The sequence below is a fragment of the Meles meles genome, chromosome 13 (assembly GCF_922984935.1).
Source record: "Meles meles chromosome 13, mMelMel3.1 paternal haplotype, whole genome shotgun sequence".
NCBI classification, from domain to species: domain Eukaryota; kingdom Metazoa; phylum Chordata; class Mammalia; order Carnivora; family Mustelidae; genus Meles; species Meles meles.
The window spans coordinates 31,142,504-31,284,793 of NC_060078.1; the positions used below are offsets into that span (position 1 = coordinate 31,142,504).

The following is a 142,290-nucleotide window of genomic DNA, read 5'->3' on the forward strand; positions in this document are numbered from 1 at the left end:
CACTTCACAGACGCTTTCCTAGAGCTTTGTCCTGATAGGCCAAGGAATGCTCCCTGTCCAGATAGAATCCACAGTCTTTGGCAGCTTTGCATCTTCTCTCAAAAAGTGCACTGGTGGGCGCCTGGGTGGCTCACTGGGTTAAAGCCTCTGCCTTCGGCTCAGGTCATGATCTCAAGGTCGTGGGATCAAGCCCCACATTGGGCTCTCTGCTCAGCGGGGAGCCTGCTTTCCTCTCTCTCTCTCTGCCTGCCTCTCTGCCTACTTGTGATCTCTGTCTGTCAAATAAATAAATAAAATCTTAAAAAAAAAAAGCGCACTGGTTATTCACACAGTTTCAAGGGAACGGCAGGCATTTGCGGTTGTGGTTCACCTGGCACCCATTACCCCTTCTGGCCTTAGGGAGCAAGCCCTCTCTGTGGGCCCTTTAGAGAGATTGTCAGTCAGGAGTCTGCACTGGCTCCTGGCCAAGAATAGCTGATCAGACCTCTTCTGCTTCAGATGTGACTCTGAGTCTCGATAACACAGCTTTTCCTTCTGTTGGATGATCCACCCCTACTCTTCCAATAAATTTGCATTATTGGTTAAATTAGCCAGAAACAGTTTCTGTTGCTTGCAGCCTATCGTCTTGACTAATACAAGGAGATCAAAGCTGGTCATCCCTGGGCCTCCTCGGAATCTGGGGAGTCCAGGCTCAAAACCCCAGGGACAGCTGGAAGGGGTGTGGCTGGGTAGGGAGAAAGCCCCAGGCTTCCTGCTCCCCAGATCAGATTCCAGCCCTCTCTATGCTTGTCTCACAGGTCACGCAATCTTCCACGGAGCCTTTGCTGGCACAGACAGGAAAGAACACTGACCTTGCAGTCAGAAAACATGGCCTTGAGAGCTGGCCCAGTGGTGGTCACTCCGTATAAGAGGGGCTAGTGGGGGATAACTTGGTTGGAAGGAAAAGCTTAGCTTAGGAAGTTGTCCTAAAGTTGCTTTTGCATGGTTTTGACAAGGAGGTGTATTTAGTTTGGGATTGTTTGGGGACTGCTGATGGGGAAGCTCCATCCTGCATGCCACCCCTTGGTATTTTTCTGTGAACTTGGGAGATCCCCTTCACCTCCCTGTGTTCTTCTTGGCTTTCAAAAGTGGACGGCCTGGATTTCTTGCATCCCTCCACCTCATGGGGTTGTTAGATAAGGCTCAGTAAGATATCAGAGTAAAATTATAAAGGGCCTCACAGACCTAAGGGCTGTGTCTTGGCTATATTAGCTCTCCACCAGGCAGATGCAGGGGACCAAGGGAGTGACAGTAGGTTCCAGCTCATTTGGGTTTGTCCCCAAAGAAACCAGCCTGGGCAGGACAGGTGAGTGAAAGGTGGGTGTGTAGGGAGATCACTGCTGAGGAGGGAGGCTTTCTGAGACCTGCGACCTCACTTCCCTGCCTCCCTCCCTCCTGGCAGCTGAGCTAAAACCCACCACGTCCCAGGCAGCCACCACAGCAACAGGGATCTCGCAAGCCGGCCCCTGGTTGGTGAGGAGGAGTGGATGGGCCTCCTAAGAATCCTCTGGGTTGGCAAAGGCCAAGGCCAGTGGTTAAAGAGCTGCCGCAGCTCTTCCGGGGACGGCGTCCGTAGGCATTCAGAATGGTCCAGCGTTTGACCTACCGTCGTAGGCTGTCCTACAATACAGCCTCTAATAAAACTAGGCTGTCCCGAACCCCGGGTAGTAGAATCGTTTACCTTTATACCAAGAAGGTAGGGAAAGCACCAAAATCTGCATGTGGCGTGTGCCCAGGCCGACTTCGAGGAGTTCGTGCTGTGAGACCTAAAGTGCTTATGAGGTTGTCTAAAACGAAAAAACATGTCCCCAGGGCCTACGGTGGTTCCCTATGTGCCAAGTGTGTTTGTGACAGGATCAAGCGTGCTTTCCTTATCGAGGAGCAGAAAACCGTTGTGAAAGTGTTGAAGTCACCAGCCCAGAGTCAGAAAGCTAAATAAAAAAAAATGAAGCTGTTTTGAGTAATAAAAAGAATCAAAAGGCTTAAAAAAAATAAATAAGGGCGCCTGGGTGGCTCAGTCGGTTGGGCGACTGCCTTCGGCTCGGGTCATGGTCCTGAAGTTCTGGGATCGAGTCCCACATCGGACTCCCGACTCCACGGGGAGTCTGCTTCTCCTTCTCACTTTCTCCTCGCTCATGCTCTCTCTCACTGTCTGTCTCTCGAATAAATAAATAAAAAATCTTAAAAAAAAAATAAAGAAAGAAAGAAAGAGATGCCGTGGCAGCCAATGGGAGCCAAACTCACCTCTTTCTGCACTTTCCCTTCTACTCTAAACCCCTTTCATTTCTCCTTGCTTCCTTCTGGAGCTCTCCAGTTTTCTCTGTTTTACTCATCAAAATTGGGATTCGGGAAAGAAGGTTCTGATGCAAATTGTTTACCTCTCAGTAAAAACTGAAGCTACTGAGCTGCTCTTTACTCACATCTTAAGCTTACACTCTCAGCACACTTAGAGGAATTCCAGACCTTAGAAAAATAAGGGTAGAAGAGAGTGCCTGGATGGCTCAGTCGGTTAAACATCTGCCTTCGGCTCCTAGGGTCCTGGGATGGAGTTGAGTGGGAAGCCTACTGCTTCTTCTCCCTCTGTCCCTTCCCTTGCTTGAACTCGCTTGCTCTCTCTCTCTCTCTGTCAAATAAATAAATAAATAAATACATAAAATCTTTTAAAAATAATAAAAAATTTAAAAAAAAAAAAGGGTAGGGGTAGGGGGCGCCTGGGTGGCTCAGTCATTAAGCGCCTGCCTTAGGCTCAAGTCATGATCCCAGGGTCCTGAGATCAAGCCCCGCATCAGGCTCCCTGCTCAGCGGGAAGCCTGTTTCTCTCTCTCCCACTCCCCTGCTTGTGTTCCATCTCTCACTGTGTCTCCCTCTGTCAAATAAATAAATAAAATCTTAAAAAAAAAAAAAAAGAAAGAAAGAAGGGTAGAAAAGATTTAAGGGAAGAGCAGAAAGGGAAAGACTTTCCTCTCTCCTGCTCTAGATAAGGCCAAGCATATGCCCAGGAGCATCCTTTCTGGGTTCTATGATTGCTTCCTCTCTGTCTGCCTGTAGAACTGCTCATGTTCAGTTTCCTATTTCAGCTATGTACAGAAATGTTTTTTCTTCCACTAAGGTGGAAATGTCTTAGTGGCAGAAACTCTGACTTTTTCATTTCAGAGTAATCCCCACTAACTGGCACAGGGCATAGACCATGCAGACAATTAATAAATGGTTGCAACTAATACAGATCCTAGGGCTATGAATTTTCCTCTAAGGACAGCTTTAACTGTATTCCCTAGGCTCTGGCATATACTGTTTTCATTTTTGTTGAAATAATTTCTATACAGGGACACCTGGGTGACTCAGTTGTTTAAGCGTCTGCCTTTGGCTCAGGTCATGATCTCAAGGTCCTGGGATTGAGTCCTGCATCAGGCTCCCTGTTCAGTGGGAAGTCTGATTGTCCCTCTCCCCCTGCTTAAGCTCTCTCTCTCTCATTCTTTCTCTAAAATAAATAAATAAAATCTTTAAAAAAAGAAAAGAAATACTTTTTATACAGCATCAAGTTATCTCTGACAAGGAAAGGAGAATTTTACATTTCACAGATAGGGAATCAAAGCTCAGAGCAGAGACATGCTCTTAGAACACAGGAGGCCCTTGGCTCCAGGATTCAGGGTCCATCAAGTAGGCTGGGTGACCTAGTCTGAGTTTCAGCCCCTGCTCTTTTTCTGCCACCTCCAATCATTTTCTTATCCTCTCTTGGTATTATCAGACCATCTATTACAACCTACAGTGTCCCTTTGCAGCAACTGGAGATCTTTGATTTGAGGGGTCCCTGCCTCCCTGAGGCTCCAGCTGCAAATCTGACACCATGAATACCGCATGGGTGATCTGAAACCTTTCCTGAAGAAGCAGGAACACAGTAGCCAGAGGCAGAGCCAGGCTACCTTGGGCTCAACTGAGAAGTAATGAAAGTGAGCGCCTAACTCCTTTGGGATCCATTCTTCCCCCACCCAACACTTCCCAACCAGGCATCACTGCCTGGAGCCTCAGCATCCCTGTCCCAAGCTACTTATGCACTCTATCTCCCCATTCCTAGCATGATCTTCTTTCAGGAAAGAGTCTGATGAATTTGTTCACACAGATGAGGAAATGACTCATAATGGCTTAAAGTGCAGTGTCTCTTTTTGGTGTCTGCATTTCAAAGGGAGTCAAACCTTAATCAGAAAGAAAAACAAAGCTCTGGTGCTGTAATTTCAGTTAATAAAAAGAGAGTAGCAAAAGGGTTTTGAGAAGGAGAGACTGAATTGAATTCTTTTCTATTTGTATCTTCAATAGATCTGGTAGAAATTTGCTGCATTGTCAGTTCCACTCTCTGTGCCTCAGTTTCATTTCTAAAACCGGGGTTTACCACCTGCTCATCCAGTCCTCTCTTGCCTCTAATAACCTGGGGTATTTGCAATGGAATGGCCACCCAGTGACTGGAGCAGAAATACTTACTGCAATTATTGTCTCAACTCACTGCCAGAAGAAGGACAAACAGCCTTCGGACAGAGAGATGGCTCCAGTGAGAACCAGACATCCACCTACCTGACCTCTGCTTCCCCAGCAGCAGCTGAGACCCCTCCCATTCCGAGTCCTCATAAGACAGGAAGGGGCAGATGGTCCTCGGGACATAGCCGGAGAGCTGGACTCCATGTGGGTGGCCGACCTAAGTATCCCTAGAATCTGGGCAGAATCTGGGTCTTTGGTGCAGAAGCCAGCAGACCTGCTTTAGTTCAACCCCGGGCAAGCTGAACCTCCTAAGCCCAATTTTATCTCCTGTTAAATGGAGGTGATGCTATCTCCCTGCCCACTTCCCTGTCTGGATGAGCTGCTCCAAGATGGTGAAGTGCTTTGCAAAAAATAACAGGGCACAATGCCTCTGGCAGCATCTCCAGGGGCATGGAAAAGCAGGACCCACTTGAACCTCCAAGATACTTCTGTGTCTGGAGGGAAACCAGCTGGCTTGCTCCCCTCCTTTTCCTTTCTCCTGTGACCCTCTCCCCCTGCCTGGGCCGCTGCCCCACAGCACACCTACCTTCAGCCAGTATGAGCCTACATCCTCCCAGCCTCCAGGACTCCCTCAGCCACAGAGCTCCCCCAGGTCCAAGCAGTAACTAGGGAGGCTGCCAGGGGCTCCAAGGGGGGCACTAGTTGGGATGGAACTGGGAGTGGGGGTGATTTGCTGTGCTTTGCTGACTTATAGCCCTGCATACCAGCGCCAAGTCCAGTGGGAAGTCTGATGGGGGTTGTTGCTTGGCGGTCCCCAACAACTCTGCAGGAGGCTCAGCAGACCCCAGCGTCCACCTGCAGGTCCTGGGAGAAGGTTTCTGGCCCCCAAAGATTCCTCCAGGCCCTATTTTTGGTCCAGCCACCCAAAAATTCCCCCTTCAGATCCCCACCAGACCCCCTTGTCCAACCTGGATCATGAGATCTGGTGAGGAAATAGCTTCTAGGCCAACTCTGAGTGCTAGAAAGTTCTTCCTGACAACTGAGTTGCATCGTCTGGTATAACTTGCCCCTACCTGTCCTAGTTCTGCTCCCTGGAGCTTCAGAGAGAAAAAGTGTTCTGGATAGATCATCTACCCAGGATCATCTGGCCCCCGGGATCATCTCCTTCTCCCCACCTTTGTGCCACCCGAACCACCAGGGGCTCTTCAGGGAAAGGGGTTCTAGGCTCACCACACCGTCAGTCTGCTCTCATCTGCCCAGGAATTTACCTCCTCAAATTGCCCAGGAATACAAACCAGAGCTCCCTCTTCATAAATGTACACAATTGACTGTTTGGACCGGAATTAAGGGCTTTGTCTTCCATTTCCATCTCCATTTCATTTTCTTGGTTTTGCTCTGAATGTTGAGATAGCCTCAAATCTTGAATCTGTTGCCATGTGGGTGTTGTGGCTCTTATCCAGAGATCTGATAATCATGCCTTTTATTTTCCCTCTACATTACTTAATGTCAGGTCAAGACCAGAGCCCGAGGGACCTCTAAGTTGCACTGAAGCCTTTAAGGAAAGCCCTGCTAACAGTCCTCCAGCCCCTTCCCACATCTTTCGATCACTTTCCAGGGCTCTCACCAAAGATCTCTGGCTGTGCCCTGCTGAAATCCTACAATCCGTCTCTGTTCCTCTCAGAAACCCAGTCTGAAAGAGGAAATTTGGTGAGTTTGGTCTGATTTGCTTTAGTGAACACTGCTACTGGGTCTTCTTGTTATATTCTTTCTTTTTGCAAAAAAAAAAAATTTGTTTTTGTAAAAAATGATGTGTTTCTTATGAAACAGTTCTGAGTGCTATGAAAGAAGAGAATGAACGTCACTGAAATTTCACATGTGGGGCCACTTCCACGGCCAGTGCGTTTGTGACGCTTCTTGCCACATCTCCTCGGCCTGAAGATCCCAGCCGTGGTGGCCTGTTCCTTGTACTTCCTCCCGGCCTAGCCTGCACCCAGGCGTCTCTCTGCTCTGCTTCTTTGAACCCAAGAACAGGAACCTTCTAGGAGCGCAGAAGGGGTAACCCTCAACCAGCACAGAGGAGCAAACAGCAGGCCCTCCCCTTCTGGTGTGAGGCAAATCTTGGGTGTTTTTTGCTTGCTGCCCAGAGGGTCCCGAGAGGGATAGAGCCCTCAGATGCCCACAGCGAAGCCCCAGTTCATTCCTGCACCCATTTTTCTTCCTCTCCCACCTCACTCTCTTGACCTCGGCTTTCAGGCATCAAACTCCCTGGACCCGAGCCCTTGTCTTAGCATACACTTTCAGAAGCAGGGCAATCCACACGAAGATGTCTCTCTGCATATTTTTACCTATATATCCAATATTAAGCCTACGTAATTTTGCAAAAAGGGGATCGTACTACACATGTGTCATAAAACCTGCTTTTGAAAAATTACTCACAGTAGGCACAGAACATCTTTTCATGCCCATAAATAAAATCCTAAACGCAGTTCCTACTGTCTACATACTATCCGATTGCAGATGTTTCATCCTTTAATTTACTTATTACGGACAACTCGATGATTTCCAGTTTTGCACAGAGCTGAAAATGCTCAGTCTCATCTCTTTGCAAGCGTACAGGATGGCATCCTTTGAAAAAATTTCAAGACGTTCCATGGCTTTATTGTTTCCTAAATGTTCACTGCATGTTTGATGATTTATTCTGGAATTTTAATAGAGGCCAATATTAACCTTGGCAGCTTAGAGAGTTCTTTTTCTTCTCTAAATCTATCTTTACTTCCTTTTTTGAAAATCAGGACATCTGCCCATCTTTAGTTTTCTGGTTTCCCTGTATTCATTGTCATTTCCTTTAAGGCAGTGATTACATCTGCAAGGCCTCCCCATCCCCGGGATGTCATTTGTCTGGGTTTTGATGCCTTCTTGCCATCACCTATCTTGGCTTTCAATTTCTTTCTAATGCTCTTTATTCCATCATTTGGTGTAAAATTGCCTGTGTCCTGCTCTGCTTGCCCTCACTTGTGGGTTAAGATTATATCAGAGATCCCCAGCCCTAAGCAGATTCCTTCGTGATATCCTTACTTGGACTTTGAAATTGCTTTGCTCTGTCCTTGTTAATTCCCCCGGCTTCTGTTCACTCGGGCGCTGCTGTTTTGCTACGACTGTTCTTACAGATCCTGCCAGTCTTCCAGATTCATCTTGGGTTATGCATTCCTTGTTGCATCTTTGTGTGCGTGCACTTTTCAAATCCAATAAGCACAGCATGCAAGAGGTTCTGTGAAACTCTCTTTTCCTTCTCACCAGCAGTGTTTGCAATTACTTTCTTGGAATTTCAGGGTTTTATTATCTCTGGAAGGAGCCTCTCTTACCGGTATGGATTTATGCAACACATCTTATCTTATTTTACTCTCACAGCCACCTATGAAGCCAGTTAAATGTAAATTTCTGCATTCAACAAGTGGATGAACCAGTGGCACAGAGAGGTTTTGACACCACCCCCAAAGACGCCCAGCAAGCCAGTAGACCAGCCCTCAGTCTTCCAGTTTCTTAGCCTAAATATGGTTTCCCTTGCCCACCTTGGATGAGATGGGAGTCTGGACCTCCACTTGGTAAGGTTGGAGCAAGCAGTCTTATGCCTAGGAGTTAAACCTTAGAGTCCTGGTGGTCAGGTCCATAAATCTACCTTTTCCCCAGAGAGAAAAATTCTCTCTGCATGGAAGAAATCTTGTCTGGAATTCCATTTCCCCCAGTACTCCCACTCCTAGCAGGTAAAGTCAATGGGTCACAGTTCCACTGAAGCCAACCGCCAAGCTCAGGCACATGGAGGCATCTGTCTCTCCCTCTCTCTGTCTCTCCGTCTCTGTCTCTGGCACACACACATACACCACACACAGTACAGAGCACTCTAAGTCTTTCTGCCTCTCAGTGTCTCTCTGTCTCTGTCATACACACACACACACACACACACACACACACACACACACACACACCACACGCATGCACACACACACATTGTCACAGTGTCTGGCTCTGGACAGCCCTCAGTGATCAGGTACCCCGGCACCTTCGCTCTCCCTTGGCTCACTGCTCCTGAGTCAGTACCCGACCCACTCCCACTTGCAGCCCACCCTCAGCCCCAGCTCCGGGCTCACTCACCCTCCATGCTGCCCACTCCCGCCGGCTCTGGAGAGGGCAAAGCGGGCCCCTCCGCCCTGGCAGGGGGTGGGTGTCTCCAGGTGCTGGTTGGCCTGCCCGCGCGCCTCTACCTCTGCGCTGCAGGGATCGAGTCTGGGGCCCGGCGGAAACGGGCGGAGACGGGATGGGGGGCGGTGCATGCGCCCTCAGGAAGAAGCCCTTCGCGGGGTCTCACTCCCCCTCGGGGCCCAGAGTTAGCCCCGCGGTGGCCGGGCTGCCGCGCAGCGCAGCCGCCTGCCCCACTCTGAGGCCTGCCACCCGCTGCCCCGCGCTTCCCCTGGCGGGAGCAGGAGAGGGGGCTCCCGCGGCGCCGTCGCCACAGCAACCGGCACGCCTGTGCCAGCCACAGCGTCCCCTGCCCGCTGCTCCCCGGCCGGCTTCCCCATGCACCTCTCTCCGCAGGGGCCCAGCGCCCCTCCAAAGTAGGGGACACACCCCACTGGAGCCCTGGCAGCAATGCCCACTAACTCCCAGCGCCCCACGTCCCAGTCCCTGTTCCCTTTCCTCCTCCTCCTCCTTGCCCCATCCCAGCTTGACCCCCAGACACCCATCCCAGTGTCCGGGACCCTGGGGTCCTCCTGAGAAAGAAATAAGAGGCAGCTGTGAATACACAGGAGCGCCGAAGGAGGGAAGGGGTGGCTGCTGCTTCAGCTCTGAGCTCTGGGAGGAGAGTGGGGACACTGTCTCCTCCATGACCGTTGACTGTGGCACCAGCGGCCCAGGCATTCAGCACGTTTCCCCTCAGGCAAGTCTCAGTTTCTGGTCTGTAAAAATGGTCTCCAGGAGAGGAAATGAGATGCCAAAGCCTCCGCCCAGCACATAGTAGAGGCCCAACAAACGGTTGCTCGAGCTGGATGGGAGGCCACCTCCCCCTCATTACTCTATCCCGTCAAGCCCCCGACAACCACCACCATAGACTTGTGTCACATGAATGAAGATCCTAGGTTCCAAGCAGATGGAAGAGAGTGACTGGCCCATTCCTTCCTTTACTGGGGGTGGGGTCTCTGTCCAGAATTCTGAGGAAAAGTTTGGAATTCAGCTTCTTCCCAGTCTCTGTCCAGCTCCATCTCTGCCCTGAGTGGTGGGCAGAATCTCAGAGCTGAAGACCTTAGAGGCCAGGGAGTCTAACCCTGTCCTGGGCCAGGGATCTGGGTCCTAATGCCCAGTGGTGGGTAATTCTGCCTCGCATCACCCTCTCTTTGCCCAGAACTGCCTAGTGGGAGCAGCAGGGAGGGAGAGCTCTGATTTTCTTTGGGCTTTTTTTTCTTCTTGTGGCTTGCCTGAGGATTATCTGTAAAATGGGACTAATAACAGTACCTGTCTCCCAGAGTCACAGCGAAGACGAAAGGAGTTACTCTATGTATCGCATTTGGAACGGTGCTTCGCCCATACTAAGTGCTCCATAAACCTTGGTTATTCGTATCATTACTATCTTGAGTCACCTCCCTATGGAAGTGCTCACAGTTCTTAGAGTCCCTCTGACTGCCAGGACCCAAACCTGTGACAGGTGGATATCAAGCCCCCTTGACCAATGCAGAGTTGGGGACACTGCTGTAAAATCCGTATAGCCCAGTTTTGCCATTTATTGTCAGTGTGACTTTCGGAAAGTTATATAATCTCTTTGTGCCTCAGTTTCCCTGTCCGTATAGCCCAGCATTGCCATTTATTGTCGGTGTGACTTTGGAAAAGTCATATAATCTCTTTGTGCCTCAGTTTCCCCGATCTACAAAATAGGGATAATAGTACCCACCGTAAAGTCACGCACTGACAACAGTGCCTGGCACATAGTAGGTACTCAATAAATACGAGCTATATGTTGGGCACTAGGCTTTGAATAATTCAATCTCACTTTTTCACTCCCCGCCACCTTCTTACCCTTTCCTCTGTCTTTCACCTTTCCTTAGCAGCCACATCACTCTAGGACATTAATTCAGGCTTGTGGCCAAGTTCCCCTTCTCCCCATCTTTTTTTTTTTTGAGTGGTTCTGGATCACGAAGCCTTTTTTTCCTCCTTCTGCCTCCCGTTCCACAGACTTCTTTCCTCCACTTTTATACGGTGCCCAAATATATGAACACGCCCAAGCACCACACAGAGCACACTCCGTGGGTTCAGCCTCTGCAGGGCAGGGAGAGCAGTGCCGTGGATAGAAAGACCTGCGTGTGAATTCTTCCTCCACCATTTATCACTGTGTGACCCAGGTGATAAGCCTTCTGACTTCATTTTCCCCATCTATATAATGGGATTCACAATCCTCCTCTCAAGGCTGCTGTGAAGACTGAGTCAAGTGCCTGTCATACAGTGCCCTTCCTTATCCCCAAAGCTACGGGAAGAGGCCGGATAGACTCGGTAATATCTTTCCATGCAGATTAAAAAAAAAAAAAAAGATGCCTCCTTTCACTCCCCTCCTTGTCCCAAAGGGGCTCCCAGGAAACCAGAGGCACCTCAATGTTGTTTTAGATCATGCCTTCCTTCCAGGCTCACATGATGGCAGGGCTGGGGTCCCTCCCAGTCCTGAACTGTGGATCCAGAGCCCCTCAGACCAGCAAGGAACCCTTGTTCCTGTTTTGCAAGTGAACCCGGTGCCTGACCCATTCCTGGGCAGTGGCAAAAAGAGGAAGACACTCTTCTAGACTTCTTGGGCATTAGCCCTGCTGCTCCTACCCCAGCCTGCCTTCAAGGTTCTTGGCCCTCTGGGAGCATCTGAGAAACTATGGGTATAGTCGTCCAGAGGATGGAAGCAATCCCTGACCCTCTTGAGGAGGCCCACCCCCGCCTTGACCTTCAGGGGTTCTGACTTGGCCCATTCTGGCCAAGCTCTTGGCCTGGCCCTTCCTCCTGGGGGCAGGGGGAGGGGGGAGCTGTGCTCCATGCTGACCTGCTTTCATCAGCTCTGGCCTAGGGAGTCTTTTCACAGAAAGCCCTACCGTCCTGGAAACTGATTTCCATCTGAAAAGCTGGGAACCAAGAGGTGGCTTCAAGCCTTGGTGCTCAAGCATTGATGTGAACCCCTGCTTGGAGAAGAGTCTAGAGGGAGCAGGGGAGGACTTAGAGGGGGGATCTTCTCAGAATCAAACTTTCTGGAGGGCAGTGAGGGAGGTCAAAGGGGACCCTAGCATGACTGAAGGAGCGCCTTTCTCCTTGGAGGTTTAAGACCCTGGTCATGGGCTTTCTGTGGGTATGGCTGGAAGGCACATGAACTCTGTCTCTTCTCAGCTGGGTCAGAGGTGCATTTTGAGATGCTTGAGAGTTGGCAGGAGCCTGAGGGAGGGTTGGCATGAAGCCATGGAGCGCCCTGTGGGGAAGCTCCCCTGGCGGTGGGAAAGACAAGCATCTCCCACAGGAGACCCAGTCTCTCTCTTCCGGGCTGGAAATCGAAATGCACTTGGGTCTGTGTCCCGAGGAAGGCCACTGGCATAGCCCTCATTTTGGAAAGGCTCAGATCCATGGGGAAGGGGAAGGCGACTCCGCCTGGTGGCAATATGGGGGTCCCTGGGAAGCAGACCCCAGCACACAGCTGGCGTTTTTAGCATCTACTTGGTGGTAGTGGGGGGAGTTCAAGGAGGGGGGACCTGTTTCCTGGAGGGTGAGGCGGGAGGTGCAGAGAGGCTGGGTTGGACTGAAGGGGGGCCCCTCCCTCTCTCCTGCCGGCCTCTGAGGAGCCCTTCCTTTAGAATGTTTTCAAATGCTTATTAGTGAGCTCTTCCCAAGGAAGGAGGCCTGAGTCGTTATCTGCATTTATAAATGACAAGTGAGGACTCAAAGGACTGACTCACTTCCAGGTCCGGCACAGCTAGGGCAACACAGCCCTGGAGGAGAGGCCAAAAGGAGGGCTCAGAAGAAGAGCTCCCAAACGCCAGGGCCCTGCAGGGGCCCTAGAAAGATCCCAGAGCAGGAGCCAGGAAACCTGCCCCTTTGTCTGGGCTCTGCCACCTGCTCGCTGCCCATTCTTGGGCGGGTCACTCCACATGCCCTTTGGAACACTCTGTCTGGAACTCAGTGTTTCCACGTGTAAGACAGGAGAGCTTTGGGTCAGAAAAACTTTCTTATGGAAAAATGTTCCAGGCCCACGGATTGGAAGAATAAATATTGTGAAAATGTCTATGCTACCTAAAGCAATCTACACATTTACTGCAATCCCTATCAAAATACCATCCATTTTTTTCAAAGAAATGGAACAAATAATCCTAAAATTTATATGGAACCAGAAAAGACCTCGAATAGCCAAAGGAATATTGAAAAAGAAAGCCAAAGTTGGTGGCATCACAATTCCGGACTTCAAGCTCTATTACAAAGCTGTCATCATCAAGACAACATGGTACTGGCACAAAAACAGACACATAGATTAATGGAACAGAATAGAGAGCCCAGAAATAGACCCTCAACTCTGCGGTCAACTAATCTTCAACAAAACAGGAAAGAATGTCCAATGGAAAAAAGACAGCCTCTTCAATAAATGGTGCAGGGAAAATTGGACAGCCACATGCAGAAAAATGAAATTGGACCATTTCCTTACACCACACATGAAAATAGACTCAAAATGAATGAAGGACCTCAATGTGAGAAAGGAATCCATTAAAATCCTTGAGGAGAACACAGGCAGCAACCTCTTCGACCTCAGCCACAGCAACATCTTCTTAGGAACATCTCCAAAGGCTAGGGAAGCAAGGGCAAAAATGAACTATTGGGATTTCATCAAGGTCAAAAGTTTTTGCACAGCAAAGGAAGCAGTTAACAAAACCAAAAGACAACTGACAGAATGGGAGAAGATATTTGCAAACGACATATCAGATAGAGGGCTAGTGTCCAAAATCTATAAGGAACTTAGCAAACTCAAGACCCAAAGAACAAACAATCCAATCAAGAAATGGGCAGAAGACATGAACAGACATTTCTCCAAAGAAGACATCCAGATGGCCAATAGATACATGAAAAAGTGCTCCACATCACTCGGCATCAGGGAAATACAAATCAAAACCACAATGAGATATCACCTCACACCAGTCAGAATGGCTAAAATTAACAAGTCAGGAAATGACAGATGCTGGCGAGGATGTGGAGAAAGGGGAACCCTCCTACACTGTTGGTGGGAGTGCAAGCTGGTGCAACCACTCTGGAAAACAGCATGGAGGTTCCTCAAAATGTTGAAAATAGAACTACCCTATGACCCAGCAATTGCACTACTGGGTATTTATCCTAAAGATACAAACGTAGTGATCCGAAGGGGCATGTGCACCCAAATGTTTATAGCAGCAATGTCTACAATAGCCAAACTATGGAAAGAACCTAGATGTCCATCAACAGATGAATGGATAAAGAAGATGTGGTATATATACACAATGGAATACTATGCAGCCATCAAAAGAAATGAAATCTTGCCATTTGCGATGATGTGGATGGAACTAGAGGGTATCATGCTTAGTGAACTAAGTCAATCGGAGAAAGACAACTATCGTATGATCTCCCTGATATGAGGACGTGGAGATGCAACATGGGGGATTGGGGGATAGGAGAAGAATAAATGAAACAAGATGGGATTGGGAGGGAGACAAACCATAAGTGACTCTTAATCTCACAAAACAAACTGAGGGTTGCTGGGGGGAGGGGGGTATGGAGAGGGTGGTGGGGTTATGGACAGTGAGTGCTGTGAAGTGTGTAAACCTGGCGATTCACAGACCTGTACCCCTGGGGATAAAAATACATTATATGTTTATAAAAAATAAAAAATAAATAAAAAATTAAAAAAAAAAAGAACTTTCTTACTCAGACAGTTGACCTCGTCCTCTGGAGAGCCCAGGGTAAGCAGTCTCTTCTTGAGGAGGGGGTGGGCAGCCCCCCCCCAGGGAACCCCAGCTCTCTGGCTGGGGTCCTGCCCCCTGGGCAGTGCTGCTGTAGGCTTCCGGATCAAAGTGGGGTTCGGGTCAGGCTCCCCAGTGTCAGGAAGAACACGTGCTTGGGAAAGGTGGTGAAGCCTCTTGGGAAAGGTGGGAAGATTTCTGGAGGCAGCCCAGGGGCCTCCTCCACGGTAGGGGGGGCTTTTGTAAACCATTTCCTGGGGCCCTGGATGACAATTCTAAGAAACAGGGACTCTGCTCAAAAGGCCTGGGTTTGGATGCCAGTTGCACTGTCTGACCTTGGCCAGGTTCCTGGTCTACTCCAGTCCTCAGTGTCTTCTTCTAGAAAATGTAAACACAAATGGTAGCAGGCTCAGACGCTGCTGTGGGGATTAAGTGGGAGAAGAAATGGGAAGTACTTGGCATAGTCACGGATACGTGGTAAGCTGCTAGCATATATTTTAATTTTACGTTCACCTCCTTTGTTCCTTTTTTTTACATTCCCCTTCTGTTCCTTTTGGCAGCCCTCGTTCTTTCCTTCCCCTCAAGTTTTGGATCCTTTAATAGGAACACAGAACTGGTCATCTGCTTGGTCCTGGGAAGATTCACGCCCCTTCATTGGGATCTGTTATTAGGAAATCCTACCCAAGCCTAGAGATGAGGCACTGGTTAACAGGCCGGCCCCTGAGAATGTTCCACTGTGGTTTTGTTAGTTACCATTCATCGAGGGCATAGGCTCTGAGAAGGTACAAGTGAACTTGTGCATTTGTGCTACATAAACTCCAGTTCCTCAAAGCTCTGGGAACCAGCTTTACTGTCCCACTGATTCCTTCATCGATCAATAAAATCGAATTAAATTTTGATTCATGCTCATGCTGTAGGAAGACTCGTGTTTTTAGCTTCTGAAAATTACACTTTGGCACCGTCTACCACTGGGACTTGGAGTAGGTTCGAGATGGGATCTCAGTCGTCAAAGTCCGGCTCTCAAACTTCAATGTGCCCACAGAAGACATGAGGGTCTAGTTAAAAGGCGATTCTGACCCAGTGGTTCTGGGGAGGGACCGAGCCTCCGCAGTTCCAACACATGCCCAGGTGCTGTCGATGCTGCCTGCCCGAAGACCACACGTGGGAGTGACAAGGGCCTGGGCAAACACTCGACTTTTTCTCAAAGGAACCCTCTTCAGCATCCTGACAGGATTTGGCATATGATCACAGGGAGAGCCTAACCAAGAGCAGTAGTTTCATACTGGTGGGACTTCAGGCACAGTGACAGACTGGTGGGGGTCCTGGGGGAGTGCCCCTGGTTTCTCGGCTTGTGCCTACTAGCTATGGACCACTCCATTTAGGAAAAGCCCTAGCCACAGTACCAAGACTTGTGAAGGATGGGAAGAAGACCACAGTAGGGAAGACGTCCCACTGCTTGTCAGTCCTTGGGAAGCAGACTTCCTTGGTGAGATGCAAAGGCCCTGAGGCACAGATGATGTGGAATATTAGAGGAATCACAGAAGCCAGGGTGCCTGGAGTGCAGTGAAGGAGCCGGAGGCAGGAAACGAGCAGTGATGGAGGGAAGAAAACATCAGGCTCAAAGACCATTTTAAGGATGTGGCTGTTATGTTGAAGAACCAAGGAGAACTGCTGTAGAACTTGGGCAGATGAGTGGTTTAGGATTCGAAGAACCTTCCAGGGGCGCCGGGGTGGCACCATCAGTTAAGCGTCTGGCTCTTGGTTTCTGCTCAGGTTGTGACCTCAGGGTTTTGAGATCAAGCCCCGCATGGGGCTCCACACTCAGCACGGAGTCAGCTTGAGATTCTCTCTCCCTCTTCCTCTGCCCCTCCCTCTCATCCTCTCTCTCTAAGATAAATAAATAAATCTTTAAAAAATTAAAAATTAAAAAAGTAAAAGGCCCCCGTGGGTGCAGTGCAGGAGAGAAACAGGGACTCTTCGAGGAGCAGAGGTGTGGGCTCTGCTTTGAGACTGGTGTACTGGGAACCTTGATCTCTGTGGGAGCCAGAGACTCCGTGCCACACCCTGCACAACTCCACCGGCCCCTTCACATTGTTCTCTAGGTGCCTGGTGCCGATTAGCTGGAGTCTGTGGCAGGCGACATCCGCGGGGCGGGGCCATGCAGCTGCCTGCCACATCCAGCCTTGAAGACACCCACCTTGCCGGGCTTCTGGTCTACAGGACCGAGGGTGCCCAGGCCCTTGGCTATAAGAATTCGGATGTACACACAGTCTGCCACCAGCCCCAGCTGGCCCCGAGCAAGGCCTACGACAGAGCTTCAGGGGTCCCCGAACTGTGAAGGTGGGGTGAGTCAGGGTGGGGGGGGATCTGTCTGTCCTCTCATGCCCTGTGGGAGTCAGCCTCCCACCAGCACCCGGTGTGCCCCGGGGCTGCATGACAAGTAGCGTGACCCTGCCCGGACCCCTGGGAGGTTCTCAGCGGTGAGGGCTGGGCTCGCACGAGGCGGCGGTGCTCCGCTGGGAGAGGAATGCTCAAGTGTGCGAGACGGGTGTGCTGTGGCCCCCCGAGGGCTGCTTACCTGCACCGTCTGTTGTGAAGCACTCTGACGTTAGGAAAGGAAGGCAGGGGTAGCACCCATTTCCCAGATGAGGAGAGTAAGGCGCAGAGAGGCCTCTTCACGGAACCACGATGGGAGAGGAAGCATGCGAGCTGGAGAACGGCATTGCTTGTCCTGTTCGAGCTGGTCTCCCTATTCAAACCCCAGCTCTGCTCCTTCCCAGGCCCATGCTAAGCCCCGAGCTGAGCTGGCTTTCTCAGTACAGCAGGCACCAGGAGGGGGACTGCTAAGAGTAATGGAGAAACATCCTTGTGCCTGCCGGTGCTCATAAGGAGCAGGAGCTCCATGGGTACTCTCGCCCAGACCTCAGGCAGCCAGCTTGTGGCCCTTTCCTGAGGGAGGGGTCCAGCCCACCTGGCACTGAGACACAGGTCCCTAGGAAGGTCCGGCTGCTCCTGGGCTCCACACATCCTGGCCTTGGCATCTCTCCTGGGGCTATGCTCAGGGATTCTGGGGCAGACCCTCCCAGGAGCCATTCTCCGCACCAGCGCTGGCTTTCTGAGAAGCAATAGGCACGTTTGGTGTAAAAGGCAGCTCCAAAGCAGGGCTCTAGGGTCCTACACGGTATTTTGGTGAGACTGAGAACCAGTACCCTCTATGTGTGGTGATGGATGTTACCAGACTTCTGGTGCTGTTCTTTTCACAATAGCTACAGAGATTCAGTATCTTGGACACTTGAAGACTTCCAGCTAACATAATGTCGTATGTCAATTACATCTCAGTAATACTTAAAAAAATAACCCCTCGGGTCCCACACACCTGTCTACATTCATAGACTTGGTTACACCCCTGCCTTCTTCAACATAATGGTATCGTTCCAGGAAACTCCTGCCTGAGAAGGGGAAGTTGTAAATAACTTTATTGTTCATTCTGGGACATCCTGAATCATTTAAAGGAACAAACCGCTCAATTCTTCAATAAATAGCATCGCAAGAGTTTACATCTTACAGACTCTGATTTCCTTGCCTCAAAATGCCCCTCTGCTGTGTCCACCCATCTCAAACCAGACCATAATCCTCACCCAGTCTCAGTCAAAGTGTCCATCCTCCACTGCGTTGAGAACCCACCTGAAATCACACTCCGAAATCTAACTGCTGTGATCTCTGTCTTCCCACGGGACACACTAGTCAGACGCTCTCGAGGCGGAGCTTTGTCTCACCAAGGGGCCGAGCCCGTGCGATTTTCGGCGACCCTGAGTTCGACCAGAAGAAAGAGAGTCCTCTGAGCTTTGGGGCGAGGGGTAGGCAGTTTGTGTCCAGGTTCATCCATAAGGGACAGATACAGCAAGGCCCCAGAATCGAGAAATAGGGATCAATGTTCCAGAAAGGCCTTCGGGGATCTTCTGGTGCAGCCTCCTTATCGACAGGAAACAGGTCCGGAGAGGGAACGGGATCTGTCCAACTCCCAGCTTGCTAGGGTTGTTATAGGGTCAAATGAGTTCAGATCTGCTGTGTGCTTAGACGCTACCTGGTACCCACTAAGCTCGGTGTTGTTACATAAAACTAATGGAGTACATGGCCCACAACTCAGAATAAACTCAGGAGGCCTTTCAGGTTTAGGAAACAAAACCCAACTTGAACTCCGAACTCTAACTTGAGCAGGCAGCGGATCCCCCGGAAGGCTTGATGAAACAGGGTGCCGGCCCGCCCCGTGTCTGATTCTGGAGATCGGGGCAGGGGCTGAGAATGTGCGCGCTGGCCGGCTCCCTAGGTGTGCTGGTCCAGAGGCCTCTCTCTGAGAGCCACAGACACTGAGGAACGAATTGCTAAGGGTGTCATTTCTTGCATCGGTAAGGGAGAACCTGGGGGACGGCAGGTGCCTTCATCCTTTCCCAGATCTGTGGTCCCAGCCGGGGCTGGGCTCTGGCGGTCTTGTAACAGCACAGTTCCAAGCCATGTATCACATCGACCTCGTCGCCTCTGTGGCTGCCTGTAATTATTCTGAGTATCACGCTAGGGTGACTCCTTTTGAAGCTCAAGCTTTCAACAAGAGGAGCCCCTCAGGTGTGACACGCAGGCTACAGGGCGGGGCGGGGGGGGGATGTTTTCTGTGTGGAAAGAATGAACCCAGCACCAAGCAAGCAGATGAAACCAAAGCATTCTTTATTGCAGACTGAAGCTAAGGGCTCATTTACACTGTGGGCTCTGATCTGGGGGTTTCTTCTGCACCTCAAGCTTTTCCACATAGGCAAGGGCAGACTTTCCCAGCAGAGTAGAAAACAACTTCCAGAAGCAACCCCTTCAGAGGGGTTGATGTGAGGACGTGGGGAAGCAGGAGCTGGCTATGCGGAGGGTAACCAGAAAGGCAGTGGCCAGAGGGCCAGGCAAACCCACCCTTATCTCCTGAGGACTTCAGGTCATTCCCTTCGCTGCAAGAGTCACGTAGACTCTGAAAAGATCTGAGAGGCCTGGGGTGTCCTGGGGCTGGTTTAGGGATGGGAGTGGGCACAGCCTCAGAGATCTGGAGTAGCAGGGGGAGGGCTGAGAACCTCTGTCCTCCACTCCCAAGACGAGCCCAGGGTTACCCCAAGCCCTGGCTTCTCAAACGATAAAGTACTTCTAGGAATCACCTAGGAATCTTGTTGAAATGCAGGTGCTGCTGCTGGAGGTCTGGCGTGGGGCCTGGGATTCTGCATTTCTAACAAGTTCCCATGGATGCCAGCGCTGCTGGTCCCCAGACCACACTCTGAGTTGCGAGGCTCTGGCCACATAGTGCCTTTGTGCCTCTCAGAAAAGTGCACTTCTTCTTTGATGCCGTGACACAGGGTCGGGGGGCCAGGCCAGCCCGGATGGGGCCACAGTTCCCACTTGTCCACAGCCGAGCCCTGCAGGCCTGAAGATCCATCTGGACTTCCCTGCCCTGCAAACCCCTTTTCCAAGCACAGTCAACACAGCATCTCTTGGGACGCTGAGCACTCTGGACCAACAATGGTCCGACTTGTCAGTCCTTGCTCGAAGGCAGGGGGCCTGGGCAGAGGCGGGCCCCAGGGCTGGGGAGGGGACAAGGAGCACGGCATTCTGAGGAGGGTCTGGGGCTGGGAGAAGCTTGACCCTGGGCATGGAAGTGTGGCTTCCAATGTGTGGATGTAGGGTTGGGTGGCGTGGCCTGGCCTGCCGCATGTCCCGGGATCTCAGGTATCTCCCACAGACCAAGACAAAGGTCCAGGCCAGGTGGGCCGTGAGTCTGCTGGCTCCACAGATGAGAAGGTGGGAGGCGGATGCCTGATGGATCAAGAGGTCGGGGTTCTCCACACCACAGATATGATCAGCAAGAGCTCCAAGCCCCTTCCTCGTAGGAAACCAGCTGTCCCTGTTTGCCAGGTACTGTCTCAGCGGGAGCACTGCAGTCCCATGTCCCGGGAAACCCTTCAGTCCCAGTCCTATGGCCTGGCCACATCCTAGACCCCAGGTGGAAGGCCCAGAAATGACTGGGTGCAGGGTTTTGGGTGGAGGCTTGGGAGCTGGCTAGCCACAAATCCAGTGGTCTATAGTGCCTTCTGCCCCCAGGGGGACCAATGAGGAGGCGGCCAGGCTGCTGCCAGAAGGAGACCATGGTGGTAGCCAACTACCTTGTACCCAAGCCACAGACACGACTAGCTTGGCTTCTCCTGGGCCACCTCCTGTGTGGCTCAAGGGCTAATGCCAGGCACACCTGGTCTGTCCTGCGGAGCCTTCAGAACTGCCTGCCCCGCTCATGTCTTCATCATGAGGAAGGACCGAGCCGGCCTGGTCTGCTCCTCTTCCTGGCCTGATGGGCCTTGGGCTCCTCTATAAATGTTCGCAGCCCAGCTCGAGCACAGAGCCGCACTCTCCCCACAGCGTTCCCATGACTCCTGGCGCCGGCTCTCACCAATCCAGAGACCCATGGGGCTGCGGATGGCGCCCCATAGAGAGCCCCATGCAGGTCAATCCTCAGGAAGCAATAAATAGAGGGAGGTTGTCTTCTATTCCTCTCAGGGCGGCGGCCGGCTGGCTCTCAGCGCCGGAAGCAAGGCCTCAAACCCACAGTGGCCCAGAAAGTGACCTGCAGGCTCTGAAGGAACCTGATAATCTGAAGGCAATCTGAAGGCACATGTTGCCCCAAAACCCTTCAAGGAGCTCAAAGGAATGGCAAAGCCCCCCACCCCCACCGCTGCCCCTTTGCCCAAACAAGGCTTGAAGCGGGTGGGGGTCTGTCCAGATGCACACAGAAGCTACGGGTGCCCAGCATCCAGGCTCCAGCCCCTGGGGACCCCAGGGTCCACTACTGCTCTAAGCTAGCTATCCTGGGCCGGCTGCGCCCCCTCCCAGCACATGCTCTCTGGCCCACCCGCCCCCAGCTCCCCCCACCCCAGGCTTGGCCTCCCAGGGGCCTGTGGGATGCCCTCCCCTCAGGGTGCCAGCCCAGGTGGCCTCTGTCCCTCGCCGGGTGGCCATGAGGAGGGAGGCCTAAGGTGGAGGGGGCTGGGCACCCTCGGGGGACACGAGCATGTCGAACTTGATGAGTGGTGGAGCAATGACACGCACCTCAGCGCTCAGGGGGTTGAAGCGGAGGTTGACGCTGCGCAAGGCGGGCATGGTGGCCAGCTTCTCCACAGGCACATCTGTTGAGGAGAGAGGACAGGTTGGGGGGCCGGGGTTAGCAGGCAGAGAAGGACAGGCAGCAGGAAGACGTGGATACAGCTCTCCATCACTCACCGCACGTGGGGCTCAGCGGCTGGCACCCAGCCCCGGGAGGGGGGCCCTCAGAGCCCATCACACCATTACACCCACATGGAGGGAAGCACCCCCCCACCCCCAACACGAACACAGTCAAACGCTAGCATTGCCTCGTCTCTCAGCACAGTTGCTCCTGAGTAGAACTGGAACAAGTGAAAACAGGTGCTCATGCAAGGACATGGGCACAGACGTCCCCAGCAGCCGAGTGTCCCGCCACAGGCAAGCAACAGACTCGGTATAATTCTGTCCCAACAGCAGAACTCTTCAGCTAGGGGAAGGAATGAGGCATGGGTCTGTGCCCCGAATCTCAAACACAGATACTGAATGAAAAAAGTCAGCCACCAAAGTTAACACAGCGTATGATTCCAGCGTATGTGTCCAGGAGGGGCACCTGGGTGGCTCAGTGGGTTAAAGCCTCTGCCTTCGGCTCGGGTCATGATCCCAGGGTCCTGGGATCGAGTCCTGCATCGGACTCTCTGCTCAGCGGGGAGCCTGCTTCCCCCTCTCTCTCTGCCTGCCTCTCTGCCTACTTCTGATCTCTGTCTGCCAAATAAATAAATAAAATCTTAAAAAAAAAAAAATAGTCAAGTCCGGGAAAGGCACCTCCACAAAGACCAAGAGTGGATGACTGATTGATCGCCAGGGACTGGGGGAATGGGCACAGGGTCTCCTTTGCGGGGAGGAAAGTACTTTGGAACTAGGTAAAGTGATGGTTGCTAACTCTGTAAATGTACTATATACCATTGAACTGTAGGTAAGTTTTAAGATGGTTAGCTTTGTTACTAGTTGTACCTCCATTAAAAAAAAAAAAAAAAAAGGAGGGGTACCTGGGTAGCTCAGTCCTTGGGTGTCTGCCTTCGGCTAGGGTCGTGGTCCCAGAGTCCTGGGATCAAGCCCCACATTGGGTTCCCTGCTGGGCGGAAAGCCTGCTTCTCCCTCTCCCACTCCCCTTGCTTGTGTTCCCTCTCTTGCTGTGACTATGTCAAATAAATAAATTTTTTAAAAAATCTTAAACAAAAAAATAGCACAGGGGTGCCTTGGTGGCTCAGTGGGTTAGAACCTCTACCTTCGGCTCAGGTCGTGATCCCAGGGTCCTGGGATTGAGCCCGGCATCGGGCTCTCTGCTCAGCAGGGAGCCTGCCTCTCTGCCTCCTTGTGATCTCTGTCACATAAATAAAATCTTAAAAAAAAAAAAAAGCAGAACAAGGCAGCAGCTGTATTAACTGCTAACACTCTACAGCGCCTCACCCCTAACTTTTAGGATCACCCCATCTTCGGTCAAGTCCCTGGAGGCCCCGTGAACAGCTGTGAGCCTCAAGGACATCACTAACCTTCATCATTATCACAGGACAGAACTCACAGGGCTGCTTGGGGATGAACGGGAGAGCACAAGCATTCTGCACAAGACTCCCTGAACATCAGGTAGGACTATGGAAGGGAACAGAGGCCCAGAGAAGTGAAGTAACTTGCTTAAGGTCCCAAACATATCATTAGCTGAGCCCAGATTAGAATCCAAGTTCTCAAAAAAGACTGCAGGAGTCCATGGAGAAAGGGGCCACGCTGGACAGAGGTGAAGGCTCAGGTAGGACCTGAAGGGTAGACGGGATCTGAATGAGGGGAAGGGGTATTTGTGGCCAGAGGGAAATAAGGCAGAAGAGTGGGGCTAGGATGCCAGATCGAGAGCTGGGGGCAGCGGGGGGACTGGAAGGTTCTGTCAATGGCATCTAGAATGACATTGTCCCAGTCTGGATCCTGAGGGCAGAGCCCTGCAGGCAGCTGCGGACACCAACGCCTGTAGGACCTCTCAGCCCAGGGAGCCAAGCCCTCCCATCTGGCCCCAGGGACATCTGTGGAACAAGCAACTGTGCTTCTGTTCCCCGCCTTGGACCACCCACGCTGGGATCTCTACTCAGGTGGCTGGATGTGGCGTAGAGTGTTCCAGGCCACTTGGGTTCAGGCTCTGGTTCTCCTATTTTCTAACTGTGTATCTTTGGGCAAATTGATTCAACTTTCTGTGGCTCGGTTTTGTCATCTGTGAAATGGGGGAAATAACACCACCTTTCCAACAGGGTTCTTATGAGTCTTAGAGAGATAATACAAGGCACTCAGAACAGTGGCTGGACGGGGTAGGCAGCCAACAACCAGGAGTCAAGGCTCTCACACACACAGGCCTGGGAACCAGTACCCCAGAGGCAGACAACCCACCTTGCTCCAACTCTGCAAGCCGCCCACACACCACGTGACCTCCCACCCCAGCCCAAGACAGGGCCAGGGCCTTGCCCCTGAGTCTTGCACAACCTCGGGCCATCAGTAATGGCAAGAACCAACTCCTACCTCTTTGGGCACCTTGCATTGGGCAGAGGGAGGGTTTTCTGGTTTTTGTTTTTCATTTTAGACGACTTCGGCATGTTATATGTATATTTTTAACTTAGGTAAATGGTACTGTTACAGATCTCATTTGTTTCTGTGTTTTTTTACTAAGCACCATTTTTTTTTTTTTTTTTTGAGATATACACACAGCAAAATGCCTCAAGTGCAGGTAGATGTACAAATAGGCACACACTCCTATAACCTCCATCCAGAACATGCTAGAACACATTTCAAGTACTTCCACAGGGCTCTTGTGCCTCTTTCCAGCTTATCTCCAACTGCTTTTTCTCACCACTAATTCACTTGCTTGATCCTGAACTTGATCCAAATGGAAACTACCAGTATGTCTCGCTTTAAACCGTCAGTGAAACAATTTTTTTTTACTTGGGGACATTTTAAATATGATTTTCTCAAATTACTTGTTTCATCTTTTTACTCGGAAATAATTCCTTACTTATAAAAAGCTGCAAAGGGAGGGCGCCTGAGTGGCTCAGTGGGTTAAAGCCTCTGCCTTTGGCTCAGGTCATGGTCTCAGGGTCCTGGGATTGAGCCCCACATCAGGCTCTCTGCTCAGCAGGGAGCCTGCTTCTACGTCTCTCTCTCTCTCTGCCTGCCTCTCTGCCTACTTGTGATCTCTGTCTGTCAAATAAATAAACAAAATCTTAAAAAAAAAAAAGCTGCAAAGGGAGAAACAGTACAGGGAACACCACATAACCTTTCACCGAGATTCACCAGTGGTTAACATTTTATCCTATTTGCTTTATCATTTGTGCCTGGGCCTTCTCTGCACACACACATGCACACACACACACACACACTTTTGTTCTGAATTATCTGAGGATAACATACATATACCATGACCCTTCATCCCTACTTCACTGTGTATTTCCTATGAATGAAAACATTCTCTGGGGTGCCTGGGTGGCTCAGTTGGTTAATCGTCTGCCTTTGGCTGGGGTCATGATCCCAGGGTCCTGAGACTGAGTCCCGCATTGGGCTCCCTGCTCAGTGGGAAGTCTGCTTCTCCCTCTCCCCGGCTCGTGCTCTTTCTCTCAAATAAATAAAATCTTTGAAAAAAAAAAAAGACATTTTCTGCCATAACCACAGCTGTTGGTTTTGTAACTTTACAGGGATAGAACCCTTCCCTAAACTATGGCCCATATTTCGGTTCTTTTGTATGGCCTAATCATGTCCCTTTGAGCATCATCCCACCCCCCCACCCCCCAGGATCCAGTGTAGGGACAGGTGTCACCTCTCTGTGCTCCTTTCATTTGTCTTTTGTGACACTGACATTTTGGAAGAATATGAGGACCATCATCTCTGTCTTTAATAAAGGGTCCCATGTTTTGGGGTACCTGGCTGGCTCAGTTGGTACAGCAGGTGACCTGTTGTGAGTTCAAACCCCAAGCCGGGTGCTAGAGCCTACTTAAAAAAAAAAAAAAGTTGGGGGCGCCTAGGTGGCTCAGTGGGTTAAAGCCTCTGCCTTCGGCTCAGGTCGTGATCCCAGGGTCCTGGGATCGAGCCCCGCATCAGGCTCTCTGCTCAGCAGGGAGCCTGCTTCCTCCTCTCTCTCTACCTGCCTCTGTGCCTAGCTGTGATTTCTCTCTGTCAAATAAATAAAATAAAATAAAATAAATTAAAAAAAATTGTACTCCTCCCTCTCTCTGCCTGCCTCTCTGCCTGCTTGTTATCTCTGTCTGTCAAGTCAATAAAATCTTAAAAATAATAAAATAAACATAAATGTTAAAAAATTGTAAAAATACGAAGAATCCCATGTTTTGTGGTTGTCTGGCACTGCTCACAGCGAGACTGGGACTATGGGTCCTCAGCTGAAAGAGGTGGTAGGGTTTTGGGCTGTCACGCCGGAGGAGGCACACAGTGTCCATCCGTCTGTCCCTCAGATGTGATGTTAATTAACCATCATCACCCAGTCCAGGCGTTACTTGATTTTTCCACCGTGTAATTACTGGTTTTGTTTTGTGTTTTCCTCCCTTGCAACTTGTAAGAAGTCTGCGGGGACACACTTTAGGAGCGTGCGAATATTCCACTCCCCGTCAGAATTAACATCCATCATCCCCAGACATAACACTTGCTGACTCTTGCCTGATCTGATCTTTATGCAGGCTGCAAACTGACTTTCCAGTGCCAGCAGCCCCTCAGCATTTTGCTGTAGGCAAGAGCCTTCCCTTCTCTCCCAGGATTTATTTATCACCAATGTGGATGCCTATGTTTCTAGCAGTTTAGGGTTCCTGCTGAATTTCATCATTTCAGTGCTCAAACCGCCCTAGATTTGGCCAGAGGGAGGCCCTCTGATCTGGCTCCCGAGTCCTGTGACCAGCCGCTCCCACCCCCTCTCTGGACGCCCTTCCTGACTTTGCAGTAAGGTTCGTCTGGAGGCCTTGCTGCCCCAGCCCTGGCATCAGCCATCAGAAGTCCTCTTCCTCTCAGTGGGAAGGGCACCCGTGCCCAATACTCACGGTGCTGTGATCAAACCATGTTTTACAAACTACCCGTGAGGACCTGTGCACATCTGATCTCTCTGCTTCGGACGGTGGCCTGGAACACCAATCCCACATCCTCACCACACTCTAGCTCTCCACTCTGCCAGTGAGGGACAGCCAGGTGCCTCTGGCCTTCAGGGTCGGTGTGCTGACATCTTTGGATGGATGCCACCAGCAGGGCCGATTGCTCTGTCCAAGGATATGTGTGTGTACTTCATCTCATTGCTCTCTAGAAACCGTGCTGAGTCTCTGACGGGCTCCAGCCACCCTGGTGTCCCAAGGCTTTCAAACGAGGCTGCCTGGGCCTGTCGGCCCCAACCTCCAGGCCGAGGGGCCCCTGACCTCCGTCACGGGTTCTGTGTGCTCTTCCCTTCCCCTGCACGGTGAGGGGTGGGCAGTGCCTGGGGCTCCACGGTCCAGGAAGAGGGTGAGCGGGGCCCACCCTGGGCTCTGCTGTCCACCCTTCGGAATGTGCCCCACAACAGAATCCCCTGAAGACATCTATTCTCCCTTCTGAACTTGGTGACAGGGACTCAGCTACCCCCTAGCTCTTCCAGAAGGGAAGGGGAGGCCACAGGCTCAGGAAAGTTCCTCACAGGTGCCTGTGCCTCAAGTGTATACAATGCTTCCATACTTGATTCTTCCCAGAGCCAAGGGGTAGAGCATCCCAGGTGCTCCTCGACCCAATTTACAGATGAAAAAACTGACCCTCATGGGTGGCTCATTCACAGCACTCCCTAGAGACCAAGCCCAGCCTTGGTGGCCCTGGGTGGGGAAAAAGCAATCCAAAGGCCTTAAATCTGTCTCAGTAGGCGACTTGGTGACCATGGGGGCCTCCCCACCTCTCCACAGGCCGTCAAGCCCAAGATGCTCCCAGCAAAGTGGGAGTTTGAGGCCATTTGGGATCTCTGCTGGTGGTTTTTTAACTCATGAGTGTTGAGTGCTTGGTGACTTAAGCGCTTTAGGCTAAGTTTCTCCATCCTCATAACAGTCCTACAGCCGAGTACAAGCTTCTCTCCGTCTTATAGATGAGGAAGCTTGTGGAGAGGTTTGGTAACTTGGCCACGTCACACCGGTGGCAAGTGCTGGAGCCAGGGTATGAAGCGAGAGCAGCTGGCTTGAGTCTGTGCTCTTCACGCCACCTCCCACTGGGCCCTCCAGCCGGGCATCCCATGCCCCCACCCCGCCACCAGAGAACCCTCCACAGGTCCCCTTAGTCAACAGGAGACAGAAACCAGTCTTCCTGGGACCCAGCAGGAGTGTGTGGCTTTCGGACACCAGCACTAACAGGTCTCTGGACCACCCAGCCAGGAATGGCTCCCTGCCATAGTCCGGGGACTCCCCCTCCAAGGGGAAGCCAGGGGCACATAAACTCAGAGCTCTCTAATGTCGCCACAGCAGGCATGGTATCTTTGCTGACCTGCCCTGAGAAAGGTTTTCCTGGAGATTTCTCAGATTCATCCTAGAATCTTCCATGCCTCCTTGTTCTGCTCTGCATCACAATGCAGAAGAAACCTGTCCCTTTTTCTACGATAAAAATTTCTGAAACGGGTAGCCCCAAACATACTTTGGGTGCACGCCTCCCTCCCAGATTGTTTACTTCATGTGATATGTTGGGGGGAGGGGGGAGGTGGTGGATAAGATGCTGAGCAGAGCTTTGGAATCAGAAAGATAAGACTAGCTTTGCCAGTGCCTGACAGTTGCCCCAGGCAGGACCCCTGAACCTCTGCTTTCTCATCCGGGAACTGCAAGGGGACAGTGAAAGCGAGGGGATGACTTTACAGTGGCCGCACACCCGCTGCATGGGCTGCTGGCCAGGGGGTGGCTCCCTCTGCAGCCGAGCACCCCCATCAGAACATGCCTCCCCCTCCTCCTCCATCCCCCCACGCCTGCCCCCGAACATGCCTTCCCCCACCCCCCCTGCCCCCATGCTTGGCCGGCTTGCAGGCCAGCAGTGGGTTTGAGCTCCCCAGGAGATGACCTGGAGGGAAGATCCATGCAGGGCAGAGGTGCTGAGCCCCAGACTTCCCCACAGTTAGTTCCCCAGCCCCCCACTGATTGGAGAACAAAGCAGAAGGCTGCCCATTATACACGTCCAGAAAACTTGCAGCCCACTGACAAATACAGAGTATAACCCTCCTCCCAGGAAGCTCCTGGCTTAACGTTAATGCCTTGCTGGAGGGATAAACAGCCTTGGTTTGACAAAACCTCAGGCTTTCCAGTGAGTCTTCTGTAGTATACGAAAATCCTCTTGAAAATTCCCTTATCTTTACTGCCCCCCACCCCTATCCCAAAGTGTCTCATGAGTCCCTCCCTCCTCGCAATCCCAGGGCAGCAGCTCCTTCTGCCCAAGGGTCCTGTCCCTGGGCTTTAATAAAACCATCTTTTAGCACCGAAGACATCTCAAGAATTCTTTCCTGGACGTTGGTTCTGGACCTTACCAACCTCACCAACATTCCAAAACGACCTCACTCACCACCACTCAGGAGAGGTCAGGAGCCTGGGATATGGCCTCCACTGAGAGCACCAACCTGAATGTCCCTCGAGCTCCTGTTCATGGGTTGCTGGGCAGAGGCTGTACATTTTATGGCAGAGGGACTCTGAGAGCTGGGAGGAAGTTGGAAACTGAGGCACAGTGGGGGAAGGAATTTCTACCCAGATCGCCAGCCCCGAGGTGGCCAAGCTGACGAAGACACGGAGGCCTGCTCAGAACGCAGAGGAGGCATGCACAGGAGTCCCCGGGCTGGACCGGGCCCAATCCCCTCCCAGGAGCTCGCCCTCCCTTGGCACTTCGAGGGACCAGGCTAAGAGCTCCTTGAGCTCCCAGCTCTCTTGGTGAGCAAGGGGCCTAGTGCCTGGCCTGGTGCACCGCCCCCCATCCCCCGCCCCAGTGGCACAGGAAACTCAGGAGCCCTGAAGACAGGGGCTCCTCTTTGTCCTTGAATCCCCAGGGCAGGGGGTGAGGCTGGTCATTACCTGTCTGAGGCAGATGCCTACATGTGAAGGAGGCAGTGGGAAGGACCCAGAGCCCAAGGCGCACCTGCAAGTTCAGGGAGAGAAGGGAGCAAAGCAAAGGCTTTCCCAGAAGCAGGGTTTGAAGCACACTACCCTCCTGGGAGCAGAAGAAAAGCAAGTTGAACCCACCCAGCATTCACCTGCACTCATTTGTCTGCTGATGTCCTGTCCCACCTGGCCAGCAGCCTGCTCAACTCCCTACAGCTCAGTGGGCGGGGCAGGGCAGGAGTGGGGGCTCCCCACAGCCCTTCAGGCCTTCCCCGAGAGCTGCGCCCCCATTCCCCTAGCCCATGGCTGGGACGAAAAGGGCTACCTACTTGCAAACCTTACCTTCTTCACTGATCGGTGGCAGCTTTTTAACAGTCATAGCAATGGGGTTGGGGGTTGAGGGGGCCGACACCATGCTCCCTGCCCCTGATCGCCCAGGTAAGAAAACCCCTTTGCATGGGCTTTTAAGAGTTGAAGTCATTTCACGAGGCATTGTAACCTGCATGTGACACAGAAGGACATCAAGGCCCGGAAAGGCTGAGCACCTTATGTAAATGGGCCCAGCAAAGGAGGCTGCTGGGGTCTCACAATAACCCATTTTGCAGATGAGGAAACTGAGGCTCCAATTCCTGGTGCTGACAGATTCTCTAACTCTACTCCAGCTCCCCTGAATTTTTCCAATTAAAATGAAAAGCCTGACTTTTGTGCTTCTGTGTTTGATGCTCCCAGTCTAGTTTAGAATCCTGCTACAATGCCTTAGCCAGAACCCTCCCCCCTTGGTATCTGATCAGATTCTTCATCCTCCTCCACCCCTTCCCCCAACCAGGTGATGTCTGCTCACCCTGGCCTCCAGCCACAGGAAGCCTGTGAGATCGGTTCAGTCTCATTCACCTGATACCTCCTCTTTGTCATTTCCGCCCACTGCCCCCACCCTGCTCCTGGGCTCTAAGTTCCCATGAGCCCATGCTGCATTTGGGATTGAGCCTGGCTCTACAGTGAGTCCCCTTCTCCCAGACTGCAAGGGTCTCGGATAAAATCTGCTTTTACCGCTTCCACTACTGCCCAGCTCTGGTTTTTCTTCGACAGGGCCCAGGGTTACCAAGACAGTAAGTGGTGAGGGCCAGATAGTTCCTGATCCCAAAGTCCATGGGCTTCGTCCCCCAACACTGAGGGCAAGGCCAAGGCCAGAGCTGGTCTCCATCCGCCTGTCTCTCAGCCCCCGACAGGAAATCACAACAGGCACATTTCACCGGCGACTCACTAAGGGCTAGACCCCGGGCTGAGGGCAGTGTAGCCTCAACTGTCACAGTGGCTTCAATTCAACTGAGGCTCGAAGCTGCTAAGTCACCCATCTCCTCAGCTGCCACTGTGGACCACTGGTCCTGCCTCAGTTTCTCCAGAAGGGGTTGGATTGGGACATTTCTGTGTCTGGACTCCTGACTCCCCTGCATCCCTGAGCCCGGGGGCACAGCAGCCTGCAGCGTGGCTGATGCTCATGAGAGTGGGAGGGGGGGTGGTCCTCCTGTGATGCCCTGCCCTAGGTCTGCTGGATGTGACATGAAGCCCAAGTGTGGCCCCGCCTTGGATCAGGTCCCCAGGACTCCAGGACTCGAGACAGCAGTGCTGCCCGAGTTCCTCCCTGTCATTTCCAAATCGACCACCCGGCCAGCCTCTCCAGGTCCTGCAGAGCTCTCCGAACCACTCTGCCTCAGACAGCAATGGCTTCTCAAGTACAGAGCTGGGTGTAGGGGGAGCTCCTCACCCTGATGGAACCACTCAAGTTGCAGAAGCAGCTCCGAGGCAGGAGCAATGGGGCCACCAAACTGTCAAAACCGGCAGAGTCAACGGACTAGAGCAGCCAGGCTAGCAAGCAACAAGTCCAAGAGGCCAACTAGAAGTTTCTGGATAAGGCTTAAAGAAGAAAATTTATGTTCACAGCATCCTGACGAGAGAGACAGAGATGGTGGGAGGGTGGAGGAGGATATGAAATGATCTGCATTTTGTGGAATGGGAAACTGAGGCTGGAGAGGTTAAATAAGCTTCCCAAGGCCGCAAGATGCGTCGGCATCATGGAGGTAACAGAAGCCAGTCTCAGGACTTCGGCGCACGTGGAGAGGAAGAGGGCCTCAATTCTCCCATCTCCTGTGGGTCCCACCTCAGTGACCATTGGGCAGTGTCCTGTTCACCCTCCTATTCCAGCTCCAAGGCCACCTCCTCTGTCGTTCCCTGTCATCCCCAACCAAAGTCCCCTAACACTTTACCCCAGATAGGCACTGCACATCGTGTTCTGTGACCAGTGAATGCGCTTCCTCGCCCTGTAAATGCAACGCCAGGCACAGTGCCCACGGGGTGCTCAGTAACTATGTCGGATGAATGAATGGATAAATGGATGAATGGATAGATGCATGAATGGATGGATGGATGGATGGATGGATGGATGGATGGATGTATGGATGAAAAGATGGATGGATGGATGGATGGATGGATGGATGGATGGATGGATGGATGAAAAAATGGATGGATGGATGTATGGATGAAAAAATGGATGGATGGATGGATGGATGGATGGATGGATGGACAGATGAATGGATGGATGGATGTATGGATGAAAAAATGGATGGATGGATGGATGGATGGATGGATGGGTGAATGAAAGGAAAATGAATGGATGGATGGATGGATGAATGAAAGGATGGATGAATGAAAGGATGGATGAATGCATGAATGTTTTGTCTCCTAAACTAGAGTATAAACTCCTTCAGGCTTGGGACCATGCTGGCTTCCCGCCATCACCACCATTTGCTTAAGCGATTCTGACCACAGCACACTGGAGAGCTGGGGCCCTTTCCCCCGTCTGACCCACCCTGTGCATACCCGCTGGTCAGGACCGAGCATCTGTGGACCAAGGCTATGACAGGTCGCAGGCCTGTTAGCAGCAGTTATCCAGTTCAGAAAATAAGAGAACGCTGATCATCTAGAAGCAATCACTGGTAATGTGTTGGTAGTGGCCTTCCCGGTTTACTAACATGCATGTGCGTGTAGGTGCGTCTAGATTTCAAAAAAGGCTCCTAGGTACTATGCCATAACATGATTTTCTTGATGACGTAAATACCTTGTCAGATTGCAAGTCAGGGACGTTTCATGACCGCTCGGGAGCCCATGGCATACAGAGGGACACTCGGGTGGTTCCCAGGGTTCAGTATTACAGATAACGAGAGGCGGAGTCCACGGGCATTCTGGGCTTCCTTCATCTCTTAGCCCATGACTGCAGAATGTAGGATGGTGGGTTCTAGAATTCTTTGATGAAGCCAGAGTCCTGCTCCTCTGACTTTCCCAGGGCCCCCAGTACCTTGTGGTGATGGTAAGAAACCACCGCCATGAGGCCTAAAGCCACAAAGAGAGCCCTGGTGGAGAAGGCGGCCCTCAGCCTGGACTGAACACCATGACCGCCATCTGGGTGAGGCACAGGGCACTGCCTCTTCCTGTCACCTCACAAGGCTGCAGCCGGCGACCCCAAGCCCTGCCAGACTTTCCTCCCATGGCAGACAGCCATCTAGACGCTTGCCTGTGTCTGTGGAAGCATAAGGTAATCAATAATAGCAGAATCCGAGCGGGAAATGTTCAGAGGAAATTACCTCCTTGAGGTCAGCTTGACCTTACCTCCCCAATCATTAGCACTACTGCCTGGCAAACTTGTTTTGTGCCGAGGAGACCTGCTAGAGACAGGATGATAAAAACGATCACTCCAGAGTGCTAGTCTTCATACCTGTGGTGCTCAGGTTGTAACAAGACCCTGAGAGGAGGAGGGGTCTGGGCACAGGGAGGCGGCAAAGGGTACTAAGGGAGCTGCCCAGCAGAGACCAGCCCTTGGATTCCTGCTTTGGGTGTGGCTGAGCCCCATGACTTCTGAGGTCCCTTCTGGAATTAGGGTCCGAGGCTCCCCAGCCTGGTAGCCCAGGGCACAAGCTCTCTGGATTCTCAGGCAGCTTAGAAACCAACCCTAGGGGTGCCTGGGTGGCTCAGAGGCTTAAGCCTCTGCCTTTGTCTCAGGTCATGGTCTTAGGGTCCTGGGATGGAGCCCCGCATCGGGCTCTCTGCTCAGCAGGGAGTATGCTTCTCCCTCTTTCTGCTTGCCTCTCTGCCTACTTCTGATCTCTCTGTGTCAAATAAATTCTTAAAAAAAAAAAAAAGAAAATTGTTAAAAAAAAAAAAGGCAAGAAAGAAACCAATCGTGGCACCCCACGCCCTGCCACAGGCTGGAGTGCCCTAGAGAGTTCACAGGAGGCATCTGGCTCACCTCTGACCTGGACAAAGGCCTCTGGCTAGAATTTCTGCTTTTGCAGGACTCTGGGGAGTGTGGAGTCTGCACCTTTAGGATACGTCCTCACAATGGCACCCGAGGCTCTGGGTAAAGATGCGGGGGGCGGCACCCCAGCCTAGTGCCTAGGCCGGTGCCTGGGAAGCCATCTCAGCCTCTCCAGGAGACTGTGGGCACATTCATGCTCAAGAATCCAGACTGTCTCGCAGCTGGTGTCTGTCCCCATTCCTCAGCCTGTCTGCGACACTCGGCAGCTGGAAACCTAACCAAGATTAAGGATGCAGTGCTGAGCTGAGCCGAGCTTCAGGTCCCCACTTGAAATGCCGCAAGAGACAAGCAGGCAAACTATGGTAACGTAGCAGAACAGTCAGTCCTGTAACCAGAAAGCTCCCAAGGCACACTCTCATTCACGTCCCTCACTCATGTCATGCCTGGGTCTGTCCCTCTCAAAGGCGGGGGCAGGGACGGAACCTACCCCAGAGCCCTGGCCCGAGCATTCTAGTGGGGGTGGGAGGGGTCGGGTGGTGCAGGAAGAAGGCGGAGCGCACAGCCCTGCTCCTCCTGCAAGCTGAGACCCACCGCCCTCAGGGAAGATGGTGTGGACTGGGAGTTGGAAACCCCCGCTGACCTGCTGGGGGGAGCGGACGGGGCAGAGATCCTATCCTTAACCTCGGATCTGCCATTTGGAGTAGCTCGATCTCAGGCATGTCCCTAACCTCCTTGGAGCCCCACCTCCTGTCTTTCAAATGGTCCTCCGTCTCCTGGGGTCACAGGGGCCACCATGGAGGGGACCATCGTATACACCCCAAGGAGGACGCGGTTACCAAGCCATGGAGGGTGTGGCAGACACCCCAGTGGGCGGACGGGGCGCACAGAGTGTGGAAGAACTCGTGACCGTAGCAGCACAGTGTGCGAGCTAGACAGCGGTTCCCCTGGTGTGAGCACAGCGTAAGGGGTAGACTCGCGGGGTCACTCTGTCGTACAGCTGAAACCCCTGTAGCATCGTGTGTCAACTGTACTCGGGGAAAAAAAAGAATCCACTGATGAACCTAGAGACGCTTTTTTTCCCCCTTCACTACAAGCTTCGGGGAAAGAAAGGAGGAGGAGAAAAGTCCATGCTGTGAGCCCCCCAACCCGCATCCATCCCCAGCTTGGCCGGCAAAGGTGGGCTGAGGAGGCGTCAGCCCCTGCACACTCCCCGCCCCTGCCAGGCTGAGAAGCGGTCAAAGACGCATCGTAACGATTTTCTTCGTAAGTGACACAGTCTTACTGGCTGCTCTGGAGACAGCTGGAGAAGGGAGTCACATTGGCTGCCCCTTATCTTCCCGGTCGGATTTCCAGTCTTTGCTCCGCTGTCCTCTCCCTCCCCCCTGCTGACGTCCCTGCTCCCCGCCTATATCCCCTTCACTTGGGCCACTGAAAGCCACCTCCAGGGCCACCACCCCCACCCCGCCCCCAACCCCAGGCTCTTCCAGGCCTCTTTTTGGGCTTCCAAATGCCCAGAGAATGACGGTTTCGTTGTCAGCTGTAAGTGTCTGCCATTTGCTCCCTCCACTGGCAGGGTGCGTACGGAGAACCCGAACTGTCTAGTCTACGGTGTGTATGGCAAGTGTCTAGGGGCAGGGGAGACAGGATATGCAGATGGAAGACTAATCACCCCTCCTAAAAGTTTTTCTCCCTGGGCGGGGGTGGGGGGTGGGCAGAAGTGAAAATGGCTCCTTTGAAAAATCCTTCTCCATGCTTGCAAAATAAGGTGGCTAACACTAACTTTACAAAACTGCTCAGGTTTAAGGCCATTGTCAGAGAACTAAGACCTCCCTGATTATTGGAAAAAATAAGAAGAAAAGCTCCTAAGATAACCTAAGATATCCTAAGATAACCACCAGGTAGGAAGGAGCTACCTAACCCACCCCCAGGGAAACCAGCTCCTGGGAAACAAAACTTAGGTGGAAGGTAGGAGATGGGGAGCTCAGAGCCAGTGGTGTGCTGGCTAATAGTTCACCATCCACTCCCCGAGGAGGATGTAGATGTATATACAGATGTACAGCTGATGTACAGCACCTGCCGATGTGCCCTGGTGCAACACACTCCCACTGTGGCCAATTTCAAGCTACTTCACCCGATTGAGCACCCCCAGAACACCACGGGGGGGCCACGTTGAGAAGCCCACCCCAGGACTGCTGCATGAAAGATGCCGGCGTTCAGGCCAACTCCACACTTAAAACTAGAAATCTCTGACATAAGCTTGTACCCTGGGAACTGGCCCACTGTTTTATTACCCATATGTTGGTGGTTGCCTTTGGCTTCTAGATCAAGTTCCTTCAGAAAATGCTAGGTAAGCATGCTGTGCCACAGGCAGGAGAGAGGAACTTGTGGGCGCTGGGGCAGCAGAGCACCATGCTCAGGGTGGGGGACATGTAGGGGACAGTAGGGTCGGTGTAAGAGAGGAACCCCAAGGGAAAGATACAAATCCACAGAGCTCACCCCTGCCCCCCTTCAGGCCGAGTGTCCGCTGTCAAGGCCAGGCTGTGGCTTTCCTCATCCTGATGCAGCTACAGACACACACAGCGGACAGACACTGGGAGGAGGAGGAAGGTTACAGCTTCTTCAGGAGGGAATGCGGCTGATGATGGAAGGTCTGGTCCAGCTCCATGGTTCTATCATGCCTGCACTTTGGAGCCAGCTGGAGAGTTTGAAAAAAATCTTCAAGCCCCAAACCCACCAGCAGAGAACCTGACTTAATGGGCACGGAGTGTGCTTCGGACATGAGGGTTTCTACAAGCTCCCCAGATGATCTGAACATATGACTTAGCTTGAGCACCACTGGTCTTACCTGTGAGGCTTCATGGGAGAATCTGGTGAAAATCCAAAATAGCACTTCTGTCTTTACATCTTTCTCTCTACCCCAAGGGAGCTTCCTTCGGACCAAAGTTGTGTGTCTCAGCGGTGCCATCGCTGCGGCTTTCTATCTCCCTACATGCGAAATCTGCTCTCCCTGCACAAAGCGTGGTCCTGGATAACCAGAGTTGTGCGGCAAGGCCGTCCGGGCTGGACCCTGGCTCTGCCTAAGCATCACGGCCGAGTTACTCAACTTCCCTGTGCCTGGTTTCCTCGCCTGGGGAGAGAGACCGTACCTGCCTTACAAGGTTGTCATGACAATTCAACAAGAGCACACTTGAAAAATGCTTAGAGAAGGTCGGACGCGAAGTAAACAGTCCCTGCGTCACCAACGGTGACCAGCGGGCGTCACCAACGGTGCCACAAGCCCTGGGAGACCGCGGCACGTGCTCTGCCCATCTCTGACTCTGGCGCGGCGCCTGGCACACGGCGAGCTCTTCGATCGGAAAACGACCATTGGCGAACTAACGGACATTTCCAATGCCTCGGTTTGTGCCTGTGCCCTCGCATACCGCGTTCCCTGAGTCGGGCACGTGCGGCGGGGCTGAGCTCTGTGGCTCGGAGCGAAGGGGCTGCTCTCCAGCACACTCTGGACAGGGCCAGGAGGCTGGCCGGAGACTGGCTGGCTGGCTCATGGAGCATGCAAGTGTTTTATTGTTTTAAACAAACGTCGAACAACCCATTTCTTTCTTGCTGTTTCCCTATATGCTGCCGACAAAATGCCAAGAGCATCCTGGATAATTGGAGGTTCCCAGTAATCAAGGCTTTACCACATGGTGGTTGGCATAGAGAGAGCCATTCCATTTGGGCAGGGACCCAGGGTGTGAGGGTTTTTGCCCAGAGACCCACTTGCCCAGTCCCTGTGGGCAGATACACGTGAGCAGGGGCCGTGAACAGGAGCTCACTTCCCCCGTTGTCCGGGGGTTGGGGGCCATGCCTAACTTGCACTAATTGCTGTTAAAACCAATTTGTTTACTCTGCTCATCCTGGCTCTGTGGGCGGCCAGTGCTCCCTGCACTGTGTGTCTGATGATTACCTCCCCAAGCTGCCTGCCAGCTCGAGGGATCCCTGCACCCACGGTTCACTGCCTGTGGGCACAGTGTGGTACTGTGCGATGCTGGACAAGGGCATGCCGGGACACGGCGGGAGTCTGCCGTGGCACTCAGTCATTGTCCCCTGGGCCCTGTGACAGTGCTTGAGGGAGGGGGCAGGGCAAGGCTCAGACAGCTATCAGCTGGCTGTGCTCAAGGGACAGCCGAGCCCAGTGCCCAGGGTGGGGACTGGCTCCATGTTCTCCCAGTCCGGGTTGGAGCCCCAGGTCCAGACTTAGGAGAGAAGTGCCAGGGGTGTGACTTCATCCTCCCAGACTTGCCAGCCTTGTTGAACCCCGGCCTGGCTTGAAGGCTGCACCCAGTGATCACGCCCTCTTCTCAGCTACTAAGGGCCTGTCTCAAATCCCTTCCCACCGGAAGCAAGAGTGGTACCGGGAATGACACGGCAGCCTGCTACATGGTGTGTGTGTATCTGGTGGGGGTAGGTGAAGTGGGTTTCAGGGGACCTGGGTGGGTGCCACGATCCTGCCAGGGGCTGGCCACGCAGAATCCTCTGGAAGGACAACTCTGGCAAATGTTTCTTGGCCAGCTGAGCCCTGCCCTGGATGCCGTGGCCACTCGTCAGCCTCTATCCAACCCTTCAGCTGCGGCCCCTGCAGCCTGTCCGGGCCCCTGGGTAATTGCATTAAGAGGTCCAGCAGTCTGGAGGGCAAGGAGTGAGGGAAGAGGCTGAGATGGCCGCATGAGGTCAAGACTCCAGGCCGGAGTGGCAGAAGGACCAGCAGCTGGTGGCAAGTGACTGCAGTGAACCCGGACACCAGCTCCAAAGGGGGGAACTGCCCTCCCCACTCTGCAGCAGGGACAAAACAGAGGTGTGCAGAGGGGAGGTGATGTGTTCGCGCTAATGATGTAAGTGGGGCTCCGGCCTTATGCCTTTTTAGCTACAAAACTCTGCTTTTGTGATCACCATGTGGGGGGGGGGGCTTCCCTTCTGTCTGGAGTGACAACAGGGAGGGGTAGGGAGGATGAGGAGGGAGGTAAACTAAGAAGCTGGAATTCCCTGCCTTTTGTTCAAGCTTCCTCCTGGGCCCAGGGTGGGTTCGGAGAGCGGCAGGTGCTAACAGATCAAGGCACGTGCCCTGGAAAGCTGGGGAGATGGAAGCGCCCCCATTATGTCACTGCCTGGTTGGCCAGGAGGCAGGGCCTTGGGTCCAGAAGCATTTGTTTCCCTACTCGCTGCTCCTTTTTCCCATGGAGTGTTGGTGGGCGGGAAGGGCTGGTGCAGGGTGGGCGGCAAGCCCGACCCCTCAAAGCCCTTGCGGCCTGGACACAGCCCCTCTCTGGCCTGGGAGTTCGGACGGACCAGGACCAGGGCCTGGCTAAACCCGGAGTGGGACAAGGGGGAAACTGCAGGAGCTCAGAAGAGATAACCAGCTGATTCCACAAGTTACTTCTATAGCTCTGGGCACAAGCTGCTGGCCGAGCAGTGTGCTGGCACAGGAGGGCACAGAACACGCCACTGACTCATCTGTGGGCACACCAGACCAGCCCCCTCCCCCAGCAGAGCCCGGCAGCCCGGGAGGGAAGGGAAAGGAGGGCCAGAGGCCAGCTTCTCGGCTTAGGGGCTGACAGGCCTCTCACAGCAGGCAGGGAGCTACAGGAAGTCTGTCCTCTTGGAAACCACCCGATAATGAGGGCTTGCAGTGTATCCTCTCCTGGGAGAGCTTTCTCTGCAGCCATGGGCTCATTTCAGGGCTGAGGGAGGCCAGTGTGTCAAAGCTGTCCCTTTGTAACCTGCCAACTTGTTTGTGGGTGCCTACCCGACACGTGGTGTTGTTCACTTGTCCCTTCACGCAGCTACCCACATCCTCCTCTCCCATCGAATGAAGCCACGTGGGCTTCGATGGCCAAAGACCTGGGTGAGAATCCCGCCACCACCAAGTCCTCGTGCAGGCTACCTGACCTCTGCGAGCCTCTCTTCTCAGCTAAGGGGTGGTCCAGAGTCCTAGCCAGAAGAGAGGCTAGAGCGGGTTGAACGAAATCGTTGCAGGAGATCTGAGCTAGGCACCCAGAGCGATTAGGTTTTGCAAAGTCCATGTACTTCGTCTTTTTAGCTCAAATAGAATATTATTTCCGCTTCTGCTCATCCAGGGTTTTCTCTGTTTAAAAAAATATTTTCTAGGCTCTAGTGAAAGAACTAGGGAGACTGCCCTACCATCCCACCAGAGGAACAAAGGGTATGCTGTGGAGAGGGACCTGTCCTGCTCACTCCACCTCCTCCAGGAAGTCCTCCCTGCCCCGCCTCTAAGGGCACCACTCCCTCTGCGTGGAACTCAACACGTCTGCCCCATTGCCACACAGGTGAGTTCCGAGAGCAACCACAGTGAAACAAAGCCGCCTTCCCTCTGCCCGTGACACTGATCACTCTTCTCTGTGGCACAGACAAGGCTGGGACAGCTGTGCGAACTTCGGAGAGGGCAACCCTGAGGTCCTGGCTGGCATCCGTGCCCCCAGGCTAGAAGGACAGCGGAGGAGGCTGCCTTCCTGGGGATCTCTCCTCCTGCTGGAGGCCAGGGCAGAGCTGCGGCTACCCCGAAGGATCTGCCCTCCCCTGCCTGCCGGAGAAGGGAGAGGATGCTGGGACCCAGGGCCCAGGCCCCCTGGGATACACTGGGCCAGGGCAGCGGTACAGGTGACCCCTCGGCCAGCCATGCTCCCTCCAAGTCCCCACGGTGTCCGCACTCCCATCCTTGTATTGCAGGGACAACGGGGGTCCTGTCCTTGAGGGAAACCTGCCCTGTGAGGGCTGGTACCATGGGCCAAAACTACAACAATGGACTAAAGCCTGTGATGTGGGGGTGGGGCCCAGATTCTCAGTCAGCACACGGATGCCCCCTGCCCCCAGCCCTTGTTAGAAATGTGGGTTCCTGGGCCCATCTGCAGAGATTCTGACAGAGGACCTGGGAGTCCTCCTCTCTAGCCAGCACTCTGGGGGGGCCGGGATATGGAATCTGTGAAGCTTACAGAGCAGTTGTGCTTAGGGGTGGGGTGCGGGGACAAAAGCACAGCTGGTGGCACCTGGTGGTTTGTGGGGGGGTCCCTCCCCCCAGGACTTCCCAGCCTGAAGGATGCACAGAAATCACCTGGGGATCAGTGCTCAGATACAGGTTCTGACCCTCAGGCACAGGTGTAGAGCCTGGGGCTCTGTATTTCTTTTGTTTTGTTCTTGAAAGATTTTATTTACTTGTTTGGCAGAGAGAGCACACAAGCAGGGGAAGCGGCAGGCAGAGGGAGAGGGAGCAGCAGGCTCCCCGCCGAGCAGGGAGCCAGATGCTGGACTCGATCCCAGGACCCTGGGATTACAACCTGAGCCAAACGCAGATGCTTAAGTGACTGAGCCACCCAGGCGCCTTATGAGAACGTGCCTTTTTAACGAGTTTTCAGGCGCTGCTGCTGAGACCCCACTTGAAGAAACATGAGTAAGAAGTGAAACCGCACGGCCCAAAGCATCCCTACAGGACAGACACTGTGCGCGTTCCGAGTTCTATTGCTCTATGAAATTCTTAGCAAGAGCTTGTTTTCCTGTGATCTCTGGAACACTGGGAAACCACCCCTCCCCCGTGAGTTGAGGGTCATGGAAAATTAATTCTACATTAACTGAAAGAGTCCCCTGCTTAGCGACACGAAGTCTCTTAAGTACTTGATTTTCTCCTCTCCCCGACATGTTCCGGAGCCTGGTGGGAAGCCACGCAGGATCAAATTCTAACGTGAACTTCATGTGGCTCCTGCTTCTACCTTCCAGTCACGTGCGGCCGCTGCCAGGGCCAGAGAGCTGGCTTCTGGGTGTTTTCATGAGGCAGGTGATCTAGCATGTCCTGGCATGACTGAATGTCACCTCCCCCGGCTCGCCTGGGAGCCCCAGGTCACAAGGACACGTGACCCACCACGACTGTCCTGGTGGCTCTCCCACCCAGACGTGGGCACTGGCTGTTGCGTGTGGCAGGGGGCCAGCTGATGGGGGGGCGAGGCCCCTAGATCTGCACCATTTCACGTTCCCCTACATTCCCCTACACCTCGCCCAGACCTGCAGACTCGGGGCGGCTGGGTGGAGGTGGGGAGGAGGGCGGCTTCCGAGATGGGGATAGGGAGATGCCACGCACACAGACCGGAAGACGGTCTGTACCAGGTGCAGCCCCGGGGCCACCAGGACCACCAGGGCCACCCAGATACACGGCCTGAGTGAGGGTAGTCAGCTCCCGGGGAACACCAGGGACTGGCACCAGCACTGCCTGGCGGTTGGCATCAGAAAGCAGACGAAATCATCCCTGTCTCTCCCAGCCTATGGACTTAGTGAGGCCCCCTCCCTACTCCCCTCCATGAACTGGAGCCCCCATTCTGGGCCAGAGAGTAGGAGGATCAGGTAACAGCCCTACTGAGAAAGCAGAAGAGGATGGAGTTGCCCTCGGCCTCTCTCGGAGTGCTGCGAGTCTCCCGGGCTCCCGGGGGCCAGGCTGGAGGCATCCTCGGGGCAGTCCCTTCAGATAGTCTACTGATACGCGTGGGGGCTCGCTTCCGAGCTGCCTGTTCTCTTCTCACCGAACTAAAGCTTTAAAGCAACACATGCATCTCAGATTCATTTCTCAGAAAAAAAAAAAACAAAAAACCAAAATGTTTTCAACATCTTCTGTGGGCTCTGCTTGGGGGCAGGGGGGAGGGAAGAAGCCACGTTTAAGGCATCCTAAGCTCCTACTACAATTTTCCCAATGCGATCCTGCAGGAGACGAGCTAAATAAAGATGCAGCAAGGGCAAAGCTATTTCAGTAATGAAGGCTGGCGCAGCCGTCACCTTCCGCACTGCGATCACGGCCCCCTCCGTGTAGCCAGGCTAGGAAGGCAGGTCTGCCACGGCTTTGCGAGTTAGAAGCAAGCCGAGAAACTGGGATGGATCAGGGAGAGGCAGAGAATGGAAGCGAGGAGACTCCAGCAAGGTTACAGGAGCCGCCTCCACGGGCCCCTTCTCTCCGTGGGGGGCATGTGGGAGAACAGCCAAGGCCTCCTGCAGCATAGGGGGTCCTAGGATCAGTACAGCACCTTGGGGAGCCTCTGCTGCCCAGGGCAGTCCCCAGCACCCCCATATCCCCTGCACCTGGCCAGGCTGGCCTGCACCTCTGCTGCAGGTGGACCTGGCCGGAAACAGCCCGGGGCCTGATGCCTCTTTCACCTGGCCCGCCGTACATACGGCAGACACCTGGCCACAAAGGCAAGGGGAAATCTCTTTGGGCCGAGGCTTCTACTTCTATCAGATGGGCCTTGGCCCTGTGCCTGAGCATTCTTGGTAAACTGTAAGAGGCTCCCACATGTAGTCATTCCTGTCACTGTGCAGAAAGGAAGAGATATTTACACAAGAGAATGAGTCAAAACAGCCCATCTTTGTTGTGGGAACTGTTGCTGCTAAGGGATGTCGTGGGCCTTGTGGGAGGGGAAGGATGTGGGGACCTGGACCATGCCGTGCGCCGGCTGCCGTCGGGAAGTGGGGAAGGAAATGGCCAACACTCGCCCTCACCCGCTGCCTGAAGCTACAGGCCCAACTCTGGGCTCAGCATCAGCTGCCTGATGCCCCTGCTTGGAACTACCCCATTTGGAGAAGCCCCAGAAGGAAGTGGAGCCATCAGCAATGGCCTCAAAGAACAGGCGGCAGAGGAGGAAAGGCTCAGCAAGGCGGGCCTGGCTGAGGATGAAGGGCTCGGGGCTGGACCCCAGACAGTGATGGCATGATGGGAGGGAGGGTAAATTCATGGTGGAAAGGCCCTTCTGCACATGCTCCTTCCAGCTAATGACGGCACAAGGGCTCAAGGGACGGGGGACCAACTCTGGGGCAAGGTGCTCAGGCATCCTGATCTTGGGAGGGAAAAGACCAAACCAGAGCCCATCCACGGGGCCTTCTGAGAGGCCAGACAAGGACCCTCATCCCAGGCACAGGGCTGAACCTGAGAGTTACATATCCTGGCATCTCGTCCCGGCACCTCTACCGTTTCCCTGTCTGACCCGATGCCCTCTCGTGACTCCTCTGAGCCTTGGTCTACGCATCTGTAAAAGACTGGATCCCAAACCTCAGAGGTTAACTGGTCCCACGCCCCCTCAGCCAGGGCCAGCGTCCTGCTGGCAGCATCGATGACAGATGGGACGCTCAGCACCCCATGCTGGCGACAGGCACTCTCCATCCAGCTCCAAGCCACTGGAGAGCTCTTGCTTTTAGTCAAATGGCATAATGGCTGTGAAAGCAATTACAAAAATAAAACCAGCTCTGAAGGGGGCTATTATGGACACTGCCAACATTAGAGGCGACATGAGCGGGCACCAAAAGGGGCTGAAGACAGGCTTCTGAGGGAGCCAAGGCAGCTGGAGGAGGGAGCCGAGGAGGTGGGGATCCTCTGTCCGGGGAGATCAGGCAGCAGGGGGAGAGGATGCTCAAATGGAAATGCCTCAGGAGGAGGAAAGGACCACTCGCTGGGCCTGCCCTCTGCAGAAGGCAGAAGGCGCTCTGAGCCCGGTGAGGGAGACCCTCGGGTTCCCTGGGGCGAGTGTGTGTGTGTACTGGGAAGCTCCGAGAGGCTCTTCTGAGCATGGCTGCCTAGTGGCTCCTGGGTACTAACAATTTAGAGCTCACTGTGGAGGCCAGGGCGGGGGGAGACGGGGGCCCTCAGAGGGGAGTACATGGATACAGGATCCCAGCTGGAGAGTCTGGGAGGCAGCCTGGGCCGGCAGACAGAGAAGTGAGACAGAGCTCGTAGGCCAAGGCAGCGCGCTGGCTCAGGGCAGGCCGGGAGGAAGCCAAGGCCTTCCACCTGCCAGGTGAAAGCAGCGGTCCATCCCAGCCCCAGCAGGCAGCAGGGCCTCCTAATGCTTCCCTTCCCAGGCTCAGTGCCTGTGCTCACCCTTACCCTCTTGTCTGTGACGGTCTGACCCAAAAGCCCCATGTCCCCCTCAGAGGGAGAAAGTGCAGGCAGTGGAAGCCGCAGAGGGCACATGGCCAGGGCCACTCACCCACGATGTCATTCTCCTCCAGGTTGATGGTCTCTAGTGCTGGCAAGGTGGTGAGCTGCTCGGGGAAGTCACGGAACTGGTTCCGGGAGAGGTCGATGGCCTTGAGGTGCTGCAGGGTGCTGACCTCGTTGGGGAGGCGGTGCAGGAAGTTCCCTTCCAGGCGGAGCTCTGCCGTTGTGGGGGAAGAGAGAGAGCAGTGAAAGGGGGCAACCAGCCACAGGCAGTCTCCCTGAGGGGCCTCAGTCCGTGTGTGTGCAGGAGGACCTGCCCTACCATGTCAGCTGGGCTCCTGGGGCGCCTGGCTCTCTGGAACGGAAGACTCTCCCGACAGAAGCGCGGCCTAGACAAAGGGTCAGGATGGGCTGGCTCCTCCCTCAGACGAGGTCTCAACTCTGGGCCTCACAGGACAGGTCAGGGTGGCAGTCCCTCGGCTCCCCACACCCATAGCCCAGCCGAGGGACATCACTTTCTAGCCCTTCCCTGCTCGAGGAGCCACCAGGGCCGGCCAAGGTCCTTTTGTGTCACGTGACACGGCTCCCCGCTCTGCCACAGCTGGTCAGATGAGGGTGGGCTCCGCCCCACGGCCGGCAGCTGCCAGGAAAGCCTACGAGCCCAGGTGAGGTGAGCTGGGCCCGCGGGTGTCCCTCTGCTGGGCGTGGGGGAAGCCGGAATGCTGTGTTCTGCAGAGAGAGGCCAGGGTTCGGGGGGTGGGGAAGCCTGGGCAGGGAGAGGGATGAGGGGCAGAAACCAAGAGTCAATGGGGAGGGAGCGTAAGGCAGGGCCCTGTGGTCCCCACTGCCTGGCTCACGTCCCAGCTGTGCCACCTGACAGCTGTTCCCTCTGTCATGAAACCACGTTCCATCTTACTTTCCTCATCTGCAGAGGGGGACTAATATCACTATCACCGGCCTCGTACTGTTTGTCGTCGGGGGGGGGGCTCCCCATTGGCATGGGTGAAGCATGTGGCGTGGTACCCGGCACACGGTGAGTGTTCATACACGCTGCCGTTCCTATCGCCGCACGGGGCTCTGCGAAGATGGGGGAGTGACAAGGGCTTAGCATATGGCCGGCACACGGTAGGTGCTCAATAAACACTGGGGAACAGCCTAAGGAAGCAGAGAAAGCCAGCTGGCAGCAGGAGAACAGGGGAGACAGAGAAGCAGAACCTCCACGAGCCCAAGATAAAGAGGCTGGGCTGGCGGAGGCCTTGGTTCCCACTGCTCTCCCAATCCCGTCCTCATGGGACCTTCCCGTTCCCTCCTCCTTTGCTACCTGACTCAGGCACATCCTGTCACCTTGTCTGACTTAAAGGAAACGGAGGCCCAGAAATGGTAAGGGACCTGAACAATGACCTCACTCTTCTCCACAAGGCTGGCTTTGCGGGCCTGGGACTGGTGCAGTCACGTGCGGTCCTAGGCTCAGAAGGGTCGCACACCCGGGATTGCATGTTCTATGCTGCCGTTCTGGGAGTCTTAATTTTATCCTGGAATCTGTGTTTGATAAATAGAGCTGGGGTCATGGAGAGTCAGGACTCCCCTTGCCTCCCCAGGACACGTTCTTAGCAGCCGGCTCTCCCTGCCTTTGGGCTGGCCTCACCAAAGTATGTCTGGTAGGGGGCAGCTGGGGACCGGGTCCAGGCAGGAGGGAGCCTCTCGTCCACCCCCACCCAGGTTTGAGCACGTCCTGAGGTAGAGGTTTAAAGATCCTTAAGGGGCGCCTGGGTGGTTTAGTCAGTTAAGCATCCAACTCTTGATTTCAGCTCAGGTCATGACCTTGGGGTTATGGGATCGAGCCCTGTGTCAGGCTCTGTGCTCAGCGGGGAGTCTAAGGGTCTCTCCCTCTCCCTCTGCCCATTCACACATGTTCTCTCTCTCAAATAAACAAATCTTAAAAAAAAAAAAGAGAGAGAGAGAGAGAGATCCTGGAGATGCAGGCTGAGCCTCCCTTGATGCCATCCCTAGCTGGGGGAGAGTGTGGGGGTCCTGCACACCGTGGGAGCCATCAGGCCTGAAGGTTCATGCACGAGTGTCCTGCATCCCAGGGACGGGAAGGGCTTATACACCTATGGGAGGCTGCCCTCCCTGCCTCCCTCCATCCAAACTTCATGAGCCTAGCTTGAATCTGTCCTGGCCCACTCAAGGCACCCTCTAGAAAAGGGTCACAAAATACGAGTTGTGAAATTTCTTAGTATGTACAAGTTAGATGCTCTGATACCCGCATCTCAAACCAGCAGTGTATAGTCTAAAGATGAAAGGTAAAATTCACACGAATCATTTAAAGTGTTAGTTTCTCCTTACACAGAAGGACCTTGTGGCAAATGAAAAGCATCATGACGCTCTGTGAGCGACCTCAGGAAGAAAAGATACGCTTACGTACCTTTAATGGCAATTCTCTCCTGCTTTTTTTTTTTTTTTAATTTTTATTTATTTGACAGAGAGATCACAAGCAGGCAGAGAGGCAGGCAGAGAGAGAGGGGGAAGCAGGCTCCCACTGAGCAGAAAGCCCGATGTGGGGCTCAATCCCAGGACCCCGAGATCATGACCTGAGCTGAAGGCAGAGGCTTTAACCCACTGAGCCACCCAGGCGCCCCTCTCTCCTGCTTTTTGAAAGAGGATCCTGCGTTTTCATTTTGCACTGAGCCCCAGTGATTATGTGTCTGGCTGTGCTCCTGCCTCCCTCCTCCTTCGGGCCCTTCAGGATGCAGCCCTGAGCTGGGGGAGATGAGCTGCTCTCAGGTGCCAATGGCACCTCCCAGGGCTCGGCAGTGAGGGCAGAGCTCCCTGCCCTGCCCCCTGTGCACTCTCTGTACCCACACACCTGAGTACCAGCCACACCCAGGCCCCCGCTCCGCCATGCTGGGGCTCAGGCAGACATCTTTGTCCCCTTCACCCAGCCCTCTGAGGGGCACATTGTGATCACTCAGCAAATATCAGATGACTAACGGCTCTTCCCACCCCCAGCCCCGGGGGGGCGAACAGATAAAGCTGGGGGCCTAACTGGTCTGCCTCTCATTTTCCCACCTTTGGGGACATCCTGAACCCAAAGTTCCATCAGCAGAACCACAGCTCGCCCCCTACAAACCCAGGGCCCCCCCAGCAGCGAACTTCTTAGATGGCCACACCTTAAACCAGAAAACATCCCTATCCAGATCACATTTACAAGGTCGCTGTGTTGGAAGGGATGCCAGAGAGCATCCGGGCCAGTGCTTCCCAGGCCTGCCTTTGCCAGACACTCTGAGCATGCTGCTGCCTCAGGGTCTTTGCACCTGTAGTCCTCTCTTTCTAGAATGCTCCTGACTGATGTATTTGCAGTGTGTGTCCTTGTCCAATGTCACTGTATCTACACTAGGGTCCCCTTTCATGGGTTTCTGTCCCCTCACCTGTAGTCTGACCTGTTGGCACACTGTCTCCCCCGTTACAACCGGAGCCACACAATGCTGGGGCTTTGCTCTGCTGTGGAAAGGTGCCCACCGCACAGCGCCCGGTCCGTGTGGAGGACTCCGTGTTGGAAGAGTGTGCAAATGAATAAATAAATGAATCAGAGTATCAGCCTCACAATTTTGCCAAACTTCTGTTCCACGTATACACTTTCTCTTAAAATTGAGTCGGGATTTTTTATTATGTAAAAATGGGAAAAGTTGTTATTACTTTCCATAAGAGTAATGTTACTCAACGTTCACTGGCCGCTGAGGCCGGATGAGGACTCTGGGCCCTCAGCGCATTTACACCAGCGGAGCGTGGGGGAGTGGAGGGCAGGGGGTTGGTTGCCTCCCAGAGGCTCTCCAAAGCCGCATGCCTAGAAGGTACATTTGTTCTCAGATGAGAATTGGCCCAATTTTCCTGGCTGTTCGGTTCCTGCTGGGTGTGTTTCCCTGAGCCGTCATTTTCTGAGAATCTGCCTGCCATGCTTTGTGTGGTCTGGCGCCCGCTGCACCCTCAAGTCCCCAATTCGCAGGCCATCTGCCAGTGCGGGCTGTCACAGGCCCCTCTGGGGCCTGTCCGGCCCCCACAAGATAGCTGCTGGTGACAAAGAGGGCAGTCTCTAGGGCACGGCGCCATGCACTGAGCTCGGTAGCCCGTGCCAGTCAGTGTTCTAGCAGGGAGGTGGCAGATGTCAACTGTCCCTGGGTTTGTTTTCATTCCCATGGTCAGGAATGCCAGCTCTGGGAAGGCCTCCCCATGCCTGGGCGCTGGACCCTCCCCTCCCGGAACGTGCCACATCCCCCCAGCAGCCCTTGCCTGCTAGGTGACACAGATGCGGCTGGGGTACGGCCCTTGCATAGACAGGGGAGGCCATACGGTACGTGTGTGTCCATGACAGGCTCCGGGGTCTGGAACCTGTAGGTTCAGTCAGGCTCTGCCACTTCCTGACTACGTGACCTTGGGCAAATTGTGTATCTTGGCCTCAATCTCTTCATCTGTAAGATGAGGACAGTACTAGACTCTTCTACAGGACTGCTGTGAATTTAAGTGAATTAATACATGGAAAAGGCTCTGAACGATGCCAGGCGCACAGTCAGCACTGTGCATGTATGTGAGATAAACAGACGGACAGCCAGACAGATGTGCAGATGATGTCGGGCACCGCCAGTGAATGCAGGAGTCCAGTTAGGAAGGAGTTACCTGCTAGGCGTGTATTTCTAACTGCCCAAACTTGGAAGATGACGCTCTTTGCCTGAAGCGACAGTGAACACGGACTTTGGGGAGCAGTGGGGAGCTGAGAAGCACAGCCCAGCATCCCAGCTGTGGGGGTGGGGAAGAGAATCTCCCCTTTCTTGGTTTTGTTATCCTCAATTTTTTTTAGGGATTTTATTTATTTATTTGACAGAGGGAGACACGGCAAGAGAGGGAACACAAGCAGGGGGAGTGGGAGAGGGAGAAGCAGACTCCCCACTGAGCAAGGAGCCCGATGTGGGGCTCGATCCCAGGACCCTGGGATCATGACCTGAGCCAAAGGGAGATGCTTAATGACTGAGCCACCCAGGTGCCAATCCTCAATGTTTGACATGTTCCAAATTGCTATTAAAAAAAAAAAAAAAAAAAAAAAAAGAGCCTTTCCTGAAAGCATTTTGGCCCTGAGCCTAATGACAGCCCCAAACTGGCTCAGAACTGGGAGAAGAAGCCACCACAGCAGGCAGCTACTAGGTGCCCAGCACCAGGCCTGACACAGACAGAGTGCTCTGGAAACGACTTGACAGATAAGGAACAAAAAGACTGCCATAGGCTGACTTGACCACAAATGCCCCAAATTCTCCCGCTGCTCCCAGCCTGGCACAGGGCTAACCCCAAATCATGGTGTGTGTGAATGTGAACAACCCATCTGGAATTTGATAGGAATGAGTGTTGCCTTTTCCCAGAATGGGGTCCAGCCAAATGGAGTCCAAACAGAAAGTCACGAGGGCCAAAGGAGCTTAGAAAGAAGAGTCTGCTGTTCAGAGTGGTTCTCAGGCAAACCTTTCTGGAGGCAGGAATGTCTTGTTGGGCTTGTACTTTTTAATCATGCTGGGTGACGGTGCAGTCTTGGCCTTCTGATAACCTAGGATCTCCACAGGTAGAGACTTGACATTTTGTAAAGCTTGGAAGGGTTAAGTCTTTCATGGGTCTGTCATCATTCTCTGCATTCAACTCTGCTTCTAGAGTCCTTCACCCACCCTTTTGGAAGCAGCCCACAGTGTTTTTTGGAATGAGACAGACCCAGTGTCAGATTTCAGCTGCCCCATTCCCTAGCTGTGTAATGTCGAGCAAATCACCAAACCTCTCTGAGTCATTTTTTATCTCTAAAAGAGATGATAAAAGTCACCTCTGCCAAGGTGCTAGGAAAATTGAAGGTGATGATACGTGTACAGTGCCTAGCCCATAGTAGATGCTCAATACACACTTAACTCTGTCCTTGCCTAAGGTGTAAGAAAGAGAAAGGACATAAGTCATCTTACAGTCCGGAAAACCCAGATCATAGGAGTGTGTTGGCCCACTGCCCCGGGGCGACCAGGAACTGGAGAGAGCAGGGGTTTGATAAGGGTCAGGTCTTTCCATCTACTGAACCCATAGCACTGTTCCATAGTTCCAGGTCCGGCTCAAGAAATGTGTACTGAGCATTCCGGGCAGAGAGAGCTCCTGTCCACCTACTCCTCCCCCAGCCCGAAGAGGAGACTGGTGATTCTACAAAAGCCTCCCGATGATGTTCATTCATTCTAGGAGCGTGAGAGGGAAAAGATATGCAGAGCCCTTGAGTCATAGCTGGGGGAGACAGAGACGTAGAGAAAAGCTACTGAACAGCAGGAAAGAGATAGAGCAGGGCATGTGGAGCATTTATGAGAGCGCCATCAGTTAGATGAAAAGCTTGCCAGCTCCCTGGCTCTGGGGGTCCCCCCAGGCTGATCCCGGCAGGGCTCCCAGCAGAGCGGCTCGCATTGCTCTTCCGTCCTGAGCATGTGCCGACCCGGGCTTCCCACAGTCGGGTCTTCAGCCTTCCTTGGACTGCGCCCCTCCTTCCGCTCCACCCAGCCCTGGCCTCCCATCTTGGTGTCTGGACGCCTCCCCCTTCCCGGAGGATAGGGGGTGCTCATTCCATTTCCCCTTCCCTTGTATGTGAATCTCCAGGAACACGGGGAGCATCTGCACAGAGACCCTGTCTGTGCCATCATGACACTCAAGGCAAGTCAGGGCCCAGCCCTCAGTCATCACGGAAGGCAGCAGGAAGCCTAGCACTCGGCGGGTCTGATCACTGTTGCAGAAACCAAACACCATGCCCACTGGAACTACAGCATTTTGTTGTTTTAGCCCCTGAGATTTGGGGTTATTGGTTCCTGAGGTGCAGCTGGCCCATCCCGACTGATACGGTTTGTTGAACTCCAGATGCGTCTCCTTGCTTACAAAAGCAGTGCGCGCTCGTTGTAGAAATATAGACACCACAAAAACACGGGGCAGAAGAAGATGAAACTCCCATGTATTTCCACCCCTAGAGAGTATCAGAGTTGTTTGGTCTTCATTCTTCCATATTTTTTTTAATGTATATACTCACAAGTGGATGGATAGATTTAAAAAAAACAGCAACACAAAAATGTAGGGGCACCTGCATTGGTTTTGACTCAGGCCCTAAGCCCCAGGTCAGCAGGGGGTCTGTTTCCCCTCTACCTCTGTCCTTCCCCCACCCCCAATCAATCAATCAATCAATCAATGTTTTTTAAAAATGCAATCACAGACGATACACTCTTTAGAGACAGGCCTTTTTCACTCAACAGGCAGCCTTCCAAGCCATCGCTTATTGTATCCTCTGGGGATCACGGCTCTGAAGATTAAGAAAACTGGATACAGTCAGCTGGGCCCCAGCTTCCCGCCCCCCAGGAAAGACTGCTCTCTGAAGTCCGGCCTTCTTTAGGGGCAGGCTCTTGAAGAGGAAAGGCTCCAGCAAGGAGGCGGGGCTGGATCTGCCTTTTCTGAAAAGTGTGAGGCCCCAGGAAAGGCAGATCTTGCACCCTTGGCAGACGCGTCCTTAAAGGCCTTAAGCTCATCAAAGGGGCTGCACTGAAGCTGCGGCCGAAGGGGGCACTTCCCACTGCTGAGCTTCAAAGGGGGGCCTGGAGGTGCTCCTGTGAGGCCGTGTCAGGCCCCTCGGGTGAATCGGATGAATCAGGCTCCTGCTGCCTTGGCTAAGTGCTAGGCTGGAGTTGGGGAGGGATTCCAGGAAAGAGCTCTCCTGCTGGACACCAAAAGTTCAGCTTATGGGGTCTGGGGCTGATAACAAAAAGTAATGAGGACATGGGACACCTGGGTGGCTGCATCTGCCTTCGGCTCAGGTCATGATCCCAGGGTCCTGGGATCGAGTCCTGCATCCGGCTCCCTGCTTGGCGGGGAGTCTGCTTCTCCCTCTGCCTCTGCCCTCTGCTTGTGCTCTCTCTCTCTCTCTCATGACTCCTCTCTCTCACAGGAATAAATAAAATATTTTTTTAAAAAGTAATAAGGACACTAAAAGCTCTTGAGCACTGCTGTGTTTCATGTGCTTGTTCTCGGGGCTTCCCTGCAATCAACATGTTCATTCTCTCATAACTTATGAGCCCCAGTTTGCAGAGAGCTAAAGTAATGTGTCCCAGGTCAAACCCTAACCTCTCCCCAAGGTTTCTGACTTTCCTCCCCCAATTCCCAAAACCAGGGTTTGAACCCCAGCTAGACTCCAGCTAGACTAGACTAGACTAGAACCCTGGCTAGATTCTAGAAGTGGGCCCCTCGGGCACCTTGTTTTTTCCAGTGCTGCTTCCCTAAGCCTGCCGTTCTCAGAGAAGAGACTCAGCAAATCCCTACTTCTGACCTGGATGGAGTCCCTCTCCTCCAGTGTCTGTGGGCCCCCACTGAGGCCCCCTGAGAAAGTCTCCCATGCCGTGGACAGCAGGACTGAGTGGACGCCCTGCAGAGGGCTGTGAACGGCAGACAGGCTGCCTGATAGACAGGATCAGTTAAGCAGCCCCTAGACACTCAGCCTGGCACTTGAACATGAAATGGATACCCTTTGAAAAGTAAAAGCCCTCAATCAATGGAATTCTTTCTGTTAAGGAGGTATAAGACCCATGAGACTTAATTCTTGGATTCTGGAGTCTTTGCTGGAAACAAAATCGAAAGCAAACATTAAAGCAGGAATCGAAAGGGAAAATAAAAGAAAAGGTGGGTGCGGCTGGGATGCGTGACTTACGGGAAGGTCACTGAGACACGGTGCCACCGGAACAGCCCACACTCCCTCACTTGACCCCCACTCACTGGGCACCTGCCATGGGGTTAACTGCTGTATGACCTTGGGGAGGGTGCGGGGAACACTAGTGTCTCCCCTTAACAAGCTTATACACATGTGTGTATGGGGGGGGGGACACAAATAAATAAGATTATTTCAGATGGCACTTAAGATCAGAGTGAGGAATGAGAAGGAAAGAGCCCAGGGGAAAGCTATCAGGAAATCACACGTACAAGACCCCAAAGTAGGGAAGACCTGACACATCCAAGGAACAGAAAAGGGGGCAATGTGTCAGGAGAGGGGAGCAAAAGAAGAACAGTGTTGGGGAGGCCCGAAGCAGCTGAGACAGGACCTCAGAGACGTCTGGAAGACAGTGGGTTTACTCTCCATCAGATAGGAAGCCAAAGGAAGCATTTCGAGAGTAAGTCTGCATGTTTTTGATTTTGTATCCCTGGGAACTTGGTGAACTCGTTGATGGGTTCTAGGAGGGTTTTTTGGTTTTGTTTTTGTTTTGTTTTGTAGAGTCCTTAGAGTTTTCTATGCAGACAATCGTGTCATATGCAAATAGTGGCAATTTTTTAAAAAAGATTTTATTTACTTGAGAGAGAGAGAGATCACGCCCACAAACAGGGCAAAGGGGCAGAGGCAGAAGGAGAAGCAGGCTTCTCACGGAGCAGGGAGCCTGATGTGGGGCTCGACCCCAGGATCCTGAGATCATGACCTGAGCTGACACTTAACTGACTGAGCCACCCAGGTGCCCCAAAGAGGGACAGTTTTATTTCGTAATTTCCAAACTATGCCTTTCTTTATCCTGTCTTGGTGTAGTAGTTAAAACTTTCAGGATGGGGGCAGACATCCTGGCCTCGTTCTCAAATTTACAGGGTAAACATTTCAACATTAAGTCTGATGTTAGCTATAGGATTTTTATAGATGTGCTTCACCAGTTTAAGGCACTTCCCCTGTACTCCTAGTCGGTCAAATGCTTTATCTTTGTCAACAAATAGGATCACGTGATTCTTTTTCTTTAGCCTTTGATGCGATAGAAAACACTGATTTTTCAAAAGCTTTTCAAATGAAACATCTGGAAGATGAATAAATCCCACTTGCACATCTGGAAAAATGAATAAATCCCCCTTGGCTGTGGCATGTAATTCTTTTTATACTTTGCTGTATTTGATCACTCATGTGTTGCTGAAAACTACTGTGTCTCAGTTCATGAAAGACACCAGCTGATAGTTTTCTTGCGGACCGCCTTTATCTAAATTTGAGATCAAAGCTCGATGGGCTTCATAGCATGGGCTGGAAAGAATGCCCTTCCTTTCTCTTTTCTGGAAGAGACTATGTGAAATTGATGCTAGGTCTTGTTTAAACATTTCCTAGAGGGGCGCCTGGGTGGCTCAGTGGGTTGGGCCGCTGCCTTCGGCTCAGGTCATGATCTCAGGGTCCTGGGATCGAGTCCCGCATCGGGCTCTCTGCTCAGCAGCGAGCCTGCTTCCCTCTCTCTCTCTCTGCCTGCCTCTCTGTCTGCTTGTGATCTCTCTCTGTCAAGTAAATAAATAAAATCTTAAAAAAAAAAAAAAAAAAACAAAACAAAAAAACATTTCCTAGAATTCTCCAGTGAAATCATCTGGGCCTAGAGAGTGTATTTTTTTTTTTTTTGCTTTTTTTTTTAAATTTACATTCAATTAGCCAACACATTAATTTCAGATGCAGTGTTCAGTAATTCGTCAGTTGTGTATCACCCCCCCCAGTTGGGGAAGGGAATTGACGCAGAGTTTACGAATGCCACATTGTTCGCAGTGGACTTGGTGAGTTTTGAGCAGGAACCAAACCGGCTGCAGCTCCCAGGCCCCCATCACGAGGGGAGGGAGGGCAAAACACACAGGTTTCTTGGGATGGAATCCACCACACCTGTCGAAGTTCTAGCCCCATCTAACCCCGGACGTTATGTCACCCTACCCGGAATGCCTGAGGTTTTCTCTGATGTGTCCACGTCAGAGGAAGAACAGAGGTGTGGCGAGACCCCAGCTACCCGGTGCGCTGGTGTGCTAAGCTTCCAGAAACCCACCACAGCAGCCACGGCTGGCCCTGCAGCTCACCCCAGGGGCCACGACACACTTCTACATTGTTGAGTCACAACAGTGCACTGGCCTGGCCCATCTCTCTCGTGGACACAGATGGCTAAGGTCCTATGGTCCCAGGGGGCTGCATGAGTGGGGGCGCCGCGTGTTTCTTTCTGCTCTCTCTTATGCCAGGGCTCAGAGTCCAACAACCTGGGCTCCCAGCATGGCTGGGGGCTCTGGGAGGAAACCTATTCCGCCCAGCTCCCAACACTGTCGGGGGCCTAGGAGCAGTCCGTCAGTACATTCCCTTATTTATCATCCCTGCTGAAGTGTGCTTTCCGGTATCTGCTTAATGGACCTCTCCTTCCCCAAGTTCTTATTACTTCCTCATCCTCCTCATCTTGGACAACTGCCAGGTCTGACTCCAAGGCCTGGGACTGACTCCAGGGGATGGAGGAAGCCTGCTGATTCCATGAAAGGGCAGACGACGCCCGCCTACAGTAATCAGGCAGCCGGGCAGCGAGGGACTGTGCCGGCTCCAGAAATACCTGCCCGCGGAGGATCCATCAGCACCTTGGCCGTGACCCTACGTCAATGAGCAATCATGTTCCTGCCTGCAAGGACCCCCTGCGGGGCAGCGGGCTGGTGGGGCGAATCAGTCGGTGTCCTTCCAATGGCCCACGCTTGGCACACAGACAGCTGCTGGCCACAGGGAACAGAGGGGCCAAGAGACAAATCAGGTTTCCAAAAACCACATCTGCATGGACGGACACAAGGGAGGAGTGGGAAACCAGGTCTGGAACTCATGAAAGCCAAGTTGCTAACCATCTGCCTCAGGAAAAGAATAAGGGGAGTCTCATTGTACCAATAGGGGCCATTTGCTAAAATATACTGCTAAGTGAAAAAGACAAGTAGCAAAACAAGAAGCTCCACAAAGGGATTCTGTCTGTGGGCCCGCAGTCCCAACCCTTCTTTCTCACTGTGAGGCCGGGGGCAAGTTCCTGATCCCATCCCTGACTCAGGTTCCTCATCAGAAACAAAGCGATGGTCAAGGTAGAGACTTAAATGACTTCATACTTGCAAAGTGCTTTTCCCAGTACCTGCCCCTGGCAAAACACCATAAATGTGGCCAACATTTAAATACATTTATGTTCACACTGGCACGGATTATCTCTAGAACTGGTAAAGTAAGTTGCCTATGGGTGGAGGAAATGGGTATCTGGGGATGGGAATAAGGAGACTTATTCTCCCCTCCTTCCCTCTCTGACCCTTGGAATACTGTACTGTGTGTCCACTGCCCATTCAAAACAGAAGAGGAACCACAAACGAAGCCTTACAGTGTTATAGCGACTAGAGAAACGGATGGGGAGTGGAGTGCTCAGAGCAGTTCAATCATTTGCCCAAGGTCACACAGCTGGGAAATGCCAGGGCGAGGTTTTTGGACCCCAGTGGTAAACCAGTTCCTCCAGGGTCCTAGCACAGTGGCTGGCAAAGTGCGGCCACAGACAGCTGAGCAAATAAGGAATGGCAGAAGTGCCATCCATCAGAGGGCCGGCTGAGAAATCCCGAAAGCCACCCACAGATGGCTCAGCGGTTTCTGTAGTCCTTCAGGCCTTTTGGACTGAGACTTTGCAGTAACTCCCATCAAGAGGTAGAGCCTAGTTCCCACCTCTTGAACCTGGGTTGGCCCTGTGACTGCTCTGACCCATGGAATACAGCAGATGTGACGATCGGGGACATCAAGCTGGGCACTACCCACTTCCTTCCTCGGGGAGTCCAGCCACTGTGCTGTGAGCAAGTCCAAGCAGATCTGAGCCCACAGGATCGAGGCCCTGGAGGCTGAGGGACCTCCTTGCCCAGACAGGTGACCTCAATCTACACTATCAAGCAGAACCACCAGCAGAGATGAGCCGGCCCACAGAGCTGGAGGGAAGAGCACACTGCTGTTTGAGACCAATTAACCTCAGGGTGCTTTGACACGCAGTAATAGAGCAAAGAAACAGGTCTTCTGTTGCCAAGGATCCTCCTGGAGCAACGCACAGGGGGAGAGAGTAGGATCAGAGGGAAACAGAAGACGTCGTCTTGGTGTCTCTGCCCCACCCAGTTCCTATGTTGAAGCCCTAGGCCCTGTGCCTCACAGTGTGACTGTGTTGGGAGGCGAGGTCTTTTCTGAAGAAACCCAACCTTCTGACTCCTCGATGGCTGACTCCCAGCTGCCAGGACTGTGGGCAATGAATGTCTTGTTGGTGGAGGCCCCGGGCGGCGGTGTTCTGTTCTGGCGGCCCCAGCAACCCAGTGCTCGCACACGAAGCAGACCTGACTTGCGCCTCCTCCGCCCGCCCGCCACACTTGCGGTGAATGCCTGCTGTGCCAGCGCTCCGGGCTTAGGTGGAGGTCTGCTTCCACCCCCGCCTCCCCCGAGAGACTGGGGACTCCTCAAGGACCACGTCTAGGTCCTAGTCATCCTGTCCACCCCAGATGGCTGGTGCTAGGAGGGTTAACTGAATGACACGTGTCAATTCCTCCGCAAGAAGCTTCGAGGGCTAAGTGCCCCGCAAATCTGGACCCTTGGATTACTACTCATGTGTCTGTGCCCACAGCCAGGCCACGACAGGTGCTCCCGAGGACCTGTTGCACCGAGCTGAGAGGCCGGCTGTGAGCAACTGAACAGACACGCAGACAGTGGCCGGGTCACTTATGAAGACAGCATGCCGACCCTCACCCTGCAGCCCCCCACCGAGGGAACCAACCCAGCCTCTGTGGGACCCGGCCCCGGCTGCCAGTCTGCTCTTGCTCACACGTGTGGAGACTCAGACGGCGGTCTCTCCAGGAAGCCAGATATGACTCCCATAACAATCAGCCCCCAAAATGGCCAGGACTTGATTACCAACAGACAGTCTCCCTAATTTTTGTTCCAACGTCCAACTTCGGGTCAACTGGAGAAAGGCAAAAATGTACCCAAACCAATCCCACAGGATGCTCGCTGCGAGCTGGCCTGCCTCCAGCTCTCCTCGCCCCTGCAAGCGGGGCACAGCCTTCCCTTTTATCCTCTTCCCTTTTATCCCACTCCTCTGCCTGCCTTTGAGTCTCTGCCAGATGCCGGTGACAGCTGCTGGCTCCCCGCCCCCCACCACTGCCCCAGAGCCGGTTCTGAATAAATAGCCTCTGCTTCTCATCTGGGTGGCTTTTGTGGATTTCCACAGGTGTGCAGGCCCTGGACACAGTCATAAGAAGAGCTGAATGGCTCAGATTGGGAGGAAGTGGGGAGACGGGCACCTGGGAGAACAGGGAACAGAGGAGCCGGAGTCAGACAATGAGACACGCTCCATAGGGCGCGCCTGCCCTTTGCACAGATTCCATTGGTGCTGTGGGCTTTCTTGAGTTTTGCTTTCTTCTTCTAGAACATGGGTGAAGGGCATCAAGGCGATGGAGTCATTTAAAGATGACCCAGCTCTGAGGGGGCTATGAGCCTAGCAGAAGCCAGTCCCCAGGGCGCCCACCGGAGACAATGTGGCAGGTGGAGAGGAAACAGACAGCTGTCTCCTCAGCACCAAGGCAGTCTGCCTCCTCTGTCAAGAACCAAGAAGAGGAAGCTGGCAAGCCAGCAAAGCCTTATTCAAGCTTCCCCTTCATACATAAAAGGGGAGCATTTTTTTATTTGAAAGGGAAACCACAAACCCTGGCTGGGGCCCAGGGCCATCGCTCAGGGAGCCAGGTGCGGCTCTCAGCTCCAGCCCCTCCCTGCCCTTGGTCACCAGCCCGCCATCAGCTGCTGCCACCGCCACCGCCACCTCTGTGAGGTCCGGTGACTGTGCACAGCACAGCTTGCCCTTTGTGATCGGGGCGGCGTGGGGAAGGCTGCCAGCCGCACGGAGGGAGTGCAAACTGCATCCCTGAACGGACGGCTGACCGGAAGGGCATTATGAGAAACATTTCTATAGCAAAGGCACAAAGGTGCGGGGCTCCAGGCTCGTTTCTCTGGCATGTGTCACCGTGCCCCCTCGAGAGGGCCTACTTATTCATCCCCCCCAAGGCACTGCCAAATGTCAAGTCGTTTGAAAGCTCTTGCTTTCCATGCCCACCTGCCACCCACACCACTCACAGGGAGCATGATGACGTTTCCTTCCCAGTGGCCTCAGCACGCCGTCCACATCAGTGACACAGGACGGCCCTGGGCTCCTTAAGGGACACCCTGGCCTACCTGTCTCTTCCCCAGCCTCCAGACACACACCTGGAACACGGCAGGGACTCAAGGGAAAGCGGAATGAAGGGAAACACAAGCGAACTTGGGCGCTAGCTGGTTGACCTTCCTGGAGGTCCCTGACAAGCCCCACGGTGCAGTTTCGATCCTTCTACTCTCCTCTGGGAAGCAAACATCTCTAGGGGACCCGTGGGCTACCACAGGAGAGCCCGGAAAGACAGCCCTAGCCTGCACGGTGGAGCACGTGGGTGTGTGGCTCTGAGATTCCTAACAAGCCTCCTCTCCTTGACTTTCCTTTCCCAGCCACCAAAGGACGTGGCAGAGACGGCTCTAATCATGGGAGAGTCTTCCAACTTACAGCCCATGGGCTGGATCCACCATGCAGGAGTTTTATCGGCTTCCGGACTATATAAAAATTGGTACAGCCCCCATTAAACCCCTTTCTCTGGCTTCTACTGAATAAAACAGAACATTCTCGTGGCGTATCTGGCTGAAGCTGAGTGGGGCGCGTTTTAGTTTGTCGTAGTCCCCCCCACCCGCCACCCAAGATCAAGTCCTGATGCTCATCACTCACACGCTAGGCTCTTAGGTATGTGCATGTATAACCCGAGCCATGGCATCAGCCTCGGCATTTCAGAATGACCGGAACAGGCTTTAAAACGCGCTCACAAGACCCAGGCCCATACTCAGACATTCTGGCTCAGTTGGCCGTGGGGTAGAGCTAAGGTGACTATGTTTGTAGAAAAGTGCCCCAGATGATTCTAATTTCCGCCAGGGCCGAGCGCAGCAGTCCACGGGGCCTGCAAGCTGTGAGGGCCCCTCTTGCCCGTGCAGAGAAGCAGCCACGAGAAAAGGTCAGAAGATGGGGAAAGTTAGCCTGGTTCAAAGTGCCCAGGGTGCCTCCAGGGAGCCAAGTGCTGCCCTAGGATCCGCCACTCCCCAGGGGTTTAGGCCCCAAAGCAGCAAGCCCTGTGAGCGTCACTCAGAAATGACAACACAGACCAATCCCTCCCCACTGGGCTGCGTGCGTGCAGCTAGCCGGTGGCCTTTCCAGGCCCTGCCTGTAGACCTTTCCTGAGCCTTATACAACCTGCTTCTCGTCCCAGGGCTGCATTTGCCAAGTCATGCCTCCCTCTCCCCTCGGGCTCTGCCCAATGGCCTCACCTCCCCTACGAGGCCTGAAATCAGCCGTGTGAGGTATGCCTGTGCGCGGCCTCCTGCTGCATCCGCATGGGACTTACCGGTTTCTCGAAACAGGCCCTGAGACCCATCTCGTGCCCCACCAGACAGAATTCCAGAAGGCAGGAGTCGCCTCTCCTCTGCTCCTTGGGCCCTTCCTAGTTCTCCCACCCATGGCTCACCGGGTGGCAGGGGACTCTCGTGGAAGGGTCGAGGGGTTGCTCTGCGGGGAAGAGCGGAGCAGGCACTGCAGCGGCCACCACACCCGGCTCGCCCAGCCAGAGGAGCCATTTCAAGGGAATCCATGATGCCACCCGCCAGCCGCAAGCCATGCAGGAAGCCAGGGCTAGGGTGGCAGGGTACAAAGGGGACTGGTTCAAGCCTACTGAGAAATAACTACTTATGGGCATCAGGGCCCCACACCATCTGCTGGTCTGCTCTGAACAAGACAGTCACTCCGGGACCGACACCCTTGACCATCAGTCGATCTGATTCACAGCCAGCTAGACGGAGGAGCCATGCTTACAGTCCTCCAGGCCATAGGGACGACATGGTTCCAGCCTCAAAGCCTCTCTCTCCCAGGAATGATTTCCAGAGTCTAGCTGACCGGACCCTGGCCCAAGTGGACACTATCCACACAGAGCTGGCACCTGAAGGCCGAGGGCTGGCCACGCCCTCCCATCAGGGCGGAGCGGGGCCTACCTCGGAGCTGACAGAACGTGGTCATGAACTTGCTGGTGAGGGACTTGAGCTCGTTGTTGGCCAGCGTGATGAGGTGGATCTGGTCGGTGACATTCCGCAGGACCTTGTAGATGCCAATGGGGAAGGAAACCAGCTTGCACTCGGCCAGATCTGCAGCCAGAGAGCAGAGACAGAGCAGAGTCAGCCCTGGCTGCTCGGGGACTCGCCCCACACCACGAGGCCCCCGACCCCGCCTCTGCTCCTCACTTCCTTTCTCTCTCGCCCATCTCCCCTGTGCCAGGCTCGAAATTCCCTCCCGCTCCCAAGAGCCCTCATCACCATGAGTCATAGCCCTCTCTCTCTGGCACCTGGAACTGTGGGTTTGGAACCATTGACGAAGCAGAGTTGTCCGGAAAGTTAAATATGAAAAAGACTCAACGTGCTAACAAAATGCCTAGCAGGTGTGCAGTGGGGGTGGGGATGCCGTTTCTCTCTGCCTCCTCCACTTTACCCTCCCCTTCCCACTCTACCCAAATCCTCTCTATGCTTCAAGGCCAGCTCCCATCCCACCTCTTTGGAAATCTTCCTGAACCATCCCCATTACTGGGATCACCCTCCTCCAACCCATGAAGCCCCGGAGCACTAACCAACTCAGACAGCACTGTCTAGTCTCCCTGCAAACTCTTGTCTTGGCCCCAAAGAGGCTGGACTCCCCTGGGCCCCTAAGCCTTTAAAGATTGCTCCAAAATAAATATGCAAAATTTAGTTAATATTCCTACATGCCAGTAATGATACATAGTTTTCATAGATCCCATTCTGAACAGCAACGGTAAATGGAAAGTCTGTGGAAATAATCATAATTGGGGGGCGCCTGGGTGGCTCAGTGGGTTAAGCCTCTGCCTTTGGCTCAGGTCATGATCTCAGGGTCCTGGGATGGAGCCCCACATCGGGCTCTCTGCTCAGCGGGGGGCCTGCTTCCCCTTCCCCTCTGCCTGCCTCTCTGCCTACTTGTGATCTCTCTCTCTGTCAGATAAATGGATAGAATCTTAAAAAAAAGAAAGAGAGAAAGAAAGAATCATAATCGAAGCCCTTCTCCCTCAACTAGCGAACAGAACTTCTACTCTTGCTCGAGGAGCAGCTCAAACGTCACCTCCTCTAAAAACCTTCTCTGGCTGCTTTAGGCAGTTAGTGGCTCCAGGCCTGGAGTCTCAGAGCAGGAATGAGACCTCTTCATCTTGTGCCGTGGTAACCTTGTTTTGTGTCTGCTTTCCCACTGGACTGGGAAGACCTCCAGAGCACAGGGCTGGCAGTGTCCCAGCATGCTCGGAGGGTAAAGCAGGGGGACTGGCAACCTCACAGAGCTGGGCTGAGAAAAGAAAGCTCCGAGTGGGGCTCTGAGCTCAGTGGGGGTCTGCCTGGGTGACTCTAGCCCTGCCACTGTCCAATGTCAGGCTCTGGCTCTTATATCAGCCAGTAGGGCTGGCAGAAGAGGGTTTGAGGTCCTGCTAGGGAGGAAAGAATCCCCCGGAAGTCAGGCTTTCGGTAGAGGGAGATCAAGGGCTGGAAATAGACTAGCTCTGTAGGCTCAAAGTTTGGAGCAGGCTAGGGATTCTAGAAAGAACAAACACATCCAAACAATTAGTCTCCTAGTGCTTTGTGCCAGATGTGCAATGGGCTGGGGCCAGAAAAGAATCTTTGTTGTGGTTGGAAATCCTAACAGCCCCTTTGGGTAAAAGTAACATTCAAGCTCGAGGCAACGTCAAGGAAAACGTCAGAGCTTTCCCTCGAAAGCAAAGAGCAAAATAAAGGATGCCTTCCACCACCGTATCTCCGAATATGATCTTAGAGGTTTTGGCCAAAGAAACAGAAAAACACAAACACTGGAAGCAGACAGAATGATTATTATGCACATATGAAATGACTGCGTAACCTCAAAAAACCAAAGCCATCATCTGACAAACTACACAAATTACAACGGTCTCAGCAAAGTGGCTAATCAAAATACATACACAAAATTCAGTCGTAGTCCCACATGTCAGCAATAAAATATAATTTTTAAAGAGCCTACTTCGAACAGCAATAATAATATGAAATATATAGAGATAACCAGAATGGAAAATGTATCTAACCAATATTAAGGAGAAAAATTCACAAAGATGTCTTTGGAACTAGAGGGTATTATGCTAAGCGAAATAAGTCAATCACAGAAAGACAAATACCATAGGATCTCACTCATATTGTGGAATTTAAGAAACAAAACAGATGAACATAGGGCAAGGGAAGGAAAAGTAAAATAAGATGAAATCAGAGAGGGAGACAAACCATAAGAGACTTACCTACAGGGATCAAGCTGAGGGTGGTAGGGCGGGGGGGAAGTGCCTGCGGGGAATGGGCTAACCGGGTGATGGGCATTAATGAGGGCATGTGACTGAATGAGCACTGGGTGTTACATGCAACTGATGAATCACTAACTTTTACTCCTGAAACTAAAAATACACTCTATATCAACTAAACTGAATTTAAATAAATTTTTAAAAAATTAAGAAATGCTAAAAAGAATAGACTTGTATGTGAACATACAGAACATGCTTGCTAGTGACAAAAGATTGAAATGATAGTGATTTGTTTCAGAAATCACTTTATAGATTGTTTAATGTAATTCCTACTGAAAGTCCAGAAAGTTATTTATTTTTTTAACTTTAAAACCCAAAACCATTTTTTGAAATGCTTTTAAATTTCAGCTAGAGAATTAAGCAAGCAAGGCTCCCTAAGAGAGGAGAAGGTAAGGGGATGACCAATATTTTAAGACTATAGTAACTAAAACAGAGGGCAACAGGAAAAATAGATTATAGAAAGAAAATAGTTCGGAAAATGTAGCCTATAAATAACATGTCACAATTTAATAAACACTAAAGGAGACCTCATAAATAAATTGGGGAAGGGAAGGATTAATAACTGATATCACAACAGCCAATTAACAATTCTGGGAAAACAAAAGAGACTCTCAATGAAGCTAAGAATCAAAGTAAACTTAGGACGCCTGGGTGGCTCAGTCAGTTAGGGGTAGGACTCTTGATTTCAGCTCAGGTCATGATCTCAGGGTTGTGAAATCAAGTCCCACATCATGGAGCCTGCTTAAGATCTTAAGATTCTCTCTCTCCTTCTCCCTCTGACCTCCCCCTCTTCCCTATTAAAAAAAAAAAAAAAAGAATCAAAGTAAATTCTAGAGAGAATTACACTTGAAATTTTTTTTTTAAGATTTTATTTATTTGACAGACAGAGATCACAAGTAGGCAGAGAGTCAGACAGAGAGAGAGGAGGAAGCAGGCTCCCTGCTGAGCAGAGAGCCCAATGCGGGGCTTGATCCCAGGACCCTGGGATCACGACCTGAGTCGAAGGCAGAGGCTTTAACCCACTGAGCCACCCAGGTGCCCCTACACTTGAAATACTTTTTTTTTTAAACTTTTTTTAAAATTTGTTTATTTTTAGCGTAACAGTATTCATTGTTTTTGCACCACACCCAGTGCTCCATGCAATACGTGCCCTCCCTATTACCAACCACCTGCTTCCCCAACCTCCCAACCCCCCCCCCCCTTCAAAACCCTCAGGTTGCTTTTCAGAGTCCATAGTCTCTCACGGTTCATCTCCCCTTCCAATTTCTCTCAACTCCCTTCTCCTCTCCATCTCCCCATGTCCTCCATGTTCTTTGTTATGCTCCACAAATAAGTGAAACCATATGATACTTGACTCTCTCTGCTTGACTTATTTCGCTCAGCATAATCTCTTCCAGTCCCGTCCATGTTGCTACAAAAGTTGGGTATTCATCCTTTCTGATGGAGGCATAATACTCCATCGTGTATATGGACCATATCTTCCTTATCCATTCGTCCGTTGAAGGGCATCTTGGTTCTTTCCACAGTTTGGCGACCGTGGCCATTGCTGCTATAAACATTGGGGTACAGATGGCTCTTCTTTTCACTACATCTGTATCTTTGGGGTAAATACCCAGCAGTGCAATTGTAGGGTCATAGGGAAGCTCTATTTTTAATTTCTTGAGGAATCTTGAAATACTTTTGAAGTCAAACAAAAAATCACAAGTGAACAGAATTTAATATTTATACAACCTCTTAAGTGAAGATGACTAGAAAGTCACCTAGGAGCAGTAACAGAATCACAACGAACAAATCAACAGACCTACTGCATAAACCACACATAAATACCCGGATGTTTAAAAAACATAAGGCAACAGATTGTGAAAAGGATTTACAGATAGAGCTATGTTCAGGGTGCCTGGCTGGCTCAGTTGGTCAGGCATACAACTCTTGATCGCGGGATTGTAAATTTAAGTCCCTGTTGGGTGTAGAGATTACTTAAATAAATAAACTTTGGGGGGCGCTTGGGTGGCTCAGTGGTTTAAGCCTCTGCCTTCAGCTCAGGTCGTGATCCCAGGGTCCTGGGATTGAGCCCCATGTCAGGCTCCCTGCACAGCAGGGAGCCTGCTTCCCCTCCTCTCTCTCTGCCTGCCTCTCTGCCTACTTGTGATCTCTCTCTGTCAAATAAATAAATAAAATCTTTTAAAAAAATAAATAAATAAATAAATAAACTTTGGGGCACCTGGGCTGCTCAGTTGGAGAACTGTCTGACTCCTGGTTTTGGCTCAGGTCGTGATCTCAGGAGCATGAGATCGAGCCCCACATTGGGCTCCACGCTTGAGAGTTTCTCTCCCTCCCTCTCTGCCTCTCCAACTCACGGGCTCTCTCATAAATAAATAAATAAATAATTTTTTTAAAAAAGTTATCTTTATTATTTAAAGTTCTCAACATAATTCAATTTTAAAAAATGAGGACTACCAGAGAGAGATAAGAAAAGAACATACGGTATTTGCAAGCAGAAAAATATAATTAGTAAACAAATAAATACATGGTCCTGATGTATTGTCAAACTGCTTTCCAGAGTATTTATGCCAATTAACATACATCCTGTCCAATAAGTAAGAGGATCATTAAAAAAAATCTTTGCTAATATGATCAGGGGAAATGGCGTCCCTTGCTTTTAATCAGCAAGTCTTTCAATAATGAGATGGATTATCATTCATGGATAATTACCCATTTTTAATTCCCCTGTGGCAGATCCTGTTCACATCTCTTGCCTTTTTTCTATCTGGAGTCCGGGCATTTCTCCCCACCCTCTCCAATGTCGGTAGACTTTCTTAAGTAGAATTGTCGACCTTCGTTTGTCCATTGTTTTTCTTGTTTAATAATTCAAGTTATAGCATTTTTAAAAGCAGAATAAAAAAATTATATGCACTCTATAACACATGTAAAACTAAGTAAAAAAGTACATATGCCTGGGAAAGAGGCAAATAACCACGATGTTAACCAGTTATTACAAAGGATTGGAGCAATTGGTGATTACTTACAGTCCCGATGTTCCTTTTATATAAAACAGGCAAAGTACCACCCTCTATTTCAATAAAAATATTTCTCAAGCATATATACTGATATTTTACTTTTAAAATAGAAAAGTTAATTTGTCATAAAAACTGCTTTTATTAGAAAAAAAATAACCTGGCAGATTCAAGGATAAACTGAGGGCAGCCAGCTCCTCTTCAATAAGAGAAACAAGAAAGACTCAGAAAAGAAAGAAACCCTCTGTTATTGGAGCAGAGCAAATCTAGGAGATGGAACTTTCGGGACTCAAGCACCAAGAATCAACCGTACGATGTACCCGTTTCCCTACAGTCGGGAGAGAAAGTGCTCGCGATGGAGGCAGAAGAGACACAAAGCCATAAGGCCATTCGAGTTATTTCCAAGGGTCATCAAAACAGCTGTCTTCCCTGAGTACAGCAGCCCAGGAACACCCAGCCCACAACCTCCTTCCTGCCACCTGGGCCACCCACACAGCATCCAGACCACACACTCTGCCCTTCTCCAGTCTCTGATTCAAGCAGCCCGGGCTTTGACACCCTCATCTGGTTGATCGACCTATGTCACAGATGAATGTGACCACCCCCTACCCCCGTCATCTGAAGGTGCTGAGGGCCTAGAATGTATTCATGCCTGCTGCTCTCTTTCTTCTCCGTAACAGCCTTACTGTGCGCCAGGCACTGCTCCCCACTTTGCCTAGAGATTTCCCTAGGATTTTTTTTTGTTCTTAGGGATGCCATCTGTTCTATCCACGTTTTGACCCCAGAACAGCCTCCCAGAGGCTGGCATGCATGTGGGAGGGGCATAGCACCCCAACGATGGCAAAGGGCTCTGCTGGGACGTGACACAAACGCACCCCATCCGGGCCCTGTCACCAGCCACTAACACTGCATAGGGACTCCAATCCCTGCTGAGAGGACAGGTCCATGATCTCAGGAACAGTTCTCCACGATTCCCAGGACAAGAATATGGAGACCCAGGCACCCAGACATGCAGGAACGGGTCTCAGCCCTGCCCAGTCTTTTCCCACCTGTGCACAAGGAACAATATAGCTCATGTTTATTCCTTCAGGGACGAGGATAATAATAACAACCATAAATAGTACCACTTATTATTTCACATGTCCTATGTTGTAAGAATTTTCCTCGCTGTACACATGATGAAACTGCAAGGGAGTGACTTGCCCAAAGTCATACAGTTAAAGCAGAGGAGGAAGAATGAGATGGTGAAGATGTGCGGGAAGCCAAGGGTCCTAACCATTCTACTATCCTGCCCCTTAAGAAGGACCTAGGTGCCTGTCTAGGGGCCGAGCCAGAGAAATGGGAGTCCATGCAGAGCATCGCAAAGGGAAACCAAGGCCTTGGCTAAAAAAATTCTTTCTAGTAAGCCTTTCTAGTGTGATTCTGGGGACCGAGGCCAGTCACCTTTTGTTCTCAGGAAATTCTTCTCAGAGCTAATGCAGAGGATGGGCACCATATCTACCCACCACACCTGTCTGCAATAGAGAAAAGCCTGCTAAGCTTGAGCCAAGTTCAACGTTGGGCCCTGGGGCTTACCGGAGCAGGCAGCACTCCTCCCAGAAGACACAGCTAGGATATAGTTAGGGGCCATGTCTCACTAACGGAGGGGTTACCCTGCCCAGGGAAGAGAAGACCCAGACTGGAGGCAGGTGAGTCACCCTCAAGAAGCCACGGGATGCCACCAAGAAGGGGGTCCCACTCTTTATGGAACAGCTGACAGTACAGGGAATAGCTCACCAGTCATAAAGGAAATGCATCCCACGTGAGGCAGTGAGGGCGACATCAGGGGGTCTGACCAAGCAGTCACCACACACAGGGTTCATGAACCACATGGAGGCCAGGGGATCTCAAAGGTCTCCCTCAATTCAACAAAACAAACACAGCTAACATCACTGAGTATTCACTATGTGCCAGGCACGGTAATAGGCACTTTTTTATATTAACTCATTAAATTCCCATAATAACCATGAGTTACCCTCATGGGTGGAAAATGAGCCCCATATTAATAGGTAAATTGTTCAAGGGCATTTTGGCAAGACGATGAAGGATAAAGAGTCTGAATGCAAAGATTCCGGTACGGTGACCAGCTTATCCTGGCTTGCTCAGAACGTTCCCAGTTTTGGCACTGAAAGTCCTGTGTCCTGGGGGACCGCTGCTCAGTCCCAGGCAATTCTGAAGAGTTGGTCCCCCTTGATGCATTCTAGATCCTGATGGATGGGAGATTACTAGAGGCACGGGAGAGGGAAGGTAACCCAGATGTGGGCCAAGCCACAAGTAAAGGCCCAGAGGACTTCAATTGCCCTGGGACAACCCATTTGAGCCCACCCGGTCCTACAATTTTCTAGGGCCTTGCCCTTGCTCAGTGAGTCCTCAGAGAGGAAGGCTCTGGCTCGGAAACATTTCATGTGACCGGGTGGTACATGAACGCCCACAGACCCCAAGTGGGACTCAGGGGTACCAACAACAGGGGACAACACCAGCATTTGGACAGCAGCTGGCTTCACACATGACTTTCCCCACTGCCCCCCCCCCCCCACCTGCTGCTATCTGAGCTGCAGCAGAGAACAGACAAGCTCGAGGGAAGGCACTGTAATAAACACAAAGCAAGATTATTCTCATAATTATAATTATTATTGCTAGAAAGCCAAAATGCATCTCTCTAAACCTCTAATTACGATAGTGCTGGTGTTAATAAAGCAGCTTTTATTCATAATGCCCAGGTCTTTCATTAAAGGTTATCTTGTTAATGCTAATGAATACCTAATGAAAAGTCACTGGTGGGCAGAACCAGGGCAAAACAAGCAAAATCCAAGAAGTAAACAAAACGGAGTGCAGGGAGCCAGGAGGGCCGGGTCAGACTCCTGTTGTTTCTCAGAAACATGGAAGTGTGCCCCAGCTCAGTCCCCGCTCAGAGCTGGGCCTAGTAACAGGGTCCTGTAGGGGGAGGCAGAGAGGGTTGTAGAGCTCCTGCCCACCAGTTATAGGCCCAAAGGAGAAAGTGTCGGGGACTCAAGTTGGCGTGCACATGGGCTCTGAGGCTTGGCCAAGAAGCAGCACTGCCAAGGCTGTGGGAGTGTGACCTGAGCCTGCCCACAGCATCTTGTTTCCATATAATCTTTTTTTCACAGACTCTCATAATTAGAAGGAGACTAGAGGTCATTTAGCCCATGCTTTCCAAACTTCCCAGTAAGAATCATGTAGAAAGGTGAATCCTAGGCTCCTACCCCTGAAATTCTGCTTTAGTGTGTCTGTAATGATCACTGGGCAATTTGCATTTTTAATAAATATTCCCAGGTGATTCTTAGCAATAAGCAAACTTGGGGAACACTATGTAGCCTCTGATCTCAGACCTGAAATTCTCTTAATGTCTCCACCAGAGGGCATAAAGTTCCTGAATACCTCTGGTGATGGGGAGCTCACCCTTCCTTTCTACAGAATGGTTTTAACTGTTAAGAGAGTTCTTTCATGAACTACATGCTAACTGCTACTCGGTCCTCTTGGATCACACATAGTATATCTGCCCTGGCATGGCAATTTTTTACATCAGTGAGGATGAGGGACATTATAAGCTTTTCTCCAGACAAAAATATCCCAGAAAACTTCAATCCCCATTATTTTAGATGCTCCCTCTAGAGATTCAGGACTGGCCCAACTCAGAGCCTGCCCCAGCCAGAACTTCCTCTTGTTCAGGCTTTCAGTCTGTGACACAAGGCCACAGCCACTGTTTGTGGAGACTAACTGGGTGCAGGAAACTGGCCTGGGGCTTCGGACTCACGATTTCACCTCCTCCTCACAACCACCCTGTAAGGTCAGTTCTCTGTTTACCTCCATTTAGCAAAGGAGGAAACAGTCACAGAGAAGTGAAAGGACCTGGACTGCTCAAGGTCACAGGACTTATCCAAGGTCACCCCGTTACTGACATACTAATTAACATTTATGAAGTGCTCCCCTGAGTGAGTCCCTGATTGTCACATTAACCCTTAATCCTCACCACAGCTCCACGGATGGGTACTATTATCACCGTCCCCGTTGTCAGAGGAAGAACTGGAGGCATGGAGCCACAGGCCTCGGTCAGTAAGTGGCAGGGCTGGCCTTCGGCATGTGGCCCTAACCACTCGAATGGACAACATGCACGCAGCACGGAAGGCTGCTATGGGATACAACAGGAGGCCATTTCCAAGGAGCAGACCCGTCTTCCAAGGTGTGACAGACGCCCGCAGACACGGGTATATTAACAGCAGCTATATACTATATACTGGAGCTACATAGAGGGAGCTATATACTAAGGGGACTTGGAATTAAAAGAGCTCGTGAAAGAACGATCCAGACTCAGGAGCCTGGACATGTCACTTCCCGGCCGTGGGACCTCGGGCAGGCCACTATGGCTCTCCTGCCTTTGGTTTACATCTCAGTAAAATGCCAGGGTTAGAACTTATGGTCCCGGAGGCCCCTCCTGGCTGCCACTGTGGACTCTAGCTGCTGGTTCTCACACTCGGCCACGCTGGAATCACAGACTTCTGATGTCCGAGTCTCACTCCCAGAGACTCTGAATTACTAGTGGGAGCTGGGGCCTGGGAGTCCAGGGCCTCCGAAGGTCTCCTGGTGCTTCTACTCCGTAGCCACGGTAGGGAACTCTGCACCATGCTATTGCCTCTCGAGCCACGATATGCGCACAGATGCCTGGGGGCCCCGCTAAGGCGAGGCTTCTGATGCCGCAGGTATGGGGGTGGGGCCTGAGATTCCGCATCTCTACCAGGCAGGTCCCAGGACCATGCTTGGTGGCAAGGGCCAGGCCAGCACAGTGGTTTTCCAAAGTGGGAACCCGGACCTACTGCATCAGCTTCACCCCAGAATTGTTAGAAATGCACATTCTCGGGCCCCAGCCCAGACCTGCAGAATCCAAAGCCCTGGGAGTGGGTTCCAGCCACCTGTGTTTTAACAAGCCCTCCATCTCTGAGGCACCCTCGTGTTCAGGAGTCACTGGCACAGAGGGACCAGGCCTCCCACCAGCTGTGGCAAGTTGGCCCTGAGGACAGTAACAGGGGCAGTAATGACAGCAACTCACATTTGCAGAGGGCTGGCTGGTCCAGGCCTATGGAGGGGAGTTAGGTCTACCCTGCACGCCTCCTGTTTCCCCTCAGCCCAGGCTATTTCAAAACAGAGCCACTGCCTTCCAATCTTCTCTCTGGTCTGGCTTGCGGTTCTGGATCTGAAAGAGGCACAGGCGACTCTCGGTGGGGAAGCTGCGATGGGCTAGGCTCAGGAGGCCCCTATTGTCCTCCAGGCCCCTCTGCTATCAGCCAGGGAGTCTCAGGGAAACACCTTCCCGAAAAGCCTTGTCTCCTCTTCTGTAAAATGAGCATTGGAACCATGGGGTTTTTCAACCAGCACTGCAGAGGCCATGACTCCATGGTTTTACTAAACAAAGGCTCTCTGTCAGAGAGGAGAGGCTGCAAGCTGCAGTCAAATATTTCTGAGCTGTCTGCTTTGGAACATGCTAGAATGTACACTGTCATGGAAAGATGGGAGGCTTGCTGAAGTTGGTGACCCATGCCCATGAATACAGAGCTGCGATTAGAACGCTGAGTAACCCAGCTCCGAAGTCCATGGTCTTCCCATGGCATTGGCCTACACTACACTATGCTCACTCTTACATGGTCAGAAGACAGTCCTTGAAACAAGATGTTATATGGTAACAGCTTACCCTTATGTGGTATTCCTAGGCACAGTAGTACGTAGCTATGGAGCTATGCCAGAGACTTTTCTAAGTACCTAACACACTTTGCCTAATTTAACAACCCAGGAAAACAAACAAATAAAAAAATGTTCCCATTTTATCATTGTGGAAACTGAGGCACGGCACACAAATAGAAGAGCTGTGACTCAAACCCAGCCCCCCTCCCCTGACAGAGCTCAGCTGAACAGAATAAGACGTGGGATTGTGTGAGGGCTTCAGAGCAGGGGTCTTGTGCAGCATGGGGATCCCATTTAGGAGGCTGACAGAGAGAAGAGAGATTTTTCTAGAACGTGAAAATGAAAACTTACACCGGTGCCTGCATCCATTCCAGAAGATCCAACTCCCAGCACCTCCAGGTATGCTCAGGAGCCAGGGGTGGGGGGGGCACCCTGGAGTGAGACGCAAGCCCGCAGACCGCTGGGCCTCTGGGACGTGGCTGCCAATCTCTGCGATGCCGCCTCATTTGCAAAGCTGGGAGGTGTGGGACACCAAGAGTAGTCACCGAGGATGGGCCCGACGCACCACTGTGCACAATTCGCCAGGATTTTACCAGAGTTACTTGTGCACGGTGTTCACTGAGCTACCCAGCTCTAGAAGGTTCTAGACGAAATGGAGCCTGGCACTACTCTGTCTTCACAAATCTCCCTCCCCACAGACAATGACTTCCAGGTCTTAGGATTTTGCTGGAGTTAGGAGTCTTAGGAGTCCTAGAAAGACTAGGACTTTCCTAGTCTTTTTCTGTGTCATGCCACCTGGAAAGAAAAGGTCCCAGGAGGAGGAGCTCACTGTGGATCACAGAAGTCCAGAAAGTTCCACCACAGTAGCATTTATACTGGGCTCTGGCCAGTAGGTAGAGAAGAGGAGAAAGGCACTTCAGAAGGAGGAAATGGGCATGGCATCTTCTGGGAATGTGGGAGACTTGAATGTGGCTGTGGGTTTGGGAGAGTTGTTTCTTTAACTTCCTGCTTTATAGATCTCTGTATCATGTAATATTTTTATAACAAGCACTCATTACTTCTTATTAATATCTTCAATTTAGAGAGACTGACATCCTTAGCATCTAGCTACCCATGGGAATACTTTCCCTCAAGTGCTAAGAATGCTGGGTCAGTGGGGATCGTCTTGATAGGGACAAGAGACTGGGGTTAAAATCCCGTCACGGGGGCACTTGCGTGGCTCAGTGGGTTAAAGCCTCTGCCTTCAGCTCGGGTCATGATCCCTGGGTCCTGGGATCAAGCCCTGCATCGGGCTCTCTGCTCAACGGGGAGCCTGCTTCCTCCTCTGTCTCTGCCTGTTTCTCTGCCTACTTGTGACCTCCGTCTGTCAACTAAATTAAAAAAAAAAATCCTGTCAGGGCCAAGCTCAGAGGGGCTACAGCAAAGCCCAGGCAACAGCCCGCGACAGATGCCACACACGTGGGAATCCCGATCTAGGGGTGCTTGCTCACTGACTACTGCAGAAGTCCTAGCCGCTCTGGGAAATGACATGACTGCAGGATGCCTGCCTCACAGAACAAAGCTGAACTTCTCTGGTCCCCGGCCAGTGGTCATCACACCCAGCAGCCAGGACACATTCTAGCCACAGGAGGGCCAGAGATCTAAAAAGGAAGAGGTGGCTGGCTGGGGTGGGGCCTCAGAGCTCACTCTTCCGCAGGATCCAAATCGAGGTTTTCCTTGTGCAAGGGCTTTTCCGTGATGCGATCTGAGGCAAGTTACTTAACCGCAGCTTCAGTTTCCCCTTCAATAAAATGGGAACAAGAATTCATGCAAACACGTGTCGGTACACATTCATACAGCACTGTTCACAATAGCCAGAAAGTAGAAATCGCTCAGATGTCCGTCACTGGGAACTTGTCTCTGTAGAATGGCGCACCATGGCGCCACAGAAAGGCATGAAGCACTGAGACAACATGAAGGAATCTCAGGTGTACAGAGTGAGAGAAGCCAGTCACGAAAGGCTGCATACTGTACGATCCCACTGATAGAGCATGTCTAGGATATGCAGATCTGTAGAGACAGAAAGGAGACTGCCAGGGGCTGGTGATGCTGATATTGGCCCCACTTTGAGAAGCAGGACTTGGAGGGTAATCACCATGCAAATGGCAGCCAGCCACGGGGTGAAAAATGGCTACTTCAAACTCTCCGTCCGGAGCTGGCCTTCACCCCTCCAGACCCTTGCCTCAGCCCCTTCCCGACGAGGGAGCAGATGTAAGCTCAACCTACATACTAAGATTCCCCAACTATGTGTTGTTTTCGTATTTATTTTTACAGTTACCAGCTACTGATTTTACATTTATAGTCGTAATATAAAGTCTTTTCAAATTTTACTTAAGCTAACTTCATTTAAAGAAAAACGTTAAGTGACCATAATCACAATGAATACGTTTATGGCACTGAGTAGAGGCCAGTTGCCCTTCTAAACATAAAATAATTTTCATTCTTACGACTCTAGAAAGTGAGGACCTTTTAGAGGGAGCAAATGGAAACCTAACTGCGATCAGACTTCACCTGATCAGAGAGCTCAAGTCACTTGCCCAAGGTCACCCAGCCAACAGGTGGCAGAGCCAGGCTTCGAATCAGGGCAGCCTGATTTCAGGGTTGATCACGTTATTCCACCTATGAATGAGCACAGCTGGCCCTCTGACGAGGCAAGAACTGTGACTGTCCCCTCGGCGCGGTCAAAGCGAGGCAAACGCTTGTTTCCAGCTGCAGGAATGGTGTTCAGACGCCCTCAGCTTCCCCGACACCTGCAGCACTCAGCTCAAGGCCTCATCCACAGTGGGGGCCGAGGCACGTCCCGCGATAAATTTCTCTGGCTCCATGTGCCGGGCACCGGAGAAGCCTGGGGTCTGACCGGGTCATACCCCTGCTCCAGCAGAGGCACCGGCCACGGGACAGGTGCCCACACATAGGTACATGTGGACACCTGTGGGGGTGATGAGATTCTAGACGGCTCTGCTCGCCTGGAGACCACTTCTGAGCAGGGCGGACGGTGAGGGGGCTGCGCCTGACAGCGGGGAGACCGCACTTAGCAACAAAGGCAGGGCCCCGGGCACAAGAGAACTGCTCACTTAATGGCTGGCTAAATTTTCATTTTTTCTCCTCAATTGTCAGGGTCTGAGTTCTCCGAGCAGTAACTGGGCTTCCTGAGGTCACAGCTGGTTGAAGGGACCAGGGAACAACAGCAAACACCTCCAAAGAGCATCTGTGCTCAGCATCTGACTCCATCAGACACCAGCGCCTGGCCACCAGCCTGCTCTGTCTCGCCCGCCTGCCAGTCTGCAAGCTCGCTAGCGGCCTGGACCTGGTCCACACCATTCCCCCAGTCTGGAACAACCTTCCCTCTCCCCTCTGCCCCCACAAATCCTCTGGCCAGTCAGCCTGCCCCACCTCCCCCAGGAAGGGTGCCCTAACCACCTCGCCTCCAGGACACCTGCCTTAGTGCTCGTCCCGGATCATCTTCTCCCAGCTGGTAGCTATCTGCGGTCTTGCCTCTGGGACCCATGAACGGTGAACTTGACAGGAGAAGTGTGCATCCCTTTTGCTGACGACCCTTCAGGCCTGGCACTGAGCTGGGCAAACACTTCCAGACTCAACTATCCCTGTCACCACCGACAGAAGCTTTGCCCTGGGATTCTCCTTTGTAAAATGGGGGCACAGAGGCCCTTTTGGGGAATGAGGAAAACAATGAGGTAATACCTATCTAAGGTTTGAATTCACAGCAAGAACCAAGCCCTCTGCAGCCAAGATGTGAAGATTCCAACTAAAATGTTCTTCCTGGGGCGCCTGGGTGGCTCAGTGGGTTAAAGCCTCTGCCTTCGGCTCAGGTCATGATCCCAGGGTCTTGGGATGGAGCCCCACATCGGGCTCTCTGCTCAGCGGGGAGCCTGCTTCCTCCTCTTTCTCTCTGCCTGCTTCTCTGCCTACTTGTGATCTCTGTCTGTCAAATAAATAAATAAAATCTTCAAATAAAATAAAATGTTCTTCCTGTTACCTGAAACCAGCTTTTTAACCCTGGAATCCACCTTGACAATGACTGCGGCTGTTCCTTTATTAAAGAATCCCTTTCCCCGGTTTTGCACCCCGGTTTTGCACCCCACTTCCACCCTTCCTTCCCCATCACCTGAATAACCCTAAGCAACTGAGAACCTTCAGGACGCCCCATGGCACATGAGTGGAACCCACCCTCTGCAGCCCTGCATTCCTGCCAAGGGGTCTAGGTTCGACCTCCCTTTCCAGAAGTCCCTCACACAGCTCACAGGAGTTCCCACCCCCAGGCCAAGCCAGCAAAATCACTTTACTTCCCACCTCTGTATTTTTGCTGGCACTACTCCCTTAGCCTCAGAAACCTTGTCTTTCACCATACTACAACGCCTTGTAACAGCTGCCTTTCCATGAAGCCTTTGCTCTTGTCATCTAGTGATGTCATTACTTCTGCCCTCAAGCCCCCTTTGTGAGTCTGCCGCCTCTGTCAGGGTGTCCACGCTTCTTGGCAAGGCAGAGAGCTCCCCAAGGGCAGGGATCAGGTCCCACTGAGGTGGGGGGCATGTTACAGGGGACGTGGGAGGCCCAAAGACTCAAGTGCAAAGTCCCACACAAGATCTGCTGGCTGTGAGGGGCGCCTGGGTGGCTCAGTGGGTGAAAGCCTCCGCCTTCGGAGATCCCAGCGTCCTGGGATCAAGCCCCACATCAGGCTCTCTGCTCAGCAGGGAGCCTGCTTCCCTGTCTCTCTCTGCCTGCCTCTCTGCCTACTCGGGATCTCTGTCCATCAAAACAATAAATAAAATCTTAAAAAAAAAAAAAAAAAAGATTTGCTGGCTGTGAAAATCCAGGCGAAGCAGGGGTGCTCCCAGAGCCTCAGCTTCCCCTTCTATCAGTGATGTGAAAACACCACCTGTCCACAGCTGTTGAGAAAACCAGACGCAGTCATTCACCTGACAGAGGTCTCCTGAGTACGTGCTCCATGCTTGCACTGTCCAGGCTGACGGTGGTGAGCAGAAGAGAGTCCCTGACCTCAAGGAGCTTACACTCTAGTGTGGGGAGAAGAGTAGTAATACAGACAAATACCTGAGGGAAGGTTAAGCAGCAATACTGCTCTCAAGAAACTGAAAGAGTGTGATGGCAGACCAGGTGACCGTGGCGGAGGCAGGGGCCACCCTTAATAGGGTGGTCAGGGAGGGCTTCTTGGAGGAAGTGGACCTTAGCTGAGACAAGAGTAGGAAGGAACAGGGCATGCAAAAATCGAGGCAAAGGACAGCCCAGGAAGAAACACAACAGAACGCATGCACACACACACACACACACACACGCACGCACGCGCTGTATAATGGGACGCCTGCCAGAGCTGAGTAATTAGCTCCCTCCTCCTTCCCTCACCTTTCTATCCTCTGCAGAGCGTTCCAGAGCCTGACACAGCCCACCGTGAATAAAGGCCTGCTGAAATGAACTTGACAGAATAAGGAAGCCTGCGGATAAACTGGTGCATGACAAAAACAGGCACCTTGGCGAAACAGTCAACCAAGATGAGGCAAGTGCCAATGACAAGTCTATTAAATCCAACCTCGTCTTCAGAGATAATGACCTTCTGGCGCACTTGCCTCTGGGAAGGAACCACATTTCCCAGCCCGCAGAGGAGAGGGAGGAATCAATCGTTTCAATCACTCCCCACATTCCCGGCCAGGGGTGTCAGGGCCCCCCCATGGGGCACTCTGCCCCGCGGCCACCATGGCAGCCGCAGCCACGGAGGCGTTTCTGGAAATATTTTATTTATTTATTTTTTAAATTTTAATTAATTAATTTATTTTTTTTCAGCATAACAGTATTCATGGAAATATTTTATTTTAATCAGCTCCTCCGTCTCTTTAAATCACCTTCCCAAGGCTAACACTTGCCTCCGGAGCAACCCCAGCGTTTGATGCTACAACACATTCTATCTGGTTCTCTCGGAGGCAGAACGTTTTCAATCTTCTGCCAACATGTACCTTGTGAGGCTGCGTAATTATACAAGCGAGGTCAGTATTTCTCTTCACCTTCAAACAACGCTGCTTCAGGTGCCAGTGAAACTAGGGTAGCCGGGTGTCTGGGGGTCTGCGCTGCAGGGAGACGTGAAGGATGTTCTGGGGGCTGTCAGGGCCCCCACAATTAGTAGGGTGGGGGCTGAGACAGAACGCACTGGTCCCTGGGCAGCAACCCTTCCACAGAATTGCTCACTTCCAGAGGGCTATGCTAATATTTCCAGTCCCCTTGCCAAGCGTTTCTTCAGGGACTTGTCCCTTGGGGACCCCAACTCATCAGAATCCCTTTACCTGCCCCAAACAGCCCAGACTTCCCTATTTCTGCTATGGCATGACCAGGCTTCAAATTGCATATCCCCACTAGCAATCAGTTGCCCGCACCCATCCACAGCCTTCCCTGCCCGTCCTCCCCTGCCCCTGGCCTGCCCCACTCCAGGCCTCACTGAGGACAAAGTGACACCAGCTCATGCCTGGCCCACGGACAGTGCCTCTTCCCTGGGTTCCCTCCTGCTGTTCTCACACCATCTTGGCCCAGTGATGATCTTTCTTAACCTCACCCGTATCATGTCACTCATGATACTCTGCTGAGAAACAGCCAGATCTAATAAAACAGACGCACTCAGGCCCCACGGAACTTTCTGACCTCAGAGCCAGAGCGTGACTTGAGTGTCCAAAAGCTGTTTTTTCCCTACAACGTGGGTCTGCTGTCCACAGCCAGGGACTTCCCTTGATTCCCAGCCATCAGTGGGCTCTATCCCATGCTGTTGGTTAAGTCAAGGGTGAGAACGTGGCCTCTGCAACCGGAGTGCCTGGGTTGGGATCCCCCCTCCTCCCTTGGAGAAGCAGCTAGCCCTTCTGTGTGGTGTCTCCTCCCTCTGGAAGCCGGGAGAACAGCAGCTCCCTCAGAGGCTGAATGAACAGATCACAGGGTCCCGGTGAGGACTGAACACAAAACACAAAACAACTGGGACAGTTTAGCATGACGTGGGCATTAAGTAAGTGTGAGCTCATTAGTATTCATGGGTCATTTGGACTCTAGGTGATGTTCATTCTTAGGCTGTCTTTAGAACATAACCCCTGTGTAGAGAGTAATGAGAGAAATATTCTCGAAAGACCTGCTATATAAAAGAAGCCACTTTAGATTTCTTTCTTTCTTTCCTTTTCTTTTTTTTTTTTTTTTTTTTTAAGATTTTATTTGAGGGACACTTGGGTGGCTCACTTGGCTAGGTGTCTGGCTTTGGCTCAGGTCATATTCCCGGGTCCTGGAATCGAGCCCCATGTTGGGCTCCCTGCTCAGCGGGGAGTCAGCTTCTCCCCCTCTCTCTATGGCTCCCCCTACTTGTATTCTCCCTCAAATAAATAAATAAAATAATTTTAAAAAAAGATTTTATCTAAGAGAGAGAGACAGAGCAGAAGCAAGGGGAGTGGCAGAGAGAGAGAGGGAGAGGCAGACTTCCTGCTGAACAGGGAGTCCGACACGGGGCTCCATCCCAGGACCCTAGGATCACGACCTGAGCTGAAGGCAGATGCTTAACCGACTGAGCCACCCAGGTGCTCCTTTAGATTTCTTCCCAGATCAACACGACTTTATATAAACTTGGTTTAAAAGCTTGATTTATGGCCTGCCACATGTGCACTGTCCATCTGCTTTGTGAGCAAGTAGCCTAAAGGAAAACCGTCCTGTCCTTGAGACAGTTATCAGTGCTCGGGCTCCCTGCATTCCTTTAAAACTGGTGACTCTGCCTACGTGCACATCTACACTCTTCCGAGCTTTTCCAAGATATAAGAAATATACACCCCTGTAAAAACCATTCATTCTCTGGGGCACTTTCTTCCCTGTGAAGAGCGTGTTTCCTGAGGCAGCTGTCCTAACTTGGCTCGAATGAAACTCTTTCTTGCTTTCAGAATGCCAAGGGTTTGTTCATTTTTTCATCTCCATTTCTGGATGTAGCCGGCAGGATATCAGAGCAAGGCTCCCGGGGACACCTGGAGGCCGTCTGGAACTCTGAGCTCTGAGCTCTGCACCAGCACGGACTCCCTGTGCTCCTCTGACTTCTCCTCGTATCTGGAGCTCCTCGATTTGAGTTAATGCTCTTGACTTTTATTGGAGCTGTTGAGGGTTCCTGGTAATATTCTTGAGGTGGGAATGACCTCGAGGGGCTGGAGTGGATGAGGTAGTCATTTTAACTTGGCATTGTTTGGACTTATGTTATTAATATAAACCTTGAATCAATTTTCTGGCTGGAGATACGAGAGACTGAGTCAACTCCAAAGAGAAGCGACACGGTCCTTTGGGCCAAATGGTGCTTTCCAGTGACTAAAAGTCTAGTGCAAGTGTCTGAGGATATTCCTCGAGATATGTAGCAGTCCCGTAGGAATTTCCCATCGCGCAAGGTCATTAACAACTGGCTTGTCTAGGGACACACATATACGGACCCATCACCCTGCGCTCGAAGCCCTCTCGGTGGTCTCAGACCTTGCTGGGAGAGGTCGAAACACAAAATAGAGCGCACCATGGCCCTTTGGAAGTGACGTTCACCGGCACTACTCTCTCGATCCGCCACACTTAATATCCTTGGATTTTGCTCAAGCCCTATCCACCACCGAAACTCACATGAATGGGGAATCTCTCTTCAAACGTGGAAGAGCTCCCTGAAAACCAACAACCACTCATGGGAACCCCAGGAGGTTGTACATACGACACATATGGCGTCTCCCTGAGCAAGTGCTTACTGAAATAGGTAAATGGAGCCATGGATAAGTCGCAGATGGCCCCAGTGGGGTTCCTCTGACATGTCTAAATTAGTTTTCCTGCCTGTGCAATTAAAGAAAGCTGAGCAGCCAGAAACTAGGGAGTCATCTGGGCCGCTCAGTGAAGCTCCCAGCTTTTAGGGAGGAACCAACATTCATGGAGGTATTTTGGGATTCTTCTGGTTTGTTTGTTGGTGCAGCTTTTGGCATCTCTGGACAAAACTGGCCATGTTCTAACTGGAAAATGGAAGTAACTAATTAATGGATCCATAAATTAAAATGGTATCTTGCAATTAGATCTGTTTCCATAAAAGAGAGATATTTAGAAATTGGGCCGTTAATGTTGTCTGCACAAACAGTAACGAAACAAAGGCTAGATTTTGGTTGTACCATGTTTGTCCACGTGTGTTATAAACGTAAGATCTTTCTTCTACTTTCCAGTGGCACTGGAAATTAATTAATTAATTAATTAAAATTAATTTCTAAAAGAACTCTATTTAATTGGTTAAAAGACAAGGGCTTATAAAAATCAGGCATTCTAAAACTCAGATGGAGATTAATGCAAATGTTTTTCAAGTTCACAGGATGTGGAAAATGATTCAGTATTAAAACTAGCTTAAGGGGGTGCCTGGGTGGCTCAGTGGGTTAAAGCCTCTGCCTTCAGTTCAGGTCATGGTCCCAGGGTCCTGGGATCGAGCCCCGATGCGAGCTCTGCAATCCGGCTCTCTGCTCAGCGGGGAGCCTGCCTCTCCTGCCCACCCGCCCCACCTGCCTCTCTGCCTACTTGTGATCTCTGTCTGCCAAATAAATAAATTAAATCTTAAAAAAAAAAAAAAAAACTAGCTTAAGTATGTTGGTTTAAATAAAATAGCCATGTCTTGGGGCACCTGGGTGGCTCACTGGGTTAAGCCTCTGCCTTCGACTCATGGCATGATATCAGAGTCCTGGAATAGAGTCCCGCATCCAGCTCTCGGTTCAGCAGGGGGTCTGCTTCCCCCTCCCCCTCTGCCTGCTTCTCTGCCTACTTGTGATCTCTCTCTCTGTCAAATAAATTAAAAAATCTTTAAAAAAATAGATAAAATAGCCATGTCTTTTGGCGTTCTCAACATCAAACAGAATACAGATAATCAACTTCTGAGGTTATTAAATTCATCTTTTACCTGCTGTAATCTGTCAGTAAAAATGACTAAAATGATGGTTAATTTTGTCTGTCTCATAAAGTTTTCATGGGTAACTGTTGAAAACAAATAGACTGAGGGGCTCCTGGCTGGTTCAGTCAGAAGAGCATGCAATTCTTGAGTTCAGGTTTGTGAGTTCAAACCCCATGTTGGGGGTAGAGATTACTTAAAAATAAATAACATTAAAAAAGGTTGAATAAATTAAAAGGTATATAGCTTTCAAAACCTTTGGTAACCTGAAACCTTGAAGTTTTGCTAAGTTAAATGTTAAACAGGGTTGAATTCACTGGTTATCGAAGTCTTTTCCAAATAAGACAGAATATAAAAGCACTGAATAATGAACATAGGTTTGCCTGCTTTTGGCTTCTTACTGCAGAGAAACTGAGGATACCTGGATCTGTTGGTAAATGTGCTTTGTGCTTTATTGAAAGTTGTACTATAAGAAAACCAACAACAGATATTTCTAGAAATTATGAAATGCTGGGGCGCCTGGATGGCTCAGTCAGTTAAGCATCTACTTTCAGCTCAGGTCATGATCCCAAGGTCCTGGCATTGAGCCCCTCGTTGGGCTCCCTGCTCAGAGGGGAGCCTGCTTCTCCCTCTCCCTCTTCCTGATGCTCCCCCTGCTTGTGCTCTCTCTCTCTCAAATACGTAAATAAAATCTTTTTTTTTTAATTTTTTTTTTTAAAGATTTTATTTTATTTATTTAACAGAGAGAGAGATCACAAGTAGGCAGAGAGGCAGGCAGAGAGAGAGGAGGAAGCAGGCTTCCTGTGGAGCAGAGAGCCCGATGCGGGGCTTGATCCCAGGACCCTGAGATCATGACCTGAGCCGAAGGCAGCGGCTTAATCCACTGAGCCACCCAGGCGCCCCCTTTTTTTTTTTTTTTTTTGACAGACAGAGATCACAAGTAGGCAGAGAGGCAGGCAGAGAGAGAAGGGGAAGCAGGCTCCCCGCCAAGCAGAGAGCCCGATTTGGGGTTCGATCCCAAGACTCTGGGATCATTACCTGAGCCAAAGGCAGAGGCTTTAACCCACTGAGCCACCCAGGAGCCCCCATAAATAAAATCTTCCAAAAAAAATAGAATAAAATAAAAAAGAAAAAAAAAAGATTGAGATTTAGCCTTTCTCTGTATTAAAAAGACCAAGTTTTCTTAGGTTGTTGGTCTGCTCTTGATAAGAAATTATAAACAAAGTTGTTGCTTTTTTTCCTTATCTGCCCAGAAAACCACTGTTCCTATGCTTTGTCTATCTGGTATTTGATTACTTAAGAGAACTAAAAGTTCTCGATATTAGAGGAGCTACGTTTTGCTAACAACTAGGTAAAGTTCTGTTTGCTTTTGGAATCTATAATTGCCACCCTGGTTAAACAGATCATTAAACCATAAGAGACTCTTAATCTCACAAAACAAACTGAGGTTTGCCAGGGGAGGGGGGTATGGAGAGGGGGATGGGGTTATGGACATTGGGGAGGTTATGTGCTATGGTGAGTGCTATGAAGACCTTTACCCCTGGGGCTAATAATACATTAAAAAAAATTAAAAATTTTTTTAAAAATTTAAAGAAATTAAGTTTTCTAATGATCTGTAGTCCTATTTAGGTATATGCTTGAAAACCTTCAGAGGTTTTTAACAAATGTTCCCAAATATTCAAATTCTAAAAGAAGTCTTTGACTAATCGGGGCACCTGGCTGGCTCAGTAGGTAAGCCTGTGCCTCTTGATCTTGGGGTCGTTAAGTTCATGCCCTATTTGGGGCACAAAGTTTACTTAAAAGAAAAAAAAAGAACACTTTTTGACTAATTAGGCTTGTTTATTCGGCATGTTGGGTTATAGGGGAAGCGCTGTCAAACAGATGGTGATAACCTTTTTTTTTTTTTTTTTAAAGATTTTATTTATTTATTTGACAGACAGAGATCAGAAGTAGGCAGAGAGGCAGGCAGAGAGAGAAGGGGAAGCAGGCTCCCCGCCAAGCAGAGAACCCGATTTGGGGTTCGATCCCAAGACTCTGGGATCATGACCTGAGCCGAAGGCAGAGGCTTTAACCCACTGAGCCACCCAGGCGCCCCTGGTGATAACCTTCTTAGGTTACATTGCATGAGTAAATGCTATAACTGTTCCAGAAGTTATATGAAATCCCTAAAGTTTTAACACGTCCTGGTATAAGGTCATCTCTTGACATTCTAGTTACTGAAATGTTGTGTCGCAGAAGTAACTGAGTTTCTTTGTGTACCGCACTATAACGAACTGTCATCCAGCATTTCACCATGTCCATCTTTTAGTCTTTTGTTATTGTTCCGACGCTCTTGAAAGCCTGTTTTATCTTCGAGGAGATTCATGAAAAAGACTTTTTGACAAATACAGGTTTCTAATATGTCTAAGATCACAAAACTGAAATGGGTAAGAATTCCCGGAACTAATGGAAAAGCTGCATTCATTCAGAACAAGAATTAGTAACGGGGACTAAATGAATGGAGAAAGATGATATTAGTTTCTATGAACGTTTCCTTGAAACATTGCTCATTCTAACGTGTGCTCTTCCAGATTCAAGAGAACTTTTTCTCTTAAGATACAACTTACAGGGGTGCCTGGGTAGCTCAGTTGGTGAAGTGTCTGACTCTTGATTTTGGCTCAGGTCATGATCCCAGGATGGTGAGATCGAGCCCAGCATTGGGCTCCACGCTGAGTGTGGAGCTTGCTTAAGATTCTCTCTCTTCCTCTGCTCCTCCCCCAGCTCTCTGTCTCTCTCTCACTCTCTCTAAAATAAATAAATAAATCTTTTAAAAAAAAAAATCTGTTCTCTTAACAGGACACCTTGGCTATATTACCAAGGCTTTACCTGGAAGGTCATATTTACAGAAAGATGCATAGATACAGATACTCAGCTTTAAGGACCTAAGGTTGACTTTATGGAGTCAGAGGAGCCCCTGGGAAATGCTGGCCTGACACCTTGCTAACAGAGTTCCCAGCAATCTTACTTGGTGAGTAAAGAAGGTCACTTTCTGACAGATGCAGGAACCTCGTGATATTTAGGGGAATCTGAGAAGAGGAATTCATTCAAATTTACAAGTCTTGTGGACAAACTGATGGCAAATATTTGGCTTGGCTTCTGGCTTTGAGAAGCTATTAAAAGTTCAATCTAAAATTCCTTATAAAAACTTCCAGCAAGAAATAGATTTAAAAGAACTTAGATGGTCAATCACTATTCTTTCTTTGCTTATATAAGTAAATTAGGCCAAGTTTGTTAACATTGGACTTACTTTACAAAGAAATTTGTCTTCTTTTGGCTATTTTTGGTAAAAAAGAGGGTGATCATAGAAAGAAAATGTTTCAATGACACATCTTTGTAGATATTAGATTTTAATACCATTAATTATAAAATACACCAGACCCTAATTTTTTCTAGTGTCCTCCAACGCCTGGCTACAATTCTCCAGACTAACATGCTGATTTTTCTCCCGCCCTTTTGACCTGAAATCATTTGAGAGCTACAATTGCCCTTTTTCTTGAAACCCTACAAACTAAACTTGATGTAAGGAAATCAGCCACAATAGCTCACGCGTTCACAATCTCTGAGCCCATTGCTCGGCTCAGAGCCAAGCAATGATGACTAAAGATCATCAGAGCCATGTGAATTACAAACCAGGATGAGAAGGCTGGGGCGCCTGGGTGGCTCAGTGGATTGGGCCGCTGCCTTCGGCTCAGGTCGTGATCTCAGGGTCCTGGGATCGGGCCCCGCGTCGGGCTCTCTGCTCCGTGGGGAGCCTGCTTCCTCCTCTCTCTCTGCCTGCCTCTCTGCCTACTTGTGGTCTCTCTCTGTCAAATAAATAAATAAAATCTTAAAAAAAAAAAAAAAAAAAAAAAAAACCAGGATGAGAAGGAGATGGCATCAGAGTAGACTACTTTCCCAAGATTCGGCACCAGGCCTGCGATTCTACTGGTCTTTCTTTTTAAATCATAATATTAGAAGACAATAGAAACCTACTTATTAGCTTTCATCTCCCCCTTTATTAGATCCTGGTAAAATATCACAGTTACTCATGAATTTAACTAATATAACTTCAAATACTCCCCTAGTACCTTATTATAATGAGAACTTAGGTAGAATGTTTATGACCTCTTAGACACACTCCAACGTTCCGTTAGCTTCTGGTGCTTATACATTATGAAGGGCCTCCATTTGGAAAAACCTTTCAAGAAGTACCATCTAATTCAAATTTAAGCTGCATAATACATAACATTCAATGGACTGACCCTTGTGTCCCTATAAACTTAGGTGATAATTTATTAAGAAAGGCTCCCAGACACAAGGGGAGAAACTTGCCCAGCATGCCAGAATTTCCAATGTAATCACTAACCATGTTTTTGTGGATAGAAAGGCCTAAGATGAAATAAGAAAAAAACACGGGTATCTTTCAGAGACGCTGCTCTGGGAGTGACCTGGATTCAGCCACCTCCCAAAACTAACTTTGCCAAACGACCCAGAAGATTCTAAGGTAACAACTGGTCAATGGCCTTCTTTACTAACTGCAGAAACCCCAAATGTACAGATCTCCTAATCTGTAGAAAACCACTAAAGACTCCTGTATCTTATATAAATGTTCAATTATTGTCCTCAGTATCCAAATGTACGGCCAACCAGGCTTATGACATTCTTCAGTGTCTTTTTTTTTTTTTTTAAAGATTTTATTTATTTATTTGACAGAGAGAGATCACAAGTAGGCAGAGAGGCAGGCCGAGAGAGAGGAGGAAGCAGGCTCCCTGCGGAGCAGAGAGCCCGATGCGGGGCTCAATCCCAGGACCCTGAGATCATGACCTGAGCCAAAGGCAGTGGCTCAATCCACCGAGCCATCCAGGCACCCCGACATTCTTCAGTGTCTTAATAGGAACAGGAACTATTGTAAATACCCCCAGAGTTCTTCCTGTTGGGGGAAGATGAGCCTCATCAGCCAATGATTCTTTCTGGATTCCAATATCTACTGACATCTGCAAATTCAGGCAAGATACATCGTTATGCCCTGAACAACAATAGAACCAAGAAGTCACTCCAGATTGGCCTATAATAGCTATGCCCAAACAAATGGCCATGCCCATAACATAGGGTATATAGGAAAAGGAAGATTTTGTTGGAAAGGTTTATAAAACACCTCTGTAATACTCCTTGACTTATTTTGTAACCAGAGTACTTTCTATCATAATGCTACTGTTACAGGGTGTAATACTAGCTTTGCAACTCAAATAAAATTGCCTGATGCTAACAAAAATTATGCTGGGGTGCCTGGGTGGCTCAGTGAGTTAAACATCCAACTCTTGTTGATGTCAGCTCAGTACACTATCTCAAAGTCATGAGATTGAGCCCCACATCAGGCTCCACACTCAGCGGGGAGTCTGCTTGAGATTTTCTCTCCCTCTCCCTTTGCTCCTCCCCCCGCTCAGGTCCTGTCTCTCAAATAAACAAAATCTTTTTAAAAATTATGCTAATATTGGGGTACCTAAGTGGCTCAGTCAGTTAAGTGTATATCTTCAGCTTGGGTCATGATCTTGGGGTCCTGAGATCAAGCCCCATGTTGGGCGCCCTGCCCTGCAGGAAGTCTGCTTGTCTCTCTCACTCTGCCCCTTCCCCGGCAAGTGAGCACACACTCTCTTTCTGTCTCTCTCAAACAAATAAACAAGTAAAATCTTTTGGGGCACCAGGGTAGCTCAGTGGGTTAAAGCCTCTGCCTTCGGCTCAGGTCATGATCCCAGGGACCTGGGATCGAGCCCTGCATCGGGCTCTCTGCTCCGCAGGGAACCTGCTTCCTCCTCTCTCTCTGCCTAGTTGTGATTTCTCTCTGTCAAATAAATAAAATATTTTTTAAAATTTTAAAAAAAATTTAAATAAGTAAAATCTTTTAAAAAATTATGTTAATATTAATATTGATACATATTATACCAAATGTTTTGGGAGACAGAACTACAACTACCACAAGAGGCAATATTTATGGAAAGTAACTGGCAAGGGACATTGTTACAGATAATAACAAAATTTAATTAACATTTAAGCCAATCAGCTTAACTATATCACAAAGCACACATAACTGTACATAAAGAAGGTAAACAGATACTCTAATTTAAAATGACCAAATAAGGGCGCCTGAGTAGCTCAGTGGGTTAAACCTCTGCCTTCAGCTCAGGTCATGATCTCAGGGTCTTGGGAGCCCCGCATCGGGCTCTCTGCTCAGCGGGGAGCCTGCTTTCCCCTCTCTCTCTGCCTGCCTCTCTGCCTACCTGTGATCTCTGTCTGTCAAATAAATAAATAAAATCTTTAAAAGAAAAAAAAAAACTTATGATGGATTTTTTTTTCCTTCTCTCGTCTTTCTAGTTCTATACCTATTCCCTGGTGATGACTTCAAATGTTATTAATTGGGCTTTTATTACTATTTCTGAATTTATGCTATAAACAATACCCCAAAAATGTAAAGGCGAAACTCACCACAAAGCACACATACACATTTGCATAACAATTTGGTCTCACTGAAAAAATATATATCAGTTGTAGTATTCCCTATTAGAGGCCCCACTACTGACCCCCCCCCCCCCCCACTGCATAGACTCCTATGTGACCTAAATTGGTCTAGCATTGAGGGACATGACGGGCCCAGGGCAGATAAGCAATCACCCTGGCACTGAGGGGCAGGACAATGACTCACAATGCTTTCTGTCAAAAGATTATTGGTCAAAAGGGGGAAATGATGACAGGAAAACTCTCTAAAGGCCTGCTATACAAAGAAAGCCGTTTTAGATTCCTTTCTCAGTCAGCGTGACTCAAACCAAAAGTCTGATGTGCAGCCCGCCACGCGTGCACTGTACATCTCCTTTGTGAATGAGTGAAATATCCATCAATGCTCCTACTCCCTGCAGTCCTTTATCATAGCACTCATGATTCCTGCTTCTATGCTCATCTACAATCTTTTGAGCTTCTCCCAGATGTAAAAAGCACGGACCCTCTAACATACAGCCCTGTAAAAACTGCTGAGAACCTTCTTCCCTGCAAAGAGCATGCTTCCTGGACAGCTGTGCTAAGTTGGACTCTAGTAAAACTCTCTTTCTTGCTTTTAGAGATTCTAAAAGGCCCGTTCATTTGCATCGACAATAGGATCTCGCTGCAGAAACTACTCAAGGTGACGCTCGAGGGCTCCCCTTACTCTCCCAGGTCACAGCCTTGCTGACCCCCTTGCTAGCGCCTGCCTACGGCCACATCTTTTTCCCATAAAGATGCCCTCCCCTAGAATGGCCTTCCCTACATGCCTTACCCACCCCCAGACCGCCACATCTGCTCCATCCTCGGGGGCTCAGCCGTGCCACCCTCAGCACGGACGCTTAGCCAGAGCCGGCGTGTATCCGACTACAGACAGTAGAGGCGGGACTCATCCACTCAGTTCATTTTCCTCTCTGCAGGTGTTTCACACCTGGCTAACGGCCTCCTTGTGATACAGGGCTCTCCACCTCCCACAGGGCCGCCCTGGAGCCCACTCAGGGTTGGACCAGTTCTCATGGTTGGACAGTTTCCTTTCCACAGACGGAGGGGTGAGGGGAGCAGGTTAAGTGGGGAGCCCTGAGTGGTCGGCACACACTGGAGGGGCTGAGGGCACCTGTCCATGCACCCAGAAGATGCCTGTGGAGCCCCCTGTGTGGGGAGCACTGCAGTGACCTAGAATGCAAGACACAGGCTGGCCATGCCGGAGGTTACCCACCACTGACCCCCACTCTTAGCCCCCAGCCCCCCAGAAGTCTAAAGTCCACAGAGGGGATGGAGGTGGGGGGCAGGTGGGGACTCATGGCTATTGGAGTTCCCAAAGCTCCAGCAGGGGATTCAGGGAAGCCCGGCAGAGAGACGTGGGCCACACCTGTCAGGTTTTGGGGTCCCCTCCCGGACACTGCTGGAAAACAGTCCAGAAAAAGCCTCAGGACCCAGCTAACCATCCTCACCCCTAGTAGTTCCAGAGCTTGCCAGTCTAACTCCAACAGGGCCTTATAACTAGTCCTCTGTTTCCACGAGACATGATACCAAGGAGGAAGGGGCCAGGGCACGGAGGACAGGGTGGGAAGAAGCCTGGCTTCCCACTGTTTATCCTTTGGATCTCATGCTCTGTACACCAGGCACATGGAATACCTACAGATTTGTTTGTGATCAATGATTATAGTGAGAGCAGTATGCCTTCCCAGCTGAGAGGCAGGAAGCTGAGGACACAGATCAGAAGCTTCCAGCCCCTGTGGTGAACAGACAGGTAGCCTGGGACCAGCAGAGGGCTGCCCTCTGAGAGCCCGCTCCCTCTTCTGCACATTCAGAGCTGACCTGTGTCTAGATGACCCTCAGGATGCCCCAGGCCAGGACACATCCGAGCAACAGGCACACCTGTCATCCCCGCCAGCACCAGCCTCCTGGGCTCAGGGCCCAGCCATGGTGTGCAGACCCCTGCCTAGGGTCAAGAAAAACCGCTCCCCCCCCACAGTCCCTGGTGGCTCCCCTCTCTGACAGCGTGCCTGAGAGAGCATGAGTGTGTGTGTGTGTGTGTGTGTGTGTGTGTGTGTGTGTCTGCCTCCCCCTCCAGACTGGGCACTTGTGGCCATGTGGTTCCTCTAACTGGGGTACACACAGAAGGTGCTCAATGTGGTGTTTCTTGAAAAGGGGCAGTGTCTGATGCAAGGGAAAATATTATTCTCATTTAGTGAGTGTATTTATTAAGTGCTTCCTAAATACCCAGCTTCCTGAATACCCTTTCTCAAGAAAGGGGTTACAAAATCAGATCCCCCATGGGAATCAGCTAGGAATGTAAATACAGGATGTGAGCTGGGCTGGGAGTGGAAGCCCTCCTCGGGAAGTCAGGACTGGGTCACTCACGCCTGCCCAGCAACAGTCTGGTCAAGTCCCAGTCTCAGCCACTGGTCACCTGCTTGGCCGGTGACAGAGCACCATCTGCTGGTGAGAGCAGGAGCAGCAAAGTGGGGATGAGCCAGGGATCTGGGGAAAGTTTCGAGGTGGGGGAAGCGTCCCTACCCTCTCTAGCTTTGGTCTGCCCACATGACTATCTCACAGTTGCTGGCCTAGCTGCTCAGTTCCCCGAGAATGGATCACACCCCGTTCACATTCATTCTCTCCCTCTCACACATGCACACACCCACCCAGGCCTGCCCAGACAACACCCCTCCCTGCCCAGACCCGCAGAGCCCACCACCAAAAGGAAGTTCCAGATTGGAAATCATAAGCCAGTGGTTTATTCAAGGCAGGGAAGAATCATACAAGGTTCATGTTCAAATGCAGACCACCATGCTCCCCCGAGACATCACCTTCAAAGCTCTCGAGTAGGGTTCACGGATCTGTCTGTAAACAGAAGCAGCCCATGGCGGCTGTCCCCATCATGACCTGAGACATTGTAAATGATCCAGCAGCCACTAAGCTTCCGATAACTTCCTTCCTTTTCAAGGAACTGAGTAGACCCGACTGTGGTTCCAACCGGTATGAGTAGAGAGGCCAGCATGTGGGGGAGCAGGGCCCCCCGTTCTCATCTCCTCTGGTGGCCCTCAGCGGGAAAGGCCACCCAGGGCTGGGACAGAACTTGCTCCACCTCTCAACACCTACATCCTTAGCCTTAGCTCCAGCTTCTAGAGACTGGGAAAGGCGTACATCAGAAACCACATGGCCAAGGAGACAAGCTACACACCCTTGTGCCACCAACCACTTAAGAAACCCACCCGCGATTTAAAAAGCTCTGTCTTGGTTTCTTCATCTGTAAAATGGGGATATTAAGACCACCCCCGTCACAAAGTCACTGCAGGGGTTCAACAGGGTTCAACACCGGCCAAGTGCAGACAACACTGCCCGACGTTTAATCAGAGCCAGCCGCAGGTGTTGGAGAGAGAGGACCGTCCATGAGACGGCGACAGGCAGCTACCGATGTTTTGCTGGTGGCTGTGAGGCTGGGTTGCCAGGGGCTTGGGCTGAAAGGCCTAGAAGGGGGCAGGAAGGCTGCACGGGGCCTGCCTGAGGGACGTTGCAGTCGAGCGCCCGTGGAAAGCTGGAGTACTGAAGGACCACCATCAGAGAAAGAGTGGACTAGGGATAAAATGCACTTTTTCATAATAAGAACACTGCGTTGTCTTTGCCTGGGCACTGAATTAAGAAAGAAAAATTGGGGTGCCTGGGTGGCTCAGTGGTTTAAGCCGCTGCCTTTGGCTCAGGTCATGATCTCAGGGTCCTGGGATCGAGTCCCGCATCGGGCTCTCTGCTCGGCAGGAAGCCTGCTTCCCTCTCACTCTCTCTGCCTGCCTCTCTGCCTACTTGTGATCTCTCTCTGTCCAATAAATAAATAAAATCTTTAAAAAAAAAATTTTTAAGAAAGAAAAATTCACAGGCCTGCCCTCACAGTGCATGTGGGGTTTGACTGTTCCTTTCCCTTATGGCCCAGAAACCCTTCGGGCTGAGAAAGATTGTTTCTAACAAAGAGGTGCTCCTAACCTAGTCTCGGGCAGGTGTCTGAGGGAAGAGACCGCAACCCTTCTGCAGGACAGCCCCTCAGCCCAGACAAGGCTCCATCAGACAAGGGTAGAGGGTCTAATACTACACCAAATCCACCTGGAACGACCCACTGTGAGCTACAGTCAGCAGGAAGAGCAGACGTGGGCTGCTGAGAACTGCCTGTGACAGAGGGAGTACAAAAGATAAAAAATAAAAGAACAGTCAAATGATTAAAGAAATAAAAAATAGATTTTAACACATCAGAAAGGAATGAGATATTATCCCCTTAAATAGGATTTTTTTTTTAGTAAAAGTAAAACACCAGATCTGGAGAGAAAAGAGAGTATATAAAAATCAGATTTTTAAAAGAACTAAACAGAACTTTTTTTTTTTTTTTTTAAGTAGGCTCCACACCCAGCACAGAGCCCAACGCAGGGCTTGAACTCATGACCCTGACATCAACACCTCAGCTGAGATGAAGAGTCGTTCACTTAACCGATGGAGCCACCCACGCTCCCCCACCCCGAACTTTTAAAAATGAAATACGTAGCCTGATTCAAGAGCAGACTGAACATAAATGGAGAAGCAAACCATGAAATGGCAGACAGATCTCGGAATGCGGCAGAAAGACGAAGAGAAAGGAAATACCCCAGAGCCACGGACACCTAGAATGGAGGCCCCAAGAGGAATTCCAGGCAAAAGAGACCCAAGGGATCGTGGGGGGAGGGAAGCAATATGCCCAGAGCTAATGACTCGGAATTTTCTTGAAATGAACACAGACAGGAATCCTCCAGCAGGAAGTACAAAAGACGAGAGAAAGGATGAAAAGAGGGCTCAGACTTCTGTGTCCAGCACACAGCAGGCCCTGCGAAATGCCCACTCCCTCCTTTGCAGCTCATTCCGGGCGCTCCTTCCCGCCAGCTTTGCCAGCGTCTCTGTCCCAGCCAGCCACACTCTCCCAGACCTTTCCAAGTCCCGCTCCTTGGCAAGAATGATCCATTCTTACAAGTCATCCCCAAAGGTCCGGGAGCCTCTCCTCTGGAGAGGAGTGGGGTGCAGGGTGGCCTGGTCTGCCGATCCAGCCACTGGCCAGAGTGAACAGTGAGGTCAGAGAGATGCCCCTAGGGGTCTGAGGACCCAGGAAGCCCAACTGGGCGTGGGGCCTTGACAAAGACAAAGAACTAACTTGGAGACACAAGGAGAGGGTGGTGAGGAAAGCCTGAGGACAGTGCAGAGCTCCCACCTCTGTACAAACTCATTCGAAAGTGCTGAGGTCGGGGTAAGGGGCTGGAGAAAAGTGGCTTCGGCTCAAGCTGAGCAGACCAGAGGGGTCAGGGGGACGAAGAGGCCTGGGGTGGGGAGACCAGGGCCAGGAGCCATGGCTCAGGTTGCAGGAGGAGCAAGCCTGGCTCCAGAGGGCACCCACGAGCACCTAGGGGATGCCCATGATGCTTACCTGAGTAAGGTGAGAGCCTGTAACTGAGCCCTCTCAGCCCAGTCTTCATCTCCCTGGCTCCGCAAGGATCTTCTGCCCTGCAGACACCTGCGGCTTCTGAGCCAGCCATCCCAGGGTGGCACCCCAGGCCTGCGCACGGGAGGCAGGCTGGGGAAGCCAGCAGAGGGGGAGAAGCCGGAGAAGCCCCATCCACACCCAAGGGCTGAGAGAAGGAGCGATCCCCGTAACTCTCGTCTGCCGATGGGAGGTGTTCCTTCTACCTCCTACAGTGACAGGCAGCCCTTTCCCTAAAATCTCTACTTCCCTCCTTAAAAGAGTAATATGTTTATCATAGAACGTTGAGGAAGCACACAAGGGTATTTTCTCACATCCATTTGTGTCCTGTTTGATTTCCTTTCCATTTCTTCTCCTGTATATACACGTGTTTAACATAACAGCATCTCACTATCTCTACAGATGGGGATCCTTACCTTTTTCCAATCCACGTTCTAAGGAATATGCCAGTCTTCGTTCAAGCATGTATGAGATTTTATGCACCACATTTAATAGCTCCACAAATGGCATTGTACAGCTCTAACAAAATCTTTTTAAGCCATTTTCTGGGGCTGGTTGTTTCAGGCTGTATCAGATTGCTTGCTGTTTTACATGGGAACCATACTGGGTTAGCTGGCCCCTCTTTCAGGACCCATTTAATGCCCACCTCCTCCAGAAAGTCCTCCTGGACGCCTTCAACATCTCCCACCTCGGAACTCTGACCACCTGCGGTGTGTCTGACCTGGCTCAGCATGGAAACCTCGTGTTCCTCACCGCTCTCTGTCCCACAGTGGTGGGCTGGTCTCACATCCAGAACTCTACTGCACACAGCCCGAGGGAGCCTCCCAGCACCTCGCACACAGCAGGTGCTCAATACATGCAGACAGCTTCGACTCCTGCCCCCTCAGACTGCACGACCCCAGAGAGCTCTACCCGCTGAAGTGTAAGCACCCCCGGGGCCTGGTCTTGGCATTCTGCGTCTTCGCTGGGCACTGAGAGACAAATGGGCCTTCACCGGTCTGCCCTAACTTTCAAGACCCAGGCACCTCCCTGTGAAAGTTCTGAGCTCCAGTCGAGACAGCCAAGGCTAAATAAAACATTCAACTCCTTTCTGACCAGGCCACTGGGTCCTACCTTGACGAGGCAGGCATGGTCACCATCCTCTTTACAGACATGAAGAAACCAGGTGCGTTAGAGGCTAGCAGGTTTGCTAAGGTAGTGGGCGAGTGGGTGGCGGAGTGGGGATTCGAATCCAGGCCGTGTGAGGGGTAGAGAGCCTTGAACACTGGGCTAAGTACGCCCATGTCAGGAACTGGCCTGGGATTCCAGAATTCCTTTCCTGCAGGCCCATGCCCGTCAGCTCACTAGAAAGTTCCCTCCAAAACCAACCACAAGCCTCAGGTTTGTCTGCCATGGCAGATGCTTCTGCTTTAGCTCAGTTCAGCAAACGCTATGTGCTTACCAAGCACCTGACGCAGCTCTGGCTCTTGGAGGATGGAGGCAAAAGTCTCTGCCCTCTAGGGACACTGAATGAATGTTACAGAGGAAGAAAGGGCAAGGGGTGGGTGGTGTAGGGCTGCAGGCTTCCTGAAAGAGGCAGTGACCAAGCTCATCTCTCTCTTCTTTTTTTTTTTTTAAGATTTTATTTGTTTGAGAGAGAGAGAGAAAGACATAGTGACAGATAGCAAGAGAGAGCACGAGCAGGGAGCAGAGGGAGAAGCAGGCTCCCCACTGAGCAGGGAGCCCGACATGGGCCTCAATCCCAGGACCCTGGGGTCATAACCTAAGCAGAAGGCAGACGCTTAACTGACTGAGCCACCTAGGCGCCCCCAAGCTCCTCTTGAAGGCTGAGTGACCCTCCACTTTCTAGACCACCACACCTTGCCCAGGAACCTCAGACACACTTGACCAAGGGCTGTTTACGGAAATGCTCTACCGTCCCAGTGTCTAGATCTTTGGTCAGGCAACAACCTCCACGGAAATGCCTTGAAGAGACAGACACAAACCCACATGGGCACACACATTCCTACCTGCCTGTGGAACTCCTCTCCACATGCCAAAGGCCCCACTCAAATCCCACCCTATGTGCACCATCATCCCCAAGGCAGGAATGTGCTCCCCTTCATCTGGGTTCCCACAGTATGCCAATGGCTCTAAGGGGTACACACATTCCAGCACATGAGCTACACACACACATACACAGACACATGTCATCCTTGCACATGCAAACAGTCAATAAATATCTGCTGAATTCAGTTAGATGCTTGAAGCCTTGGCATAACTGCATGAGCTAAAATGCTATGACCAAGTCAAAGCAAAAAATATAAGACACGATTCAAGTAAAACAGTGGTGTGAAAAGCGGCCTCCAGGCTAGGTGGCCTGGGAAAGCCCCCTTTGTCTTTGACCCTCTGTCGCCTCCTCATCTGAAGACCAAGGCTAGTCATGCTTGGCGGGTATCCGCCATCACACGGTCGCAGTGAGGATTCAATATGGCGACACTCACCAGGCCCCTGCATGGGGCATGGGACCTGAGGCTCCTCGGCAGCGGCAGCTATGGTCACCTGGGCCAAGGGCACACATCCACTCAGAGTTGGCAGCCGTGTACACAGGCTCCCGGTTGCTCCCACACCAAGCACGAGTGCAGTAAAACTCCATGGGACGCGTCTCCTCGGGACAAGGTGTTGATACCGTCTCTTTGTTCCTCTGTTTCAATTCCCCATCTAAACTGATTTCACACGCTGCCTACGGGGCGCCCTGCATTTGGAAAGGCCTTGGCTTCACTCACCCAGGGTATCAGAGCCGCTCTCCACAGTCTCGTTGACCTTCCTTGCAACTCTGGCCACGGCCTCACCCATCTTCTTCAGCATGCAGGCAAGGGGGTCCTGCCGCCAGCCACCAGGCCGGTCTGCTGCTCACAAGGGGGCCCGTGCCTGGGGAAGACACAGGACCATGAAGCGCCCACCACCCAGCTGGGGACACGCCCCCGAAGCCATCCTCCCGGGGGACCAGGCTGCTGGATGACTGCAGGGAGGGTGCCAAGCCACTCACTTCCACCTGGGAGGCCCAGAGACCATGGCACGTGCAGCTGATCTGCCCTTCAGGGGTGGGGGCAGCCCAGCCCAACCAGTTTCCTGGATGGGTCCACATGTGTGACCTCTCCAGACTCAGGGCAAGGGCCTGAGACAGTGGCCAGGCAGGTGTGAGGACTAAGGTGTGTGTTGCCTGTGACTCACTGAGCAGGTGGAACAATGGAGGAGAAGCTGGCAGGGGATGGGGGGCAGCCAACTGTTGGGGAGAGACACTTGTCCCTCCATCCAACAGCGTCTGGGCTGGTGCCCTGTCCACAACCACAGGGACAAGCTCCCCAGCTGCCGGCTCACCACACCCGCCTCTGCTGGGTACCTCCTGCGTGCTGGGAAGTGGGGGTACAGAGACAAATGTAGCTGGCCTGCCAGGTCAGAGGTCACAGTCAGAGAGGGGAGGGGTCATTAAGCATTCCTTTCCCACCTGTCAACAAGGAGGGAAGGCTAGGATTGATTCTGGTTGTTTTAGCCCACAGACCTATGATCAGCCTGGCGCAGAGTTTATCTGCCAGACCCGAGGGAGAAGGGGGCGGGGCGAGGAAAGGGGAGAAGAGAAATTGGATCACTGAGGGGGAAAAGGCTTCAAGAAGGGTGAGGGACACAAAGCTATTTGGGGTTAAAGACACAAGGGACTCTAGAAAGGTCTCCAACTCCCTGTTTATTACAGAGAGGGAAACTAAGGCACAGAGCCGGAGCAAGGCCAAAGTGAGCCAACAGCAACAATGTTAACAGCTCAGCTCCACATTCAGTGCTCACCTCTTTATAAAAATCACCCACAGGGGCGCCTGGGTGGCTCAGTGGGTTAAAGCCTCTGCCTTCGGGTCAGGTCATGATCCCAGGGTCCTGGGATCAAGCCCCGCATCGGGCTCTCTGCTCAGCGGGGAGCCTGCTTCTCCCTCTCTCTCTGCCTGCCTCTCTGCCTACTTGTGATCTCTGTCTGTCAAATAAATAAATAGAATCTTTAAAAAAAAAAAATCACCCACAACACGGGCAGCAGCACCGCAGGGACAGAACGAACTTGGGGCCAAGGCCAGTGCCCTTTTTTGCCTCTGGATCCCAGTCTCAGCTTCAAAGACAGCTCTGAGTGTCAGAGGCCGAAGAAGGGGAGGACAGAGAGAAGGGGGTAAGGGGAGTGCTCGCGTTGTTACCAGATACCACGTCAAAGTCCAAATGTGCTCAGCTACACAGGCAGACAGGCAAGGCTGAGCCGGGCTGGCCAGGCCCAGCCATCTGCCGAGTGACTCTGGTACGTGGCTGCATCTCACCACAGAGGCTGACGCGGAAGGTCTGAGACCCACAGTGCAGTAGAATTAGAGCAGTGGCCTCATGCCAGCTCTGCCATTTATTACTTCAGGGGCCTTGGGAAAGATTTTTAACTACTCTGAGCTGTAGTTTCTTTATCTGAGTAGGAGATCTAGTAATACCTCACTGGATTCATACGAGAATTGAACGAAAATATTTACATCTTTCCAGGCCAGGGCCCAGGACGTGCAGGTCTCAACAAATTCTAGTCAAGAGGATAAAACAGTACACGTGCAGATAGGACACTGGCCTCTAATCCCAATTTCATATCCATGTGACTTGAACAAATAACTCAGTGGAACTCATCTTTAAGGAATGACTAGAATTTCCTTCTCCACCTCCAGGAAGCCTTCCCTGATTGCCTCAGCCCTCAGTGTTTTCTCCTCCCTCTGAGTTTCAGCACCACTTAATGACTTAGCACAAGCCATCTGGGTTACTTAGGAGCTTTTTAAAATATACATATTTGTCTTCCTAATCAGCCTGTGGGCAGCTGGGCACAGGGAGCAGCTCTCTACTGTGCTTCCCCCCCCCCCCAATTTACACCACAAACTGAATAAAGATGTCTAGGTAGGATACCCCAATGGTGATGATGATGATCAACAGCCAACATTTGGGTTTCATATCTAAATACAAGTCAATGGACTCTTACAATAAATCCAAGACACCGTCTAAATGAGAAGGGTCATAGAGTCAAATGTCCAATGGTGCTAGGTAGACAACTTATATAAGGTGGGCCAGGGCAGGATAATAGGGAATAGTGAAGACTATGGCAAACTAATCCCAACACCTCCACCATCCTGCCCTTAGGACCATCCCCTAAGCCTGAGTCACAGCAATGTTGCTGGGATCTTGGTAACTTACTTTAACTTCTATGAATGGGAACACTGAGGGCTCAAGAGGGGAGGTAAATGAGCTAGATGGGAGACAAAAAAGCTCAGTCTCCTAACTCCCAGCCTTGGATTCTTCCTACTGTACCATGCTCCTGCCTTGCCCTTTCTCTAATACTTAATCATCCATAATCACAAACACATATAGAGCAGCTACTAGGTATAGGGCGAAAGAATGAAGAGGACAGAAACACAGGAAAAAGCTCGGACTTATGGTTCTGATGGACAGTTTTCTAGGAAACATCACTAAGGCACTCCTGGCCTCCCAGCACAAGGGAAAAGAAAGGTTGATCTCCAAGCTGCCCAGGGTCTGTGCTAACCCTGAGGGGGGCTGTCTGGGCTGATTACTTTCAGCCAGGTACTATGCTTACAATTCTACCTGCCACCAGGTGAGGGCGGGGGGAGGCGCTGGGGGAGGAAGGGAGCAGGGCAGGGGATGCCTCAGGCCATAGAGCCCACTGATGACAAGTAATCAAATTAAAAATATCACCCCCGGTGGCAAGCGAAGACACTCTACGGTGTAGATCAGAGAATGGACATCAAAGCGGGAACAGGAGCAAGCTACAAGGTCTGGCTGTCAGAGCCAGTCATTAGTAGGAAGGGCCCCTTACTTTCCAGAGGATGCTCTGGGTACCACACAGATGTGCCCTAGACCCCTGACAGGTGCCATCTGCCCCAAACTGCCAACCCCAGTAACTGACCAGGAAACCACCTTCCCTTCACCTCACACGACCCCTCCCCTCTCCAGGGAGCATTCCTTCTTACAGTCCAGCTGACTGTCCCTCTCTCAGGTCAGATGACAAAGCTTGTCACTTTGGCACAGCCAGGGTTGTGAGAGAGGAGAATGGCAGGGTCACGTGTGGTATAAGACCCAAGGTGGGGTGAGGGGGCCCCGGATCGAGGGAAGAATAAACCGGATGACAGGAGTCTGGAGTGGGTCCCCAAAAGGGCACCTAAGAGGTTGTCCAACTTCACAACGGCTCCTTTCAGATCTAATCCAACACTGGGCCTCTTTGACAAAAAAGAAAAAAAAGCAAGATTTATTTAGCATGTAACAGAAACCCCAAGAAAGAGGAGGTTTGGGGGGGTAGAAATAAAAATAAAGCTATTCTTTTGTTTAACAGTGTTTTTGAGAAAAATAGAAAACTGTCTGGGTCACATTTGAGTGGCAGAGAGAGCTATGGACCTACTGTGGACAGAATGCAAAAGCCCATAGGCAGGGCAGCCCCTAGGGTGGGGGACCCTTGTCTCTATAAAAAACAACACGAGGGGCACCTGGGTGGCTCAGTGGGTTAAACCTCCGCCTTCAGCTCAGGTCATGATCTCAGGGTCCTGGGATCAAGCCCTGCATCAGGCTCTCTGCTCAGCGGGGAGCCTGCTTGCCCCCTTCCCCCGCCTGCCTCTCTGCATACCTGTGATCTCTGACTGTCAAATAAATGAATAAAATCTTTAAAAGTAAATAAATAAACATGAGTCAACCAAAATCAGCATGTCAGCACCACTCTGGCCACCCATTTCTTGCAATCCCCCAAGAGAAATTCATGCCCACCAGCGGGAGCGATCAGTACGCGAGGGAGCCTTCCTGGAACTGGAACCCAACTACAGGACCCCAGGAGAACCCTACAGGCTCAACCTTTGGGCTCTTTGAGGCATCTGGCCAAACCCACAGGCAGAGTAATAGTAGAAGCAAGTCAGAGAGTGTCCCCAAGGGACTCCAGGGAAGCCTTAGCTAATTTCAAGGCCAAGTGCTCCAAGTCCTGGAGACCCTTCAGCACAGGCTCCAAAGCCATACTCACAGGGCTGCTGTCCCCAGCCATACATCCCTCTCCCTACATCCCCAACTCCCCTTTCCTCGGAGTGGGCATCATAGCCTCAGGAAATGTTTAAATCCAACAAACATCTCCTGGGCACCTTCTCAAAGGGCCACACAAGGGAATAAATTTATAGAGATGGGGCACGGGCCAGAATGAGCTTCCCGAAACTAGGAGATACTGGGTGACAAGAGAAAGAATGAGCTAGATGCTAGTAGGGCTGTGACACCAGGCCCAAGGGGCACGTGTGCCCTCCTCACGAAGGCAAGAGAGACACAGACTGAGCAGAGGGACCCAAAGAAATGAGAGAAAGTGGGAGACAGCTAGCCAATCCACCCCCAGACTACTGGGGGAGAAGGAGGAGGCTGTAGGCCCTCCAAGAACTCTGTCGGGTTTCTCTGCAGGGAGCTAGGGAAAGTTTTCTGAGGGCAGCAGCCTAAGATCAGAGTTTGGAAAAGTTCTCAGTGTTTGGAGAGCAGCAAATGATCTATAACTTTTGAGAAAGGTCTTTGCAAATGTTAAGCACTTCCCACATTAATGCATTAAATGTAGGTGATTCAGGACACAATAAATTAAACAGAAAAGTGGTCTTCCTCTGTGAGAGCTGGCAACAGGCCCTTCTGATCTATAACCTAGTTTCACCGGGATACAAGGCTGGAGTTGGGGTGCTTTTTGCTTAAACCCTGCCTGCAGCCCCCTGCTGGCGCTCCTGCTCTCCCCAGTGAAGACTCTGCCCTGTCTGGAGCCCAGAGATCTGTTTGGAGGAGCTGCTGCGGACACCCCGTCCGCACCAGCTGCTCCTATATTTAGTTACTGGTGTGGTCACTTGGGAACTTTAGAGCCTGGCAGCCGCTCAGAAGGGCAACTCGAGCCTCCTGGGCCATGTGTGCAAGCTCCCCCACCGCGGGCTCCCGCGGGTCCCTCCGGCCACGCCAGGTGGGGAAGCAGGTGGGAAGGTGAGAGACGGAGGGCTGGATGATATCCAAGTAGCCCCAAAAGCCCTGGAGACCTGGACGGAGTTGACCCACTTTCCCACCCGAGAGAAGCAGCCCGCTGGGGCGTGAGCGGGACCGGCTGGCGCCTGGTGTTGAGCTTTGGGGTTTGCAGCGCCGCGCGCGCACTCTGCTCGGAGAACCTAGGTATCCCCCGGCAGCGCCTCCCACGAATGCGCGTCGGGCCAGGCCGGGGTCCTTGCGTCGTGCGCAAGGGGCGCGCCTTACCCTTCTACCCCACCCCCCGGAACCCGCAGCCAATGGCTCCTCGTCGCCGGCCCTCCGCTCGCGCGGCAGGCGGAGACTGGGGAGAATAAAGCAGGGAGAGGGGCGAAAGCTGGCGATCGCAGAGGGTCGGGGACTCCCGCGTTACGCGGAGGCCGGGAGGCATGCTCTGGGGCAGGCGTCTGCAGCTCCCGGAACGGAAACGAATCCCGAGAGCGCTGCTTCTGGAACGAAATACACCACAATTTCTCCCGGCCGGGGCGCCTCCCGCGGGGACGGAGGCCCTGCGCCTCTTCCCCGGGATCCCTACTCCCTGCCACCGCTGCACCCACTCCCGCGGGCCAGCCGGGGTCCCGCCGCAGTTTGCAAGCAGAAGCCGGCACGGCGCCGGGCCCCTGGGCACTGCAGAAGCCGCAGCTGATGCACCGCTGCCCTTTCCACCCGGTGACCTGGGGGAGGGGAGGGGACGCTGCAGAACCGGGGGGCACTTCTCTCCCTCTCGCCCCCAGCCCTCCAGCGCTCAGTCTCAGACTGCATTTACTTTGCGGGGCACGAAGCGTGGGGCCCCGTTCTGGGCCGCTTTCTGCTCCACTTACAGCGACAATGCCTCCTAGCGCCCTGCGCAGCGCAGTCACGCTCCCTCGGCCGCCGCCGGCGCCCCATGCAACTGTGGCGCGCTGGAGCGGGCGGGGCGGGGCGCGCGGAACCGCAGTCTGTGCGCGCACGGCCGCTCCGCCAATTGCCGCGCCAGGAGAGGCCGGACTGGAGCCGGCCGCGGGCCTGGCCTCGAGCAGCCAATCAGCGCGCCGGTCCTCACGCCGCGCCCGGGAGCGGCGCGCGCGGAAAAGCGGCCCGCGCGCTCTCGTGCGCAGGGTGGATCCGCTTTGTGTGCGACTTCTGGAGGGAAAGCGCTGGGAGGCCGAGCGTGTAGACCCGCATGTGCTACACAGACCCTGGGACTGAGTCTCCAGGTTCTTCTCAAGGGAATGGAATTCAATCAGCCAGATCAGGGGTACTTTGAGAAATGGGGATTGAAAACTTTCCATGGGACGCCTCCAGGTGCCCATTTGGGTTTTTAGAGACGATAACAATGGCTACCCTAAGTTATCTCACCTTTCTAAATCCCAACATTCTCCATGATAAAGTAGGAGTTAAAGTACATAAATACAGGGGTCATTGCGAGGACTAATACATGACAAGTTTCCTGCAGTGCTGAGCCTGACAGCTCAGGGAAAGGTGGTGGCTTCATTGGGGGACTCACCATATACCCTTTATAAGGCAATACGGAGACCACAAAAGAGGCGAGGCCCCTCACTCAGCCCGTGACAATGAGCAACATGTCCCATGCTCTAGTAAACAGAAGCATGTACTATGCAGAAGTCCTGAAGAAAGACCATTTAATTCCGCCTCTGGGGCGGGGGGGCAGAGCTTGGGGCAGTCAGTTAAGGAACACACGTTCCCCCTCCGCCCCCCCTCCGGTCTTGATGGATGTTATTAGTTGGGTCATCTGCCCCAAAAGAGGTACCTCAGAATGTGACCTTATTCAGAAATAGGGTCACTGCAGAAATTAGTTAAGGTAAGGTCATACTGGAGTAAGGTGTGTATCGTGTTCTGATGAGAAGAGACACATACGGGGAGAAGGACTTGTGAAGACAGAGGCAGATTTGGCAGTGATGTGCCTATAAGCCAAGGAATCCCAAGGACTGTGTGGGCAAGGCCCCTAAGCTAGGAAGGGGCAAGAAAGGAAACAACTCTGAAGACACCTTGATTTGGACTTCCAGCCACCAGAACTATGAGAAAAGATATTTCTTTAGTTTTAAGTCACATTTTTTCTGGCAATACAGGGAAGGGGATGAGAAACGTCTCCAAAGAAAGTCTTTAAATCTGAATGCCTAGGATATGCAAGGTCCCATGTCTCTGGGTATGCCAAGATCAATGAGACCCAGACCCTGCCCTCAAGGGGTTACCACTTGGGGATGCCTGAGTGGCCATGTGTTCTGACTCCATCCCAGGAAGACCATCTATGGAGACCTTTCCCCAACCTCATCATCACTCTACCCCGGCCACATATGTACCAGGTTCCAGGTATTAGTAACAAAAGAGTTGAGTCTTGTTCTGCCTAAGCCAAGATCCTTACTACTCTGGACAAAGAGGACTTGGCCACTTGTTTCACTTAAAACCACCCTTACAGGGGCGCCTGAGTGGCTCAGTGGATTAAAGCCTCTGCCTTCGGCTCAGGTCATGATACCAGGATCCTGGGATCGAGCCCAGCATTGGGCTCTCTGCTCCGCAGGGAGCCTGCTTCCTCCTCTCTCTCTGCCTGCCTCTCTGCCTACTTGTGATCTCTGTCTATCAAGTAAATAATAGGCCCTTACAGGGCGCCTGGCTGGCTCAATCAGTAGAGCATGTGACTCAGTCTCTGGACTGTGAGGTCCAGCCCCATGCTGGGCATAGAGCTTAATTAAAAAAAAAAAAAGGGGGGGGGAAAGAAAACAGTTGTACATCTCTGGCTAATTTCCACACATGGGAGTCTTCTCTTCTCTTCCAGGCCATACACAGACCTGAGATCACCAGACTAGTGCTTCTGTGCATATAGTAAGGGCTCAGTGAATACCACTGACTGATGGCCCAGCCTGGGACACCCCATATTCGTTCCCTATACTCAGTCCTCTCTCCCAAGAATTTCATCCTGGACCCTCCAGCTCCACAGGGAGAAGACTCCTGCCCAGCTCAAAGACCACAGCTCCTGTGGCTGGTGGTTTGCTTCTCCAGAGTACTTACTACACCATGCCTATTACTATGCCATCTCTGCAAATGTCTTTTCTCCCAAGATTCTGCCTGATTTTAGATAAGCCAGAGCTTGGCACATAGTAAGTTCTGGTATCAGTCAGTACTTTCTGTTCCTGCATCATAAAACACCCCAAAGTGCAGAAGGGTCTTTTTTTTGAGGGAGGGAAGGGGCAGAGGGAGATAGAGAATCTGAGCAGGCTCCACACCTAGTGCAGAGCCCAACAGGCGGTTTCATCTCAGGACCCTGAGATCATGACCTGAGCCAAATTCAAGAGACAGACCCTTAACCAGATGAACGACCCAGGCACCCCAGAAGTGTCTTAAAATAATAAATATTTATTTAGTTTATGATTTTTATGGGTCAGCCTTTTAGGTTGGGCTCACCTAGGCAGTTCTCGTCTCAGCTGGACTCTCTCATGCATCTGGGGTTGGCAGATGCTTCTGGGAAGCCAGAGGCTTCTGCTTCTGGGAAGATGGCTAGCTGTCACCTGAGGTAACTGGGTCACACATCTCTCATCAACCAGCGAGCTAGCCCAGGTTCACACAGAGCTGTGCGGTTCCAAGAGCAAGAATGGACTCGTGCAAGATCTTTAAAGGTCTAGGCTCAAAGCTGGCATCTCATTACTTCCATAGTCGTATTGACTAAACCAAGTCACGAGTCTAACCCAGGCACAAGGATGGGGAAATAGACTCCATCTTCTCATGGCAAGAGCAGCAAGGTCACGTTGCAAGGAACATGGATACGGAGACATCAAGGCTAGTTTTGCAATCTACTGTAGTGCTCGATAAATATTCCCATGACACCCAGCCCACAGTGGGTGCTCAGTATTTATCACGGCGCTAAGATTTTCAGTCGTGTTGTTTACTGATCTCGTTCAACACAGTCAATTGGCAAAATGTTATCTCTCACTCACAAGCTATCCATTGCCACCTTCGGTTCCAGAGTAACAAATGAGGCAATCAGGAAGACAGGGCTGTGCAAGAGAAAGCCCCACTGAAGCTTCTCAGGGAAGAAGCTCCGTGGGCCCCAAACAGGCTCCTGCCGCCAAGCAGAGCATCTTTGGAGGCCTGGTCACGTGAGCTGGAAGCCATACACTTCACCTGTAAACAGGGTGGCATTTTTTGGTTGTTTTTTGTTTTTTTGTTTTTGTTTTTGTTTTTGTTTTTTTTTTGCCAGAGCTTAAATATAGCCCTTGTTAATTTCTTCAAACCCTTGCTGCTGCCTGCTTGGTAGGAAGCCCCTTATTTGGCTAGTTCCTGCGGGTTTTCCCTTCATCACGCAGGATAAACTCTCAGGGGACTTGTGGAAGGGGCACTTTCCTGTGGCCAAAGCCCACAGCTCAACTCCAAAGACTAGGAGCTCTGATGGGAACCACTTCCCAACCAAAAGTTACTAGAATCAATCTCAAGGCCTATTGTGGGTTTACTGATACCGCTCTCCCGCCACCAAAAGATGTGTTAAGAGTCCTAACCCCCAGGATCCCAGACTGTGGCCTTATTTCAAGACAGGGTCTTTACATTAGCAATCAAATCAAAATGACATCATTAGGGTGGATCGTAATCCAGTATGACTAGGTCCTTGTCAAAGGGCGAAATTTAGACACAGACAAATAGGCACAGAGGGAAGACACTGTGAAGAGACACACAGAGAAGAGGGGCATCTATGGGCCAAGGACGGAGGCCTGGAACAGGTCTTCCCTCAGCCTCAGAAGGCACCAGTCCTGCCAACACCACGATTTCAGACTTCCAGCCTCCAGAACTATGGGACGTTTGTGATTCTTTATTACAGCAGCCCTAAAAATTGAAAACCAGGCCTCAAATCTCTCCTTTTCCATTTCGGCTCAATTCATGATCTCAGGGTCGTGAGATCAAGCCCCAGGTCGGGCTCCATGCTGAAGGCAGAGCCTGCTCAGGATTCTCTCTGCCCCTCCCCACCCTCCCTCTCTTTAAAAAAAAAGAAAAGGAAAACAGAAAACCACATATCCTTACTAGAAATAAAAAGTAGTATCATTTGCCATAGTTAGAATGTAACCTGAAAAATAAATACTGCAAGTCAATTCTATCCCAATAGAACTGGAAAAACTTGTTAAATATAATTAAGTGAATAAAATGAAACATTACGGTTGCCTACTAACGGCCTTCTCTTTGTTCTAAAAGGAGGCTAGCAAGTGCTAGGGAGCTAGTAAAGACATGGCAGTGCCTTGGTTGATTCAAAATGCTTGGAAGAAATTTAAAAAGGGACTCACTCTCTCAAAGCAGTGCTCCTGGACCTCCAAGAACGTAGATCCTGCCTTGGGAAAGACTGTCCCACAACCACAGAGAACTAGGAGTTCAGCAGTACCAAGTGAAGAGTTTCAAGGGTGTGCTGCTCCATTTGGCCCACCAGCCACAGGGAACTTGACCCCTCGAAGATGTCTGAAGATGCCTTCAAGGATCGGATGAGTTACCGAGAAGACCAAGTAGGACATGAGACAGGGAAAGGAGGAGGGAAGGGAAGAGGGCTCCCAGAGTGGGGCTCGGCCCGAGCACAGGGTGAGAAGGCAGAAAGCATAAAGCATTCCTGGGAACACCCAAGGGCTCACTCTGGCTGAGGCTGGGGGTGAGAGGCGTGGATGAGGGGGTGGGGGGTGGGGTGCCTAAGGAGCCGTGGGACTGGTCCCCCAAGCTGCACTGAGCCCTCGTGAGAGACTTTGCTCCCAGATGACAAAGTGGTACTTGATTTCCTGGGTGTTTCAGTTAGCTTTTGCTTTGCAACAAACCACCCTGAAATTCAGCAGCTTACAGGAACAAACGTGTCATTTCTCACAATTCTGTAGGTCAGCTGGGTGGTTCTGGTCTGAACTGGCTGGGCTGAACTCTGCAGTCAGCTGGCAGCCGGCTGGGGCTGGATGGTCTAGAACAGCCTCACTCCTGCATCCGGCAGTCAGCAGGCTGTTGGCCGAGGGGCCTCAGCGGGGAGAGACGGGGACCTTTGCTCCACATGGTCACTTACCAGGGGACCAGCCCGGTCTAAAAGGCAAGCCCATCGTGAAAACGCTTTTCAAACCTCAACTAGTGGCACAAACTCTGTTAGCTTATTAGCCAAACCGTGGCCGAGCCCAGAGACAGTATGGAAGGGCCCCTGAGGGGGTAGATACAGAGAGGAGTAAACATATTGGTCAAGGGAGTGACAGGTCACTTCCTTTCGGAAGCGCTATGGAATGAAGGAACAGAGCATAGGGTGATTTGAAACAATAATGCTAATAACAGCAGCAATAATAGTTCGCACTTAAAATGTCACTTTTTCCACCACATACTTTGTGTTATCTATTGTATTATCCATCATTACACACACACACACACACACACACACACACACACACACACACACACACACCCCTGCTAGCAGCCCCGTTTTAAAGATGAGGAAACAAAGACACACAGAAGGTAAAGAGTTTGTCAAAGGTCACACAGCTACTAGTGGTAGATTAGAATTCAACCTCAGCTAGCCCAGCTCCACAGCCTGCATGCATGGTGGCCAAAGTCTAGAAGGGCCCATGCAAGGTGGTCCTGTGGGTGGTCCACGTGAGGAAGTCAAGGACCTGACTTAAGGTAGCTGTAGAGAGAACAGAAAAGGGACAGATGCAAGCGATACTGCCAAGGTAGACAGGGCAGCGCTTGGAAATGATGTGGGGATGAAGGGGAAAAATGTCTGGGGGAGGGGTCAGGAGCAGGGACTGTGCCCTGTACAGAACAAAGGACATGTGAGTCTAGGGCTGACTAGCCGCAGGATTTAGGGTCTGTTCCGAAGACCATTAAGGGCACATCCACTGGGAGCTGTCCAACAAGGTCTTGGAAGTAGCATCCGGAGGTCCGGAGATAGACCAGGGCTGGAGCGCAGAGGGCAGTGTCACTGGTCCCAGGCCCGGGTGGAAAGCAGGTGATAGAAGACCCCTCAGAGACAAAAGAGGGTGGCCACGAGGAATCTATGGCTTCTGGCAATCCTAGACTAGGGAGTGGTCCCAGAGGCTCCCAGGGTACAACATTTAAGGAACCACTCCCTCTCAGCGGCTAATCCCATGGAGGCGCAGCCTAAAGTGCCTCTTTAAGGCTTGCCTGCCACGGCCCCGCCCCCGCCCCTAGCTCGGAGGGGTCCTAGTGAGAAACTGAAAGCCAGAGACAGGTCTGCATTGGGACTTGGAAACAAAGCCCGAGGAAGCAATGTCACCCCCCCCCCCCAGAGTATTCCCCATCCCCCACACCGTTAGAGGTCAGTATGTCTACAAGCACTCATGGGGCACCCCTACTCTGTTCTGAGGGAGTATCTCAACTAGCGGACAGCTAGGCTGCTGTAAAAAAGATCCTCAAATACTTCAACTTGAATAAAAGAATCTGTTTCCCTCTCTCTTGGAAACAGGTGATCTAGGGAAGGTTGACAGCTCTGTTCCAAACAAGTCATCTAAAAACCAAGATGGCCAGCTGACAGGGTCATCTTCAGTATGCTTCTCCCACCTCTGGGTCCCAGAGTGCTGCAGCAGTTAGACCCTTTCGGAGCTGGCAGGAAGGAGAAAAGAAGGTATCCTGACCAAGCCAGTTTGCCTTTAAGGGGATGACCCTTGTAATATTGCAGACATCACTCTCCTTCACTCCCCATGGCCCAGACTGGGTCATGTGACCACACCTAACTTGGAGGGAGGCTGGGAATATAGTCTACAGCTGGGTGGTCAAGTGTTCAGTTAAAACTTGTAGATTTCATTATGGAAAAGAGGAAGAGGCAATGGATACTAGGGAACAATTAGCATTTCTGCCTGAGGGAGGGATTTGGGATAGGGGCGTCCTACAGTTCAGTAGGTGGGGACCAAGCCAAAGAAATAAACCTTGCTTATAAGCATAGATCTTGTGTCTGCAAGTCTACTTACGAGCTGAGCTGCTCGAGGGAAGGCCGGAGACTGACAATGGAAAGAGCCTTTACCTGGAACGGGGCTGGAGACCCTCCAGGCTTAGGAAGTGCTTATTAACCAACTGTTTGTTCATCAGTGGGCCAGGAAATTATTAATGCATCCATTCTCTTCACCCTTTCTTGTAGATCAGTTTTTCTTGTCCCTGACTCCTCAGGATTTCGGCAGATGCTACTGGCACCCATTCCAACATCCACTGTCTTCTTTCTTCTCATCAGCAGAATCCCATTTTGTTCTGGGCAGCTCTATGTCAACGAAGTCCTTGCCTTCCTGCCTCTCTTGAAACCAGAGGGAGCCATGTGTCGGGGTCTGCTTGATTGTGTCCGTTTCCTAGGGCTGCCATGATGAGGTGCCACAGACTGGTAGCTTGAACAGTGGGCATTTACTGTCACACAGTCCTGCAGTGTCACTGGCTCCTTGTGAGGGCTGTGCGGGGAGGCTCTCCTCCAGGTCTCTCTCCTTGGCCTGTAGATGGCCACCTTCTTCCACTGTTCCTTCGCATCGCCTTCCTCCTGTGCCTCTCTGTCCAAATTTCCCTGTTTTACATGGACACCAATCATATGAGGTTAGAACCCACCCGAACGACCTCTTTTTACCTTGACTGCCTCTTTCAAGTTGCAGTCTCCAAATAAGGTCATATTCTTAGGTCCTGGTGCTCAGGGCTCCAACCAACCTTTTTTCGGAAGGACACCTATCATGGCAGTGAAATAAAAACAGAAATCAGCTGGAGGTATTTGGGCAAGTGTTTGCTTTCCTGATAAAATGAGACCGTTTTCTTCCTGCCTCGAGTGTGACTATGATAGCTACAACCTCGGCTGCCATCTCTGACTGTGACAATAGCCCTGAACCCACTCCAGCAACCTCGGAACTCTGGACATTTTGTCACATGGCTTTGATTCAGGATTTTCAGGAGCCATTTCTCTTATCTGCGACTGAAAGCATTTCTAACCAGCCTAGCATCTCCTTGGATGGTCAGTCGCTCCCCTGCATCCATTAGCAGACATTCTGGACCTCGTATAAGAACGTCCCCACTCATCTATCTTGCAATGTCTCACTCTGCGAGTCACGTAACCTCCGGTGAGACATGGGCACACATCCTCTACCGAAATACCTGAAGAGGCTCAGCTTCAAAGAGAAACGCTTTTGGAGCTGAGTGGACCACAGAGCACGGAAGACCTCAACCAGAAGAGTATTTGGAACAGGAACATGAGTGGGGTGGACAGGAAAGGGACTTGGTGGGTAGAGGCAAAAAGCGGACAAGTCCAACACTTCTTACAGCAGAGACAAGAGAAGGGGGATTTTCCGGGACTAGTGACATGGCCGAGCCTTGAGGAAATCCCAGGGGAACTTTCTCCATTGCTGAAATATGGTAGTGTAAAATCCCAGGTTGGGTGGAAACAGGGGAATATCTAGTTCGGGTTTAGTAAACTCAGATGCTTCCAGGGTCCAGGCCGTAGCATGAGTGACCGAAGCACAAGTAGACACTGTGGGGAACAGTCCACCAGATGCAGCAGCTGTTAAGTCACCTCCCAGTCTTGATCCTGGGCTCTGGGCCCAGAATTGCTAATTCTGATTTTTCCAGAAAAGCTAAAAATCCATTTTCTTATGTTTAACTCTCCAGGTGTTTTTTTTTTTAATTTTAAAGCAAACTGTTTTATTGATTGCTTTAAGATTTTATTTATTTATTAGAGAGAGAGAGAGAGAGAGAACGAGTTGGAGAGGGGCAGAAGGAGAAGCAGACACCCTATGGAGCAGGGAGCCTGACGTGGGACTCGATCTTGAGACTCTGGGATTATGACCTGAGGCTAAGGCAGATGCTTAGCCAACTGAGCCACCCAGGTTTTGAATGTTGGAAACTCATTAAACAATTTTGAACCATCCATGAGCCAAATAGAACACATCTGTGAGCTAGATGTGGTCACCAAAGTGCCACCTTGGGTCCAGCCCCACGTCGCACCCAAAGCAGTAGACCACACTATAGTATCCTCTCCTTGAGTGCCTGCAATGACACAGAGTTCATTAAAAATCCACTAAAAACCCTGCACCTCCAGACATCAATCCCCTTCTCTCCTACAGCTTTAGAAAGAGTGAAAGATCATTTCCTCAGTGCACCGATTCTACTTTTCCCTTTGCCTGTTAAAATCATGCCATAGAGCGGCAACAGACACACTGGAGTCTTTCAGGGTTTCTATATGGAACGAAGAGGCAGAGGAGATGGGAATGGATGGGTGCACGTAAATATTTAGGAGGCCGAGAAGGCAGGTCGCTGTGCCTGACTAGAGCTGAGGAATGAGGGGAAAAAGGAATGGAGGTTGACCTGTAGTCTCTGACTGGAGTGATCAGAGGATGATGATGCCATATTCCAGGAAATGATGTGGGGGAGGGGAGATGACTTGGAGCTGGGTGGGGGGAGGGGAGCAGTAGGCTTGGCTTATAGGACGTACCGTTAAATGTGTTTGAGGGACATCTAGGCACTCTCAAGGAATCTAGGCTGAAGCCATAGGTGTGGAGCCCTCAGCAGATGCTGGAGCAAAAGGAGAGGGACGGCTCCCCGGTGAGAAAGGAAGGGGACCAAGGACAAAACCTGGAGAATGTCAACATTTCCATGAGGGGCAGTAGGGTAGTGGAGGGCAGATGAAGACTGCAAAGGAGATGCCAGGAAGAGATAAAAGGAAGCAGAAGAGAACAGTGTCCAGAAACTCAGAGGAGGAGGGCGGGCTGAGAAAAAGAGAACAGTCAGATGCGGACCGAAGGGAGTCTGATGGATGTAACAGCAAAGCAGATTCCGAGCTATTGCGGGGTGGAAGCCCAGCCTAAGGGACCGAAGAGTGAATACACGGAAATGAGAGCATGCTAATCCTGCAAGTGTAGACAACACCAGAAGCTTGGCTGGAAGGTAGGGAAGAAAATGTGGCTATCACTAGAAAGGGCGCTGGGACCCAGAGAGGGATGTTTAAAGCCTATATATAGAGCCTTGGGCATGTTTAAACTCTGATGCTGAAAAAAAAAAAAATCAGAGGAGACAGAAAAAGTCCAGTTGAAGATACGAGAGAACACAAGCCTAAACTCAGGTTCCTCAACCTTGTACTTATACCATAAACTGCCTCCCGATAACCCCATGTCTTAATCTGTTCAGGCTTCCAGAACAAAAATACCATGGACTGGGTGACTTAAGACAACAAAAATGTATTGTCTTACAGTCAATAAGTTCAGGAGGGAAGTTCAAGAGGAAGATGCCAGTTGATTTGGTTCCTGGTGAGGACTCTCTTCCTGGCAGTAGACAGCTGCCTTCTCGCTGCATTCTCACATGGCAGAGAGAGAGTTCTGGTATCTCTTCCTCTTCTTATAAAGGCACCAGCCCTATGGACTGAAACCTTACCTTTATGACCTCCTTTCACCTTAATTACCTCCCTATAGGTCCCATCTCCAAAAACAATACTGTATCTGAGGTTAGAACTTCAGCATATGGCTTGGGGGAGAGTGGAGACAACCCGGTCCCTAGCACCATGTACTCACCTATCTATCTATTATAGGGGCAAGTTATTTGGCATTTTGTGGGCATTTGTGGGCCTTCCCGGAACTGCCAAGCTGAAGTTACCTACCCCTCCTTTCTCCCCCTGCATTTTCCGTCCTCCAAGTAGGAACTCAGAGCGAGGTCATTGTTAAGAGAGTTGCCTGGTGATCAAAATACAAGACATTCTTCTGAAAGGAGGAGGGAGCCTGGAGCTTCCAAGAGAAACACACTCGTCCTGACTCCTCCTGATAAATTATTTATTTATTCACCAGAGCGTTACTGAATATGCTCATGGGCCAGGCACTGTGCTAGTCCTTGGGGAAAAGCAGAGACCATGATAGGCTGCTTTCTTGGACCTTACAGTCCAGTGAAGGGGCAGATAGTAATTAATCACACAGCTATAACTGGACAGGTCATCCAGGTGAGGCACACAATGACCTGAGAGCCACTAACAGGACACTGGGCCCTGGCAGACAGGAAAGGGAAGGCTGCCCTGAGAAAACACATCTGAGTGGGATGGGAATGATAAGGAATGAGTAGAAGTCAACTAGGTGAATATTGGAGAATATATTGGTTTTCTATGCTGCACACAGAAAACAGTAACACATTTATACAGCTTTCTTTTTTTAAATAAAAATTTACTGACTTAAAACAACACATTTATTGTCTCATAGTTTCTGTGGGTCAGGAGTCCGGGCATGGCTTTACTGGGTCTTCGGCAAAGCTGCCATCAGGTGTGATGCGGGGCTGCGTTCTCACATGGAGGGCTGACTGGGGAAGGATCCACTTCCAAGCTCGTTCAAGCTTTGGCAGAACTCGTTTCCTTGTGGCAGCAGGACTCATGGAAGCTTGCTTCTCCAAAGCCAGTGAGAGCCAGAGTGACAGAGATGGAGGTAGGGAAGGACCCTAAAGTGAGTCCACTAGTGAGATGGAGTCGTACTTAACATAATCCCAGCAGGGACATTCCATCGCTTTTGCCATATTCTATTGGTTAGAAACAAGTCACGGGTCCCCCCACACTCAAGGATGTGAAGGCCAGGAGATGAGCATCATGGTGGTCCCCTTAAAATCTGTTCACCACAGAGATCAAACAGGCAAAGGGAATGGCCCATGCAAAGGCCCTGTGATGAGAGGGAGTGTGGTCCATGTGAGGAACGGGAGCACAGAGAACAAGACAGAAAAACGAAGGGGCTGAGGCCAGACCATGCAGGGCCTTCCTTAAGATTCTAAGAAAAATGGCAAGCCGTAGGAGAGAGACTGGTGACATAACCCAGTGTGCATTTCCCATCAGTGCTGCCCCAGGGCTTCTAGGTGAATTCAGAGTGGAAGGGTGAATAACCCCCATCTGAATCAAGCCAGAAGACCTAGAGACAAGGAGGTGTCACCAAGACAGGTATGTCCCATCGCTAGACAGAAGCTCCATGAGGTCTGTCCTTGTCCACCCCTGAACTGAGAGCTGGGGCCACACCAGCATCCGAGCAAATATTTCTGAATGAATTAGCTGATGGAGAGACGGAGGCCAGGACTCTTGTTCAGAGCCTGCTTGGACAATCAGATCCCCGGAGTCAGAGGCTTTCACCCTGACTCTGACAGCACCTACTTAGTCATCATAAAAGGTTTCCCACTGATGCACCTGAGTGGCTCGGTGGGTTAAGCTTCTGCCTTCAGCTCAGGTCATGATCTCAGGGTCCTGGGATCGAACCCTGTGTCTGGCTCTCTGTTCAGCAGGGAGCCTGCTTCCCCCCTTCTCTCTCTGCCTGCTGCTCTGCCTACTTGTGATCTTTCTGTCAATGAATAAATAAAATCTTAAAAAAAAAAAAAAGGATTCCCACTGAGGATTTAAAAAAAAGGGGGGGGGGCTCCCATTGTGTCTTGGATGGCTCAGTCAGGTGAGTGTCCAACTTTGGCTTTCCCCAACTGCGAGGTTGTAATCTTGCAGATGTGGGGTTGAGCCCCACATAGGGCTCTGTGCTCAGTGGGGAGACTGCTTTGGATTCTGTCACTCACTCTCTCAAGTAAATAAGTAAAATCTTTAAACAAAAGAAAAGGAAAGGGGAGGGGAGGGAAAGGGAGAGGAGAGGAGGGAAAGAGAGAGGAGGGGAGGGGAGAGGAGGGGAGGGGAAAGGAGAGGAGAGGAGAGGAGAGGGGAGCGGAGGGGAGGGGAGGGGAGGAGAGGAAACTAAACCTTGGGCTCCACCCAAAAGAGAGCAGAGCTCCTTGGGGCAGAGTACCTCTTGCTCCAGCAGGCACCCATTCTTGGCTCCTGATTCTCAGGCTCTGTACACTGTGCATGATTTGCCATTGGGCTGTGGCTGGCACGGGGCATGGCACATCATTCACTGTTTGGATGACAGTACATTTCCATGTCAAAAATGCTCTCTCTGGTTGGACCTCAAGCTATCAGAACCAGAACATACCACTGGATGTGGTGTGGCATTGAGTGTCCTGCCCACTTTTTCTCTGCAGGTCTGGGGTCATACGGGGAGGACTGTACCACGAAGAATCTTCCATTTAATATTGGGATGGAGAGGGAGAAAGATAGGCAAGGCAGGTGTTGAACTGTAGTAAACAGGCAGAGAGTAAATTGGCTTCGATGGAGGACTTCATTATGTTGAAGTAACCTTAGACAACCCAACCTCACTTTCTGAAGTTACAGCTACAGACTTCTGCTGCCATCACCCGACAAAACCTCCCGAGAAGGAAATGCTGAGGCCCAGCCCCTCTGGCATGCCCAACAGTCACACACGCTGCTACACCAACTGCCCCTCTTCTCCCAGCCTCCTGGCCCCCAGCCCCTTCTTGGATCTGGATTGGTGCCTCATCACCTGGCTCTTTGGCCAAACCTTGCCTGGGACTGACATGTAATCCTTAGAAGAACAGTCTGGGTATGGGTGGAGGGGGGTGTCACCCTCTCCTCTTTTGGAGGACAGAATGGCTTCAAAGCTCACGGTCATACAACAGCAGGTGGGAAACCCAGCACTGGAATTAAGGCACATCAAAGCCTGTCCACTGGAGACCATTCCCAATCACAGCAAGAGGCTAGAGAGTTTCTAGAGATATAGCAGGTAACCTTGGGCAATCAATCTAGCTTCTCTAAGGCTGCTCCCTCATCTGTAAAACACGCATAATAATACATACCTTGTATGGCAGTGGGAATATAGAGATAAGATCTCTAGAAGGCCTGGTACAGCACCTGACTCAGCCCAGATGCCCATAAAAGTTATCTGTGATTGTTATCACTTTCTAACACATTCTGTCTCTTACATTTCAGGAGCTCCGGAAATGGATGCTGTTCATTGCCCAGTGCGCTCAGAAATGTGACGATAAAGAACAGTACCCAAGGGGCACCTTCACCCAAGCTGAAGGAAGAGATGTGCAGGATGGCTAGCCAGGAGCAGGAACACCAGTCCCAGCTCCGTGGGTCCTGGCTGCACGGCTTCAGCGAAGTCATAATCTCTTTGAATTTCGGTTTCTTTATCTGGAAAACGTAGGTGAGAATAATAAGCACTTGCCTCCAAAATAGGGCTGTGGCTCAGCTTACGTGGGATGATGGTCTGAAAGTGCTTTGAAAGGGGCAAAGTGTTATCCAAAGGTAAGGGGTGATTATCCTTACTTATGACAATACAGATCTTGCGTGGGTGGCCTCATTACAGAGGGGCAGCCTCCCTCAGCCCTTGGGGAAGGTAGAACCAGAGGGAACGCGGGCATCAGATTAAATGCAGGGAGAAGGAATGAGTTTTGGAAAGCCCAGGTGGTTAACCACTGAAATAGTAGACTCTAGGAAGGACATCCCCGGGTTGGGGATATCCAGGCAACTTCCGTTTTTTGCAACCCCAATTATATCAGTGCATGTTAACCGTTCCAAGAAAGGGCTGCCCAAATGCGGTATATTTTGCATGTTCAATCAATAATTTGCATGTTCAGTGGCAATGGGGTCACGATTGCCCTGGCGGCTTCCCAATCCTGAACCATCTAGATAACCTCATTCTGTGATAATACCCAACTAGCGTATTTGAGCAATGAGACCCTCTTAGTCCCCCATGGTAAGCTCTAGGGGAGGAGGCAGAGAGGAATCTTTAAATTCTTATCTGACAAACAGACTGTGGTATATCCACGAGGACTACTACTCGGTCATAAAAAGGAATGGACTACTCATAGAAGCAAAAGGTTATGCCGCATGAAGTGACATCTGAAACAATACATATGGTATGATTCCATTTATACAAAGTTTTAGAACAAACAAAGTGAATCAGTTGTGATAGGAAGCAAATCAGTGATTCTTACCTGGGGTTTGGGCTTTGATGGGGGGTTGATTGCAAAAAGGTTGAGGGGAACTTCTGGGTGTGATGAAATGTTCTGTATCTTGGTGTTTGCATGAATGGAAACATGCCTCAAAACTCAGAGGCAAGCACACTTTGAGAGAAGTGCGTGTCAATTACACCATCATGCAATTGAGAAACAAAAATTCTCATCTGAATCGGGAGAGCCACATGAGACCAAATGGCCCTCAACTGTCTTCTGTTTATACGTTAGCTTCCATAGAAGCTTTTTAAAATCAGCTCAGCACGTACAGACCATAGGCTGGTTCCGAGCCAGGTCTCCGGGGAATGTGAGGCAAGGAAGTCCTTGTCCTTGCAGAGTTAGCAGTACTACAGGGAACCAGAAGCAGAAGCAAACAGCAGCCCTGCACAAGGTGGATGCAAGAGATCTCAGTGTGCACAGGGCACTCGGGCCCTCAGAGGGAGGGAACCGACCCTGGCTGGGGAGAGAAAAGTCAAGGAAGGTCAACCTAAATGGAGTAATGAATAAGAGTGTGGGCTAGAAGGTGGGGGTGGCAGGGCGGGGCGGGGGGGTGGAGGAGACCATCACTCCAGGCAGGATGTTCTTACACTCCATGGGACTTGGGGCGCCTCTATCTTGTTTACTGCTTTTATCCCCTCCCCCAGAAAGTACCCTACACATAGTAGGTGCTCATTAAAGATTTGTTAAAGGACAGGGGTTCCTGGGTCGCCCAGTTGGTTGAGCAACTGCTTTCGGCTCTGGTCATGATTCCAGCATCCAGGGATCAAGCCCTGCATCAGGCTCCCTGCTTGGCAGGGAGCCTGCTTCCCCCTCTCCCTCTGCTTGCCACTTCCCCTGCTTGTGCGCGCGCTCTCTCTCTCTCTCTCTCTCTCTCTCTCTCTCTCTCTCTCGGTCAAACAAATAAATGAATAACGTTAAAAAAAAAAAAAAAGGATTTGTTAAAGGACAGTATGAGCAAATATGGGAGTCTACAAACTATGGTCCGTGGGCCAAATCCAGCTGTCTGGTTGCCTGCTTTTTTACTGTTGTTGTTTAAAGATTTTATTTATTTATTTGACAGAGCCAGAGAGCACAAGCAGGGGGAGGGGCAGAGAGAGAAGGAGAAGCAGGTTCCCCACTGAGCAGGGAGCCTGATGTGGGGCTTGATCCCAGGACCCTGAGATCATGACCTGAGCCCAAGACAGACGCTTAGCCATCTGAGCCACCCAGGTGCACTGGCTGCCTGCTTTTGTTAAGGAAATCTGACTGGGGTGAGGGGTTGCCTGGATGGCTCAGTCATTAAGCGTCTGCCCTCAGCTCTGGTCATGATCCCAGGGTCCTAGGATCAAGCCCCACATCAGGCTTCCTGCTCAACAGGAAACCTGCTTTTCCCTCTCCCACTCCCCCTGCTTGTGTTCCCTCTCTCACTGTGTCTCCCTCTCTGTCAAATAAATTAAAAAAAAAAAAAAAAAAAGAAAGTCTTACTGGACCCACACTCGTTTGTTCCTATGTGGTCTCTGGCTTCCCTCTTGCTACAAAAATAAAGTTGAATATTTGTGACAGAGACCACCTAGCCTGCAAATCCTAAAATATTTACTCTCTGACCTCTTACAGAAAAAAGCTGAGAACCTCTGACCAAAGGCAAGAGGGGATGCCCCTGGAGTTTAACCCCTAATTAAGGGCTAGGAGCAAGGATAGGGGAAAGGGAGGTGAGAAGAGCAGGGGGAATGAATCCTAGCGTCCGGTTACAAAATGTTCATACACATTTCCTTACCCTTCATGGAGGATAGGCAGATTGGCGCACTCAACGCCTGTTCTAACTTCCTTCTGCTGCGCCTTCTCACAATGCAGAGGCTTGAAAGCTTAAAAAATAGCATTTTCGTGTTTCTTTACAGCAAGATGTGTGTTTCGGGGATTGGGGTTATACCAGCAGATGCCTTCACACAAGGCTTGAATTCAGAACTGAGTTAGGTGGGGAGGGGGGTGCAGCATTGTTGTCCCAGGCATCGGTTATCTGGACGGATCTAGCAGGTCTGGTGTGGCTTTGAAGCCACCAGTCCAACAACAGCTCCGTGATCCCTAATTGGGGCTACAGTGGGGCTGGCGGCTGGGCCAGTAGCTGCTTACTCCCCAGCCTCCTGACTCAGGTCCACGTAGTGGCTCTCCTGGAGGGTCAGTTTTACAGGGATCTGAGGGTTATTCCTGGAGGGCCAGCCTGGACCCCCCCTCCTGGAGCACACCCAGTTTGTTTTAAGCACCCACTCCTCTGAATAAACCTCTTCTGTTATTGCAACAGACTCCTAACTGAGAGACTATTTAAAAACATGTGTTGTGTTCTTTAAATGAAACCAGGGAAACACACACGTTTAGCGATTATTGTTTTCCCATTAGACACCCCCCAAAGTGACACTGAAGGAATTTTTTTTTTTTAAGATTTTATTTATTTATTTGACAGAGAGAGATCACAACTAGGCAGAGAGACAGGCAGAGGGGTGGGGGGAAGTAGGCTCCCTGTTGAGCAGAGAGCCGGATGCGGGACTCCATCCCAGGACCCTGAGATCACAACCTGAGCCCAAGGCAGCGGCTTAACCCACTGAGCCACCCAGGTGCCCTGAATTTTTTTTTTTTTTAAAGCACAAACCCATAAGGACTAAGAAGTCAGGACAGGATATGGCCAAGGACCAGTGAGAGCAACAACATTCTGGAAGTTGGAAAGCAGACAGATGTAGGGTGACTGACCCAACAGAGTGGGAAAGTGGGGCGGGGGGAGCAGCTAACAACAGAAAGACCAGTTTTTATCAGCATTCCAGGAAGGCTCACAGAGCCATGTCTCCAGGTACCTCTGGGGTCAAGGGTGCAAGGTATGGCTGGAGAGAGAAAGACTGGCTTAAAGTCTTTGAAAGGAACAGCTTGGGGGTACCTGGGTGGCTCAGTGGGTTAAAGCCTCTGCCTTCGGCTCATTATCATGATCACAGGGTCCTGGGATCGAGCCCCACGTCAGGCTCTCTGCTCCGCGGGAGCCTGCTTCTCCTTCTCTCTCTGCCTGCCTCTCTGCCTAGTTGTGATTTCTCTCTGCCAAATACATAAAATATTAAAAAAAAAAAAAAAAAAGGAATAGCTTGGGGGCACCTGGGTGGCTCAGTGGGTTAAGCCTCTGCCTTTAGCTCAGGTCATGATCTCAGGGTCCAGGGATGGAGGCCCGCATTGGGCTCTCTGCTCACCAGGGGGCCTGCTTCCTCCCACCCCCATCCAGCCACCCCTCTGCCTGCCTCTCTGCCTACTTGTGATCTCTAATAGGTAAATAAACTCTTAAAAAAAAAAAAAAAAGGAACAGCTGGAACCCCCACATCTCTTCCACTATCCTACCCAGCCAAGCACCTTTCCCTCCAGGACACCCACAGGGGATGGGAGGTTTACCTTTGAGAGAAGTAGAACAAGAGATAGAGCAGGACTTGGGGACACCTGGGGCTTCAGAGACACACTCCATGTGTGGCTTCGGGAAGATGCTGGAGTAAAAGAAAGTGAGTCTGTATTCTGAATGGAGAAAGTCCCTACTCCCTGCCTGGCCCCAGCTTGGCTTTCAGAACCCAGGCCCCAGTGTCCATTTCCCAGGCAGGAAAATAAAGGCTGCTTTTTGGGGTACACTGACCACAGAAGATAAAATATCTATAGATATTTTGACATTTGGGGGACCTCCTGGCCCCCTTGAAATAGCTGGTCTGGATTTGATGACTGCACAGAGACTCTCACCCTGAGACAAGCCTCCCTCCTACCTCAGAGCATCCTTTAAGTATGTCAGCCCCTCGTGAGCGGACAGCCGAAGATCACTGAGCATGTGGGGGATGCTTCTAACCTGAAAAGGGGCTTAAAAACAGGCAGAGAAAGTAAACCCAAGGAAACAGAGACAAAGCAAGTTGGAAAGGACAACTCCAAAAGACTCCACCATTTCAGGGAGATAAAAGGCAGTGCATTGTGCTAAACTGTTACATTGGCGGTTCCCAGCGAATTCTGTCTCCTGGTAAGTGGGTTCCTGTCCTCTCCTCCATCGCTTCTGGGCTTGGCCACCTGATTTCTTTAGCCAAAGCAACACTAACAAGTGTGGTACAAGCGGGAATTTATCAGTGGTTGCACACAGGGCTTCTCCTGTGAAAACACTTATAATCTTTGTGACCTTGGGCAAGTGTGGTGGTTTTAAAATATGTCTCCCTTCAAATGGAGGAACCTAATTCCCTCCCCAGAGAATGTTGGCCTTACTGGACTCAATTCTAATGAACAGAATGTGGCAGAAATGACATGACAGGTGACTGTCAAGGTCAGGTTGGGAGATTCACTGTAACTCATTCCTTGTTCCCTCCCGCAGTGCAGTTACTCAGGAAGAAGCCAGCTGCCAGGTCACAAGGACAGGTCACTTAAGCTGTAAGGACCTATTTTATCTTTTTATTTTAGCCAGAGGCTTCCATTGAGGTTAAACAATAACTTTGTTGTTTAACCCTTAAACTGTCCCTGCTCCCCTTCCCCCAGGGGACCTACTTAAAAACAAGTCCCGGAAACCAGCTCCAGGTAACAGAGCCCAGGTACAAGGGTGGGTCAGGCCAGGTGGAGACATCCGATCCATGGGAGGTTGCATACTGTCTCCTTAGCTACCACGGAGTATGCCCCCCCCCCCTTTGGGAGCCTTTTTGGCGCCAGTCCTAACCAAGGTGTAATAAGGTGGTTCAAATGTCTACTAGGGTAAACCGTAATTCAATTGATCACCTAGCATCACTGTGGAGTTTCCTGTGTATGTTACAATCTCATTGGCCACCTGTGCATGGCCAGGCCCGACCGCATGGTTCTTTGCCCTTAAAAACTAGTCTGTGAAACAGAGAAGGGTCGCCCTCTCTTGTAAGAGGTGAGGCCCCGAACGTTCAGTTTGATTCTTGATGCTTGGCGCGAAATAAAGCTTTGCTTGACCTTCGCTTTACATCAGTCTCGCTCCTTTAATCACGGACCCATTATTGGGGCATAACAAAGCGGTTCTGGAGAGGTCCACACAGTGAAGAGCTGAGGCCTCCCATCCCCCACCATGTGAATGAACTTGGAAGCAAATCCTCTGACCCCCGTCAAGCTTTCAGATAAGTACACACCTGGCAAACAGTCTCATTGCAACCTCAAGAGAAAGTGGCTTTCACGTTCCTCACCTTCAAAGACTGAGAGATACCAAATCTGTATTCGTTTACGCCACAGGTTTTGGAGTAATTTGTTGTGTAAGGGATTTGACTCCTCTGAGCCTCTGTTCCCCGTCTGTAAAAAGGTTATAATAATGGGGGATACTGTATAGGGTTGTTGTCGGGAATACATGAAGCAGTAGTATACATCAATTACTTAAAACGGTGAGACACTGCACATTAGTTGCTATCACAGTTACTGCTTAGTTGCTTCTAAAAGTACTCATGCCAGGGCGCCTGGGTGGCTCAGTGGGTTAAAGCCTCTGCTTTGGCTCAGGTCATAATCTCAGGGTCCTGGGATGGAGCCCTGGGATGGAGCCCTGGGACCGAGCCTCCAGATCGAGCCCCGCATCTGGCTCTCTGCTCAGCGGGGAGCCTGCTTCCTCCTCTCTCTCTCTCTCTCCCCCTGCCTGCCTCTCTCCCTACTTGTGATCTCTATCTGTCAAATAAATAAATAAAATCTTTAAAAAATAAATAAAGTACTCATGCCAACCTATGATTGTCCCACTTCCTTGAGTTCCTCATCTGGGAGTACATTTCCCCAGAGAATGTCAGCTTAAGAAGCAAGTGTTTGCCAAGACAATTCAATGAGGAAAGAATAGCCTTTTCAACAAGTGGTGCCACACGGACTGGTTATCCACATGCAAAAGAATGAAGCTGAACCCCTACCTCACTCCATATATAAAAATTAACCTGAAATGGAGCCAAGACCTAAAAATAAGAGCTGAAATTATAAACCCCTTAGAAAGAAACACAGGCTTAATTTTTTGTGATCTTCGATTAACAATGTTTCTTAGGTAGGACACCAAATGCACAAGCAACCAAAGGAAAAAAAATACACATAGGACATTATTGAATTAAAAGCTTCTGTGCTTCAAAGGTTACCATCAAAAAAGCAAAAAGAGAGAATGAATGAAATTATTTGCAAGTCATATATCTGACGAGGTTCTAGTTTTTGGAATATTTATAAAGAACACTTAAAACTCAATAGAAGACAAATAATCCAATTTTCAAATGGGCAATAGACATTTCTCCAAAGAAGATATATTCTGGAACACCAACAGGTACATGAAAAGATGCTCAGTACTATGAGTCATCAGGGAAATGCAAATCAAAACCACAAAGAGATACCTCTTCACACCCATTAGGATAGCTATAATCAGGCAGACAGCTAATAACAAATATTGGCAGAGATGTGGAGAAATTGGAACCTGTATACACTGTTCGTGAGAACGTGAAATGGTGCAGCCACTCCTGAAAAACAGCCTGAGAGTTCTCCAAGTGGTTAAGGCTACAGTTACAATTCCATCCCTAGGTGTATAACCAAGAGGATTGAACACATATACTCATACAACACTTGTACACAAATGTTCATAGAGGTGCAATTTGTAATAGCCATTAAAAGGAACAAAGTACTGATATGTGCTACCCATAGTTGAAATTTGAAAATGTGCTAAATGGAAGAAACCAGTCACAAAATAGGGAAACCTATATAAACAGAAAGTGGATTAGTGGTTGCTTAGGGCTGAGGAGGTTGGAGGTAATTGTGAGCGACTGTTAACGGATACCAGATACCGAGTATCTTTTCAGGGTGAAAAAATGTTCTGAAAGTAGATAGTGGTGATGATAGTTGAAAGACTTTGTGAATTTACTAAGAACCACTGAACTGTATGTTTTATTTTATTTTATTTCAAAAGAATTTTATTTATTTATTTGACAGAGAGAGACACAGCAAGAGAAGGAATACAAGCAGGGGGAGTGGGAGAGGGAGGAACAGGCTTCCTGAGGAGCAAGGGGCTAGATGTGGGGCTCAACCCTAGGACCCTGGGATCATGAACTGAGCCGAAGGCAGATGCTTAATGACTGAGCCACCCAAGCACCCCTGAATTGTGTATTTTAAAAGGCTGAAGTTGATGGTAAATTATTATATTTCAATAAAGATATTACCCAGGAACAGAGCAAGTTTTTAGAAAGGGTGTGAAAACCTTAGTTGAGTGTTCTGGGTTTTAGGCACTCTAGAGGGTATGAAACCCATGCACATGTGTACACACACAGCCACGTGCACATGTGCACACACTCGTGTGTTTTCAAACCAGAAACCAGAACAGGCGACTATGATACCTTCTACCTGGGGAAAGAAGACACCAGAGCTCCTCAGAAGAAAATTCTAGACCTACATTAATTTCAGTAGCCCTTCCTAGGAGACGATTGTTAAACCCTTTATATGCTTAACTCACAGGAGTACTCAGTGAGGTTGATGTGTTATTTATCTCCATTATATGGATGAGGCTCAGAGAGTGTACGCATCTTGCCTGGGGTCACCCAGCTGTTCATGGAAGAGCTTCTTTCTGTTCTCAGGCAGCCTGTCAAAATGAATTAAAAAACCGGTTGATACTTCCCTATCTCTGCCTCTGCAATTTCTTTTTTTTTTTTAAGATTTTATTTATTTATTTGACAGACAGGGATCACAAGTAGGCAGAGAGACAGGCAGAGAGAGAGGGGGAAGCAGGCTCCCCGTAGAGCAGAGAGCCTGATGTGGGGCTCCATCCCAGGACCCTGGGATCATGACCCGAGCCAAAGGCAGAGGCTTTAACCTACTGAGTCACCCAGGCACCCTCTGCCTCTACAATTTCAAAATTGTATCCTGGTGGCAACCTTATTTACTTCATTTCGTTTCATATTCCAACCCAATCTCTGGCCAGAAAGATCTCCCTGTTCTTCCCAGAACACACCAATATCTATAATCAAAGAGAGACCAAAGAGGGGGTGTGTTGTAATCACACTTTGCAAGCTTTACACAGATGTAAACTAGTATCTTAGCTTTTCTTTCCTCTAGAAAGTGCCTCCTTCTCTCAGGTGCGCGTGCTCTCTCTCTCTCTTTTTAAAAAATTTATTTACTTATGGGGCACCTGGGTGGCTCCGTGGGTTAAAGCCTCTGCCTTCGGCTCAGGTCATGATCTTAGGGTCCTGGGATCAAGCCCCGCATCGGGCTCTCTGCTTGTCAGGGAGCCTGCTTCCTCCTCTCTCTGCCTGCCTCTCTGTCTGCTTGTGATCTCTCTGTCAAATAAATAAAATCTTAAAAAAAAATTATTTACTTATGTAATCTCTACGCCCAAGGTGGGGCTGGAACTTATAGTTGCAAGCTCTACCACCTACTGAGCCAGCCGGGCACCCTGTCCTTGTCTTGACATATGCAAAACCACAGAACCACAGAATCTTCCAAGGTTGAGCTCAGTCCCCTTCAGCTCTGGGGACCTCCACACTGCAGAGTAAGCAGGAGGTTCTTTTTCCTGAATTCTTGGACACTCACCACAAAATCAGTTCCATGTCATGCTCTGGCCCAACCTAACCACCAATCACAATATTTGCTTCCCTGTGTTAAGTTCTTTTGTTTGTGTCTTTACTAAGTAATTGGTGCTCTCAGTAGTGAGGTAGTGGCTGTTTTACTTGGGCTGAACACTCAATATCTCTTAGCCTCAATTTCCTTATTCAAAAAATGGGAATGATGGTACTTATGTTGGTGGTACCCATGATTCTCCTTCCAATTCCATTTTGAATATGTTGTGGGCAGAGACAATGCTACCTAGAGCAGCAGTTCTCAAAATGTGGTCTGTGGGCTCTTTCCAAGATTCTGTGAGGGTTCCTCTTTTCAACTACACACCTGCGTGAATCTGGGTTTCCTTCACATACTTGAATCAAAATAACATATCACAACAGATCGAGCGCAGAAACAGACGTGAGGCTCCAACTGTCTTCTGTGAAGCAGACATTAAAATGCTTGCCAAAATGTAAAACAATGTCACTGTTCTCAGTAATTTCTTATTGTTTTGGAAAATACAATTTTTAAATAAAAATATGTTAACATGTAATGACATTACTTTATAAATTAATAAACATTTTTAATATTCTCAGTTTTAATTTCTAACACAGTAATTACCAATAGATATAATCCATACAATGAAAAGCCGGGATCCTCAGTAATTCTTAGGAATGTGAACTTTGAAAAATCTGAGAATCCTTAGAAGGAAGAATAGCGTTCCAAATCGAGATTTTTCAGGTACCTCGGGTTCTTACCCTTACCCTGTGTTTCAGTTCCTTTCTAACAGTTCTCATCCTTGTGACACCGGTAGCTATTAATCTCTTTGTTTCCTTAATGTTTATATGTTGCATATAATGTTGTATGTTATATGTTGTATGTAGGGACTGTTTCTGGAGGGATATACGAGTATACAGCTGGTACCAGTGGATCCCTCAGGAAAGAAGAATTTGGAAACTGGGAGACAGTGGTTTAACCTTTCAGCTCTGATTTTTTTTCTAATACATGGTGCATTTATCACCTACACTTAATACGGAGCAATTAAAAGTAAAATTACATTTTTTGGATGGCTAGAAAACAGGAGTCGGCTAAAGTAAAGTGGTGTTAACCGGCAACCGGGAAAAAAATAAGAAAAAGCCCACCTAAGTTTTCCGCGCCTACCTTCTCGAGACTCATAAACGCTTGGCTTAGACTTCCCAGACTACGGTCCGCCCCGCTGGGCTTCAGTCCCTCCCCGCCCGCTGTCCCGCCCCCCAGCCCTCGCCCCGCCCCCTCGCGGCCTCGCCCCGCCCCCTGCGACGTCACCTCCGCCGACCCGCTTCCCCGAACTCCCTCTGGCTCCCGCCTTCGCCCGCTTCCGGTTGTCGTCGTCGCCGCTGCTGCCGCTGCTGCTGCTGCTGCTGGGGCTGCTGGCGGAGGCCGGAGGATCGGGCGGCGGCGGCGGCGGCGGCTGAGAGGGCGGCGGCGGGAGCGGAGCGGGACGAGGGAACGAGAGGAAACGAGCGAGGAGCGAGCGGAGCGCGCCCAGCCCCGCCCGCCCTTCCGCTCGCCAGAGCGGCCGCAGCAGCCCGGGCCCCCAGCCGCCGCCGCCGCCGCCGCCCGCCCGCCCGCCCGCGGGACAAAGCCCGAGAGCCCGCGCCCAGAGCCATGTCCTCGTCCGCCGGCAGCGGCCACCAGCCCAGCCAGAGCCGCGCCATCCCCACCCGCACCGTGCCCATCAGCGACGCCGCGCAGCTACCTCATGACTATTGCACCACGCCCGGGGGGACGCTCTTCTCCACCACGCCGGGAGGTGAGCGCCGGCCGCCCCGCCGCGGCCCGGAGCCTGTAGCCGGTTTCCTTCGCCGCGTCCCCGCCGGCCTCCCACCGCGGGCCTTTAACTCAGGGCGTGTCCAAGCGGGGCCGCCTAGGTCTGCGCAGCTCCGCCAGAGCCCCCCTCCCCCAGCTCCGCCAAAGCCCCCGGGAGACTGCTTTCGGAACCTTAACTTCGCATTCTCTCTTGGCTGCAACTCGGTTTAGCGCGCGCCCACTCGGGGAACGTGGCTCTCCCGTCGCTGGGGCGGGGGGGGGGGGGCTAGCCCTTGTTCCCGTTTCGTGGCAGCTTTCTGCGCTCGACCCAGTTTTCACCCCCCACCCCCGCCTCCTGGGCAAATTCGTCTTGCACTTGGCCTTGCTCTCGTTCTGCATTTGTGCACATTATTGCTTGATTTTGGAGCTCTCTCCCGGGCCTTTTTAGAAAGGAAGCTGGGCAGAGTAATTCGCTCCTGGGACTCTGCGATGACTTGTTTTACTGCTTTTAGAACAGCAGGAGGAGGCTGGAATGCAGAGTTTGGACGCCTCGCCCAGCGTTATCCTGCTTTGACAGCGTTGTTTACTTGCTGGACGAGGCCCCACGAGGGGCGGGGGCGGGGGGAGAGAATGAGAGAATGATAAAATAATATTCAAGTAATAGCCAAGGGAAAAGACGTGGGGGTAGTAGAGCGCTGGCAGCTTTAACGATAGGTTTTTGGCGGTGACTCTCATGGGAGAGATGAGGAGGGCATTGTCAAGAAAGGCACCCGGATCGGTGGGATTGCTCGACTCTGGGGAAGGGGCAGCGCAGGGAAAGTTTCCCCGAGCATTGCTTTTCCAAGTGTGACCAGGAACTGTTTATAAGGAAGAACACTGGAGTGGAGGTGAACCATGTTGAATTGGTCTGGGGAAAGGGAACTCAAAGGTTGTGTGTCGGCTAACTGAGCTGTTCTCCAGAGGGAGGAGACTGGGGAGGGATCTTGTGGGACCTTATTGAAGGGGTTGACGCTTCATTTTAACTTGGGAACTTTGCCGCCTTTTGGTGTTGGGGTGGCCTCTCCCTAGAGGGTTCAACTTTGCTGGCAGCCCCTGGTGAAGAAGATGACTAGCTTCGTTCCTGTGGGCTGGGCTCACTAGCTTGTACTACAACCAATCCGGTGCGGTTAGGCCCAGCCATCCTTCAATTGATTGCACAACAGCAAGGCCCACAGAGTAGGAAGACTTGCCAACAGCAAGGGATAAAAATTGAGGAGAGAGCTTTGCAGATGAAACCGTCCAGGCCACTCTACAGAGGAATCCGTCCAGGACGGGGAGGGTTGGCTGCCTTGAAAGACTTCAAAATGACCCAAGCAGAAGTTCACCAATATTTTTGGAGAACTGGGCTTAAAGAGGCTTTAACTTTGCGGGACGGTGGGATGGTTTGGTGAGGTGGCTTGCCTCCGGACCTGATCTGTTCAAGGCCAGCCCCTGAGTATGCTGCCATTGTGCTTTCTGATGGTGAAAGATTTTGGCAGACCAGTAGTATCTGCTGCAGATACAGTTGTCCTGAACTTGAACTGACAGCTTTTAAGAAGTGGATATTGTTTTCCAAGGTGATAGGAAGGGGTTTGTGACTTCCTGCAGAATTCTTGGTGGTACTGGTCAGTAAATGGCCACGCTGCCAGCTGTTGAGAACATGTCATGGTTTCAAAACTGCACTGAGCTATTATTTATGCGGGAAAGGAACTAAACTTTTAGCTATACACTAATCATTCCCCTGCCAGAAGAGCCACAGAGGGAGTACCTTTCGGGTGTATTTCAAAGAACCAAGCTACCTTGCTTTTAAAATAAGGGCATAGTCTTTAAGCATTGCTTTAAAGATAGAAACCTGTCTCATAGTCTGGATTAGTTCCTGAAATGCTTGGAAAGATTCTGCTGGTAATACTGATTCATTTTACCCTTCCTTCCAACTTACAGTCACTACTGCTTTCTCAAATATCACTTAACCTGTCTCCAGATAGTTTTTGTACACAGTCTTTAGTTTCAGATTTAATAGTTGTCATCTTAGCTCATCTATGATATTGAACTTATATTTATGGGTAGAGCAGATTGTAATCTTTGGATTTCTAATACGGAGACTTATATAATGTGTTTGTAGGCTACAGTACTGTTGGGCTTGGATTTAATCACAATTCAGTGCTGTTTAGATGCACAGTAGTTACTGATTTAATTTTTCCCCCTTTGGAAATTTTTCCCCCTTTGGAAATTTTTCCCCTCCTGTGGTGGTTTGTTCATCTCTCTTGTTACATTCCTCTCTCTGCTGCTGTGTAATTGAGCCAAGGAAAGATAGTTTATTTGGTCTCTCCTTCAGGCACCTGAATTAATGTGATTAGGTATTTTAAGTGAGTTTTGTGGGCCTAGTGCAGTGCTTTGCACAAAAGAGAACCACAGACAAAAGTAGGAAATGCAGCCCTTGCTCAGTGATCTTAAAATGTTAAAGGGGGCTGGGGACTGAGATTTTTTTTTGTTCTAGAACAACAACAACAACAAGAAAGTATAGAATCCAATGCTAACATACATTTCAGGTGTGAAAACATTTGGAAAAATGATAGTAAGCTTGCGTTGGAAATCTCTACTTAGTGGGAAGGAAGGGGATTAGTATGTCCTGTCTTTAACTTCTGGAAACCTTTTGGAGTGTCACGCACGTGTTGCAGGATTCTAGGATAACAGTAGATGTGCTCAATGCCCTAAGTGATCAGACTGGGCAGGAACATTCACAACATAGTGAACTTAGAATTTCTTCTCCTTTGAGAGTCCTTTGTTTACTGGGGATCAGAGGTTACAGCCTATCCCTTGGGAAGGTTTCTCAAAACTGCCTTCTCATGGTTTAGGAAATGAGAGGTGGGTGGAAACACACTTGCTCTGACCTTTGGATTTCTCAGCTTGCTAGAAGAGTGCTTACTTGTTTTCATTGTTGAGGGGGAGGAAGATTTTTGTTGAGTAAATTCAAGGCAAAACAAAAAAAATGCCCTTGGATTTTATGTTTTATCTGCCTGTGGAGGAGTGAGGACGTATTTGGTTCTTCCTTTGGAAAGCTACATCTAGCCTCAATGGAAGGGAAAGTTACTGTAGTTGTCCTCACTTTTGTAACACTGGTTAGCTGGAAGGGACCTAATGCTTTCGTAAGTTCTGAACTTTCTCCTTCTGGGAATGTTGTGTTCTGGGAAATGAGCAGAAACAGAGAGAACTCTTAGCCTTTCTTTCTGCTTTTCTTATGCTGCATAATATCCTCATCAGCTATGGAAAAGTGCTGTTGCCATAACAAGAGCACCAGAGGGGAACTAACTGTGATGGTCTAAAATCTTATTCGTGCTGCTACGTCTCCTCTCTGCCAGCTGGAGAGTTGCTGGGATTGGTTTGTTGGGTCAGAATTACCTGTCGTCCATTGGAAAGGTCTGGAAATAAAGGAGAAGGTAGGAAGAAGGGAAAATAAGTCACTTGGTGTGAGCTATAATAAAATAAGAGTATTTGTGAGGAGTGCTCTAAGTTTTGACCTGGTTCCTTCCCTGGGAGATGATAGAGCTCTATGTAGATATGGGGAAAGAAGGTCAGTTTCTGACTGTTGTGAAATTTCTAACTCCATGACCTTGGGTTGAGTTTATTCTAGGCCAAAATCTTCTGAACCAACAAATGTACTTATTTGGATGGATTAATTTGAAGTTAATAAAATTTCTTAAATGTATATAGCATAGTCCCTGGATTAATGATTTAAACCAAGCTACTTGGTCTTGACAGAGACACTTAATCTTGAATGACTCAGGCTTATGACTGGAGTCTTAACAATTTTATAAGAGGGGGTCTTGCAAAGGGGCACCCGGATGGTTCAGTGGGTAGAGCGTGTGACTCTTAATATCAGGGTCGTGAGTTCAAGCCCCATGTTGGACGTAGAGCCTACTTAAAAAAAAAATAAAGAAAGAAAAAGAAGAAGAGTCTTGGCATGGTTTGGCTGCACTGTAGGCTTCATTGTGTGTGTAAAAATGTGCAGTTAATGTGGGATAAGCTAGTACATCTGGTTGGAGAAGACAGCCTGTGAGTAGCAGAACTTTTTCTTGGCTTCCAAGTCTTTTGATGAACAGTGTAATATTTAAAAGATTTTTGTTACTCCATTTATAATAGAACAAAAGTCAGTTGAGAATTGAGTCATTCACCTTACTGAATAGGCAAGGCCTAGACTTCCATTTTCAAATTTGTTCCTTGTGGAACTCCATTTTGTGAAAGCCCCTTAGAACCTGTGTTTTAACGGGCAGCAGCTGTCCATCCCATGAGTGGCTAGTTTTTAAAGGTCCCCTGCACCCCCTGCACGTGTTCTTAGGCCATTCCTTGAAGGCAAAAGCTCAGAAATCCCTGAGAGTTTACTTCTAAGTAAATAATCTTACAGATCTTCAGGATGAATGCCCTGACAAACAGAAGCCGTTCAAGTCATTGAGTGTTTTAAGAAAGTAAAAACTTTAACAAGCAAGGACAAATGAACTGGAGAAGGCAATTCCATTCGTGTAGGTTCCATGGGATTTTTAGTAGACAAGACCACGTCATCTGTAAATAGTGAGTTTTATGTCTCCTTGTTCTTTCTGAGTGCCTTTTATTTTTTCCTGCCTAATTGCTCTGGCTAGAACTTTCAGTACCGTGTTAAACAGAAGTGGGAAGATAGTGTGAACAGATGCCCTTGCCTTGTTTTCAGTGTTAGAGAGAAAGTATCTCATCTTTCACCATTAGGTAAATGTTAGCTGTGGGTTTTTCATAGATACCCTTTATCAGTTTGAGGAAGTTCCCTTTTATTCCTAGTCTGTTGAGTGTTTCTATCATGAAAGGGGGTTGGATTTTGTCAAATGCTCCCCCCCCCCCCCCCCCCCCCCCCCGCCTTACTGAGTTGGTTGTGTGATTTTTGTTTTTTATCCTGTTGACATGGCATACTGTGTCGGTTGATTTTTGGATGTTGAACCAGCCTTGTATTCTTGGGAGAAGTCCCACTTGGGCATGGTATGTAATTGTTTCTATGTGTTGCTGAATTTGTTGTGCTAATATTTGGTTGAGGATTTTTGCATCTCTGTTTATAAGAGGTATTAGTCTATATTTTTCTTATGATGTCTTTGGTTTTAGAATCAGGGTAATACCGGCCTCATCCACTTCTAATTATTTTATTTTATTTTATTTTAATATTTTATTTATTTATTTGACAGAGAGAGAGGTCACAAGTAGGCAGAGAGGCAGGCAGAGAGAGAGGGAGAAACAGGCTCCCCACTGAGCAGAGAGCCTGATGCGGGGCTCGATCCCAGGACCCTGAGACCATGACCTGAGCCGAAGGCAGAGGTTTAAACCACTGAGCCACCCAGGCGCCCCACTTCTAATTATTTTAGAAATGGCCTGCTGTTTATAGCATAATTGCCGCCTATTTACTGGTGAAGGTAGATCATTGCTCTCTAGTTGTTAAGAGACACTTTTCAGAAAGTGTGAGAGGCTTGTGTTTCTTCATTTTAAGATGCATAATTAATCATTTGGGCCTCAGAGGAGCTCATGTCACCACCAGAGACTTTATGTTAGGGTCAGGCTGTTTTAGGTTGAAATGAAAGTATTCTCTGGTCAGATAAATTCCTAGAATCGCAAATAGGCAGCAGGTAAAAACAGTGACCTAGACCAGGTATTCTCCAGTAGACTCTTGACTCTCACCAAGACTTTGTTGGTAGACTTTAAGCTCCTTACATGAAAAGTAAGTGGAAAGTGGGAGATGTTAGTAGATAGGCATTATTTTTATTTTTTTAAACAAATGCCCAAGAGCAGGGAAATTTGGAAGAAACAGTTGAAATGAAAGCCAGGTTTGAATCTGAATGTTTTCCCCATACCAGCAGCAGTGATCCTTCGTTAATTATTAGTATTACAGACAGAGCGTAACCGCATCTGTGAAATCTAATCCAAAGAATTGATCCAGGACACAGTCAGCAACCTGGCAGAGCCAGTCAGTTTTTTCCTGGAATCAGAGCAAGGCATTTTTGTAGAGATGATTTATTTCGGGATAAATGTTCAAGCCCAAATAGAAGTGGATATATTTGAGGGGCGCCTGGGTGGCTCAGTCGGTCAAGCATCTGCCTTGGGGGGGGGCGGTCATGATCTCAGGGTCCTGGAATTGAGCCCCGTGTCTGGCTCCCTGCTCAGCAGGGAGTCTGCTTGTCTGTCTCCCTCCCTCCCCCCTCAAATAAATGAATAAAATCTTAAAAAAAAAAGAAGTAGATATATTTGATGTACTTTATTTTGACCCAGATTTTCTGACAGTCAAGGCTAAACAAACTTAAAATCATTTGACATTTATTGATTAGTTTGTGGTTCATACACCATTTTGGACCTGGTACTCGCCAAAAAGATGATCTTTTCAACTCACGTTGCAGCTGAGACTCCTGGAGAACAAGGTTTGCCTAGCGTCCCTGGCTGCTTTGTGTTGGTCTCCTGACTCCTGGGGCACTATGTGTTCTTCCATAAATAAATACTTTTAACTTCTCTGGATATTAGTTTCTTCATGTCTAAAATGACAGGCTTCTGCCAGATGTTCTCTAAGCCTCTTCTAACACCAAACCTTCAGAATAGGAACACGGTCGTTACCAACTTCCCTTTCAGCCCAGGCACGTGTTCTGTGACAGCCGTGACCCAAGTGATTGCGCCAGGAGCCATCCTTGGACAGTATCTTGGAGATCATTGCTTCCACTTACGGAAACTTGGAGTTAAACAAAGGAGAGTAGGATTGGCTTTTCACAAATGTTAGACGTCTCCCATTTGCCCTGGTACTTTACGTATACTAAGTTAGAGGATCCTGAGCCTCCAGTCATACATCCGGTTGATGTAAAAAATTGTCCCTCTTGATTTTACTAGCACTTCAGGGATTTGATTGTGGCACACACGGAATGGAGAGGGCTAGCTTAGGCAGCTTTTAGTTTCCTCTGGGTTCTTGGCATAGGGCTTTTTAGGAGTCTGTCTTTCCATCCAGAGTCTCCACGAAGCATAGATGTTTAAACAGACATTTCAAAACAAAACAAAACAAAACAAAAAGCAGACATTTCTTTTAAGTGGCAGTGTTGCAAGCCCCAGGATACGCACCATACCTAGCAGTCATGGCTTCCCGCAGTGTCTGGTCTGGTGTGCATCTGACCCAGTTCTGGCCAAATGAGATGTAGAGGAAAGTGTGCCGAGGGTTTGCTGAGAAGGATTTTCTCTTGGATGGAGAGAGTCCCCTGAGGGAAGCCCTGTTTAATTCCACACTCCCCCTTTCTCCTTGCACACTTGTGTGGGGGTGTAGGTCCATCTTAGCCTTTGGAAGATTTTTGTCACCAGCTTACTCAAGCTGTGCAATCTGGGCAAGTTACTTGAAGTTTCTTGCTCTGAGCTGTCATTTTGCATGAGCAGATGCTTAATTCTAATATAGGAGGCGGCCATAGTTAAACAGAACTTTATGCCTGGGACCCTGTGAAAGTATAGTTACAACTACCCTGTTCAGTTAACCACATGACAGTGGGCTTTCTCTAGGTGGTTTAATTTGAAGTTAATAAAATTTCTTGAATGTATATAGCATAATCCCTGGATTAATTATTTAAACCAAGCTACTTGGTCTAGAAAGAGACCCTTAGACTTGAATGACGGTTTGTGTACCTAACCATCTTGGTAAGCATAATTTGTGGTCTTGTTCCTTGCCGTTTTGAAAATTACTAGTGTTTTCATCAAAGGGTAGAAGCTTTTTTCCCCCTTCCGTTCACCAGAGGAACTCTGTTGTACTCCCATAATTTCCTGGGAATGTCAGCATCTAGAAAGCAATAGGGTCAAGGTATTAGATTTATCTTTCTATCTGGTCATTAAGGCATGAAGAAAATTTATAAATATCTAATGTTAAAAGATTTTAAAGTTATTATTTGTTCTGAAATCCAAACATGTAGACTGAAGTAACATGCACATTTAAAAAATAAGATGGTAAGGGACGCCTGGGTGGCTCAGTCGGTTAAGTAGCTGCCTTCAGCTCGGGTCATGATTCCAGTGTCCTGGAATGGAGCCCCACATGGGGCTCCCTGCTCAGTGGGGAATCAACTTCTCCCTTTCCTGCCCATGCTCCTACTCTCTCCTAACAAATAAATAAAATCTTTAAAAAAAAAAAAAAAGTAAGATGGAAAAAGTAAAACAGAAGCACCTAAAATGCAAAGTAAAATGCCAGTAGACAACTACTTTTAACGGTTTCTGTTTCCAGTGCTTTTATTGGTTACTGCTGGTGCTGTATGTACATGCGCACCATAATTTCTTGGCTTGTTAACGTTAAGATAATACCATTGATTCCCTGTCATGAAAAATGAGTAATCTCGAACACTTTCTCCCTTTCATTTCCGCTCCTCTCCATTTATTTTTGTAAATTGTGTTATCGGTTCTTCTGATAGTGGTCTTTAAAATGTAAAATAATAGAGTAAAAATTTCTGTCACAATCTGTCAGCTTAGCTCTCTGCTATATAAAATTGTACCATCCTTCTGTCTCTAATTCCCTGGTAGGTCAACTTCCCCATTATTTTGACAGTCTCAGGGAGAGCATATAACATTTACATACTCTCCTGTAAGTATTCTTCCTCACTCTTTTTATAGTTTGATCATAAATAGTGAAATCTGGTATATAGCATATGTGATATTTTGGTTCTTAACTTTTCAATATAAAACCAAGGGACATGATTATTTTCATAGAAAAGGAAATGGAAAACTCACTGGAAGGAAAAGCATCCATTGTCAAGGTGAAATAGAGAACTCCTTTTTTTTTTTTTTCTTTTTAACACTCCATCAGTTGATCAAAATCATGGGCGTTTTTTTGTTTTGGTTTGGTTTGGGTTTTTTTGTTTTGTACTTACCTATTTCTCAGGAGAGCACATGCACAGGGGAGGGGCAGAGGGAGAAAGAGAATCTCAAACAGACTGCTGAGCACAGAGTTCCACTCAGGGCTCCATCTCACAACCCTGAGACCTTGACCTGAGACAAAATCAAACTGTCAGATGTTTAAGTGACAGCCATTCAGGCGCCTCGTGGCCCATTTTAATATGTTATATTCAAGGTATGGATTTCTTGTATAGTTTTTTGTTTTCCTTCTTCAGGAATTTATATTAACTCATTTCTAGTTACTTGTGGCTGCATTGGTTGACATGAAATTGGCCTGACAAATGTGGCAGGCTGTTTGGATGAAATGTGGATTACCAGGAAGTTCTTGCTTTAGAAAATAGATGTCTCTGCATACACGTGTGTAAGAGACCTTGAGTATTGTAGCTTTTTTGTTGTTGTTTTTATCTTGGAATAAACATAATCTCATGGTAAACACAGTGTATAGCAAGGGAAACAGAGTTTTTTTCTTGCCACTTTATTTATAGTCGAATCTTAATGTTTTTCTTTGAGTAGTTTTGATATTTTGAATGGTCAGGTGCTTTTGAATCATACCTATATCCTCAGTTGCTGACGGGCTGATCCCCCCCCCCTTTTTTTTTAAGGTTGTTGTTTTTTTTTAAAGATTTTATTTTATTTATTTAACAGAGAGAGAGATCACAAGTAGTCAGAGAGGCAGGCAGAGAGAGAGGAGGAAGCAGGCTTCCTGTGGAGCAGAGAGCCCGATGCGGGGCTCGATCCCAGGACCCTGAGATCATGACCTGAGCCGAAGGCAGCGGCTTAATCCACTGAGCCACCCAGGTGCCCCTGATTCCCCATTTTTGCTCTGTATCTGCTACAATGAAACTTTTTTTAGTTTTCAGGTATCTAAAATCCAAACACGTAAAATGCTGTCCTTTTGTATTCCTGTTTTCCCTGGCCATATTTGAGAACCTTAGTGACGAGCCTTAAGACTCCGGTTCTTAAGAGTGTCTTCTCTTCTGAATTAATTTGCTTTATTTGCATTCACAACCAAATGTACTTTAGGAATCCACTAAAAAACTATTAGAACTAATTGAGTTTAGCAGGGTTGCAGGATGCAAGAATGGTATACAAAAACCAATTGTATTTCTATACACTTTCAGTAGACAATGCAAAAATGAAAACAGTTCCATTCCTAATAACATAAAAATAATAAAATATATAGGAATAGATTTAATGAAAGGAGCACAACACTTTACTGTGGAAGCTGCAAAACATTGTTGAAAATAATCGGAGAAGACCTAAATAGATGGAAGGCATTCTCCATGCGTGGATTGGAAGATGGCATTTTTGAGATGACTGTATTTCCCAGATCTACACGGTCAACATAATCCCATCAAAATCCCAGCTGGCTTCTTTGCATAAGTTGACAAGCTGATCCTAAAGTTAATAAGGAATTTTAAGAGACCTAAAATAGCTCAATTTCAATAATTGTTACAAATCAAGCCAGTTTGGTACTGCCGTAAGGATAAACATAGATCGGTGAGATAGAATTGAGAGTCCAGAAAGAAACCCATACAGTTATGGCCACTTGATCTTTGACAGGGATGCCAAGACAAGTAAATGGGGGAAGAACAGTCTTTCCAACAAATGAAACTGGTACAACCGGATATCCACACACAAAAACTGAAGTGGGGTCCCATGGCTCGAAAACCTAAATGTAAGAGCGTAAAACTAAAATCTTTAGAAAACAACATAGGCACAAATCTTCATGATCTTGGTTAGCAAATGGTTTCTTGAGTATGGTGCCAAAAGCACAAGCAACAAAAGAAAAAGACATAAATTGGGCTTTGTCAAAATTAAAAAGTTTTATGCTTCAAAGAATACCAAAAAAACCCCTCACAGAATAGGGGAAAATATTTGTAAATCATACATGAATAAGGAACCATGTATTCATAAATATAAAGAACTCTTAAAACTCAGTAGTAAACACATAACCCACTAAAAAGTGGGCAAAGGATCTGAATAGACATTTTCCCAAAGAAGATGTCCATTGCAGTGGCCAGTAGGCATATGAAAAGATGTTCCAACACCATTACTCGTCAGGGAAATGCAGATTAAAATCAAACCACAGTGAAATTTAAGAAACAAAACAAATGAGCACAGGGGGAAAAAGGAGAGAGGCAAACCAAGAAACAGACTCTTAACTATAGAGACCAAACTGATGGTTACCAGAGGGGAGGTGGGTGGGGGAGGAGTGAAATAGGTCATGGGGATTAAGAAGTGCACCTGTTGTGATAAGCACCAGGTGTTGTATAGAAGTGTTGACTCACTATATTGTACACCTGAACCTAATACTACACTTTGTGTTAGCTGGAATTTAAATAAAAACTTAAAAACCAAACCAGAGTGAGATACCACTTCACACTCATAAGATAGCTACAATAAAAAAACATAGAAAGTGTCGGCTGCCATGTGTATACATTGGAACCCTCACATACTGCTGGTGGGAATGTAAAATGGTGCGGCCACCTTAGAAAACAGTCTGGTGGTTGCTCAAAAGATTAAACACAGAGTTAATCATATGATCTAGCAATTCTGCTCTTACCCAAGAGAAATGAAAACATATGTCCACACAGAGACAGGTACATGAATGTTTATAGCAGCATTACTCAGAGTGGAAATAACCCAGATGCCCATCTGATTACTTGATAAAATGTGACATATACATGTAATGGAATATTTGACAATAGAAAGCACTGAAAGATGCTAAAAATAGACTAACCTTGAAAACATACGCAAGTGTAAGAAGCAGTCACAAAAGATCACATATTGTATGATTCCATTTATATGAAATGTCCAGAATAGGCAAATCTGTAGAGACAGAAAACAGTGGTTTTCTGGGGCTTCTGGGTTGGAGAGGGACTGCTCAATGTGTATGGGTTATCTTTTGGAGGATGGTTGCCGTGTTCTAAAATTGATCGTGGTAGGGCGCCTGGATGGCTCAGTAGGTTAAAGCCTCTGCCTTCGGCTCAGGTCATGATCTCAGGGTCCTGGGATGGCGCCCCACATTGGGCTCTCTGCTCAGCAGGGAGCCTGCTTCCCCCTCTCTCTCTGCCTGCCTTTCTGCCTACTTGTGATCTCTGTCTCTGTCAAATAAATAAAATATTAAAAAAAATTGATCGTGGTGATGGTTGCACAATTCTGTGAATCTACTAAAAACTACTAAATTACACACTTCGAACTTTATGTGAATTACATCTCAATAAAGCTGTAAAAAATGGATTTTATCACCTGCAAAGTCACAGAAGTTCTCCAAAATTTCCTTTAGACCTCACACATTTAGGCAGGCTCTCTACTGCTTATTTTCTAGTTGGTCCAATTATAGTTCTTTAATGCATATGCTATTGCTAATATATCATTTAGAAATAGAAAGCTTGCTTTTACCCTGTGTTTTGTTTTTCACTGTCTCCTCCCCAGAGTTCCAGGCTTGGCATAATGCAGAAGTAAGAAAAATCTTGTTCTGACTTGCAAGCTGATTGTTAGTTTAAGAACATCCAACAGTGAAACCTAGTGACGAACAGAAGTGGAGGTGACACAGCAAATATGCAAAGTCCGTCCACGAAAGCTCCTTCCCTTTGTTCACTGGAAAGCCATCAGGCCCCTCAGCCCATTTGCTCTTCATTTTACATAGTGTCCTAATAAGGGCACTGGTGGTTGCAAAGTCCCTACAGGGATAGAAGCATCAGGTTAGGATGGGTGAATTGTGTGCCCCCCCCCACCCTTCCCCAAGTTCCTCAGTTGGAGCCCTGACCCCCAGTGTGATGATCTTTGCAGCTGGGGTCTTGGGATGTAATTAGGTTTAGATGAGGTCATGAGGCCCTCATGACGGATTCGTGCCCCTAGAAGAGGCACTAGGGAGCTTGCCCCCCGCCCCCCCACCCCATCTAAAGCCACGTTGGAAATGTGGTGGCTGCACACGCAGAAGAGAACTTTCCGCGGAAACAGACCACACTGGCATCTCGGTCTTGGGCTTCTCGAGAACTGAGAAAATAGATATCTGTTGAAGCCGTGGTATTTTGCTGTGGCAGCCCGAGCTGACTGAGACTTGGGAAAAGAGGGGAGGAAAGGGGCATGTGCAGGCTGTTCAAATTCGGTGCAGTGGAGGGAAAATAAGGTAGGCTCCCTGAGTCGGTAGGCCGCAGCACAGTTCGTGAAGTGATCTTCAGAATAGTGACCCCAGTTCATCAAGCAAGGGGTCCGGTTGTTTTCTTTTGAAGGTGGTAAAAAGTTTTAAATCTGTACAAGAAAAATTTCCATCCAAAATAATTCACGTTATT

The 142,290-nt window shown here is 50.3% G+C and overlaps 3 protein-coding genes across 4 annotated transcripts in view; 2 read left to right on the top strand and 1 right to left on the bottom strand.

Moving 5' to 3' along the window:
• The first annotated feature begins 1,590 nt into the window (after window positions 1-1,590).
• LOC123955485 (60S ribosomal protein L34-like) lies at window positions 1,591-1,978 on the top strand. The gene has a single exon (XM_046027593.1). The coding sequence runs from the start codon at window positions 1,625-1,627 to the stop codon at window positions 1,976-1,978; it is 354 nt and encodes a 117-aa protein (XP_045883549.1). The 5' UTR covers window positions 1,591-1,624.
• Window positions 1,979-19,191: 17,213 nt separating this feature from the next.
• Window positions 19,192-103,886, bottom strand: LRRC20 (leucine rich repeat containing 20). 2 transcript variants are annotated; one of them, XM_046028063.1, is made up of 5 exons: window positions 103,834-103,886; window positions 97,723-97,867; window positions 61,853-62,002; window positions 44,990-45,157; window positions 19,192-21,688 (listed from the first exon to the last, which is right to left on the bottom strand). In XM_046028063.1, the coding sequence occupies exons 2-5, from the start codon at window positions 97,802-97,804 to the stop codon at window positions 21,534-21,536; spliced, it is 555 nt and encodes a 184-aa protein (XP_045884019.1). In that variant the 5' UTR covers window positions 97,805-97,867; window positions 103,834-103,886; the 3' UTR covers window positions 19,192-21,533. The 2 variants fall into 2 exon arrangements, with proteins under 2 accessions (XP_045884019.1, XP_045884018.1); XM_046028062.1 differs by having other exon boundaries at window positions 44,887-45,157.
• A 24,778-nt stretch (window positions 103,887-128,664) lies between these two features.
• EIF4EBP2 (eukaryotic translation initiation factor 4E binding protein 2) overlaps window positions 128,665-142,290 on the top strand; it is a 19,045-nt gene continuing 5,419 nt past the window's right edge. Inside the window, exon 1 of the mRNA XM_046026808.1 lies at window positions 128,665-129,074. Within this exon, the coding sequence (XP_045882764.1) occupies window positions 128,930-129,074 (145 nt within the window). The 5' untranslated portion in view covers window positions 128,665-128,929. The remainder of the gene's footprint in view (window positions 129,075-142,290) is intronic.

Excerpts from the sequence above, each read along its gene's own strand:
- LOC123955485 (XM_046027593.1), top strand. The coding sequence starts at position 1,625 with ATGGTCCAGCGTTTGACCTACCGTCGTAGGCTGTCCTACAATACAGCC.
- LRRC20 (XM_046028062.1), bottom strand. The coding sequence starts at position 97,804 with ATGCTGAAGAAGATGGGTGAGGCCGTGGCCAGAGTTGCAAGGAAGGTC. Across the intron at positions 45,158-61,852 it reads CACGTTCTGTCAGCTCCGAG|AGCTCCGCCTGGAAGGGAAC; the intron begins GTAGGCCCCGCT and ends CCACAACGGCAG. Across the intron at positions 21,689-44,886 it reads AGACCGTCACAGACAAGAGG|ATGTGCCTGTGGAGAAGCTG; the intron begins GTAAGGGTGAGC and ends TCTCCTCAACAG.